This window comes from Lathamus discolor, chromosome 6 (assembly GCF_037157495.1).
Source record: "Lathamus discolor isolate bLatDis1 chromosome 6, bLatDis1.hap1, whole genome shotgun sequence".
In the NCBI taxonomy this organism is placed as follows: Eukaryota; Metazoa; Chordata; class Aves; order Psittaciformes; family Psittacidae; genus Lathamus; species Lathamus discolor.
The window spans coordinates 32,275,947-32,420,125 of NC_088889.1; the positions used below are offsets into that span (position 1 = coordinate 32,275,947).

Sequence of the window (144,179 nt, forward strand, 5' to 3'; positions counted from 1 at the left end):
CAACACCCCCCCCCCCCAGCCCCCAAATAAGTAATGGGGTGGCTGTGAGAGCTCGGCTTTTACCACAGTGGAGCCAGTACAAAGCGTTTTATTGCTGAAAATGACTTTTCTGTTAACTGAGTCACAAATTCCAACACCGGTCCCACCCGGGCTGTGCTCTGTGGGAATTTAGTAACCAGACTTGATAAAGAAACTCCAAGCATGGAAACAGGCACAGACTGCAAGGGAAAAAAAGCAGGGTTTTGTGCTGTTGTGAAAGGTTGGTGCTGGTAGGTAGGCCTTCCGCATTTCTGGTCTGGTTTTCCTTTCCGTGATGCTGTTCATCATTGCATTGTGGTTTTAGGTGCGAAATAACTTTTATTTCTTTTTAAAGCCTCTCTGGTAATTCTAATCTCTGTTTATGCTTTTTAGTTCATTTACAGGTATACAGCACATTATAGTAAGTAATGGAAAAGCTGTATTACTAATTTTATAAGTTAATGCAATTTTAATGTAAAATTTCACTTAAGCATACATTCGGGACCACAGCGATCACTTCAAGTAACGAAACAATCTACGTAAATGCATTAGACCCATTCTCTTTGAAAGCACGTGCACTTTAGCTTTGTGGCTTGGCTTATTCACTTTTGGGTTTAGCAGAGCAAAAGCAGCAGCCTGCTCGATGTAGTACACGAGGTTGTAAGGCATCAAAGCTGTTGAAATCCAGAAGTGGAGATGGCGTTAGTAATCTGCTGCCCCTATGCGTTACTGTCTGCCCATCTCATACTGAAAACAGCGTCATGGTGACAGCTTGTTCTGAGGGATGGCTCAGGAGGGCTTTGGAAATTCCCTAGCAACCACTTGGTTGTGTCTTTCACCTGGAGATCCTGCGTGGTGATGCTCCATGCAGCACAAGAGCGCACCCATTTCTCCTCTACTCCCCTGGCAGGTCACCTTAGGAACATACTGTACTGTAGTTCTTTAAGCTTAAACTCCAGTTGTCTGTTCAGCTTTGTTGTGTTGCGTTACGGAGTGTGTCACATCATAATCCCTCCTGCTCTAACACAAAAAAAGAATTAAAAAAAGGTATTTTAAACTAGTCCAAAGGTACGGTTCTGTGTTACTGTAATAAGGACCATGGGTTTACGTGTACTCCATTTCGGTTTCCACCATGAACATCTAATCCCTGTAACAATGTTGTATGTTTATTTAAAGTATATATATAAATACATATATAAAAATGGTAAATGTCAGATTTTTTGCATTAAGATTTTTTTTTAAATTTGAATATGAACTTTGAGGACTTTTATTTCACACACACAGACAACGAAAAAATACTTTCCTGCAGTGTTGAGTTTCAGAATCCCAGACTGTATTTGTCGAATTTAAGTTTAAGATATGTAGCTACCATTGTTTTCTGAGATCAAATGTAAATATTTGTAAAAAGAAATCCTTTGTATATTTTTGTGAAAATGTAGTTCCCCAAGAGATACAGGAGATTTAATAAAAAAGTGCATTTCTGTTACTGCTCAAAACTTTGTCATTGGAATGTCACCAGAACATCTTCATGGTCACCTCCTGGGCTTGAGGGCTGCACTGCTCAGTCACAGGAACTTTCTCAAACGAGGCAGCAACACGGTGGTCAGGGGTGCCGGAAGAAAAAACGATTCTCCAAAAAACGCTTGGAAGCGGGAGGGGATTTCTGTCTTCCTGCTCTCCCCGGAGGCAGCTGAAACAACACTCATTTTCAAATGAAATGGTACTTAATTCCATAGCCTTTTTATTAAATGGAGCATGATCTCATTCATGGTTTAATTCTTGCTCATGAAGCAGTTTTGTTCCATTGTGTCTTTGTTCTTTCCCTGTTTGAGAAAGTATCGGTGACACAAACATGGAAAAACCACCTGGAAGGCAATACAACCCCTTCACTCCCTCTGTGAGGAGGTGAAGAGTTCAGGCACTGCGCTGGGACACCAGGCCAGTTGCATGCCTTGTACCAAACATTTTCTGAACAAAAAGTGCTTCTGCTGTGATCTGAATACAGGAATAAGCTTTCTAAGCCCTTCTGACAATACACTTTACGTCTTCAGCACACCTCATCTTAAGTAAGACACATTACCCAAAGAGAACACAAAACGTCCTTTGAAAGTTTTTAATGGAATTTAAAGTAAAACTTTTCTTACACATTTTCTTCTTACAGTGTAAAAAAAATGTAAAATTGCTCAAACTTACAAACTTGGAAAATTAGAGACATTTCAAGTATGCAATCATCAACCTCATTTTATGAAAACAATATATATTAAAAGTTTAAAATGCATGGATTTTTGTTTTAGCATCCTGTGTTCCTGGTGGTTACAGTGTCCCTATATCCCCTTCCTATCTGCTGCTGCCCCGAGGAGGCCAAGTCCAGTCCCAAGTTCATCAGAATCATTCACTGGGGGAAGAGAAAAACACACATCATAAGTGACAATGGTACCAGCCTGTAAAGAGAGGCTGAGCATGGATTTTCACCCTGCCCTTGTAATAATTCCGACCTTTGCAGAGCAACGCCTGCAGGTATGACTGTGGCTTTGGGAAGTTTGCTACTAGTTCATGAAATCACAGGCAGGTGGCAGGAAGGAGCTGTTCTGCCAGAAACAGTCCAAGAACCACCAACGTTTTGTGGAAAAGACAGCGTGGACACACGATAAAACAGCAGCAAAGAAGAGCTGATGGCAGATTTTCAGCTTTACTCAAATAAAACTCAGTAAACACAACGTGTCCAGGTCAGGACTCCAGTGCCCCTGCCACATCCCAGCTGCAGGGCACTTGTTTTTCAGGGTCACATTAGTCAATGTTTATACCACTAAACCCAAACAGTACAGATTTCTCTGTAAAAGAAAGATACTGTAACAGGTATCTCTCTTCATACAACATTCATTGTTCATCACACACATCAGTCCTGTGAGCAGACTACACTGGTGATGCCAGTCACAACAAACACTCCAAATCTAACCAAGAAAAAATTAATCTCCCCAAGTATCTCACCTGGTTTGAGCTCGAGTCCATTTCAAGGCATGGCGAGGAGGAACAGCAATGGTTGGATGGTAGAAGGTGCAGTCTGGTCTCGTACACTGGGTATTAAATCTGCAATGCTAGAAATGAAAGCGTTTCAGCAGAGGCTACTCTAAGATGCTGTCTGAACTCCCGAACGAGCTAACTTGGCATGTGTTACACTCACATCGGTACTACTGTATGACATGTCTGATAGGTAGCTGAATCAACAGCTACACAGCCTCATGCCATCAGTTCAACCCCATGACAGAGGGAAATCCTTTTTCAGCAGTATTACGTATGAATTAGGTGCTCCAAAACTGCCCCTGCACCGAGGGATAGAGAAGTTCCTTTGCTTTCAAGGGTTTACACAGTTCAGTTTCAGTAGATCTGCATGTGTTAAGTCAGGAATGTGACACAGCAGCATCTGACACACACAGGGAAAGCCTCTGTGTATCTGCTGGTAACACCCAGGCACAAAGCACACTCCAGGAGTCAGTGCTTGAAAAATCACTAAACTTACTTAAAGGCATATGAATATGCAGGGACATACTTCTGTGGAATAGAAGTACCCGAGTTACAAACTCTTGTACAATATAAATCACATTGATATACTTTGTGATAACTGGGCAATCTTCAAAGGTCTTGTACACCGCAGCACATCTGAAGGAAGAGGCAGGAGTCTGAAACATACTCCTCCAATGCAGGCTACAAGATACTCTCCTGCTCTGCCCCAGCACCCTTGCTAGGCAGGGTTCTAACAAGTGCTAGGGCTGTCTGCCTGTCTGACACTCCCAGAAGCAGCTGGTAGAAGGATTATGTTTTAACATTTTCCAAATTCCTTAAGTCACTGCTTTGGCATACTCTGCTTCTGAGCTGAAGTTAAAATGTGAGAAGTAAAAGCACAAAGTGTGAAGCACTAGTGACACTTCCTGACCCAAAGTAACATACTGCAAGTAACTTTCTAGGAAGAAAAGGAAGAGACAGGAGATAATTCTTACTTTTGGGTGGTAAAACGGACATTCCATTTTCTTACAAGCAGGAAAAAACTTGCACAGCGGGCTGCTGGAGGATATAGATGGTGTGGGTAGTGGTGCTATAGTAGGAAAGGACAGGAAGTGAGCCTGGACCAGAATAAATCGCTTTTTTAACAGTTTAACACAAATGTAAATTCCTCAATCCTTCTGCAGGAATTACATTTTATAATACACCGAAGTTCTGCAAGAAATACGGGAAGCATACGGCAACGGATCAGTGGATCTCATCCTGGGCGAGAACAAGACTATCAGGTAATCCTGCTCTGGGCTCGGCCCCATTTTGGGACTGAAGGTGCCATGGCCACAGCAACGCTCCCAACAAATTAAGCAGAGATCTGGCGAGCAGAGAAATCCCAATGTTAAATTTAGCCAGCAGCAGGCCTGGGAGAGTTCAGGCTATAACCGCACTGCAAAGCACAGGCAGTGCACTTTCCAGGAACAGAGGAGCTGCTGGAAATGCCACAGGAGATAAGCACATTTCACTCTGCCTTCTGGCAAAGTAACAAAAGTGCATCCTGCTGTGACAGAGCACTAAACCGCTTCCAAAAGATCACAACTCCAGGGGAGTAAAGGCGTTCCACCTTGGCACTGCTCAAAGGCCCAGGCAGATCAATCCGTAATCCTAACACAGCTACTGCCTTCATTGGGTAAACCTGTCCCCACAAGTCACCTCTTCATTACAGAAGTTAACTCCTACCGTGTCATTAAAGAAAAACATGTTCATACCAACACAGCAAACTGTTTTCAACTTGTGTAACAAGCTCTTGCTACGCGTGTCCAATTTAAGAAGCAAATCTGAATAAAGCTGCAGTGCTGAGGAATCCCTTCAGAAGGAACAAAACATTTTCTCACCACAGTCAGTTTCTGCTTCCAAAAGTACTGTTTTCCCTTCAGTGCTCTCATTTAAAGCTCAGAAAAACAAGACAAGCTCACCTGGCTTAGGAGGTGTATGGGGGAGCCGCCGACTAGCATGAGTGTACGGACAGTCTGGCTTAGTGCACTTTGCATCGTATTTACAGTTTGGATGGATGAACAGGCATTTATCAGCAAATTTGCAGTTAGGAAAAACTCTGCAGGAAAAGAATTGAGTCATAAGCCCACATTCACAGCAAAATCCCCAGGCAGCTGCTGCACATGAAAGCCAAAATACCACAGAAAGCCGGAGCTACGACAGGGCTTGCACACGTGTGCTAGTTCCTCTCACAGCAGAGCACGCAGGTGCACAAACAGATCTGTATTCACTGTCCCTGTTTACATGCAGTACATAACTAACTACCTCACACTGGTGGGGTTTGGTAGCAGGCTACTTCTTCAAAGCTAAGACACATTACTCTTAATGTGCAGTGCAAAGCAGCAAAGGCACTGTGAATTCAGGCCTCCACACAGAGCAGCACAGAGATCCCTAAGTAACATGGTTCACTCACTGAAGAGAAAGTTTACTTTGAATTTAGTTATGTTGGATTTTGAAAGACGATTCAAATATCCAAGTAAACAAAGCTACCCAATCTGGTAATATTTATCCCAAAACACAAGTTGTTTTTCTAGACTGTTGCTGCTTGTGGAAGAGAAGTCAAAGGCACAGTGCACACCCAAGAGTCAGCCTTTGCTTTTGAATAAAAAAATCACTGCATTACTATGTAATGGTACCCTAACATAGAATCACAGAAGAGTTTGCATTGGAAGGGACCTTCAAAGGTTATCTAGTCCAACTCTCCTGCAATGACCAGGGACATCTTCAACTAGACCAGGTTGTCCAGAACCACATCCAGCCTGGCCTTCAATGTCTCCAGGGATGGTGCATCTACCACCTCTCTGGGCAACCTCTGCCAGTATTTTACCATGCTCAATGTAAGAAATCTCTCCCTTGCCTAACAACATGTTCACAGGCATTCTGACAGCTAGCGGAAGAGTGCCTGTTGTTTCAGAAAGACACCAATTCCCACACCTCTATGCCACACAAACCCCCAGCCTGTATGCTAAACTAAGGTTCCTTCTGCGTGAGCACAGCTGTGACTCTGCTTATGAAAAACATCACTGTACTCAGACACGTGGTAGATGGGAGGGAAACAGAAGGAATTACAGTGTGATAAGCTAGCTCCAATCCCCTAACAGGCTTACACTGCCTTGGGATATTTACTAACACAGAGGGAAATACGGTAGCACCAAAAGAAAAATAAAAGTAATGTGTCAAGTGGATGAGCTTTGCTCTACTACCTGCAAGGCAGTGTGGGGTGATGGAACACACATTCATCTCCATTTTTGCAAGCAGGCCAGTACTTGCAGCGCTCAAGCACCTTCTCCTGTTTTTGCAGCATGTTTAACTCTTCAATATCCACTTGAAAGAAGAAAAAGAATAAAAAAGCAAGCTGGGACCTTTATGCCTACACGCAGTTTGGTTTACACAATACAGCATCATTGAAATTCTCTCTCCTTGTAACCCAATTCTTGATAAGCCTCCAGTAATCAAAACGAGTCACAACAGTAAAAATTTAAGTACAACTGAATAAGCCAAAGAAAATTTCCAACAGTATCAAGTAAAGAAGCCGTAACACTGGGCTGATGGCTGTGTTCTGGTGGCGGAAGATCAACCTTGCACTAGTTACAAGCCAAACAAAATCATGTTCTTCAAAAATCCAAACTGAGGTGTGAGTCAAAGATCAGATCTTGACCAGACAAGACAAAGATTCTTCAACTGAACCTTAGTTACGACTTAGTTCTGCTGAGGCATGTGTTAGTAACAGCTGTGCTTCTTCACTCCAAGGTATTTTTTGGATCTAGAAAATTATTTCAAGACAGAAGGTGAAAAGTCATTTTCTGCATTAATCAGATGTGATTTATTAGTTTAGGGGCACACACTGAAAAAGAAATACTTTCATGTAACTGGCTTCAATACCACGTTTACTTCAGTTACATGAACTCAGACTCTAATCCAAAAACTGGTTTAAGAATTCCCAAGCTGAAACATTCAGTACCTTCACTACACTTAAGGGAACCTGGGACTTCAATTTTCTCCTATTTAATATTATCTGTTAACTGCATTCTGCAGATTCAGGCCATTAAGCATATACCTGCACTGTTGTCTTATTTTTCCAAATCTGACTAAACCTGTGGCTTTTCAAAGCTTCCCAGGACTGCCAGACTTTCTCCTCTGATCTTACTAGTGACACATTTGCTCCAGCTTCATTCCATCCTCAGGTTCATGTATGCCTTCTCATTGCAACCCACCAAAGCCAAACACTGCTGTCCTATTGGAAAACCATGCTGCTTGTACACACTGCTTCCACTCCCATCTGATTCTGCGAGACTTCAGCCATACCCGTGCTACCTCTGGCTGACGCAGCTAATCAACTAAGAATCCCTAACAGAGACATAAATGTATCAGCAACGCCTTTCTGTAGCTAATAGCTTCAGTCAGGAGTATCAAAGGAGCCTATACTAGTAAAAGCACAGATTTGCAAGGGTAGTACTCTAATATATATTTCACTGGACTAGTAAAAATGTGCCAATGGATATATAATATTCCTTTCTTCAAGACTGCCTGATATGTGTTGCACTTCCGAAGCCAGCGGGACTGCAAGGATGTAGACTTAATAGATCTTTTGCCTTTCCTCCATGGTTCCCTCCTAATTGCAATAGACATTTATAGCTGGAGCCATGGAATTTCAGAGTTCCCTGGATAGCATCAGGTGCTACTCTTTATTTAGGTCAGAAAATGTGGATATGCTGCTACTATGGAAAATAAAGGTCTTTATTTTCGTAATAAAACTAAAAAATTTAAAAAAGATCCAAGCATGACCTGCAGGCAAGGATTTAACCTGTTGTCTATGACAAAGCAGAACCTTCTGTATTTTTCATTGCCGTGTCAGGATTCTGAACAATTCATATGCTTCAGCAATTTCCCATGTTATTCAAAAGGTACCCTGAATATAAAAACCTTCAAGTACAACCACACAGTGTTCAAGTTCTATTTTCAGAGCTTCTAGCAACGCCTCTGTCCAAGCTCCCTTTGATATCATGAATCCAGACACAAACATTAGTAACACCTGATGTATTTTTTTAAGTTCAAAGCACAGCAAAGCATTCATTGTAAAATCTCCTGTCTGTCAGCATGGGGACAAATGCTAATGGGTCAGCCAGAAGAGCAGGCTTCTGGCTATTAAGACAACCTACATTTGCAAAAGAAACAAACCAAAACAAATGTTACCAATACTGCAATGTGTGGCATGTTACCTACATGCTGTATTGCTCTTAGTTTACCAAGATAAAGGCTTATGAAGATATGGCTCCACTGAATCACCACATTTCATTTGCCTAACCAGTGCTCTAATCTGAAGAATAAACACCATCACTTTGATTTCTTCAGAATGATATATCCAAGAGTTCTATCCACAATCACACCACCATATTGATGTTAGATCCTGTTGGTAAGCATAATTACCATCACAGCTCTCCAGCTGCCTGGTTACAATTTGCATCTGCTGTGCTTGAAGGCCTTTTAATCCTTTGCCGGCACACATACTTTTGTTAACTGGCTTTAATCCTTCAGTTATACACATATCTTCCTCCTCCTGATCAGAAAGGTATCCTGGTGGACTGGGCACGCCATCCAGTGTCACGATGAACTTCGGACTAGCAGGTTTCTCTGGCTGTGCAAGCTGGTCTCTGTTAAACAAAGGAATGTAGTAAGATTTTCTGACTCAAGAGATTTGAGTAAAAGGGAACTGCACTAGTAACTATAAGTAGTACAAGCTAATCTATGGAGGGTCACGCAGTAACAAACCTTCTTTCAATACTACTAATAATGTACTCCAACTAATAGTTTGCTTTCCATTCTCCCTTAAGCACTAATAAGAAATACAGCTTTTAAAGGCATCCAGCAGAGAATTCAACAGGTACATTTCTGTTTCTTACATTCTTCTCAACAGATAGATCAAAAAGCTCATTTACAGACATGGTTAAATTAAGAAAAGATTAATCTTTTCAGGAATTTAGAGTTTTGAGACAAAAAAAGTGAGGGTAAATACCATTCTTGGAATCATGAACTTTTAACACACAAACAGGTGTCTCCTCAAAAGTACTCAACAGTGCATTATGAAACAGTGGGTGTAAAAGTTTTCAGGAGTAGAAAGAGAGAATTGAAACACTGACATTATGAACTTGGACGCTGAGGCTGACTGAAAGATTAGTCTGGCCTAGTATCTTGTGTCTGACAGCACATGTGGGTAAGAGAGCATAAAAACACAGTATGAAATGCTTTCTACAACATTCCACTGATGCACCCATTTGACCTGAAGGATTTCCTGAATGGAACGTGATTCTGAGTATTTGGAAACACACTATGAATTTCTCATCTTTGACAAACAGTGATAGTATAAAATTTGCTTTCCTATGAAATTAGTCTAAAAGCAACTACAGCATAAAATGCCTTTAGGACAGAAAAAAGCAGCACATTAAAAACATCACTAGCCAGACCTTTCCAGTTCAAGCAGTCAGAAACTGACCTATACATATGAAAAAATTTACTACTCTCCTGTAGCACAGTCACAATTTTCAGCTGTAGCATTGTGAGATTATCCTTGGGTTTGTTTGTTGAGATTGTGTTGGGTTTGTTTGTTGTTTTTTAACTACCACAGGCTTTTTAAAGCCACTCACAGAAAGCAAGCATTAACAGTTTCTCAAACACAGTGACGAAGTCCATCACATTGTTCTGAGTGGTTTTTAACTCTTAACAGGGAAAATATGTAGAACTATTTGGTAGCAGGAGCTATCAAGGCATCTAAGAAGTTAGGAAAATGACAGTGCATTGGCCACTGTTCCTCTGGAGAAATGAGAAAACATCCACAGCACATCATTTGAAACTGACATAAACTTTAAACTTCTGGCAGAACTCACCAGTAAGGAGCCTTAAATCACTTTGTCCCACATGTCACTGAACTGTTTGCTGGTACTGAGCTACCTGCATATAGAATGTGCTGGTTTCCATCCAGCCCTGAGAGCACAGGCTTCACCATACTCAATACTGCATTAAAAAACTTTTCTTAAGAAACGCAGTCTTGGAGTGAAACAGGCATAAAACTAAAGCAAATTTATTTAAGCAGAAGTCTTACTTCACTAAGATCTAAGATTTCAGAAATCAGAACAGGTGTGACAATAAAGAGCAGTACTCTGCAGCTCCTTCTTCTTTCTTGCAGATCTTAAGACATGCTCAAGCTACAGCTGACCCTTGGAATTATCTTTCTGGGAGGTTTTTTGCCCCTGCTTTTTTTCCTCTGCTATTCAATGTCAGTCCCTTTTTCCATGATTTCACAGATCCTGACTGGACTGACAAAACACAGGTACGGCTGAATGATTCCATCTAAACCACAAACAAGCATTCTGACTGATAAGTCTTAAAAGAAACAACTTTTTACCTTGTCTGTATTAGACGTCCTGAGAGTACTCGCATCGCCTCTGTGGCCTTCCTTCCCAACTGCTGATTCTGTGCCAATATTTCCTCAGATAATTTGGGCTTTTTCAGGATAAATGACCGAGTATCTGCATGAACCATAGATTCTATATCGTAGTAATCTGGATTGGAAGAAAAAATACATAGAAAAATAAGCTTGCAGTTGTACTCTTAACTTATAGCATATTTTTTAATATCAATTTAGATGGCCAATAAGCTAATTTTATTTTCATTTCTTACTAGTAGCTTCCAGAAAACGTTCTTTACTGCCTTGCTAATTATACATATCAATTAGATCAATAGGAGCCATAACCCATATTAGACCAGACCAGGAAACTTTCTTACTGGAATGGCTGTGCTGAAAGAGTACTGAGGCTTCTCTCTCAGGCTTTGAACATCTGCTACTTTTATTCCTTAGAGATGTGGGAACCAGAAGATACTAAATCCAGTATAATTAATTAAAAAGGAAGTTATATTTTAGCATTCACTGCTCATGAGTGTTCAGTTTGCAAATAAACTATCACAAGACTTAACCTTGAGCCACTTGCAAAGTATCTTCAATCGCTGGATCAATCTGGAGCCGAGCCGAGAGCTCCTTTTGTTCAGCTCCTAAAAAAATATCAACCCCGTAATCAGAAACATATTTACTGCATGTCAAAACGGAACAACAGAATAAATGACCGAAGCAGGCTCTTCTCATTCCTTTATATAAAAAAAACCCACAAAAAAACTCCCACAAACAAAAAAATCATGAAAACAAACCCCACGAAACCCTCCACATTTCTAACATTGTTACAAACCCCCTTCTCATTGTTTCAGAAACAGAACAATAACACATCTGCTCCAGCTAGCATGGAAAAATCTGAATACTGAGAGGCATTCCCATAATGATTGCTTGGTACAAACTAGGTCTGTGGGTATGACAACTTATAAAGCCCAAGTTCTTCCTTCCCTTTTGTAAAGGTGCTGACTATTCAGAGAACACATATGCAGAAAAGCAGCTAATTCCAAAGGACTACTTTATAGTCACCTTAAAAGATGTGAAACAAACCAGAGTAGCTGTCCTGGGTTCAGCAGTAGCAGTTATTTTTCTCCTTCTTAGTAGCTGGTGCAGTGCTGTGGTTTTGGCTTTCAGCCTGGGAACAGCGCTGATAACACCGATGGTTTTAGTTGTTGCTCAGTAATGTTTACTCCGATCAAGGACTTTCTGAGTCTCATGCTCTCCCAGGGAGGAGGTAAAGCCGGGACGAAGCAGAGACAGGACACTTGACCCAAACTAGCCAAAGGTATTCCATACCACAGCACGTCATGCCCAGTATATAAACTGGGGGCAGTTACCCAGAAGGGCTAGACCACTGCTCAGGTCAGGCTGGGTATCAGCTGGGGGGTGGTGAGCAGCTGTATTCTTTTCCCTTGTTATTTCCCTTATCATTATTATCATTGGTGGCAGCAGCAGTGATTTGTGTTATACCTTAGTTATTGGGCTGTTCTTATCTCAGCCCGTGGGAGTTACATTCTTTTGATTCTGCTCCCCATCCCTCCAGGAGCAGGGAGAGGAAGAAGGGATGTAGAGAAATGAGCGAGCGGCTGCTTCATTCTGAGTTAACCAGCTGAGCTTAAACCACAATAGTAGCACTGTTCTACATTTGACTTATGATTCAAAAAAATTTACTTTGCTTTCCATAGGTTTCCTAAACAAGCTCTCATTTCCACTTCATTGGCAAAAAAAAAAAAATATTTAGCATAAATATTTTCTGTACATTAATTCAAAGACTAATAAAGCTTCTTACACTTTACAGATACAATTTAAACTATTTTATGTCGGGAAAAAAAGGTTCCAAATACATCTATATGAGAAATAGGAAAACATAGATTTTTTTAATAACAAATGTTTACCATTCCTTAACAATGACCATGAGCTGATGTAACAAAGATCTTACTCAATCCAAATTTTTTTGTGACAAAATTGTTCCTAAAAGGTATTGAGGGAAAAAATGAAAAGCATGTGGAAAAGCTATCATAATGTAAATGGATACAGTGATATTCCAGAATGCTATACCGCTCTTTGCTTATATATAACTTCAGAGGGTTTTGAGGGCATTTCCACATGCAACTTGTGATGCTGCCTTAAAAACGACAATCGTTTCTGTTCTCTGCTCAGCCTGTTGCAAAATGACATTCCCTGGTATAAATGCTTAAAGAATATTATCAGATGACCTTGAATTCCTTCAGCTATCCGCTCCTTTGGCTCTTCTGCTTGAAGCTGGGAACTCAGAGCAGGCAGTCTGCTTTGCACATGGATTAATTCTAACTGAGATTCTTCTGGGCTAATTCGAGTTCTTGGTGCAACTGGAACAGTCTGTTTCTGTGGAACTTTATTTAAAGAAACAATGGTAAAACATTTACACACAATCCAATCACACAACAGTACTATTTTTATATATTGTGGTAAAATAAATTCCTACACGCTCAAAATCCCAAGCATATGTCCCCACAAGAAGCATCTTTAGCTAGCTGTAAAACTCTTAAAGTGAAAGCATGTGCATAGAGCACTCTATGAATGGCACCTGAGAACATCTACTTTTAAGATGAAGAAGAGAGGTAGGAGCACGGATACTCCTACGTTCTGATGCCAGTTTTCCAGCAAGGAGTATTTATAGTGGAAAAAGCAGCAACACAAGGAACAGCACTTTGAGGTGATGCAGGAAACTTTTCCCTGTGTACATAGCAATATGGTAGAAAACAGAACACAGCTAGAAAATTTTAAAATTAATTAAAACTATTGATTTTTAATAGTGGTGATCTTGTAATTTGACTTATCAACATGAGAATATTTCAGTGGAGAGACCAAAAATCACCACTTTGTGTTTTATCTGAAATATCATGAAGGCTCTTCTACTTCAAAGGTGATTTTTCATCTATTTTGTTAAGTATTTTGAATAAAATATGGAAATAAGCTAATTTGAAATCCATGGGTAAAACAAAAGATATTTTTCTCCTTCCTTCTCAGAAGGAAGGAGGACAATGTGGAAAAGGAAGAAAGATCAGCCACATGGCTCAAACAAGCTGCCTAATTCTGAACACTTTCCCCTTGGCAACTATCAACTTCAGAATATCTCTGGCACTTCCATTTTGTATCTGTACACTTTACAGAATTCCTATTTCAATTAACATATTTTAAGTAACTCTTTCCTCCCTCATTTATGCTTTCAAAATTCATCACTGAAAATAAGTATGTGCACAGGACACAGAAAATCACTTCTGTGTACCACTGACATGTGCTATTTAACATTCTCCTTTATCTCCAAGTGCTATCTTCAGGTTGGATTTATAAACCAGGGTTTGGAAATACTGTATCTTAGCACAACCAAAAATAATGCCAATTACCAGTGGAATAATTAGTTGTTTTTGTAACCGATTCCTGTGCTTCAGAGATTGCTTTCAGTATTAAATTCTTATTGGCCTGTTTTGAAGGCGGCAATGAAGGTCTAAGGGAGATAAAAAAAAACTAATTAATTGCACATGAATTGCAACAGCAACTGTATCCATGTTAAACAGATATTGCAACAAGTTAACACAGTCATGCATAATTACACTGATAGAAATCATCATTTAAAATCACTTACTCTGTATTTGTGTTCACCTTATTAATCTATTCTCTTGAGTGAATGAGGATGCACAAAACACTCAGAAATGGAAGTCCAGAGGCATGATTTCATCTCTCAGCTTAAGCTGCTGTGAAACCATGCTGCATCTGAAAGGCACAAACTCTGCCATCTATTTTCTCTCACCTGTGGCCCTCACATGCCTGTTGCTACATTAGTGCTGGCAGTCGTAATTCTGCAGCTGCCCTGGAAGGTTAAGATCCAACTGAAAACTGACTCTGTCAAAAACACGACTTGTAGAAAAAGCTTTCCCTTTGTCTCTGAACATCAACAATAAGAAATTTTAAATCAGATAAATGTGCTGTGGCACTGAAGATGAATTTGATGAAGTGCATTAGTTCAAATCTTGTACAACAAGCACTGTAGATCAGCAGAATCATCTCTTCTCTAGTTTGAATGTTCTTCATCTTATCGTTGAAAATCAGATACAAACCACTGATGTACTCTGACTGACATCTTACATTCAGACAGAATTAGGGAGCAGAAAAATAAGAAATATCTCTCAAGCCTTCTGAAAAGTGAAGATCACCTTAAAGAACAAGTGGTAACTGGTTTGAAAACTATTCCTAAAATAAAAAAAAAAGCAATTAAAACTCCTGGAAAATTATTTTTCCACATTCAGTACCTGGTTTGAAACATGCCAACATTAATTGTTCTTTTGCCAGTAAATCTTACCCAAACAGTGTAAAATTTCACATTCCTTTGCAGCTTATGCACAATAATAAAATAGGTTAAAAAATCAGAGGAAAATGTGTGGTATAAAGACATCTCACCCACAGAGTTGTGAGACAGTACAAAAAATATAAAAATGGCTTATTGAATTCTGCCAATCTTCAAAACTGCAAGTGGCTTTTCACTTGTGAAGTTTTTGTTCATTAAATTCACTCTTGAAACCACACAGAATCACAGAGATCTTAAGTACCTTCTTTCTGGCTTTGCAGGTACAGACACACTGCTGGAGATGCTTCCTGTTCGTAATCCATAGTCTTCCTCTTCCTCCTCATCTTCCCCATCATTACAGAACTTTTTCACTTTGACTACTGAGCTCACAACAGGCAACCGCCTCTTCCTGGAGCTTTCTTCCTACAACAGAGCAACCAAAACAATTCACTTAGCTTAAAACGTGTATTACTAAGCCAGCCAGCAAAGAAAGTATTGCAATTCTACCTATAGCCAGAAGATGGAGAATTTTCATACAAATTGCATGGGTCTAGGACTACCATACTGTCTGCAGAAACAAGTGATAGCACTAGAGAATATGAAAATCACATATTTTCACTGAAACACCTCATTAAAAATGTAAATAACACTTAGAAAAAGAGAAGAAAAAATACTAAAGTAGAACTTATCCAGCATTTACAGAAAAATCAGGGTTTTCTGAAGAAATCTGCACAATCCTTCAAGATGTGCCCGTTTAAAGTTTGATAGAGAAAAATGAAAACAGTATGAATGACTCTCATCTGTATCAACTCTTAACTTCAGATTAGTGTAAAGATTACTTTCTAGCCAGCTGATATATTCCAAAGGACTCTTAATAGCTACGCAGAGGAGGCCCAGTTTAGGCAGTGAAAGGTCCCTATTCTGACACACCACCACCACAAAGCATGTGTTTGTTAGTAAAAATGCAAACGCTAGGCTGCGTGAAAGCATAAGAAAAAGCACATGTCAATGATTCCTGTAGGAACCATCACTCAGTACTTAACTACAGCAGAGCACAATGAGGGATCCAGATGCAAGGTTTGTACTGAGTACCCTTTAAAAGATTCTATATCCTCCAAAAAGAAAGAAATATCCTAACAGATGGACCCGGACTAAACTGATACAGATCTGTACAGTAAAAACCCCAATACCTAAAGAAATGACCTTCTTAAAGGTAAAACTTCCCAAAGCACAAGAACTTGTCTAAGAGAAGGCAGAATACAGCAAAGGCACACAGTTCTAAGAAACACTCCTGAAACAGCCCTCTTCTGGACATTATTCATGAAAGGAACAGAAGAAAATTATCACAAGACCTTTTCCTAACAGAGAAGTGACTGTCATTCATCAGTGACTTATGCACAGCCTTAAACAAATTACTGTATTTTCACTATATTCTCATTCTCACTTCCCCATCTTAAAAACCCAGACATCAGCACGTATCTTTGTGAAGCAATCTAAGTTTCCAAATACTCATTGTCCTTTATACAGAATTAATTAAGTAGTAGCAAAGGCAGAACTACACAGGCAGTGACAAACACAGAGGCACTTGGAATACAAGGTATGCAAAATTCCTGCTTTGTTGCATTAGCAGCCATAACAATATTAATTCCTCTCACAAAGGGCTCTTAACTGATTCATACAGATAGATAGTCTTAAAAATATCAGTTAGACCTATCACCCTGACTACCTTAGTCAGGCCTGCAAAGACTGTAGGGCAGCAATCACCTTTTAGTTTGTCCTTATACAAGACTCATCCCAAAGACTTCTTAAATACCATGGTTCTAAATAGTGTAATAATAATAACCTTAGTAAGCAAAATATCTGGGCTTTAGAGACTAAAGTATACGTAGCATAGGTATGAATAAACTGCATCCCAAAAATACTGATTTACAGAACTATGTAAAGCCAGATATTTACCTAGTACTTATGGAAGATCATGTTCCAATGATCTAGAGATCAAAATTATTATTTCTGATTCATCGCGTATACCATAGCAATGTGCTAATCCATTAAGTCAATGCAAGATGGCATGAAGCTAATTAACTCCGAGATGCAGCAACTTGTCTGGTGATTCTGCTAAACTATGCAGTATTTTTTTATCAGTGGAACCAAAGAATGAAATCCCAAACCTCCTGGTATCAGTGACAGAATTTCTTCAGTTTCTCTGAGGTCAGGATTTTACTGGAAGTGTACATAGTAATTTAGGTTCCTAGAAAATGTAAAATACTCCAATAGTTCAGATTGTACTAACCCCACTGCCTACTTTATCAGCACTAAGTTTGGAGGTGGGTTTGTAACTTTCTGCTAAGCTGCCAAGTGTTTCTGGATTGCACAGCTGGCCTATTTCCAAAGACCTGCAGCTTTGCGTGTCTAACTGCAGGCTCCCCTGTAAGTTGCCCTGTTGTGACAATCTGTGCGCATGTGTACTGCCATCTACACTCCTACCAGCTGGTGGTCAGTACATTTCAGTGGAAGGATAAGAAGAACTATAAATTACAGTTACAATGGGTTTCTTCCGTGACAAAGGATTCTCCTGCACAAAGTTTAGGTCTTCATCAATTAGATCATCTGGTTCAGGTTTAATGTCGATTACAGCTTCAGAAGGTGACAATTCCCTCAAAGGCTTGACTGTAGACGTTAAGCGTGATGCTGAACCATCTTCACAAGACTGCCTGATAAAATAAGAAATTGCCAACTGTTAACTCATCTGGAAATATAGTTCTGGAAAATCAGGACTGTCTTTAAAACAAAGCCAGCAGGGAATAATTATTAAGGTATTATTGTTTCTACAAATTCAACACACTGACCACTATTTTTAGCTTGGTTAATTAATCAAAGCCCATCTGTCGCTAAAGAAATGGAACTGAATTCCCGATTTAACGTTTTTCATGCTACAAACCACAAAATGCTTTTCTCTTCAAAACTACTTTGAACTTTCTCAGTAGATGTGCTCTTCAGAATGGCTACAACAGTCACACAACTACTAATGTCTCAATGTGTGTTAGTAAGTAACCAGAAGCTTTACCGTGAAGCAGTGTTCCTTTGTTCCTGCGAGCTAGTGGAAACTCTTGAATCATTTCTTTCAGTCCGAGTGCTGGAAACCGCAAGAGGTGGCAAGGTATCCTCACGCCTTCTCTCATCACTCACACATGAACTGCTTTTGCTGGAAGGAAGGTTGCTCTCAAAGATATTAGATTCTGAGGACTTTACACTAGTTGGTTCTGTGGAGACAGGTACCTTACATTGTAACATCAAAGCACAGCAATACAGGTTTTGCAGTAAACATAGCTAAGAAACTACAAACAAGACATTGCACAGAAGCTGAAAACATCAGCAAGAAACACCTAGAAATAAATTCTGGACTCAGAAATAAATTCTTTATCTCAAAATATAAAGCAATTTTCTGATGATTCAGGACACAAGACCATATAAAGTGAAAATTAACAGAACAGTCAGCTAAGATCTTTTTGGAAACTCATTAGACAAACAACACTGCACAGAAAAGATAAACCTACTTTCCCTCAAAATTAGTTTTCTTACTTACCAGTAGTAACTGATCGCAGCTTATCCAAAACACCATGGAGCCTGAAACAGACGAGGGACAGGAAAGGAAGCAAAAGAGAAAAATGAGAAATAAAAGAACTTTCACTTACATTCAGAATAATTGTCTTTCAGAAACCAACTGTCCTTTACCCCCTACCACAAGCATCTCATTCACCTAAGCCTTCACTTTCCATCAACTGACATATTCTGAACTGACATTACAACTGAGGTTGTAAGTATCTTGTCTTCAGCGAGTCTTCATACATGCAGGTAGGGTATTCATCACTGTACTTTCCACTTTCACTACAGTGATGCCAGTTAAGTGTCCTCAAAAGGAGCGATTTAAAAAACCTACATTAGAAACCTAAAGTACAGCTGAAAATTTTACTTTGTATATGAACCTCCAATTACACACCAGACTTAAACATAATTTTAAACACAAACCTAAACAATATATAATTCACAGCACTGAATATACTCAGGGCTCTCCAGGTATGCTTTGTATACACCAACAACATTCTTTGAGACATGTTTGTGAGCAAAAACATTTCAGCAAGGTTACAAATTTACCATTTGCCTGTGAAACAGGCACCAAGATGAAGCAATACATAAAATCAATGGCTATGAAATAATTTTAAAAATAAGGGCACATTACAGGCAGAAGAAAGGGGGTGGGAGAAAGGAAAAAAAAAAAATCCCAACACTTCAGTGTATATGCTACTTGGAATTCAAATCTTTGTTTGGGCACATATCTGTAATTTAGAATGAGTATTAGAAAGCAGTTAAGGAACAAAAGCATATTGAAAAATGGAAAAATAAGACTGCACATGAGTGTAAGGAAGGCTTATACTCACCTCCTTGTGAGTTTTTACTAGAACACTTAAAAGTTTCATCAACTGAGCTCTGCTGATGTGTACCAGTTTTCACACTGACCTCTGGATAACTGTGACCTGACACTTGTTTCAGACTCAGAAGTGTTGGCCAACCACCAGGAATGCAAGGCCTGCCACAGAATTGCTGTGGAACTTTTCCCAGATGACCCACAAATAAATTATCAGCTATAGAGACAAACCAAGTACCATGTTGAGTATTGTATTTAGCCAGAGATCCAGCACTGAAAACAGTACAAATTCTGGATTGACTTTAGAAGAAATAAAAGCATATAAAGCTCCCAACTACAATGCTATGTAACTTTTTTCCACCAGTCCTCTTACTGCTTATTGCACAAGGTTCATCTTGTCTTCTTTTCCAGAATTCTTTTAACCAATATCTACCTCAACACTTGATAAAGCACCGTAATTGAATTTGTGTTTAGAAGCAAATGTGGATACTGAATTAAAAGACTCATAACATTTTAAATTTAAGCAGGTGTCAAAACCGGCAGGAGGTATAATATCTACATATACTTGATATCAACATATTAATATGTTAAAACATTAATCTTGATTTCTCTTCCCTGCCGGAATTTGCCTTCTCTACATCTTTATTATTTTTTCAATGAAGTTTTAGTTTCCTTTATAAAGCCATAAAAGTGTTTTCTGCTACGTATTATTATATGCATGTTAATATACATACAATTATGGTATTTCTTACTGTATATAGAATAGAATCATAGAATCATAGTTAGGGTTGGAAAGGACCTTAAGATCATCTAGTTCCAACCCTCCTGCCATGGGCAGGGACACCTCAAACTAAACCGTGGCACCCAAGGCTCTGTCCAACCTGGCCTTGAACACTGCCATGGACGGAGCACTCACAACCTCCCTGGGCAACCCATTCCAGTGCCTCACCACCCTAACAGGAAAGAATTTCCTCCTTATATCCAATTTAAACTTCCTCTGTTTAAGGTTTAAGGTTTAATCCATATTACCCCTTGTCCTATCACTACAGTCCCTAACGAAGAGTCCCTCCCCAGCATCCTTATAGGCCCCCTTCAGATACTGGAAGGCTCCTATGAGGTCTCCAAGCAGCCTTCTCTTCTCCAGGCTGAACAGCCCCAACTTTCTCAGCCTGTCTTCATACGGGAGGTGCTCCAGTCCCCTCATCATCCTTGTGGCACTCCTCTGGACTTGTTCCAACAGTTCCGTGTCCTTTTTATGTTGAGGACACCAGAACTGCACACAATACTCCAGGTGAGGTCTCACAAGAGCAGAGGGGCAGGATCACCTCCTTCGACCTGCTGGTCACGCTCCTTTTGTGTTGGCTTTCTGGGCTGTGAGTGCACACTGCCGGCTCATGTTCACTTTCTCATCGACCAACACCTCCAAGTCCTTCTCCACGGGGCTGCTCTGAATCTCTTCTCTGCACAACCTGTAGCTCTGCCCGGGATTGCTCTGACCCAGGTGCAGGACCTTGCACTTGTCATGGTTAAACTTCATAAGGTTGGCATCAGCCCACCTCACAAGTGTGTCAAGGTCCCTCTGGATGGCATCCCTTCCCTCCAGCATATCAACCGAACCACACACCTTGGGTGTCATCAGCAAATTTGCTAAGGGTGCACTCAATCCCACTGTCCATGTCACTGACAAAGATGTTGAACAAGACCAGTCCCAACACTGACCCCTGAGGGGCACCACTCGTTACTGGTCTCCAGCTGGACATGGAGCCATTGACCACAACTCTTTGCGTGCGGCCATCCAGCCAGTTCTGTATCCACCGAGTGGTCCACCTATCAAATTGATGTTTCTCCAATTTAGAGAGAAGGATGTCGTGTGGGACAGTGTCAAACGCTTTGCACAAGTCCAGGTAGATGACGTCAACTGCTTTACCCTTATCTATCAGTTCCGTAGACCCATCATAGAAGGCCACCAAATTGGTCAGGCAAGATTTCCCCTTAGTGAAGCCATGCTGGCAGTCACCAAGCACCTTGTTGTTTTTCATGTGCCGTAGCATGCCTTCCAGGAGAATCTGCTCCAAGATTTTGCCAAGCACAGAGGTGAGACTGACTGGTCTGTACTTCCCTGGGTCATCCATTTTCCCCTTCTTGAAAATGGGGGTTATATTTCCCTTTTTCCAGTCATTGGGAACTTCACCTGACTGCCATGATTTTTCAAATATGATGGACAGTGGCTTAGCAACTTTATTCTCCAGCTCCTTCAGGAGCTGCAGATGGATTTCATCAGGTCCCATCGACTTGTGCACATTCAGGTTCTTAAGATGGTCTTGAACCAGATCCTCTCCTACAGTGGGCCCAAGGTCTTCATTCTCACAGTCCCTGTGTCTGCCTTCCAAGACTTGGGTGGTGTGGTCAGAGCCTTTGCCGGTGAAGACTGAGGCAAAGAAGTCATTCAGAACCTCAGCCTTCTCCAAATCCAGGGTAGCCAGTTCTCCTGATAACTTCCGGAGAGGGCCCATGTTGTCCCTAGTCTGTCTTTTATTTGCAATGTAACTATAGAATCCCTCCCTGTTATCTTTCACATCCCTAGCCAAGTTTAATTCTAACTGGGCCTTAGCTTTCCTAACCTGGTCCCTAGCTTCCTGGACAACATCCCTGTATTCTTCCCAGGCTGCCTGTCCTTGCTTCCACCTTTTATAAGCCTCTTTTTTCCCTCGAAGTTTCCTCAGCAGCTCCTTATCCATCCATGGAGGTCTCCTGGCCCTCCTGATGCACTTCCTTCTAGTTGGGATGCAACACTCCTCTGAGCTTCCAGTAGGTGATCCTTGAATATCAACCAACAGTCTTGGGCCCTCCTGCCCTCTAGGGCTATATTCCATGGAACCTTACTGAGCAGGCTCCTGAACAGGCCAAAGTCTGCTCTCTTCAAGTCCAGGGCAGTGAGCTTGCTGCACACTCTTCTCGCTGTCCTGAGGATCTCAAACTCAACCATCTCATGATCGCTACAACCAAGGCTGCCCTGGAGAATCACATTTCCAACGAGCCCTTCCCTGCTGGTGAGCGTGAGGTCAAGCATGGCACCTCTCCTTGTCAGCTCCTCTATTACTTGCAGAAGGAAGTTGTCTTCCACACAATCGAGGAACCTCCTGGATTGCTGGTGCCGGGCTGTACCATCCCTCCAACAGACATCAGGATGGTTGAAGTCCCCCGTGAGGACAAGGGCCTGCGAGTGTGAGGCTGTTCTATCTGTCTATAGAGCGCTTCATCCACACAGTCTTCTTGATCAGGCAGTGTATAACAGATCCTCACAGTAACGTCCCCCATAGCTGTTCTCCCTTTAACCCTGACCCACAAACTCTCTGTTAACTGACCACCTGTCCCCAGACAGAGTTCCATACTCTCCAGCCTATCATTAACATAAATAGCAACTCCAATATAAATATAATTATTTAGTCAAAACCCTAGTACCAGAGCTACCCTCATCAACTTGTAAACCTTGCTAATTTATCTGATTCCCACAACTACTATGAAAAAAGACTACTGTGTGATTAATACAGTGAAATCCAAATGTTTTGCCTAGGCAGGCTACAAGAGGAAACAAAGAATATAAATGCCTGTGTACTTGCGTGCATGTGGGTACATGCACAATTGGTCTCCTTTCCTGTATTGTCGGCAAACACCAGGAAAAAACTGAAAACTCTGAAAGCAAACTGAAATTTTACCCATACAAGTAACACTGTCCCATGGAAATCCATCAGTTTTAACAGTTAACTCAGTGAACTGAAGAGCTGGAACTAATTTTCATATTTTTTGCCTGTGTTTACAGTTTAACGTACTCAACTTACAAAAAGTTTTGCTCTGCTATCTAATAGCATAAAAACTCCTAAACTTCTATTGACTAATCAACAGAAGAAATACTGGAAGTGAATGTAACCAGTCAGTATGAAATCTTCAAAGGAAGCAAACTGAAAAAGCAGAAAACAATTTAGTACTTCTCTCATCTATTCAAACCAAAATAACATTCCCTAAACCTGTATTAGCTTAGAGACTACGAAATAAGATTAACTTGAATTAATACAAAAATCTGAAAGCAAGAAAAATCTATGTAAGGAAATATCTGTTTGAATACCCTGAAACATGAAGAGTTTATACTGCAAACCAAATTCAGCATTAGGAAATACATGACAAATATAATGGCTGAGGCTGTAATGCAGCATAGCATAAATTAATCCACACTGTTAGGAGTTTGGAAAAGAGTTCATCTGTTGCCAATTTGTCCTGCTCACAATAATTCTAGGGGTCTGCTTTTGTTTGTAGAGCTGGGTGGTGGCAATAAATAAACAGCCTGAGAGGTGGGAATACCTAAGCATTTGGTGTTAAGCCTTGTCAAAGACGGCATACAGAATTAGATCCACTGCTCATCTCTCTTGATATAGTAATTCCCATGCACAACAGCAATCTGAAGCACTATTAGCATAAAAGCAAAGAAGCTTGTCTTCAGAGAACTATTTTTCATGTAACTACAGTGAATAACAGTCTCATGCTCACAGTGGGCTTTGTAGTAATAATTTTTTTTAAGCCAACATGTGGCCCTCCCTTACCTGAGCATTTCACACTTCATTCAAAGATTCCACTGGACTTCGGAGCAAACAAAGAATGTAAGACCTGCAGTCTTTTGTCAATGCATTATCACTGCAATAGCCTAACTGTTGCCAGACTAAAATAATTTACTTATTAGACCTGTAAAATGTTTTGATTAAAGTAAATTACACAATGACAATGTATGTAACTTGTTAAATTCTCAGGTTTCACTTATAGAAAGCAGTCCTGATTACTGATAAGAAGTGTGACAAAGAGTTTACAAACATACCAAACAGTAAACCTGACAGTATTGTTTCCAAGGAAAAGGGAAAGGTCTTCTGTCATCTGCTCCTGACTCTTCTTATTGGCCACCATAACCATAATATAATCAGGGAGCTCTTCATCTAGTAGAAAGAGAAATATGTTGATTTAAAGTACAATAAATCATAAAAGAAAGACACAGCAAACATCATTAAACATGTAGCCAGGATTTTTTTTTTTCCAGTTTTACTATAAAGACTCTGCAGGCAGAGGATTAGGTAAGTAAATTAACAAGACTTCCATTTCTTCTGAGGTTCAACGCAAGTTTCAGTTATGAGTAAGGAATAAAAGATCAACTAAACATGAACATAAGCTGAAGATAAGATCAAGGCATTTAAAAGGTGAGTAAATAGAATACAAAAAGGACAAGATAAAAGAAGGCCACTTCGCTTCCTGTATCCTTTTACTTGAACACTAACAGCTATCTACAACTTCCACCACTTCAATATTTCCATATATAGGGCCTTACCCTTATCAATTTCCTTCAGTTACAAAGATGAGACAGACAAATATTCCTTTCCAATTTGTGCATTAAACAAAACTCTAATTTCATGCACAGTAAAAAATCCACTCCCTTGCTGGACTGCTCACACAGGGTACACCTACTCATCAGAATGGATACAAAGGCGCTCAGAATCTGACATCAAACAGTACATTCAGGGTTTGGGGAGTTTGGTGTTCAGCTTCTTACTTTGGGGGAAGGTCTGAATGGCTATTTGCTGCTTGAGGGCACTAGGCATTCTTCTTGAGCACATATTTCAATTTAGTTTGATCAAACATAGAATCATAGAATGGTTTAGGTTGGAAAGGGCCTTAAGATCATCTAGTTCCAACCCCTTACCATGGGCTGGGATGCCTCTCCCCAGACCATGTCACTCAAGGCTCTGTCCAGCCTGGCCTTGAACACTGCCAGGGATGGAGCATTTACCAGCTCTCTGGGCAACCTGTGCCAGGGCCTCACCACCCTCACAGTGAAGAACTTATTCCTTATATCCAACCTCAACTGCTCCTGTTTTAGTGTTAACAATGGTAAGTGGAGATAGTTGGGAAATACACTTCAAACTGTGAATTTGAACCAAGGCACTAATAGAGCTGTACTCATTCTGTCAAGTGAGGTCTGTATACAACATTAAAAAGACTTAAACAATGAAAAATCTTAAACAGAAGCCAAAATACACATCAAATGAATTGCCTATCTTCTCTGTACCCTGTAAATAATCCATCTATACCCTAGATTACAGAAATGACACTCATATGCTGCACCTGCAAGCCACTCTCACTACCCAGGTATTCCAACATAAGAGTGGGTTTTTTTTTTCTTTTTCAGAAATCCAGGAAAAATCAAGAACCGAGGAATTGAAACCTGGAATCATAATTAAGAAAAAAATAAAAAAAATAATCCACAAAACAAAATATGAGTCACTGCAAAAGACAACTTCTGAGACAGTGAAAAAAGACAACCTTACAATGAAAAGATTCTAAGCACGGTTCCTTGGCACCTGGTGAGTTCAGAACATCAGCTCATAGGTAACTCCTTTCTATGAGTCAATGCATTTTGATTCCATAAATACAATGCCCCCCTTTAAACAGGAAGCAAGATGAATTCAAGATCAAACTACGAACTTTGAACTTTGTCCTGCAGCTCACAGGATCTGTGAACTATGTTCTCAATTCCTGTCTTTCACCTGAAACCTAGGAAGTATCATAGATAACAAGGCAGTTGCAGGACTGAGGCTTTCTACTTCCAACAGAACACTGTTAAGTTACCAACTTTTACTGCTGTAAAAAAAAAAAACTAATCAGCTGCTCTTAAGTACAATTGCCATTTAATCCTGGATTCAGGAAAACAAAACAACAACAAAACAAAACAGTTTTTCCAGTTTGGGGAGTTTGGTGTTCAGCTTCTTACTTTGGCCTAGCTCTGGCCTACTCTGAAAGTCTGAATGGTGCATTTGCTGTTGAGGGCATTAGGTATGCTTCTTGAGCACATATTTCAATTTAGTTTGATCAAACATAGAATCATAGAACAGTCTGGGCTGGAAAGGACCTTAAGATCATCTAGCTCCAACGCCCCCTGCCATGGGCAGTGATGCCTCACACTAGACCATGTCACCCAAAGCTCTGTCCAATCTGGCCTTTAACACTTCTGGGGATGGAGCATTTACCACTTCCTTGGGCAACCTGTTTCAGTCTTCATATCTCTTTCCTCACAACCCAAAAGAAAATCTCACCCTGCCTCTATTCAGCTACATATGCTACATCAACATTAGCTTAACGTGTGTCTTGGTCTTCCCCTTAACAGTCAAGCTCTTGGATTTTGCAGATTTGTCCTATATAACATTTCTGACATGGCTTTTTCATCTCCCAAAACACTTAGCCTATCTCTGTCTTACAGTAATATCGTTTCTCCTAATATTGACAAAGGTCTCACCCTGAACTCAAGGCAGCTGAAAAGATGCCTAAGGAGGACTGACTCCATCTCAGAGCAGTCACAGGTAACTGCTGCTGCATTTGCAAGGATCTTGCTTTATATTATGTTCCTACTTGTGTTTCAAAGAAATTTCCTTAAATACTCAAGAGACACGGCACTTCAGATAATTCATCTGATGTTTAAGGCTTCTGCATGCAGTAACACAAATAATAACAAGTATATATGCTGCTGCATTAACTAGCTGGTAGTTTCCTATATAACAACAATGAACCTAAAGAAGACTGCTAAACACATGATAAAACTTACCAACATAAGCCCCCAGCTCCTGCAACTTTCCTTTTATAGCACCCTAAAAAAATAATAAAATAGCATTTAAGGGATGGAGAAAAAGAATATTGCCAACTTCAAAACTTAGCAGTTTTTCTCATTAACTGCTTGAACACGTTGGTTTCACATGTTACTTTTCCTGTTCTCCACTGCTTGTGATTATAGATGTTTTAACAGTGAGTGACTGACAGCAGAATAGTGAGAACTGCCAGGAATCTCACACTCCCTACAATATTTCCTATATACCAGTTCCTGGTGCTACCAGAGAACCTCCACGTCCCAGCTGTCCTTTTTTAAGCACAGACCAGACGGGCTCCTAAGGTGCAAAGAAAACGAATCCCGTATGGTTCAATAAAATGTCATTCTCGGCTCAGCAAGAGAAAAACACCTGTCAGGATGTTCAAACTGCAATTGCTGAGGAGGAGCAGCTGACTAGACCTGTGCTAACGGGGGCTTATATACCAGAGGGGAGGGCTACGGCTGGTCCTTTCCCCGGTAAGCCGCCGCGTCCGGGCCGCTGCAGAGCGAGAACTACAGCTCCGGGGAAGACAGCAGCTTCCCTCCGGGGTACGAGTCCTGCTCCGCCTCCCAGAACAGCTCTCCTGGACGTGCCTCCTCCCGGGGAGTACCGAGGCCGAAGGCCGCCCTTCGCCGGGAGCTGGCGGTAGCCCTGGCCCAGCTGGGGATTCACCCCGCCGCTTCCTCCCGCCGGGGGAAGGAGGCCCGGTGCTGCACACCCCGCACCGCGCCCGCCGCCTCCGCGCCTCAGCCTCCGGCCTGGCCTGCCGCACGCAAGCGGGGTCAGGCTCTTGCCGCGAGTGGAAAGTGAACGACTTGGCTGCTTCTTTCTCACCCGGATCTTGCGGCTGATCTCGGTGCCGATCTCCATGGCCGCGCCGCGCCGCTCCGCTCCTTCCCGTCGTGCCGGATCCCCTCCTACCGCGGCCTGCAGGCTCCGCTCCCGCCGCAGGCCGCGCCAGCTCCGGAGCGCCACGCCAGAGAGTACACGGCCTCCACCTGCGGCGCCCCCTTTCGGGCCGCGCCGGTGCCTCCCCGCCGCCGCCGCCGCCGCCGCCTCCATCCCGGGAGGGCGAGGGGCGCCCCCAGGCCAGCAGGCACCAAGGTGGAGGCGCAAGGTCCCCGAGCTCACTCAGAACGCCCCTCAGCACTCCCTGCGGCTCCCCTCGTCCCTCCTTGCCCCTTCCCCAGCTGCCGCCCTAGCCAGCTGCCCGGTGCTCGAGGCCCGCACCGACCTCTGCCCCTCTAACCTAATGCTGCCTATGCCCGGTAGGCTTCGGCCTGCCCGGCTCGCGTGGGCGGCTGCCGTTCGGTGTACCCCCGCAGCCGATTAGGGGGACGCGCAGCCCCAACTGGGAGGCCGCCCTGGGCCGTCTATCACCGCGCTCACCGCTTGTCAAGCAGTGGGCAGCCAGGAATCGCTGTGCAGTCTGGCCAGAGGGTAAAGAAAATACTTGTCTGTTCTAGCGTATTGCTAAGTAGTTGTGTATCAGAGGGTCTACTCTTTATCATTCGAGTGTAATATTAAGCTTTTTTAGAGTTGCCTCTTCATTCCTGGTTTTTATAAAACTGGTTTATAGTCCTGCCACATGGCTTACCCTAAGTATGAATACTACAAGATTAACTGTAAAGTCACTTTTAATATTAATGCTTTTTCTGCAGTACAAAAATTAAAGATTTAAATTTCTATTAAAAAAAACAGTCAACAAACAAAACATTTTATAGTGCCTTACAAGTAAAAATGAATCTTGCAGATAGGCAATTTCAGGCTTCAAGCATGTAATAGACATATCATATGCTTATTTTTCTAGCACCATGTATTCTCCCCATTAATACATAATGATGCATAAAGACCCAGCTATCTCTTTTTTTCTTTTTTTTTCACAAATAAGAAATGGAATGATGAAAAACTGCTTCAGACACAGAGCCAAAGCATGGAAGTGATGAACAGAATGAATTTGTTCAGAGGACAGCTTTAAGAGTCACTTGTAGAATCAGAGGTAGTCTGACTTTTCAGTGCATGATGTCAATTTTTCATGGCTAGTGAGTAAATGGAGGTAATTTTACATGACTACTGCATTGTTTCAGCACCCTGGGAATACCCCTTTAACTCATAGTTTCTAGATTATCCTGCCTGTGTGTTTACCACAAATGGGTAACTCCACGCTAGTCTGAAGAGTATATACATGCAGACCGCTTTTCTGCCTGGAGGGTGGCTGATTCTGCTTCCAGTTTGGCTCACTGCCAGCCTTCCATCTAACTATTGGTCAGTGCAAAGATCTTATCCTGGAGAGAGTTCCCAGAATCAGAACAAGACGGAAACTTGTGTCAGCCTTCACCCTGTTGGCTGATACACTCAACTGCAATCACCTACTTGGACCAGGGTGCAAAAAAACAGAATGAAAACTGGCCCCAGAAGGGAAGACATCAGCAAGAATCAAAATAGGTTTATGCCTGTTCTGCTGTGGGCAGGCAGTATTCAACCCAACAGGCAGAAACTTTTCTTTGTACTTCCAGAGCAAGGGCTGCAACATTCAGCTGTCAGATGATAATTTTTCCTCCTGTAATCTTCAACAAGACAGTAAAAAGTACAGCAAAAGACACAGGTTTTTCTATCCATGCATATTATGAGTGTTGATCAGGGGCTAAAGGGGAGAAGCAGAAGCACAGAGGAGTGCCCTGAGGCTGTCACTGTCTTTTTTATTCTGTCTTTATCAGAGTTCACCACATGTTAATGGACATCTTCATCTCTTTGTCCTTTTTATTACAGTTGATAGCTGGAGCAAAGCAGGTTGTAGAGAGATGATGAGGTAATTAGGTAGGGCAAAATGGAAAAAATGCAGAAACCTACAAATTCAGGATACTAACTGGGATAATAGGAAGCAGAAGAGGAAAAATGTAATTTGGGGATAGAGGTTTGGTGAGCTTCAAAGGGAAAAAATGTAGGCAGTGGAGGAGCACATTAACAATGTCTCTTTTAAGATGAGGTGTTGTTTTCAATGGAAATGCAAGGAAAGAAAATGCAGCAAGGACTAACTATGGAAAGTAAGAAAACTCCAAGCAATGCTACTTGTAGGCATGGAATCAGGCAGGAAATGGGTGTGATTTTAGTTTAGAGTAGGAAATGTGACAGATAAGAGAACTGAGACCTTGTTTCCAGTATGAATTGTTTAGAAATAGGAGGGGCTGCCTCTTTTACTCTGAATTTTCATGGCTTGGATTTGTCATTTATGGTACTGGAGTTTTCTCTGGCAAGTAACTGTAGTTCTGGCCTGTAGCAGATACCATGAGAGAAGGGTTTTAGGTTAGTTCATAGTTTATTTTACTCAATATAAAATTCCCTGAATTAGTTATTATTTTGGCTTATGGACTGCTCATCATAACTACGGCTGATGCGTAGATGGGGGGTGGTGGGGGGTGGGAAGGGAGGAAGAGAGATTCCCCTGATCTAAGGAAAGACCACTTTTGTCTAAAAGAATTCATTGTAGTACAAAATTACCTACATACTTCAGCTGAGGTCAGTGCCCTCCTGAGTAACATGCTATTTGCATAGTAGGTCTGCAGGTTAGACCTGCTCAGACAGTAGCATGTTTGTGTGCTTTACATTGCCAAAACACTTTCTATGTTTTACAATTATGAGTCAGCATTCACATAGTCGCTTTTTACCTTCTTCCTCATCCCTGACCCGTTTCAAGTTTGTATATACTGTTGCCTGGCTCACAAAATGTGGTGAGCTGTAAAATTCCAAACTGCATACAACTGCTGATTACACACTTGTGCAAACACATGCACATAGAGGTCTCCCATGTTTGTGGCACTGGACTGCAGTCCTTACATGATGGTTAAACATTATAAATATTACTTAATTGATATGCATGCAATCCTTGCTAAGACAGTTGTTATTAAGTGTATAATTTCTACCGACACCTCTGGGACTTTTAAGTCCACACAAGGGCTGAAAGATCAGTCTTTAGTCTGCATTTTCTACCTGTGTATATTACCAACAGCTTAAACTTTGCAAGGACTTATTTTTTTCAGCTGCAGACATAAATGTATGTGCATAGGTCATTTGCTATGGCACACACAGACTAAACCTTGAAAAGATTTCCAAGTGGGGTGAAAATAAAACCAACAGAATTTTGGTAAGAGATTTGCCTTAATTTGAAAGGCTTAAAATAAATGATCATACGATTTAAAAAAGCAAGGATTGCCTGCTATTTGTCGTAACCCCTATTTCTGTAATGCCCCTGTAGCCAGAGAAGCAGCTGTTCATTGCTGACATTCTCCCTGCCAGGCATTCCAATTCTCTGAGGTAATGGGCTACAAGCATACGGGCCTTTGCTTTAATTCTTTCAGCGTATCCTTCCGCATGGATAGAGCGAGGGGAACGCCTCCAGGAAAAGAAATTAAATGCACACACACAGAGGCACACAGGGACGGGCGATTTGAAAATACCCCCAAGAACGCCGTTTGCGGTCATGCAGCACAGCGTCACATGAAGGAGGCTGCCCGAAGAGCTGTCTGGCACAGGTTTATTTCGTTGTAGTATTTTCTTCCACCCCCAGCTCTTTACCCAGTGGAATGATACTCAGAGCAAGTTTTTTGAGACAGGAAGTGAGGAATGTTTTGACTATGAGTTATCTGAGAAGAAGGTGGGTTAGCCGAGATAGCAGCTGTTTTGGCCAAGAGGAGCACAGTAAGTCAGTTCCCGAGGAATACAGATGAGATGGCTCCGGGAGAAAAAGTCTTGGAGCGCTGTGTGTTTTTTACGGCTATACGTATGTGAAAGGAGACTTGGTGTCTTTGGATCACTGCACAAGGTAAGGGGAAAACAGCAGGCACAGTAAAAAAAATAGAAAGTGATCTTCCCTGCTCTCTACCCTAAGACTGAAGAGTTTCAAGCATTAACTTTTAAAAAGTAAAGGCTGTAGAATTGTGCTGCTGGAGGTAGGGAAGGTTTGAGGTTAAGTGCTTAATTGCTACTCCTTCAGCCCAAGAGTCATGTCAAAGATTAACTGGTAAAACAAGTGGAGGGTGGAGTATTCTGATTATTTTTGGCTCCCCAAATATTTCTGAAATAAATATATGTACTTTAAGCATTTGAAATAATAGGAACCCTTTTTCATTATTACATATTGCAGTTTTATTTTGCATGCTGCCATTCATGCAGGCTGTTTAAAAAACCTTTGGAAAGTAAAATGCTAATTGCTGAGGGGGGAGTTGGAGGTGTAAGTAAAGGGGAGAGGTAACCACAGCGCTCAGTAGCCATGCGTCAGTCACAGCCATGTTGCTGAAATTCTAACGTAACTTTTTTGAAACTACATGTTTGTGTTGAATGTATGAAGTTTGGGCACTAAAGACATTTTTAAGGTGGCACATGAAAATTCCAGGCTTGCTAAATAAACGCATGCTAAAAAAACGTAGAGGTCATCAATTGGCTTTGTAACTCCTGGCAGTATGTAGTTGTTTTTTTTTGCAGTAGCTTTATAACAATGCAGGTGTGTCTGAATTTCCAGTAATGCAGAAGGCAGCTAGCACTGCAGACTGCACAGCTGCTGAATAAAAACCAGCACAGCTGTGTTTGCAAGAAGTACACGTGGTTCACAGTACAAGTTGCTGAATGATTCCTCAGTGTTACTCATCGAATTTGCCCTTGTCCTACAATATTTTATGTCAGGAATTTCTGTTTTTAAGTTGGTCTTTTGTGACATGGAATGGAAGCTAGGTTAAGTTTCTTGTGTTATGAATGTGTTTCAGAAGTAATGAAGATTGTCAGACGTGTACTGAGTTAAAATGAAATAATTCAGGATAAATGTTCAGTAGAGCAATAAATGCAAACAGATCAGAACCTGAAGAGTGCTTCTGGCACATTCTGGAAATTCTGCTCTAAACTTACTGGTTATGCTTCCATTGCGACCTGTCCACATAGCCAAATAACTGAAAGTCTGAGATTGCCTCATGTCAGCATTAGAGGGTTTGGAAACTTCACTGTCAGGTCAGCATCTGGTTAGTAATGTTTTAACTATTTTTTTGTTTTCCCATGCCCTAAGGATACACTTCTAAGGCCCTGATGGGGGCATAAAAGTTTGAAAGTCTTTCATATTCAGTGGAACTACATAAAAACTGAGATCAAAATAGACTGCACTTCTGACTGCCGCTTTCAAAAAGACAAGTGAGCTGTTTCTTTTCATTGGTGTAGCATTGAAGAAAGTGTGTAACTGTGCAAAGAATGTATTGGAAAATAGGCCTTGTGGACGGGAGCTGAGGTCAGTCAGCCAAAAGTTATGCTGTCAGGAATAAAACCAGTGTGAGTTTCTGCTGGCAGTGGGCAGTAAACAAAAAGCTTCTGTCTGTTAGAGCATTCGCTGCAATGCTGCTCCAGGGGAGCAGGATTTGGAGGATCAAAGTGCAGAGCGAGTAATAAAATGAGGGTTCCCTTTGTATCCCTTAATTTTTCAGGGAAACCTGTTGCTACCAGTTGTTATTTATTCTGCAGCTGCACCCAAAAGTAAAATAGTTGGTGTTTGGGTCAGGTTTTTTTTAATTCAATTGGGATTTTAGGTGGCATCTGTTGAGAATGGGGATTCTGAAGGACTCGAATAATCTGCTTCCAGATTATTGTAAACGTCTTCAAGAAATATGCTATGGTCATTCTTTGGAGTAGGGTAGTAAAGATGCCATTGAGGAAAACCACTCTGCCCTCTCTTTCTCTCCACTTCAGGCCTTAAGTGTCTTTCCACCTCATTTTGTCTTTGCTGTGCTGGTTATGAGGGATTAGGGAGTCTGATGAGGGCTTTCGATCTAAAGAGTTTGCAGCTGTGTTCAGTAACGTTAAATTTCTGTGTATATAAATGTGTAAGTAGCACGGGGCTCTCTACCTGTTTATAGGTGTACCTTTGAGTTTAAAAACAGGTATGCTAGGAAAGCTACTTCTTCTGATTCCCCCACTCATGTTATTTTTGTCTGATAGTTCTAAGAGCCTTCAGGAATCAAATTACGCCTTTTTAAAGGTGGTACTAATGCATACCGGCCTTGAAAACACACGAAGACAAATCACAACAAACCCGTGGGTGGTTCCTTGCTGCCTTCTAGCGTGCGGGCGGTGCGGCGCTGCCGCTAGAGGTCCCCGTGCGGAGCTCCCCGCGCCCGCGGCAGCCCAGCGACGGGAAGAAGGGCCGCTTTCCCCAGCGCGGGGCGCGGCCTGCGGTGTGCGCTCAGCGAGGGCCGGGGACCGGCTGCAAGGACCGACCTGCAGCTAGCGGCGTAACGGGGAGGCTCCCCCGATTGCTTCTCCTCACCTCATGCGATGGCGGCTTTACCTCAAGTGTGTGAAGCGCTTTCGCATCAGTACCCGGCCTCGCTGTAGAGACCGCTCTCGCCACACGGACTTCCGCAGACCCTCCCTGTATTTAGTGAATGTATTTATTTCGCGTTCGCTGCTGAAAACGCCGTAAGAAAACACCTGAAAGAGAAGCAGGGAGAAGCTTGCCTATTAAGGAGTTGACAGGAGAGGAGGTGTGGAGGTGTTTGCCAAAGGTGGGGAAATGGGTGGCTGCCTTTCAGCTGGGAATAAGCATGTTTTTCAAGGAAAAATTGGGAAATAAATAGTTCTCAGAATTTACATACTCTCTTTGCAAGGCAAAGCGTAACCTGAAACATCATACAGCAGTTTAACATGAGAAATAATAGTGAAGCTAGCTGTAATGCAGGGAAAATGAGAGGAATTGGGTTTTAATTGGTAGGAAATACGTGAGGTGTAAGCTTTAGTGCCTCTCTTCCTGCCTTCCTGTTTTTTCCTTAATCACTTATGGGGCTTGGGTTGGTGTTTAATCCAAGGCGCAGCGGCTGAGGCTGCATGCCGGTCCGCTCTGGAAAACAACCCATATTTCCAGATCTGCAGTTACAGAAAGTGGCTTTGTTCAGTATTAGAAATACCTTAGGCAACATGGTCTTTGTAGATGTATTTCATTTAAATGCTGAATCAGTTTAGAAATACATATTTTAAGACATTGAAGCCACATTTGATTAAGGCTCATTATTCATCTGCGAGTTTAAAAAAAAAAGAATCAAGTTGCCAAAGACTGGTGTCGTTTGTGGAAAAACCAGAAACTCTGGTGCTTACTTCATTATTTGAATGCAAACAGCTCTGCATTTGGGAGAAGTAGACTGATTATTTAGATTTAGAAAAAATATACATGTTAATTTTCCCATGTTACCATTCGCCTTTCAGTCAAACTGTTGTTTCTGATTCTTGTGTTTACTCTCTTTCTCTTTTGCCCCTTACTAGGACTCTAGTGGATGCCCCTTCTACTTGTCTCTTGGTGGAAAACTTGCTTGTCTTTAATGGATACTGCTGCTGCTGGTTGATCTCTGGAGACTTTACAGCTCCTTGCCTTTTGAGAGGAGATAGCTGCTTGTCCCTCTCAAGGTCCTGGTGGTAGTAGCTTTTTATCAGTAACCATTGGTGGGGGAGAAAGAAGATGCCTCTGCCTTTTGGGTTAAAATTGAAACGAACTCGACGTTACACAGTATCCAGCAAAAGTTGCTTAGTGGCTCGCATCCAGCTGCTCAACAGTGAGTTTGTGGAGTTCACGCTATCGGTGGAAAGCACAGGCCAGGAAAGTCTAGAAGCAGTGGCTCAGAGACTGGAACTGCGGGAGGTAAGCACACTGTTGAGCGAAGGTGTGATTTTTGTCTCTGGTGCTAGATGACGTATGTGGTGAATCCTTACCCTTTGGGGCAATGGATTTAACATCAGTTACCCTGTGTTCCCCTAGTTTCTTCAGCTTCTGGTCTTGATGAGGACTTGGATTGCTCCAAAACAGTTGCAAAACTTACATTACAGAGCTAGGGAATGAGCAAGGGGAGGACATGTGAGAAGTGGCAGTGAATTGAAGCTTAGAGTGATAAACAAAGTGACTTTTTTAAATCCAACAATGCTGAAATGCTGTTCAAAAAACCCCCACAAAGCAACGAAAAGGAATATTCTGCCTAAGCAACATGGTTAAGAATTACTGCAAGACTTGAGACAACTTTTAGCTAAGGAAATGAAAGAGTGATGTGTGCATGTATTTCTTTTTTTTCCTTTCGTGACGGATTAGAGCTGTGAAAAGAACCTAAAGCACAAAATGTGATAAGCGTACCAGTGATCAACTGTTTGTATTACTTGTTCAAATACCACAAACATGTTTGCAGAAACTGCCTTGGAGCAAGCATATGGTCATTTAGATTGAATGCTGGCCTCATGAGGAAATATGGTTTCCACCAATTGAATCTGTATGAATCTGTGTAACCTTCCCCCCCCCCCCCAAATTCCTTACTTGATATTTTGAAGGATCCTTTTGCAAGTGAAATTTACTCTTCTCCCACACATTTAGTGATTCTTTATGCATCTGTATTGAGCGAATTACTTCTAAAATGTTGTGTTGCAAAATGTTGCTTATAGGAATCTACATAGATTACCAACATACCAACCAATGTCATTGTTTTATAGTTCTGTTAAGCACAGGTGCATTTGATTGCAGTACTTCAATGCTCTCGATCCTGTGTAAACTGACATTTCCCACTAGAGTCTCAAAAAGTTTAGTTCATTTTGTAGTCATTAAACTGTGACAGCATGTGCACTTTTGGTGGTCTGGAGGAGGAAAACTTGTAATAAAAGCTTAGTGTTGCTGAAAAAGATGCTTTTTGTTGTGTTATGTGGTCTGCTATGTAGTAGTGCGTACAGGATGGAAACCCTAGACTTGGGTAACCAAAATAGAGTCGTCATGAGAATACTTACTGCCTAATAACTATGTTTTTTTGAAATGTTATTTTTTCATTGTCAGGCAACTGCTTGACGTTGACGTTGACAGTTCTTGACACTGGCATTGACATTTCTTGACATTGTCAAGAACCTGCAAGTTTCAGGTGCTTGAAACCTTGCTCAAATGTTGCACAAGTAAATTTAGGACTCACTCCTGCAAGTATTTATTACTGCAAACAGCATGGTTACTGTAGGATTTCTTAGTAGAAAGTGCTATATATAGTCAGTTTTCAGATTTATTTTTTTCCTGTTTGGAAAATAATAAATGAAATAGATTTGAATCTATTAATCTATAAGTGTTTGTTTTCAGTCCCAGTATGCATTCTTGTGGATTCTCCAAGTATTTTAGTGTATAGTTATTTTGGAAAAACTGCAATGTTGTACAATGGTATGACTTCTTTATTTCATCTTGCTCCTTCTAGCAAAGGGAGAATCTAACTACTGTCATAGCCTTAGTGTTTGTTTAGAACACATCAGATACCATAGATCTAGCATTCAGTTACTGTTGTGTGAATGGAGTTTGTCAATGTTACCTGGTAACTTTCAGATGTCACTGCAAAGTCAACAGAAGGTAAAGAATTTTAGCTATATTTGGTTTGTAAAACACAAAGGCTTTGTCTTCCTGAATGATGACTGCTAGCTTTCATTGAACTAGTCACAGAGCATCGGAGATGCAAGTATTTTCAGCTATTCTTCATTATCTTTTTTCTTTGGAGCTACTCCTAAAAATCTGTTAAAAAAAAAAAAAAAGAAATAAAGATGGCAGTTCTCTCAGTTAAGAGTCATACATCAGACCGAGGGAGTTGACAGTACACTATTGAACTCTGAGCAGATACCTTCAGTCATGCATTCTTGCATGGATTATTTTGGCAGGAAAATGTGTTGCAATAAAAGGGAATGGAAAACAGGAATATAAATTACTTTCCAGAGCTTGAATTCAAAAAATGTTGTTCTGCCTTTAAATAGTCAGATTTACCAGGCAGATGATGGATCATTCCTGACTGCCTGCTTAGTAGAAAGATTTTGGAAAGAAAAATCTGTTCAGCACTTTGCTTCAGTCTGCAGAAACAACATTAGACCTTGACACTGTAAAATACTAGGTACTTTCTTTAAGGTGTTCCATACTGTTAATGCACTAAGCACCCTTATAAGTGTGAATTCAAAGTGTTAGACATGAAAGTGTGACTGCTTATTTGAATACTGAGACTTAACGCAGTTATGAACGCCAAGGCACCAGTTTCAGATTACTGTATATGGGCTACACAGTTATGACATGCAGTTTCCATGTGCCTCCAGAGCAGTTTACTGCATGAGGTTTGACGGGTATCTCTACCTTTTTACACATTGAATGCTAAAAAAATGTGAATATCACTTTCTGTCTGATGTAGTCTGCAACTACTGAACTTGGACAGTGAATTGAATGGCTTGTTTTTAATGCTGTGATATCTTTAATGTAATTGCTTTAACAGATCACTGTGTAAATGAGTAGTCTTATAAAGAGTTGTGTGGCCAAGCACTAGTTTTCTTTTGATTTTTCTCAGTTTAAAAGAACTATACTGTTATGGACACATTATTAGGGTTTAGGAAGTCCTAAGTATGTTGCCAATTTTAGTTTTTTACTGAATGGTAAACTTTACAGAAAAGTGAAATAAATGCATTAAACTAAGAACAGCATCTGGTATTCCCAGAATGTGACTCATCATCAGCGGGTATGCAATCTAGCTCTCTTAAACTGAGGAACTGGGGAAAGAAGCAAAAGGGAAGAGGGAACATAAGTTACTTACCCTGTGTAGCACAGCCTGTCTTTTATCCTGTGAGAGAACTATAACCAAACTTGATTTATGCAGAAATCTCTATCTGTTGCGGAAAACCATTCTGGAATTACAAGTTTTGAAAAACTGCTGAGAGCTCTGATCCTTAACTACCTTAAAAAGTATGTGCAACACTGCTCATCTTGCATCTAGGGCATAAGTATACAAATGAAATACTTGAACATACAGATTTTTATTACTTTTTTTTTCAATGTTAATACAGCTATAGGATGTTTGGCAGGAGATGTTACAGGTGATCTACTTCTCTTGCTGGATCTTCTTTTATTTGTTTTCTAATAACACTTCTAAACCAGAAAGAAGGGGCAAATACTGAAAATGTGTACAAGCAGTCTCTAACTTAACTGCCTCTACCGTGTAGAGATTTGGGCTTGAGTACAAGAGCTACTGCTAGGGAACTTCTGTGAAGAGTATGTATTGTGCATATGCAAGTTCCTGTGTTTGTTTTGGACATGAATAGGGAAGAAGGAATCAAGGTTATCTGGAGCCTGAATAACTTTGAAGTTCTGAAACAGTGCTTCAGCAATGCTTGAACTATGCTGTAAAACTTCTAAAATACCAGCTGCTGTTTGGAGAAAACACAAAAAATGCCTTTAATTCAGTGTCGTGGTTTCTTTAATGTGTGTTTTGCATATGTGAAGAGTTTTAAAAATAAGACCAAGTGCAACCATAAATACTCTTATGTGTATATGTATCAGTAAGTATACTGACTGGCAAATAAATGTTGGGCCAAGTCATGACAGAAGGATCACTAACATAACTATATGCCCTTTGTCAAAGTCTGACAATATTTTAGCTAATCTTTGGCGAAAGAAGAGGAGAAGCAGTGCTCATACTTGAGCTGCTATGCTCTCTGAACTAAATTTTCCTTCAAATTAGAAAAGGAGAAATTGTCGTGGATTAAAGTATATAAAAATACAGACCTTCAGTGTGCAATCTAATTAATTTGAAAGATAAAAATACTTTATTAAAAAGCAAACTTGACTCCATTTAAAACATGCATTAATTATAAGTGTGCTGTAATTATTATTTATGAACCAAGAAAAATTGAAAGACAAAGCAGTCAGCCAAAAAATCAGTAATCACCTCAGTACAATTATTGTAGTTCTTCCTTTTTCTGAAGGAAAAATGCTATACAAGCAGGCGTAGGATTTACATGCGGTTGTACTGCACTGAGCAGCACAAAATAAAGGTTTTTTCATGAAAGCACTGGTGGCAACTAGGACACCTTGCCCCCCCATTTCTTTGACTTTTTTTTTTTTTATTTTTTTAAAGTTTGGTCAAAATTTGAATGTACCACATACTTCTATTTTTTCATTGTCACAATGTCTGTATATTTCTGTGCAGTTCTGTACTAACTTTGGCAGAAGAGGTTTTCTTCTGAAGCAAAGATACCAGTTTATTGTTTAGTATTTTTGACCATTTTGAAATTTTGCTTTTTCCTGTTGTAAAGCAATGAGAATTTAAGCTTCTGATGAATGGGAACATGGTACTCCTTTTAATGTCAGTGCTGGGTAAGGCATGAGTCAAAAGCAGATATTCGAATCGATCCTTCTTGGAGCCTTGGGCAGTGGTGGGGAAAAAGTAACATGTTTTTCAGAAAAACTGTGTTTCTACATGTCTTGGTCATGCTGGTAACTGGGTTGTTTCTGCAAGAGGTTTTCTGTGCACTGTGAAGGTATTGCTCTTCAGCTTGTAAATTAGCTACCTTACCTTTGTCAGTGTACAGATGAATAGAATCTGCCTTGCCTGTCCAAAGACCATTTATTCAATACATTTGCCGGGTGTAAAACAGTGTATTGTGATTTGTGCAATGTTTTGATTTGGATACATTAGAATGTGTCAGATTATTTGGCAAAGTATTGATTTTGATTATTTCTTATCCGTGCTGTTTTGATGTAAGTTGGCAACTGTTTCATTTAAATAGCATTTAGGAAACCTATATTGGAGTAGTTAGGACAAAATAATTGTGCATGTGTGTTGGGAAAAAAAGTTTACATTATGAAAGAACTAAGACTTAAGACAGACTTCTCTCTGTATTCATATAGCTTATCCTGTGGCAGCTACAGTTGAAGATCTTGTCAGTACTCAAACAATAAAAACAGCGTAAGCAAAAGTACCCTAAAGTGAGTAGCTTCAAGATGGGGAAAAGGGAGAGGGTTTTGTGGGGCTAGCCAGCAGTCCTCCTTTTTCTGGAAGAAGAATCGTTTTTTGTAGTATGTAGAGGAGTGCAACTTTCCACTCAGTGACTGGTACCTGGCAAGGCTTATGTTTTTTTTTTCACCACTTTCAGGAAGTCTTGAATCTTGTACACTGGCCAGTCCAGGATTCTCCAAATCCTTTCTCCCCTAGAGACTGGGAAGATTTGTGGAGGAGGTTGTCTGCTGTGATAAGAGTGGAGTTTCTGGAGAATTTTCAAGGCTTCTTTTCTTCTGTAGTTCTTAACAGTGGGTGTAGGGTAAAGCTTTCACTTGGCATCTGGCAGTTGTGCACGGTACGGAATTACTGACCCAGTTCTTCTGCATGCAGTTTATTTAAACTGTGATATCCTGATGGCAGGAGCTGTTTTGTATCTAAGCATATAATAAAGCTAGACACAGTGGAGCCCTTGGGCTAACTGGGATTTTGTAAGTCCAACTGCAGTGCTTATCCTTTGGTAATGAAAAAGTGTTTCTAGCACTCCATATAGGAGAGCCTTATGGCTTGTTTTATTTGTATGTATCAGTGTGAAAGAGGAAAAGACTGAAAATGTATTTTAATTGTATTATTCTGTAAACCCTGTTATTGGGTTTTTTTTTTTATTTTATTTCTTGCCTCACATTTTAGGATGGTGATTCCTCAGGTCACTGCACCCTTGAGGCAGGTGGCAGATTGCATTAATTAAAAAGCACTTTATTAACAATTTGAAAACAATTCTGTTTACTAGTTTGTTTATAACCTGAGAGATGCTCTGTAAGATTAGTAATATAGGATATGGAAATTAGCTGGGAAATACGTAAGTTTGAAGTAAACTTTAATCATTGCTATGCCTCGGGGAATGTGTGGTAAAGTTTGTGTGTACTCCCCACTTCCATCCACAAAAAGCAGTTAGGGTTTTTTTTTCCTTTAGTCTGAAGTTTTATAGAGAATGATCTTTTTTTATTTTTTTCTTTTTATTTTTTTTCTTTTTCTTTTTTTTTCTTTTTTCCTTTTTTCTTTTTTCTTTCTCCTTTTTTTTTTTTTTTTAAGATCCACAACACAGTAGGGTTTTCTCAAAATCCTAGAGAACGTAACTTTTTCTTTATATAATACTTGCAAAAAAAAAAAAAGAAGGCACAGTTGAGTTTGAGGATCATAATAGGTGCTGTAAAATTCAAGTGAGAAGTTTACATATATTTTATATCTGGTGTATACCTTTGTCATTTTTATGTCATTTCTGGATAGTGTAAACAGTGACCAAAATAGACTTTGAGATCCTATATTAAAACGTTTTATTTTATACCGCTAATAAGAATAACTGATACATACTGAACTGATTATGTTTAGATTAGAGTTAAAATGGAATTATATTAGGGATGACACTGATCCACATTGAGGAAAACAAACCAAAAAGCAGCACTTAGTTGTAGCTAACTAATTTGAGGCAGTTGGTACAGAAAAGGAGGACTATCTCATTGGTTCAATTTCAAATTACAGAGCAGATGAGGAACAGCAAACTGCTCAATGGATGTGGAAACTGATGAAAATTCCGAGATTCAAAGTTCAGTTTTTAATGGGTTTGTAGAAGATAACAGTTTTTAGAAAAGGTGTTATTTAATTCACATCCAAGAATTTCTGATCCAGTTGTTTCTCTTTATCAGCACTGATTCTATAATGACATAGAATCACATAATATTTTGAGTTGTAAGGGACCTCTGAGGGTTGTATGATCCCACCTTCTGCTCAGAGAGGCTGCCTTGGATCAGGTGGCTCAGGGATTGCCTGGGTGAATTTGAGTGCCTCCTAAGATAGAGATTTGGCACCTTCTTGGACTACCTGTTCCAGTGTTTGGCTAGTCTTGTGAAATTTTTTCCTGATCTAATTGGAATTTCCCACCTTGCACCTTGTGCCCAGTGCTTCTCATACTTGCAGTAAGCACTTCAAGAAGAGTCTGTCTCTGTCTTCTCTATACCTTGCTTTTAGGCAGTTGAAGTCCGCAGTAAGATTTTACTTTAGCCTCTCTGACTCTCATATCATGCTGAAAGATGTGATATAGCCACCTACAGTAACGTAGTTTTGTGGTGTTCATACCTGATGAAACTCCTGTGCTTAGCTTAGGAAATCTGTTTTATTTCATAGATGAAATCACTCTATGCCCACCAAACTTGTGTTGGCCTTTTGGTACTTTTATGTTCTTGATGACTCTTAAACTTTCATAGAAAAAATGCTTACTATTCCTGTCTGTAGTGACAGAAAGCAGCTAGATAGAAAGTAACTGTGCAGAAATTATATGCTCTTTTTATTTCTATTTGATTTTCTTTGGAGGGGCTGGGGCATGAATAAGTCACTAAAATAAGTGAACCTCAAAGCAGTGTTAACAGCTTAACGTATTTTAAGAATTATGTCATGACATTCTTTTTAGCATTGGGTGTTGTCCTGAGCTGCTAATAATAAAATGTTTTAGCAATGAATAAAAATGGATTCTATTTTAATCAGTGCGAATATTCGAGGGTGCATAAGCTCCTCTGAAAACTCACAGGATCAAATTCTGCCCTTGAAGTCAAGTAAAAGGTTTGTGTAGAAGTCAGAAGACAGGCTTTGGTCCACAGTGTTTTGCTTGGCTTTCATTTTATTTTTGATAGTCCAGACTGGGGGAGTTTGTAAGGGAAAATACTATGGCAGAAAAATCTTATTTAAAGATATGCTGGATTCCAGAGAACATTTTAATATGCAGAAATATTTTTCTTAGTCTGTTGTGCCAGTAATTACTGTGCTGTGCGTAGGCAAGAAAAAGTCTTTAAAGAAACAGGCCAGTGCAGATGATCATCATGCATTAACAATAGGCTTTACATCAGTTTAGACTTCAGGGTATAGAACCAGGAATATCTTACATCAGAGAGTCTTTCAGCTTTGTTGATGAGCTTTTGTGGTTCTGTAGCTGTTTCTCCCTTAAGTTTCAGTCTCTGCCATGGCCTCTGCACTCACCCAGAAAGTTGTGGTTCAGCATTCTGAGTTGCACTCAGCCCAGCGCTGATGAAGTTGACCTGTTGGGCAGGTGGGCTGGGACAGCACAGTAGGCTTTCTTTTTTGAGCTCTTCCTAGCAAGTGAGATCAAATAGCTCATGGCATATAGATCAACTGTTTTGGTTTTTTTTTTATTTTTTGGTCCTGTAATTTATCTATCATCTTGCATTATATATACATTACATTTATAACACTTGGAAGTTACAGAATGTCAGCATCACAGTCTGACTTGGCTGCTGTGATTGTGCACATGATGGTAACAGTCTTGTAATGAAAAAGAAATACAACTTTTTGCAATCATTCCTTTCCTCATTCAGTCTGAGGAAGGATTGAGGACTAGTCATTTGGTACATTTTATCCTTTTCAGTGTGTGATGTTACAGTTAACATAGTATTCCTTTAGCAATGGAGCCTATTTGGTGCTCCTGTTACAGTTCCTAACATCTTGTGGAATCTTAAGATACTGTCTTCTCAATATCTTTGTTGGGTGCTGGGGATTACCACACACTACATCTTATGGTTGGCAGATTGAAGCACAGAAATAAAAGCAAATGTTGCCCAAGGTATCAGCAAATTTAATGCACTTAAACTGAGAAATTTAGAAAACAGTGTTGTTTCTAGTATTTGTATACAAAGCCATATTCCTTTTATCCTCTTGAAACTGGAAGTATTTATGACTTCTTAAATTTGACTGTTGGTTTCAGAAGTCAGAAGTAAAGACCACAGAGTGTCCACCTGTGAAAAATCTGGTTTGTAGGATTTGATTTACAAGAGAACTCTGCAATGTGGGGATACAGTCTGTTTCTATATGGTGACTTTTAAGCTTTCCCAAGCATGAAACTATTTTGTATATATCAGCCTACCCTTTTCTAGTTTAAAGCCATTACCCCTTGTCTGTCTTCCAGTATACCAAAAACCTGTTTTTTTTTCTTCTTTGAATGGTTCTATTTCAATTTAATTTTTTTTTATTACAGCCTGCGTTTTTATCAAGTAGGAACAGAGCTGTCTTAGAGTTTGCAGAAGTGAATCTGTATTAAGGTTAAATGGGCAGATATCATCCTAAGATTTTTTTTTATATCTTCTGAGTACTGTTTTCTTGATTATGTGGGAACAGTAATTTTAATTTAGAGGATTTTTTTTTTTTTTTCATATTGGATGAAAAAACCACCAAAACCTGCCAACAATCACTTAAAACTCTGTTGATGCTAAATTAGAGAGCGGCAAAGTAGTACATTTTGCCAATATGCAACATCAAAAGAATATGGTACATTACAATTGGCTCCAATTTCTGAGTTTTGATAATTTAGCAGAGAAATGGTTTTATGGAATAAAAGCCTTTATTTATTTAATGCTAAACCTTGATTTTTTTTTTTTTTTTTTTGTGCCCACAATTATTTTATGATCTGTGCTGATACAGAGCACTGACTTCACTGCTCTCCCTGAAGCTTGAGATGTAGCATACCTGCCTATGCTGTGTTTACACTCATAGTCAGCCTGTTGGAGCTGTAAGGAATAGCCAGAAGGCCATAAGGGTAGACTCTTCATCCTGTTCAGACTATAACGCAAGAGGATGTATGTACATGATTTTTACAGATGTGTATATAGGCAAGTTTTCACAGGAAAGTACTAAAGTGGCCTTTACTACCAGCTGTTGCTCCCAAGTGAATTTCAAATCTGTGCTCCATGAAGCATTAAAATGCTAGAGCTTTTGGAAAAACAACAGTAAATACTTCATTTGGTGGGTAGACAGTTTTCCCAAGTCTAACTAATAGAAATTATTGATATAAAAAGTCACTATGATGAACAGTCATTTGTTTTATAAAACTTTATCCTTGATAGCTTTATTTTGTATAAGTTAAAAACATCTGATAATATATGAAGTGTTGGGTTAAAGGCATTCGTATTTCTACCATTTCTACATATGATAATGTAGGAAGGACTTGGAGAATTCTCATGTAAATGCCTACAGATGCAATTGGTAATTCATAGCATTCCTCCTCCCCCTCAATTAATAACCTTGTAATTACAATTTCTAGTTTTGCTATGATAATGACAGGAGTATTTTCCAGTCCATATCTGTTTGCTGGTCCAGAACTGAGTGAAATGAATACTTCAGGAGCAGATTTTAATCAGTTTGAAAACAGCGGAGAAATTTAAATTTGAGTGGCTTTGTAGTGTTAGGAAAATTTAGGTTATAAGTGATAAAAATAAAAAAATGTTAGGTTAAGAGTGATAGGAAAATATTCTGGTCCAAACTCCTTCTGAGAAATCTAATCAAAGTTAGGTTGTATAGCTCAAGATGTTGTCCAGTGGGAGTTTGACATTCCAGGGATGGACATTCCTCAGCCTCTTTGGGCAGTCTGTTCCAGTACATACTGTATTTTGGTTTTGGCTTGGTGAAGAGTTGCTTGCTCAGGCAAGGAAGCTTGCTGCTGCATCTGGACGTCATCATGCTCATGGGATGAGCCGTACATGTACTTTAATGAGCTTGTCTTTGACTGACCAGCTGTCATGTGCTCTTTAGTCCTTCGGCATCCCATGTGAGCCTACTTGCCAGTGCCCCAGAGAAGCCATTCTTTGCTCTCACACTGTCCAATATAATTTTTTATTTGCCTTCCTCACTTCCTTTAGTTTTTCTGTCACACATAAATGCTTATTAGTAATAACCTGTGAGTTGCCACAACAAGGTCAGGGCCTGTTTGGAAATAAATAATAGGTTTGGTAATTTTTTAGGTGGGGGACCTTGTGTACATGGATTGCTTATCTGGAAGTAGTCTGCTTGTGATATTAAATGTCTCTCCAGTTCTCTGAGTTTTCAAACCCCCATAGCATTTGTGTTTTAAAACCTTTATTTCTAAGTAGCAAGACTCTCATGTAATATAGTTATCTACTATGTTAATATTAACTGGTTTTCATCATTGAAATGCCTCTTTTTCAGATTACGTATTTCAGTCTGTGGTATTATAATAAGCAGAATCAGCGCAGATGGGTAGATTTGGACAAGCCTCTGAAAAAGCAGCTGGACAAATATGCCTTAGAGCCGACTGTGTATTTTGGAGTAGTGTTCTATGTGCCTACTGTTTCTCAGCTTCAGCAGGAGATTACCAGGTAAACTTCATACAAGTGTCTGTAGTTTTGCTTTCAACATTCTGAAATATATGGCTAAAAATTGCCTGCTTCCCCCACACACCCCTCTACAGAAGTGGAAATGATTACTTTAGGCAGAATTTATGTTCAAACTGTGTATTTAATTCCCCTTTGAATATTTAAAATATGTTACCTTAGGTATTGAAAACTGTTTTCAGTAATAGGCTTTTTTCAGCAATACTTGCATGATTAGACTTTTGTTTTCCTCCCTTTATGTTTGGGGTTTTTTGGTTTTGTTTTTGTTTTTTTTTTTTTGTTGGTGGTGTTTTCAAGAGCCATCTGTTGCTTTTGGGGATGTCCATCCTGTACAAAGCACATTTGGATTGTCTTTATCTGTTCTTGCCTCAATTTTGCTTTCAGTACTTTCTGTATTTTCAGTACAATACATTGGCAAAGTACAGGCTAACTTTCAGTTTGTGATTTATTTTTTTGTGTGTGTGTTTGTGTATCACTGGGCAATAAAGGTGGATGTTAGCTTTGATATCATATTGTCCTTTCTACTGTGAATTTGGGGAACATCACGGAAATGGTGCTGACTGCAGGGGAAAGTGAAATTGAGCATATAGTAGCCTGTTATGCCTATGGGCCTGTACATTGGCTTGTAGTGACCTTAATGTGTATAGTTTTTCTGATTTAGTTATTAATTCTTAATAGGCAAATGACTACAGACTGGATTACAAACATATATTTGTTATTTCAGAAATCTATGTTTGTGTTAATTAACCCATTCAAGCTGGTAACTTCAAGCTGGTCCTACTCTGAGTGAGGAGTTGAACCAGGTGATCACTGAGGTCCTTTCCAGCTTAACTTATTTTGTGGTTACATGAAGCTGTCTTTATATACTCTGGTGCTAGAATACCTTTCCAGAGACCTTTCCCACTAATTGTGGTACGAAAGCTTTTCAGGGAGGTAAGCCTCTTCACGCAGACACTTCAGGAGGTGATCCTGCCCCTCTACTCTGCTCTCGTGAGACCTCACTTGGAGTATTGTGTGTGGTTCTGGTGTCCTCAACATAAAAAGGACATGGAACTGCTGCAACAAGTCCAGAGGAGGGCCATGAGGATGATCAGGGGACTGGAGCACCTCCTGTATGAAGATAGGCTGAGAAAGCTGGGGCTGTTCAGCCTGGAGAAGAGAAGCCTGTGTGGAGATCTTCAAGTATCTGAAGGGGGCCGACAAGGATGCCAGAGAGGGACTCCTCACCAGGGACTGTAGTGATAGGACAAGGAGTAATGGGTTAAGACTTAAACAGGGGAAGTTTAGATTGGATATAAGGAGGAAGTTCTTTACTGTAAGGGTGGTGAGGCACTGGAATGGGTTGCCCAGGGAGGTTGTGAGTGCTCCATTCCTGGCGGTGTTCAGGGCCAGGTTGGAAAGAGCCTTGGGTGACATGGCTTGTGAGGTGTCCCTGCCCGTGGCGGGGTTGTTGGAGTTAGATGATCTTGAGGTCCTTTCCAACCCTAACTATTCTATGATTCTATGACACTGGTGCTTTAATGTGTTGCTCAGTGCCTCGCAGCTTTAGGGTTCTTTTTTATGTGTAATACCCGTGTTAATATTTTCTTCCTAGAAAAGTGTTAAGTGTGGGAATTTCTCTCAGCAATTTTACTGGCTTAAAAAAATAATTCTTTCTTTTGTCTTCTTTTTTTTAGTCTTTGGTTCAGATTCTCTGCTCAGTATGCTAGGATGCATTGCAGTAAGATACATAGAATCATAGAATCATTAAATAGTTAGGGTTGGAAAGGACCTTAAGATCATCTAGTTCCAACCCTCCTGCCATGGGCAGGGACACCTCACACTAAACCGTGGCACCCAAGGCTCTGTCCAACCTGGCCTTGAACACTGCCATGGACGGAGCACTCACAACCTCCCTGGGCAACCCATTCCAGTGCCTCACCACCCTAACAGGAAAGAATTTCCTCCTTATATCCAATTTAAACTTCCCCTGTTTAAGGTTTAATCCACATTACCCCTTGTCCTATCACTACAGTCCCTGATGAAGAGTCCCTCCCCAGCATCTTTATAGGCCCCCTTCAGATACTGGAAGGCTCCTGTGAGGTCTCCACGCAGCCTTCTCTTCTCCAGGCTGAACAGCCCCAGCTTTCTCAGCCTATATTCATATGGGAGGTGCTCCAGTCCCCTGATCATCCTTGTGGCCCTCCTCTGGACTTGTTCCAACAGTTCCGTGTCCTTTTTATGTTGAGGACACCAGAACTGCACACAATACTCCAGGTGAGGTCTCCCAAGAGCAGAGTAGAGGGGCAGGATCACCTCCTTCCACCTGCTGGTCACGCTGCTTTTGATGCAGCCCAGGATCCGGTTGGCTTTCAGGGCTGTGAGCGCACACTGCTGGCTCATGTTCATTTTCTCATTGACCAGCACCCCCAAGTCCTTTTCCCCAGGGCTGCTCTGAATCTTTTCTCTGCCCAACCTGTAGCTGTGCCTGGGATTGCTCCGACCCAGGTGCAGGACCTTGCACTTGTTATGGTTAAATTTCATGAGGTTGGCATCAGCCCACCTCACAAGCATGTCAAGGTCCCTCTGGATGGCATCCCTTCTCTCCAGGGTATCAACCAAACCACACAGCTTAGTGTCATTGGCAAACTTGCTGAGGGTGCACCTAATCCCGTTGTCCATGTCAGCGACAAAGATGTTGAACAAGACCAGTCCCAACATCGATACCTGAGGGATGCCACATTGTGTTGCCTTGAATATTACATTGCTGGAAAGACCTTACGTGTTATTCTCTGACATTAAAGAATTTAATGTTTATGCTAGAGCTTTAATAGCAGTTTCGCAGTGTGTTGCAATGTAGAAAGCTGGAATTCATTTACCAACCTTATATTGAAATCCTAGAGGATGGTACTTGCTTTGATTTCTGATAGTGAGAGTCTGGATTAGTTTCAGAAGTCAGTGGTTTTTTTTCATGCCTTTTCAATATAAATGAGATTGAGCGTGTTGAAGCAAATTTTGTTTAATGTATACCAGGAAATGGATAAAAGGGATGGTGTTTGTACTATCACAAGGTAGTGTCAAGATTTTCATTTGCATGTTTACTTTTAATAACAGTTCTATGGAAAGAGCATATGTTCTACTGCTGGACTGGGAAGATTTATTTCCCCAAATGCCTCAATATGTAGTGGCTTTTTCCTTCCCTTTTTTCTAACGCCTGGGTTTAGGCCCAGCTGTTCTTGTGTGTTGTGTAAGGATGTTAACTACTGTCATACAGCATACTGCTCTTTTGTAGCAGGATCCAGAAGACTCTAGATAATATTTATAAAATATCACCTTATTTAATAGGCTGGTTAAATAGTGAGGGGAGAAATTTGCCTTTTAGCCTGATGAAAATCTGTGTGTAGTTCACCTGACTTTTCTAATCACTGAATGCTTCCATGTTCTCAGTATTAAAGCCTTACTTCACAAGAGTTAATGTACAATACAAGGAAGTTAAGCAGCTTTTAAAACTAGACTTACTGAAGACAAATGGCCTTCTTAGCCAAGTGTGTGTTATAATGGCATTTTGAGGTGTTTTGGGCTCAAGTTAGGGTGTTTTGCGGATGGCTGAGAGAGGCAGAAGAATTCAAGAAGCTAGTGGTTCAGTGCGTGGACAAATGGTGCACCTAGTAGTGGCTGCACGTACAGGAGATGGCCCAGGAAAAGGTCAGATTGAAGGAAAAAAACTGGTGTCTTGAAAGAACAAAATGTACTTGAAGTTGTAATGCAGAAACAAAAGCTGCTATTGTGATTGAAGGGAGGTGCAATGTTGGATCTGTTGAAAGGGAATGCAGCAGTACAGCAGCAGTGCATTGAACAACACCAGTGTGCTGAACATTGTAAAGAGGAGATAATAAAAATATTAAGAGGTAAAAATAATAAAACAATATTAGGGTGTGGTAGTAGATAGAAATTGTGGAGATTCTTTGTTTCAAGAGGTAGCAGTATTTGATTCTGCAGTGATGTATGAAAGCTAAGGGAGGAGCTAACAAAGACTGTGAAGGGTCCAAATGGTGAGGAAGATTGCCCTCTGCAAAAACTGGGGGATGCAGAGAGGAATAGGAAATGCAGGCATGTTTATCTGCATTCTCTTTAAATTAAGAAGACCATATTAGCTTTTTCTTTTTTTCTTGTATAGGTATCAGTATTATTTGCAATTAAAGAAAGATATCTTGGAGGGCAACATTCCTTGCACACTGGAACAAGCAATACATCTGGCTGGTTTAGCTGTTCAGGGTAAGTTGTGCTACCTAGCTAACACTGCATTAGAAGCTTTGCTGATGTGTTTTCTATTGCAGTTTTTCTGTTTATCACTCAAAGGCTGAATTCCGTAAGTTACGAAAGACTTACTCCTTAGAACTTCCTTGCATATGCTGAAGAGGGGGAGCAGTGGGATCAGTGGGCCTGAACTTGTGGCATTTTTGTGCAGTCCTCAGAGGTGTGCCTGGGTGTCTAACATGGAGTTGGGTTTGTATTAGACATTAGAGTTCCTTTGGGGGCAAAGGCTTCAGTTGTCTGCTTACAGACGTTTCATCTGATTCTGGTAATAAAGATGCTTTATTCTGACATGATAACAAAAGAAACAAACATGCGTTGCTAAATCAAACTTAAATGTACTTGTATCTCCGCATTTTCTCCCAAATATCCTAACATGTAAGATTATTTCAAGTTAGTATGCAAGACTGTTAACAATTTCTGTGTTCAAATAGCTCCTGAAGACCCATTTCTGTGATAGCTACATGAAAATAGCCGCTTTATTTTTTCCTGACTGAAGTCAGATGGGATACAGTAGACACCAGGGAGCCACCAGTTCTAAGACTATCTGCATTGGTCATGTCTCATATTCCCTGCTGACATGCTTGATAGATCTTAATTGTCTCAAAATTAAAGTTTTTAATGGCAGCAGCTTTGTGTAGTGTTTGTATATTGCTACACATCGATTGCCACTGCAGTACATCTAACAGCAAATGTAAATCTGCCAAAAATTGAAAGGGACTTAAAATCATTGGCAGTACATACGACTTGGGGTTTTTGTTTTTATTACATTTGTTGGTAGTATCACATTAAATATGATGTCTATGCTTTTTGAAAATGTGGTTACCATAGAGTACAGTGAATTGTGTTAGTACCTTGTTTGTATAATATATCTGTTTAATGAATTTGCAAATCTGTTTAATCTAAGCCAGGATTTAATGGTTTTCAACTGACAAAATCTTGCTTTGTTATTTCCATATCTTTGGACAGTGTAAATGTCTCCCTGCTCAGTGAGTTGTTTATAGAAATATTTCAATATAGTCCTGTTTCCAGATGGAAAATATTTATCCCTTTAGCTTTCATATTCCTTTTCAGTCTTGTGTAAGAGAGAAACTGTATGTGACGATAAAGCAGTGAAAAAACAAGTCAGAAAAAGCACAAGTAAATTAATGTGTTCCAGTGACTGCAGTCACTTATATGAGTTAGGTGGGTTAATTTGAGCTGGTGAATGAACAAAAGCAGTTCTTTGCTGTTTCAGGTGAACTCACTTCAAGAATAATCTGTATTTTAAATAATTATCATAGGCTAGTTCTAAACACTGCTTTATCTCAAGTGCTGTGTTGGTGTAGCATGTCACAAGTCCTCCCCTTTCATCACAAATAACTTGCATATTAATTGTTAATCCTGAATACAAATTTGGTTTCTAGTGTTTCTAAAATTATACTGTTATGGATGGATCTGTATTCTTGGGGTTTGTGTTTATATTTCTGGAAGCAGCTATTCCATACCGACTGCTGTTTCACAGTTTCTCCTGTGAGACTGGTACATAGCTTTTACAATTTAGACTGCTTTATTTCTCTTCTTTGAAGCATTGGTTAGTTAGCTTTTTCCTGGAAACAGAAAAAGAGGCAAATTCCTTGGGATGCCATTTGGCATGACAAATTCAAAACTGTTATTAAACCTGTTATTAAGCCCCAGAATCTGGGAAGGCTTCTAGGTCCCACTTTCTGTGTGTCTGTGCAGTGTTTGAGTGCAGCTGCAAGTTACAGCAGTGTATTGGCACTATTCTGCAAGTAATTTAAGTATCTGACAGGAGAGAGTAAAGAAGATGGAGCCAGACTTTCCTCAGGTAGTGGGTGCAAGATGAAATACATTAAATTCTGTCTAAATGTGATAAAAGTTTTCTGTTGTGTGAGTGGTGAGACACTGGAAACAGGTTGCCCAGAGAAGCTGTGAAGTTTCCATCTGCTGTATTCAAAACTTGACCAGAGAAACCTTTGAGGCAGTGTGCTGTAGCTGACCTTGCTTAGGGCTAGACCTCCAAAGGCCCCTTCCATCCTCAACCACTCTGGGATTAAAAAATTAAACAATTAAAAACCCAAGGAACTAAGGAACTTGGAGCAGCACTTTGATTGTTTTATCATTTCTCCTTTCCTGTCCACAAGAAACCTCATCAGTTTTTCAGAACAAGGTTAAAAGATGGGATTCGTTTTTAGTTTTCCTCATCATAAACATTACTGGTTAGTTTATTACATTGTTTTGATTTCAGATCATAGTTCAGTAGGATGGAGATTGCTACTTGGAGATCCTGCTGCAATTAATTGGGTATTGAATAATTTTATTACAAATGTTTGAATCCAAGAAATTTTTATTTTTTAGCTGATTTTGGAGACTACGATCAGTATGAATCTCAGGAGTTCCTACAAAGATATGCTTTGTTTCCAGTGGTAAGTACTTTAAATTGATAAATGTAAGTTCTTAAATTGATGAATTTAAATCTTTCTTTAGATTGGTAAATGCAAGTTATTATTAAAGATTCCATAATCTGTCCAGTTTGCTGCTCCCTAGATTGTCCAACTCAGTAAAGCTTTTCTTTGAGACTGGAGTGAGTCATATTTACACAGAAGCAAAGATGTTGCAAGGTCTTTTTAGTTTTGTTGTATATTACACTGAAAAGAAGGTTGGGGTGGAGATGGGAAAGTGAGTAAAACTTCAAAACAGTATTTGCACTTTTTGGTTTTGTTTGTGTGCATATTACAGCATTTAAGCTACAGGAATAGAGTGGAGGGTTGACTTGCCAGTGTCAAGAAACTATAACTAAACTTAATTTTGTAGAACTTTTTTATTTCATTGCATAAATACTATCTTACCTTAAGGGTTGGCTACAAGAAGAAAAAATATTGGAAGAAGCAACACAGAAAGTTGCCTTGCTACATCAGAAGTACAGGTAACATTTCCAGCACTCTTCATTACTTAATTTTGATGTGATCACTTCAGTAGCTCAGGACATTGGGAATTAGTTGGACTAATTTCACCTCCCATTTAAATTTTTCACTGATATGTCTGTATTAAAGTTACAGTATTTTTTTTTCATGCTGAATGAAAGTGAAAAGAGAACAGAATGACCAGTAAAATAAATGAGAGGATTCTGCTTGAAAATTAAGAATACAGACATAATTGCATAGTATGGCTTCATCTGCATGTTTCTGAAACTTGGTTATAGGAAGTTGTGACCTCAGTAAGCATGTTCCTTGATAAACGACATTGGCAGATACTGACAGCAGTAGAAATATGGAGACAGTTACTGTGCCAGAATGCTTATGATCTAAAATAAAAGATAGCTAAGATGCAGTAGTTCAAGACTAAGGAAAGTTAAAATTTTCTCTTGTCAGTTCATTAGTGAAAAAATGCTTGTGACTATGTGAGTAATACTGATTATTTCTTCCTGTATTGTTTTAAAAGAGCAGTTTGAAAATTTTGAATTCATTTATCCTTGAAATACTTTCGTAAGAAGATTGTATGGTTAAGGTTCAGCAAAGAAAACTTAATCTGCATAACATAAGGAAAAAGTGAAGAAACAGAGATTGATGATTGAAAAAGTATTGAGAGACGTAAGAATGAGCATGACAACATTTTGCAGGCAGACATAATGTCTTTTGTGAGATCATCTGAGGTAGGCAGGGAAACAAGCTTTTAATCCCTGTGAGACTACCGTAAATCTGTGAGAAAACTATTTTTGCCAAGTGGTCTAATAAAAAAAAATTATTACCTTTACCTACAGATCTTCTCATGTTTTCAAACCATTATAGTTAAAACTCAACATTTAGAAAATGAGACTCTCCTTCCTGAGATGTGAAGCATCAAACTTCATCTTGGTACTTAACATGTACACTGCAATAGGAGAAATTCAGGTCCTGAACACATGCCCCAGAAAAATCATTCTGATACAGTGAGAAAATCTGGTGACAATGATGGATGTCAAGAAGAATGTGATACTTGTCTGCCATAAACAGAGATTATAATTTTAACTGATCTTTGTTGCCATTTACCCCCCGAAATGCCTGAGATAAAGAGATTGCTAGAATCAAAGTGTAAAGGCTGAGACAAATATATCAGCCTTTGGGGTAGATAAAAAGTATGACTGAGGGTTGCCTGGATGTCTTGTGGATGTTTTCCTAGCTTTTGACAGTGTCAGAGTAAAAAAAAGATGATTTTTTCTTACTGACAGTACTAGCTGATTGTTATTTTCATTTGTAGAGGCCTTACTCCTCCTGATGCAGAAATGCTATACATGCAAGAAGTAGAGAGAATGGAGGGCTATGGTGAAGAGACCTATCCTGCAAAGGTAAACAGGGCTTTAATCTTTGTCTCAGTTCCTTTTTCCCCTATGTAGAAAGGGTTACTTCCTGCCAAAAAGAAATAAAACCCTAAACCACACCTCCCTTTTTCTCCCCCAGAATTGTTAAAGCAGTTGTTTCTCATGTAACTTTTCTTTCAAAGACTTTTTTCTGTATTTGCATAATATTTTGCAACTTCATACAGGACAGCCAAGGAAGTGACATATTCATTGGAGCATGTCTTGATGGTATCTTTGTGAAACACAAAAATGGCCGTCCTCCTGTTGTGTTTAGGTTAGTATTGTTCTGTCTTAAAATATCTTTGTGCACTTCACATTTTAGGTGTGTTCCTCACTAGCATGAATGTGAGGAATGTGATAGATGTGATGTGTGTTTATTAATTTGATAAAACCTGAACATAGTCTTGTTGTTGTCATTCTACAGTGAATACTTAGATCCATTGGAATTTTTCAAAGTACTGACTGCAGGATGAATTTCTTTAAGCCAGATTAATTCAAAGAGATGAACATTTAATGTAAATTCCATTGCAAAACATTTCTGGAGTCAAAAAGGAACAATTCTCTATGCATAGAGCATCTTAAGTCCTGAGATGGACACATCATGTTACTTCGAAATACTCAATTGTAAAATTATCCAGTTCCTTTCATATATTACACATAAAAGAAATGGAGGAGAGTCACTTGGTAACATTTATTTCATTATTTTGAATTAATACATTGTTTTAGTTTACTATTTAATATTCTGAAGTTAAATTGTAGATATAGACTTGTATGCAGCTCACCTAACAGTTAAAATTCAGTCTTCATGTGAAACAGCCTGGTTCCCACTGACTTGAAGAGGAGTTGCTTGGGCATCTTTGGATAGAATTTGGGATCAATTTTTAAAAATACGTATAGAAAGTTTGGGGTTTGGTGGTTTTTTTTTTTAAATCTTAGTAATTTGTAGTTATTGCTAGAGCAAGGAAGGCTTTATACTTGGGTAACTTTAATCCTCTAGGATAGAATTGTTTGGCTGATTATGAACTGAAACTTGAAATCCTGTGATCCAACAGTTACTGGGAAATCATGGTGAATTCCAGGGGTTAGAGAAGGTAGCAACTGTGTTTCCTGGTCTTAGTGGCTTTGTTTAATATAATTATTAAATACAGTACTGTTAATGTTGTTCACAAAATTCTGTCTCTGCTCCTGGGAGGAGAGCTGAAGCCAAGCTCTTTTTAGTTCTGTAGAGTGGTAGAACTACCCTACTCTGCTTTTTTGCAGAATGAAGCAACAAAATCTCTGCTGATGGGTTTTCCCAGCACACAGCGGAGAGAAATAAAGCTTTGTCCGTTCCTTTAACATAATTTCCCAAAGAGTTGTGTATTCAGGGTCTGTGTAAACATAAGAAAATACTTGCACATTGGAGAGCATCAGAGAGTATTCACATTCTGATTTCAGGATCTAGTTTTCTGTTCTTTGCTTATTTGTTGTGTGACTGTGGGCAGTTTTGCTGGGGATAGATATACCATGGTATTTGGGTGGCAAAAAAGCATAGAAAAGCACAGTTTACAAAGGCTGGTTTATGCTTCAGATTGGTTCAAGGAATTTCATAATTATGTCCATAAATGCCTATGAACCGAAGCCTTAAATTGCCTTTGTTATAAATCAGAATGGGGACACAACTGTTTCTCTACCTCACAAATCTGATTTTCAGTAACTATAGAAAATGCTATCAGCCCCATCCGTGTGATGAAAATGGAAGTCATATAAACACCTTTAGGGAGTCCTGTGTGTAGATGGTGCTTTTTTCCTGTGTTTGTGTACTGCAGAATATTCTTTTAATAAATCAGTGATATAGGGTTTATTTAAACTAACACAATACTAATGATCTAACCACATCTGTATTTGACAAGAAGTTGAAGAAATAAATGGTATTATGTTTCTTGCAATTGAAGTTTTTCTCATTTGTCAATATGCAAGAGAGTTCTTGAAAATATGTATAATCATGCCTTAATGGCTTTGTTGAGTGTAGATTTCCCCCCCATCCCCATCTCCTAGAGTGTATGGTTTGCTTTCAAGCACTTGGGACATTAAAAAACTAAATGATAACTAAATTTGTCTAAATTTGATTAAAAAAAAAAAAACAAACCCAGCAACAGAAGCACTTGAAAGAATTTCAAGTGGAAGACAAGTAATAAACTTGTTAGTGTACATGTTGCACATCTTCAAAAGTGTCATATAGATACTTAAATTCAGCAGTCATTGAATGGATATGGAAGTGATGGTCTGCAACTTGTTCAGATAGATTGATGAACTTTTTATTTGTCTTCAGTTCTTTATCTATATTCTTGGTGGGGATTCTGTTCTTCAGTTGCATTTTCTGTGGTTTGAAAATGAGAGCTTGACAGTCATATTCTATCATCTCCTTTGTTTGCAGGTGGCATGATATTGCCAACATGTCCCACAACAAGTCCTTTTTCGCATTAGAGCTGGCAAACAAAGAAGAGACAATCCAATTCCAAACTGTGAGTAGATTTTTACTTCTATTTTTTGCACTAAGGCATCAGTACATAAAAACAAATTGAGACTGCTAATTTAACTCAAAGGATAAAACCTTCTTTTTCTATATTTAGCAACTTTGAACTGTATGAGTAAGTCCGAAGTAATAATTCCGTCTCTGGCTAGCTTTCTGCAGGAAGGCATTAAAAATCTGTCCTTTGATGTTTAGTACATTGACAAGTTTGGTTCAGATGGTCATAAACATTTTCATCCATTCTAGGAAAATTTCTAGCATGTTTTTTTGACTTTTAAATCAGTGGTGTTGAAAGATAAAGATCTTAGAACTTTGCTGGAATTGGCAACGTCGTTCCTTGCAGAATTAATTCTGTGTAGCATCTAGAAGTTGCCTTTATCAAAAAGACAGCTGTTGACAATCTTATGGCATGATATACATATACTGTAAACATACAATGTTAGTTTTATAGCTGATAAGAGTGTCTTCAACAAAAGGCTTCTACATTCAACTTTCATAAACCTAATCAAATAGGCTAGAATGAATGTTCACATCCACAAATTACAGTTTTAGGGAGAACCTGGTGACAGTAATGAAGTTGTATTAAAATTAAATTAGTCAATGATAATTTGATCTTAAAAATTTCAGTGGCTTGTCTGAAAGCAAGTAAAGGGTATGCATATTTGGCTTAATATGCAAATTTCGGTTTTGTTTTTTTGGCAGGAAGATATGGAAACAGCAAAATATGTGTGGAGGATGTGTGTGGCTAGACACAAATTTTACAGACTAAATAAATGCAGCCTGTAAGTAGAATACATTACCAGAACTCTCGGTGCCCTTGAAGCTTCTATAAGGAAGTGAAATCTATAACCTCTGTGATGTCTTTACTGTCCTTTTCAGATGGTAGAAATTAACAAGTTGGGTTTCTTTTTTCTTAATCTTTTTTTGACAAAATACTTATTACCGGTTTCTGAAATGTGCTCTGCTTTATACAGAGGATGTTATTAAACACTGAAATCTTAGCAAAAGCAACAGTGTTTGGCCCGTGCTGCTGGATCTCAGTGCTGTGACTTGTTTTAGTTGCTTCAGGGGCTACTCTTACTAGAATGTTTGTGAGCCACTGGAGTCACTGGGATTTTGGCCTGGGTTTGGGTGAACTGCTCTGAAAGGGCACTCTAGAGGCCTTTAGAAGGGCGGGAAGTGTATGTGAAGCACTCCTGAAATGTGCTGGATTGACAGCTGAGAGGTATGTGGTCCTTTGAGTATCCATGGAATCCATATAGCTCAAGTAGCACCAGTGCAAAGTAAATTTAATACAATTCATCAAATTAAATTTAAATGGGGTGATCTCCAACTTGTAAATCAAGGACTGGAATTTAAGCTACTCCACTGGTACAGCTTTCCTTCAGTTAAGTTTAATTCAGTCAAAGAACAGAGAATTAGACCCAGTGAATAGTCTGTCATTAAAAAGCATGATTCACAAATATTCATGGGGTTCAGGATTGTACGGGAGGAGATACCTATGGAGGGGTTGGTCCGAATTATACTCAGGCCAGTGGAAAGATGATGGAATATTTTGTACTACAGTAACTCGTTAGTGTGTTCAATGCTGATTTACATTAGAAGAGCAAAATGAATCTGGAACAGTGTGGACTTCATACCTTTAAGCTTGTAAACCTGCCTGCCTTTTGAGAGGGATAAGAAATCCTGGTAGAAGTAGTGTATTTGTGGGACTTCTGCATTGCTATCCAAGTAATGTTAGTTACGTGGTTCTGCATTGAATGTCAGTGTCTAGGATTACTCATTTTAACCCTTTCATCACAACATGGTTTTACTAATAAGTAAAGTCCTCAAAAAATCTTTTCTGATTATCTCTAGTCTAAGATTCCCTGTCATCTGGTCCTGTTGCTAAAAACTGTCTTATGCATGCTTGTATTAAGTTCAGGTCTTGTTGTTTGTTTTGTTTTGTTTTCTCTTTATCTGTACATACCTTGTCTTTAGAGACTCCCTGGACTCTCCATCTGAGGAGGGCTCTCAGAAATCTTCCCTCATTCTTTCCCTTCCACGCTTTCCAATCCTTTCTCGTCCTTCACTTCCCAAAGGGTGAGCTGAAAAATCATCTTTCTTTCTGAAATCTGGCCATTCCTGCATTTGTATTATTGTGCCATCTCTTGATCTATGTCTTGCTACAAGAGGCAGAATAGAAGTGCAGCATAAGATGGGGGAAAAGGAGCTTAAGGTTTCTGGACCTTATATCCTGGAGGCAATCCAACAATTTAGAAAATTTGCTGTTAGCTTGAATGTTAGATGTTTAATGTTTAATGCTCGTGCAGTATAGTCAGATTTTCCAGTTCTTGTAAGATCTAAAATGTTACATTCTGTAAACAATTTCTTTTCTAGTCATGTAGAACAGGTAACTTATGGTGTAAGATTTTTACATGGGGTTCAAATTTGGAAGTAGTCCCTGGTTACTCTGCTGCTTTTTCTGCCTTGCTGCAGTGCTTCAGGGACATCTCCTTTTTATGCTTCATAGAAAATAGGCAAAGAAATAACTGATGTATTTTTCATCCTGGCTTTGTGATTCTGCCCATACTGTTTGTGATGGTGATTTATCCACAGAGCTCTTTCCATTTGAGACAGCTGGGGAGAGCTATTTAGCTCGGGGCCTGACTCCAAGAAATGTAGAGTGATTTTAAACTGAACTTGGGATCACTTTTCAAGGGTTGAAATAGGTCTTGTTGTTGTTAAGAAAAATTTCTCACCATAAAACTCCTTCTGTAGACAAACCCAGACTGTTACAGTGAATCCTGTTAGAAGGCGATCTTCGTCCAGGATGTCTATGGTAAGGACATCAAATAGTTTTATTTTTGCATTTTCATGGATTTCATTTGACTTTGAATCAGGCAATAGTTTCCTTCAGTGGAATAAAATAAACAGTGAAAAAGATGAGTCTAGTATGTGAGGAACTGTTTCTGACTTGTAGAAAAAGCTGCTATGTAATACCCAAATTATGGAATTACAGTAATTGCTGTGAAAAATATTTTAAACACTTCTGGTTTTATTTTGATTGCTCTGTATCTGGGAGACTCTCCTAGATGTCAGATGGCAAGATACAGTCTTGGGTTGGTGGTGTGTAGTTTCGGTTTTGATTCCTTTTTTTTTTTATTGTTTCTTGTATGACCTCACAGGAAAATCACCTCTGCAGATGTAGAGAAATGGCTTAAGATGAAGGCTTTGTGTGTTTGTGTGTGTGTATTATACATTATATATTACATATGTATAATATTATATGTATAATATTATGCATTACATATAAAAAAATCAAGACATTTTTAAAATAAATCATGAGGTTTTAACTAACAATAAGATGATTGTTTCCTTAGCCCAAGCCTCAGCCTTATATGATGCCTCCACCACCTCAGCTTCATTACAATGGTCATTATACTGAACCATATGCATCATCCCAAGGTAAGTTCATTAAATCCAAGGCTACAGTACATAAGCTTAGAAGGCAGAGGCTATGATTTCCACCTACAGCTAGAGCTGAATAAAGTCATAGGGTGAACATGGGACAGGTTTATACTACAGCACTCATTGAAGTGCATAGAGGCATTTAGGCTAATGTGAAATACAGTCATAGAATCATAGAATCATTTAGGTTGGAAAAGACCCTTAAATCACTGAGTCCAACCATTAACCTGACACTGCCAAATCCTAAGCATGTCCCTAAGCACCACATCTACATGTCTTTTAAACACCTCCAGGGGTTGTGTCTCCACCACTTCCCTGGGCAGCCTGTTCAAATGCTTGACAACCCTTTCAATTAAGAAATTTTTCCTGATGTCCAGTCTAAACCTCCCCTGATGCGACTTGAGACCATTTCCTCTTGTCCTATTGCTTGTTACCTGGGAGAAGAGACGAACACCCACCTTGCTACAACCTCCTTTCAGGTAGTTTTAGAGAGCAATAAGGTCTCTCAGCCTCCTTTTCTACAGATTAAACACCCCAGTTCCCTCAGCTGCTGCTTCTCTATATACTGTCCTATGGGATATGAGCAAAGTTAGCTATGATAGAATATACAGCAGCTATATATAGACTGTGGTCTCTTGCTGTTTAGCTGATCTCATGAGTTGAGTGCAGACCCCGGTGTAGACGTTTTTTCTTTCAGTTAACGTGGCTTAAGATTGATACAGATTTTGTTTAACTTGGTCTGAAACTCAGCAAACCTATCATAAGCAGAAGAAAGCCATTCTTATACTGAGATGACGTTTTCCAGTAGGAACTTGCATCATGTAAATGAACATAATAGGTTATTGTGGTATGCATACCTTCATTATCCACAATGAAAAGCTGGGATTGTTTTGGTTTTGGGTTGGGTTTTTTTTCCTTCCCATTTCAATACATAGCTAAGAATAACTGAAATTTTGAAAATTGAAGCATTGGTTAGCAATATCTTAATAGAAAGATATCTTTCTTTGATGTCTTGAACATATTGTTCTTAAACTTTACTTTCAGATAACCTCTTTGTGAGCAATCAGAATGGATACTACTGTCACTCTCAGACTAGCTTGGATAGAGCCCCTCATGACTACACTGGTCGGATCCGCAATGGTAGTGTCTATAGTGCACACAGCACAAACTCCTTGAACAATCCACAGCATTACTTGCAGCCATCCCCCATGTCCTCTAACCCAAGCATTACTGGAAGCGATGTCCTCAGAACTGATTATGTACCGTCTCACAGACATAGCGCACTAATACCACCCTCTTATCGTCCCACACCAGACTATGAAACTGTGATGAGACAGCTCAACAGGGGAATGGTGCACACAGATAGGCAGAGTCATTCAATGAGAAATCTTAACATCAGCAATTCATATGCTTACAGCAGGCCTGATGCCTTAGTTTACAGTCAACCTGAAATACGAGAACATGCTCACTTCGCTTCACCACAATCTAACCATTATCCATTTAACCTGAACTACAGTTTTCACAGTCAATCCCCTTATCCCTATCCTGCTGAAAAGCGCCCAGTTGTTGGGGCAGTCAGTGTGCCTGAGTTGACAAATGTTCAGCTCCAGGCTCAGGACTATCCAGCACCAAATATAATGAAGACCCAAGTCTATCGACCACCTCCCCCATACCCATACCCAAGACCTGCAAATAGTACTCCAGACCTTTCACGACATATCTACATTAGCAGCAGTAATCCAGATCTTATCACAAGGCGAGTGCACCATTCTGTCCAAACGTTTCAGGAAGACAGCCTGCCTGTGGCACATTCTCTTCAGGAAGTCAGTGAACCTCTAACATCGGCACGCCATACTCAGCTGCAGAAAAGGAACAGTATTGAAATAGCAGGCTTGACTCCCAGCTTTGAAGGAATAAGAATTAAAGAGAGGACCATGTCAGCTTCTGCAGCAGATGTGGCTCTTCCAAGAGTTATTTCAGAAGGGTCACAGCCCAACATTCTGATGGAGAGAACAAAGCAAAAAGAAAGTGAGCAAGAAGAGGGTGTAAACTGTGATCATAAGAAAACCCTTTCAGATGCCACTATGCTGATTCACAGTAGTGAGGAAGAAGAAGAATTTGAAGAAGAAAACAAGGCTAGTACAAGCCTTTCTCCCCTCCCTGAAGATCAAACTCAACTTTCATCTGTTATGGGTGGTTATTCTCGTGATTCAGTACTCAGCTACCCTTATAGCTCTGTTGCTTCGTCTGCTGGCCCTTTGCATATTCTTGAGCCTAAATTACATATTACAGAGACAGAAAAGAGGGTGAAAGATACGAGCCCCATTCATTTACTAGTAGAAAGTCAGGTACAGAGAAGAGGGGAAGGACTCCTTACTCCATCTATGTCAGAATCTGACCTTACAACATCAGGGAGATACAGAGTAAGGAAAGATTCATTAAAGAAGAGACCTGTGTCCGAACAGAATATTGTGGAAGGCCTTCCCCCACTAGGTGTAAGTGGATACAATTCCTCTTGTTTCGTGTTGTTCTGTAGCAGAAGTTGTGTCGGGGTTTGTTTGAGGTTTGGTGGTTTTTTAATCAACCTGAGGTGCTTTTAAAGCATGTGGATTAAAAGCTAACTTAACCTTTATGTTCCTGCTTTTCCATGATTAACTTTGCCCAGCCATGTATGAGTTGTTTTATATTTCCCCTGCCCCCAAATCCAGCTGTGCAGCTTCTGTCCATCTGATACACCTAACCTGGCTAGCAACTGAACAAGCTAGTTTAAAGTCAGTTCATAGATTGCAAATTCTGCCATACCATTCCTTATCTGGAACAGAAGCAATTCTTTCCATTCCACTACCAGCTTTCTAATCTTCATCTCACTGAAAAATTGGATGTAACTGAATGTTTACATTTTTTAATTTGTTTGCTTTCTTCTTCTGACCTAAGAGAGGGACCTGACACATTAGGCAGTAAATTCTTTCCCTGTGTTCTCTTCTTTCCTCCATTGCTTCCCTTTTCATATCTTTTCCCATTTGCCTTCTCTTCAAGCTGTTTTTATCCCACTAAAGGTAGGATCTCGCTTACTATGTCTCTTTCCAACTTCAATCTTTTGAAGCCATATATAGTGAACAACTGGAAGTTTCACCTGTCCTGTAATTCTCACCTCATAGAAACCTCAGAATCTGTGTGGCACTGTACAGCTTCACTGGCACTCCTTACCACTCATTTTGTTTTCAACTTCTGTTCAGTTTTATGTAGTCTGTGACACATATCAGGTGCTAATGGAGAAAGACCACTGTTATTATTTCACCTTTAAGAACTGATAGCTAACTTTGCCTGCCTGAGTTAGTGTCAAGTAGTTTTCTGCACAAATTGGACTGCAGTGGAACTACCATATAACTTCTACTGCTTCTAGTAATTGCTACAGCTGATGCTGCAAAAACTAATTATGCAAAAGCTATGTATTTAGATAGTTACTGCTGTCATTCTTTTTTGTCTGTCAAAATGATTTGACTTCCTATACATGGAGCTGAATACTTTGAAATGTACCTCTATCAGATTCAGTTAATTTTATAATTGTGTATGTTTATCTAAATCTCCTTCCTACTGTTTGGTACATAGATACAGGTGAAAAAGGTGATATCTTTCTCCATGTGTTCACATTTAGATAGTCACTTAGTATTTTGTTCTTCAAAAGACACATTTTCAGACACTAATGTGGTTACATATATCATACCCTGCCTTTTCCATCTAATACCTATGTAAATGTTCAGGTCAACCTTTGAAATTAAATTTATGTTAAAACTTTTTAGCTGGAAATGTTCAATAAAATGTTCAGTAACATTTAAGAATGTCATTGCATAACATAGAATATTACCTTTCTGTATTCAATATTAAGATGAATATCCTGGTAACAAAGTTGTCCCCTACCAATGTTTACACGTTTTGCTTTTCAATGAACTCTTACTGTCATGTTTGTTTTAAATGTGGGCTCAGATTTGTCTGCAGTTCTGTGTTCATGTTCTGCATGTGCAGTTTGTTTCAAGCTTAGTCAATCATTTAACTATATCCAAATATCTTAAAGCTATATGTTCATTGTTGTGCCTGCATGTAGAGAAGAAAGGTGGCCGCAAACTGAATAGTAAGGAATAGTAAGAAATAATTTTTGTGCATTTTTGGGGTTGGAAAGCGATTTTCAGTTCTGTCCAAGAATGTTAATTATGCAGGGTTGTCACCTCACACCCTTGCTTGTGAGCTTTGTGGGCATTAATATTTGTCATTCTCATGGAATTCAATTAACCTGTCTGGAATGAAACCAGACTTGTGCTGTGTCCCTGGAGGAATGTAGTCCCACCACCCTAATCTCTTACTGCAGTGCTTAGGGAAAAAAAAAAAGAAGAGCTGTTTGCAGAACAGATCAAACAAGTATCCTTTGCTTACTTGAACTGATTTGGTTTCTGCTTGATACTTCATCAGATATTTAAGAATATTTACAAGTTTTAGCTTTTATTTTGCAGGGTATGAAAAAGAACAAAAATGATGCAAAAAAGATAGGGCCTCTAAAGCTAGCTGCCCTAAATGGACTAGCTTTGACTAGAATGCCTCTGCCGGATGAGGGGAAGGAAGAATCAACAAGAGCAACAAATGATGAACGGGTATGTTGAAGTTCTTTAATGCTTGATTTCTCTTCTATACTAATGAATTTAAAAAATGAAATGCATGTGAGTGGTGCTTTGTGTTGACTTTAAAATGCTTCAAATTCAAAGCAACTCAAATACTGAGACAGAAACAAAAGAATGAGACTACTGATTGGTAAGTGAATGCTGGACATATTGGGTGTAACTCTGATTTTGCTTTAAGATTTAAGATGACAGTGACTGAGATTATAATTCCCCTTTGAACATATGGGAAGCAAATTATCTAGTATCTACTGATACATTTTGGTGCCAAGTCTTTCTGTTTTCTCCCTTAATTTTGAGGTTTTCCAGACTGAAAATTAAAATTTGGAGTGTGAGATTGGATTTAGCTGTAATTATTAGTTATTCATAACATTTTTACAATAAATTTTGTAGTTAAATTGCACCCACAGGGTACTGCTTGTGCAGATTGTATTTATCTGCTTTCCTTGGGTGGATCCCTGAAGATATAGATGGAACTCGTGTAGTGTGCAGAAATTTTATATTCAGTAAAAGACATCACACCACTGAGAGGACATCAGGTTCTGATGAATTTGAAGATCATTCTTTGGGAAATACTTTTATCTGCTTGTGCCAGGGTAAAACAAAGGTCATTAAATATACTTCATCCTGCCTCATATACCATTAAATAGGTGCAGGAAAGTGAAATTGAGTCAACATCCAGCTTGTGGAGGGCTATGTAGAACAGTGCTTTCATCACATATCTGACCAGAGAGCAATTAGATACATCAAGTTCTGCAGTGATTATTGCATGTTCTGCGACCAGTGGTCTCTTTAAAATCTGGTTCTGAGCATAGGTCGGCATCCTCAGCTGCAGACCCCCACTTGCTCAGTTTATTGTCAGTCACTGGACAGAGATTAGAACCTGAATCATAGAATCATAAAATCAACTAGGTTGGAAGAGACCTTTTAAGATCATCAAGTCCAACTAAAGGAACAGGCCAAGTCTTGCCAGCTGCAGTTTTAAGGAACAGGCCAAGAAAATTATTCGTAAGTCACACAGTGGAAATTCAGTCTTGGATTTTGAAGTCTTGGGAGTGAGATCCATGGGAGGAAGATTTGACTGTTCCATTTCAACATAGTTGAAATTCTTTTTGAACTATATATATACTTCTTAAAATATGCTAAAGGGCAAAAACTAACGTTGTGTTATTGAGATACAGTTCTACCTTTAGTACCTGAGTTGGTTACTTCTTCTTACTTATGGCCATCATCTCTTCCTGGATTGACCTTTATTGAATTCAGCCATGTTATCATTCACTCTGCCCAAAGTGTTGAGGTAAAAGAAGAATCCATAAAGTCAGGTTATGAAGAAAACATGTCACTACAGGCTCATCAGGCAGTAAAGTGGAATAACTACCATGAAATGGGAGTAGTTCCTAAAACAGTTGAGGCAATGCAAAGTAGACATGTGACACAAAGTCCAGACTGCAGATATTTTAGATGACTTTAAATTTGATTCATTGCCTGTTTGATTGCTCAGCTTCATGCTGTTATCAGTTTAAATGAGGGAATTTCACTTAAAGATCATAAAGGATTTTGTATAATTGATGTATTGGTGTGCAAATTGTGTATGATTGAGGTTTTACACCTTACTCTGCAACATTTGGCATTAGTTATTTGATACAACTTTTCTGACCTGATACCACACAGCAGTTGCTGTGAGAGGCTGGGGACATGTGACATAGATGAAATTTGCTGGCTGAAATCTTACATATTATTCCTCTAATTATTGTTGGCAAAGAGATGCTGAAATTCCAGACACGTCTTATGATTTAGAAAGAACTTGGTTTCAAAAGAATAAATTGGGTGAGTGGGGGGAAGGGAGGGAGCAGCTTATTAAATGAAATGGAGTCATACTAGTAAAAAAGTTCTGGGGTTTATATCTCAGACACAGCAAGAGGTTCTAAGAAGGCTTTTTGACTATATGCAGAGTTTATTACCTTCAGCTTAAGAAAATGTGGAATATTGGTAGTGAATTACATTAACTTGAGGCAAGTGTTTTTTATATTTTTAGAGTTTTTCTCCATCCAAATAACAAAGTTGACAATATTTTTTTGGATTACAAGTTTAAAGGAGACCTTTTCAGATGATGTAATCTAACATGCTATCTTGAGCCAGAGGATTAATGAGTATTTCTTGTTCAAAGGTATTTGAGGTGGTTTGTAGTATAGCATAGCTGTCTGGTTTGGCCAAATATTTTTTGCCCACATGGGTTGTCTTTATAGAAACTATGAAGTAATCTTTCTTTCACCAGTGGTATCCACAGTGTTTGTGACCTAAGGAAGTATAACAGGCTTCTTAGTTTGCACTTGAACAAAATTCCTGCTGGTTAGGTTTGCTTCTAATTTATTCTAGTATGTTTGTGAAAACATTAATAGCTGGAAAAGCATTGAAAATATATGTAAGAGAGGAAAATACGTATGTTTTATCCTTCATGAATTCTCTGTTAAAATAGACTTGCCTTGGAATGTGACTTTATATGGTTATCTGTGTCTGTCTTTCAGTGTAAAGTTCTGGAACAACGGTTAGAGCAGGGGATGGTGTTCACGGAGTACGAGCGCATTCAGAAAAAAAGACTTGCAGATGGTGAGTGCTCGATAGCTCGGCTCCCTGAAAATGCTGAAAGAAACCGGTTCCACGACGTGCTTCCTTATGATGATACCAGAGTAGAGCTAGTCCCAACCAAAGAAAATAACACGGGTTACATCAATGCATCTCATATCAAGGTGAGAGAAATACTGTTGGAGAAACATTTTCTGGTTCATGTGGTAACTAAAAATGGATTTGGCTATCAATTTTGGTTCGGTCAGATGAGTGAAAATCCCTCCATCTCTCTCTGTCCCTTCTTCTGCAGAGGTTTCTTTGGGGAAAGGAGCAACCTGTTTTTCCTCATTACCTAGAATAACAGAGGGTTAATTATTGGAGAGGTCTTCTGTATTTCACTTCTGTATTGATCTGCTGTCTCTTTTCTCTCTCTCTCTGGATTGCTCCTAACAGAAGGCATATCCATTCTTTGCAGAGTTAAGAAGGCAAATAGCTTTATAACAAACTGGGGTCCTTTACAATGATTGTGATATTTTTGAACTGCAGTAACAATAATTATTTCTTCTTTTTCTGTGCTCTGACTTGATCCACAACAGGCAGTATGCCAGCTCCCAGCTTAAGCTTTTTTGAATGGTTAGAGGAACAGATGGAGCCAAGGGGAAATCTGCTTTTTCATTATCTTCAGTTGTCTCCTTTCCCCAGCTTTAGCTATTTAAAAGTGAAGTTGCAGGGTGACCTCGAGAACGATCAAAGCATTTTGTTCATGTTTCAATGAACACATTTCAACCTACTTGAAACACAACTACAAATAAAGTTGGCTTCATAGAATCATAGAATAGTTAGGGTTGGAAAGGACCTCAAGATCATCTAGTTCCAACCCCCCTGCCATGGACAGGGACACCTCACACTAAACCATCCCACAGAAGGCTTCATCCAACCTGGCCTTGAACACCGCCAGGGATGGAACATTCACAACCTCCCTGGGCAACCCATTCCAGTGTCTCACCACCCTAACAGGAAAGAATTTCCTCCTTATATCCAATTTAAACTTCCCCTGTTTAAGTTTTAACCCATTACCCCTCGTCCTGTCACTACAGTCCCTGACGAAGAGTCCCTCCCCAGCATCCCTATAGGCCCCCTTCAGGTACTGGAAGGCTGCTATTAGGTCCCCACGCAGCCTTCTCTTCTCCAGGCTGAACAGCCTCAACTTCCTCAGCCCGTCTTCATACGGGAGGTGCTCCAGTCCCCTGATCATCCTCGTGGCCCTCCTCTGGACTTGTTCCAGCAGTTCCATGTCCTTTTTATGTTGAGGACACCAGAACTGCACACAATACTCCAGGTGAGGTCTCCCAAGAGCAGAGTAGAGGGGCAGGATCACCTCCTTCGACCTGCTGGTCACGCTCCTTTTGGTGCAGCCCAGGATACGGTTGGCTTTCTGGGCTGCGGGCACACACTGCCGGCTCATGTTCATTTTCTCATCAACCAGCACCCCCAAGTACTTCTCCGCAGGGCCGCTCTGAATCTCTTCTTTGCCCAACCTGTAGCTGTGCCTGGGATTGCTCCAACCCAGGTGTAGGACCTTGCACTTGTCGTGGTTAAACTTCATAAGGTTGGCATCAGCCCACCTCACAAGCGTGTCAAGGTCGTTCTGGATGGCATCCCTTCCCTCCAGCATATCAACCGGACCACACAGCTTGGTGTCATCGGCAAACTTGCTGAGGGCGCACTCAATCCCACTGTCCTTTTCAGCAACGAAGATGTTAAACAAGACCGGTCCCAACACCGATCCCTGAGGGACACCACTCGTTACCGGCCTCCAGCCGGACATCGAGCCATTGACCACAACTCTTTGTGTGCGGCCGTCCAGCCAGTTCTTTATCCACCAATGCTTTCTCTGAAAAGAGTTGAGATCATCAAAGCAGCAGTTGCAGTTGTGTTGCTGTCTTTTTTTAATCCAACTGACATGATATCATAGTTTCTATACTTCAACTCATTCACAAATGTTGAGTAACCCTTCTGAGCCTTCTCAAACAAGATAATGTTTTTTGAGGAATAAGCTAATTCTAACTCTTCAGTGCATGAAATAGCATTTACAGCACCAGGGTATGAAAGCTTCTCAAAACCCCAGTTCACTAGAATACCTTTAGGTCACAAAAAATAAATACAATTTTATTTACTCACATAACATTATGCTTGTGGTGTAAAATACGTTTATTTAGCTGTGTGCCTATACAATTTTAAACATTGTGTCTCTTCTGCATCTAATGTGACAAGATGCAGCTAAAGAATGGGAGGTAAATATAACAATGGGCTCCTACTGCTGCAGTGTTGCTGTCTTTTTTCGGTTTGTGCATCTTGATATGACTGACTTAAGCATCGGAGAAAGGGATTTTCGGTAATTACTAAGCTAATGTCTTCCTTTTACAGGTCTCTGTTGGAGGCATAGAGTGGGATTACATTGCTACACAAGGCCCTTTGCAGAATACATGTCAGGATTTCTGGCAGATGATCTGGGAACAAGGGATTGCTATCATAGCTATGGTGACAGCAGAGGAAGTGAGTACAAACTGAATCAGGTTTCTCCCAGAAAGTCTGCAGTGTTTTTGTTACGATCCGTTAGTGGAAGGGGATCTTTGCTCCAACAGGAAGACCATTCAAAGATAAATTCCTAGTGACCCATTTGCCATGTCCTTGGCAGAAAGATGTAAACTTGCAAACTCTTTCTGAAAGAAAGTTGGTGTACTCATTGAGAAACCATAACACTGTAGTAGTACATAATAGAGGAGAGACACAGCTCTAATAAGAGCATTAGCTGTATGAGTGTGTTATGTTTCTTGTTAAGCAACTGTTTTACTTTTAAGGAAAGTGGTCGAGAAAAAAGCTTCAGATACTGGCCACGTCTTGGTTCAAGACACAACACTGTAACATATGGAAGATTTAAGATCACCACACGATTCCGTACTGACTCAGGCTGCTATGCAACTACGGGTTTGAAGATTAAACATCTTCTCACAGGACAGGAAAGAACAGTTTGGCATCTGCAGTATACTGACTGGCCAGAGCATGGCTGTCCAGAGGATTTAAAGGGATTTCTCTGTAAGTTGTATTTAATAGCTTTGCTTTGGGGTTGTTGGTGTATTTTGCTATATGTGAATTAGCTTTGATCAGTGATGCCAAGCATTCTTCTGGAAAAGGTTTCTTCTCACGAGCAAGAGATAGATACTGAATTATATTTTTAACAACAATATACCTGCCAGTTTGTTAAAGTGACTGTTTCTGTCTAAAGCCATATATATATATAATCTACTAAAAGTTCAGATACATTAAAACATAATTGCATCACATACTACACATTTGAGTTTGTTCCAGCAGTAGCAAGATGGCTATAAGCCAGCTTTGGTGGGGAATAGGGGAACAAGGCAAAGAAAGCTTTACGAATGTTAGGTGGTCTTTATAGATCTATATTGCTTCGCTTGGGATATAACTTCTGATTTACACAGGGTGTCATTTTCCTGTGGGATGTCATTTATTAAATTACTACTTTTCTGATGGTCACACGGTTTAATAGCATGGCTTATGGGGCTTCATCTCCTAATTATTTTATTCTCATCTTGTTGAACTTAATAGCATACTTGGAAGAGATACAGTCAGTGCGGCGCCATACAAACAGCACTGCGGATCCTAAAAACTCCAATCCTCCTGTACTGGTACATTGCAGTGCAGGTGTAGGACGAACAGGAGTGGTCATACTGTCAGAGATCATGATTGCTTGCCTGGAACACAATGAGGTGATCTTTCTTTCTCATGCTTCAAGTAATATTAGGTAGTGGATGAGTAAATAACCCACCTAATAAAGGTTTAATGGCTGTTCATCTGAACTTTCCCAAGATGCGGCCTTCAGAAGAGCCCTTACAACTGTGGTTGAAAGAGCTCTTAGCAATTCAGCAGAAGCTAATAATCTTCTAGAGTTGCCCGCTTATACACTGGATACTGGAATGGTCATTTGGATTCTTGACTTGATAAGATATTGAGTCACTGAATAGAACAAGGTATGCCTTAGGCTACTGAGCATTTTTCAGGACTTCACCCTGACTTTACCACTTTTACTTCATGCCTTAGTTTTAATGGATAATATTCAAAATATGCTTTTTAGCCAGTCTCTGTGCTTGTTATTAAATGTTTTGATCCTAAGTGTAGTGTATTTGCAGTATCAGTCTCAGCAGAGGACAAAGCAGTAGTTTAATAGGATAAAACCTGCTCCTGTCAGCTTTTAGTGGAAGTGAACAGCTGTAATCTGTTTATTAATAATGTAACATGCTAGCTGAGACTCAACAGACTGTTTTGTTATGCATCCCTGCCCTAACACTGTGACAGACTTTTGAAACCATTAGATTTGTGAAGAGTCGTACTCTATGACATAGGCAAGTTTAACATTATGCATATTTCATAGATGAGGAGGTAGGCATGGTGTAATGCATGCACAGGCAATGAATTGTTAGAGTTGACATTAGACAAGCTGATTCTGCCCTTAGATCAGTGGTACTGCTCTGAACCTCCTGCTGAGAAAGTGCAAGCCAGTCTCCTTACTCACCAGTTACTTGTAATGGTTTGTTCTCTTCCTCCAGATGCTGGACATCCCACGAGTGCTGGACATGTTGAGGCAGCAGAGAATGATGATGGTGCAGACTCTTTCACAGTACACTTTTGTCTATGGAGTTCTCATTCAGTTTCTCAAAAGTTCTAGACTTATATAGTCCCTGTCACTTCCTAAGAAACACTGCAAGAGTTTACAGAAAGACCGCTACAGTTGTCCAGGCAGACCTGCTCTCACTGGTGTTTTCTTCATATGAAGAATCACACAGTTACCTTTTAGGGTTGGTATGTGACTGTTAAATGCAAGTCAGTGTAACAGTCCCTGCAAAGTAGGATCTTCACTGGACTAAATTCTTCCCATGTTCAGCTGCAGTCATATTAGGGAATGATTTTACTTGTACTGCTCTGTAGTACTTGCATATATTCTTTAGAGTGGTGTTACTCTGGTCAAAATAAGTATATTATGGAATGGAAGTACATGGCACAATTTTACTAATGTTATGTTTTAAAACGTAATTGTTAACTGTGTGAAAGCTAAACTTTGAGGGTGCACATGCAGTGAGAAGCCTGCTCCTTGGGAATGTCAAGGTCTTACGCAGTTTCATTCTGCTTTCAGTTTTATATTTAGAACAATACAACTATATTTTTTCAAATGAAATTTTGGTTTCCTCTGGTTTATTCAGCAAAATTAGAAGCTCTTGGATATTTCAAGCTGTTGCTTTAAGGGCAGTTATTTTTATAATCAGCCTTTTTTAATTAAAAAAACCCAAAACACCACAACCCAAAACTTTTTAAACAGAATAATATTTTCAATGAAGACTGACAATGTTTGAACTAACTTTTAAAAAATCAGAAAGAAAGTATTAGGGAGGGCTATTGGTAGTTATTTGTAGCGCCATGTAATAGAACTGGCAAATGAAAGATGATGATAACTGTTAATAACTTTTCATTTGAGCAGAGGCATGTTTACCTGCAACAAACAGGGGGAAAATATTCTAATTATCTACAAGGTTGTTGGAAACAAGTGGATGAGAGAAAGTATATATTCAGTATTATTCATATATTTAGAGGACAGTTTGATTTTACTGGCTGAAATCAAAGTGGATGCAAATGTTTTAAGCACTTTTTTTCTCTGTTATTTATGTAGTTAAACATAGAAATTATAATCATGCATTGTTTCTTGCAGTAATATACCATTACTAACCTATAATTTTAGGAAGAGCCTTTTAAGTTGATGAAGTGAGAGAATCAAAATCGGAGTAAGAAGGTGCATAGTGGTGAAGTGGTAATGATCGTATGAAACATAATGGAGGAGGTGTGGCAGCAGTGATTGCTGGTTTACACAGTTTAAAGGTGACCAGTAAAAATGTTTATATTCTCAGTCAAGAAAGCCTTTAAAGCACTGGAAGTTTCTTTAGAATCCTCCAGATTTATTTTGTCAGTACTAGAACAGATTTTGCTAATGCTGTGCAGTGTTGCAATGAAAAATAGCCATAGAAGCCGTCTGAGAACACCTGCAGAATGTAAGAGCTCTTAGAGGTAAGACTGGAGATGTGGGTATTTTAGTAGCTGTGTAGGTGGCTGAGTCAATGGCTGTGGTATGGACCTAAAGAGAATTGTACCTCTGGTGGTTTCCGTTTTGTCCCATGGGTCTGGTTTAATGATGGTATCCCTAAATAGTCCTCTGTCTGTGGTTTTCAGATGGGGTCAGTGTGGTTTTTACCTGCCTTCTCAAGTGTTTAGAGATGCTGAGTTGAAACTTCCTGTTCAAAAATTAACTATTGGTTTGTAGATACCTGGTTTATTTTTAAAACAACCCTATGGTAGACCAGTCTGCAGGCATGTTTAAGTGTCCATTTCCCTTGATACCTGCTTAGCAAAATGAAATGAGACTGAAAGTCATTTTTATTATTGGTGAAATTACTTCTTTTTCTGAGCTATAGCAAGGGTTTGGAAACTATTAGGAATAATTAAAACCCCTTCAAGATAATAATTGTCTCACAAAACATTAAGAATTGTAAATAAATTGCCTCAGTTTCCCCTCTAATAAGCTACTTCCACAAAGGAAAACACATGGTCCACATGACATTGTGCTAGTAGGTCATTCTATATAGAATATGTTACTTCAAAGTACACTGTTATTCTGGTTAATCTAGTACCTTTGGTCTGCTTTCAGGCAGTCTGAATTGTTCTATTCTTATTGAAAGTAATATAGAATATTTCAGATGAGGGAAAAAGTATGTTCTTTTTATAACTATAAAATGCCTATAAAGTGCCAAATGTAAAACTGGAAGGTCAGAGGAAAACAGTTACTAAAGACATTCTTTTCTATATAAAGCTTGAAAACAAACCAGTCTAACATCTCTGTGTTAACAGAAGCATTGAAAGAAACAAACCTTCTTAGCTATTTGCATCATGCTGTATTTTAAACACCTTGCTAGTTTTTGACACAGTTCACTTATATCTTCAGAAATATTTCTGAATAGGAAGGCATGCTCTAAAAGGTAGCTCGTACCATTTCCACTACTAAACTTTGGACTGTGATCTTCATAGGCTGCTACGTGCAGCTTTTAATGAAATTATACCCAACCACAACTTCAAGCAGTAATTTTTAGCAGTTCAGCAGTTACTGGGACAGAACATAAGCTGTGAGACATCAAAAGGAGCAGTTAAAACAAGTGATTTAATCCTAAATTTACGGGATTATCTGAGGTGGGTGAGGAAATGCACGTCTTACTGCTTTCTTTTCTGTTCTGATGAAAGAAGTTGTGTTCACATTTAGAGGCGGTTGCTCTTTAATCTGGTAGTCATGGTCTTTTGATTTGTATTTTTTAAGCGTAGCACTGCTACCTCCTCCACTTCAGCCTTCAGTTCTGTCCGTAAGTAGTCGTGTTTGCATTAACAGACTTGATCTTAACAAGATTTGACTTTATGTGAGTTTTCCTACTGAAAGAGCAGGATTGCTTTTGTAGGTAAGCATATGGCTCCAAGTGAGTAGTGAAAATGAGCAGTTTCTCTTATAAAGGTACCAAACGAATATAAACTTTACAACGTCCTGTAACAAAATTAATTTTAAACCCATTGTTTAGATTTTCAGTTAACTTTTTAAAGAAAATCCAGTTTTTAGCACTTTGTTCTGAACCTTGAAAAGGGATGCTTTTTTACATGTAGTTGTGCTGAATGCTTCATGAAGTGTTGGACATTTTAAGAACATCCACTGTCCAAATCCAGTCACAGTGTGAGTCAGGTGTGGATTTATTTGTCAAAAGAGTAAAATTCCACTATAGGCATGTGCTTTTTGCCAGATGTGCTTCTGTTCCTGTGGGGATGAAACCAGATTGTTATGCAAGATTTGAGCTGACTTTTTTTTGTAAGAAAAGTTGTGTGAAGACATTTTTGCAAAGATGATGCTGATCTCTAGGGATGTCAGAGCTCTCAGGGATAAATAAAGGTGCTATATACTGTGAAGAGACAGATTTGACTGTTTTTTTGTGGGCTAGGTGGAAAATTACTTCATAGCCTCAAAGCCTATGAAGAGTCAGGAGAAGAAGCCACAAGCTGTAGTAAGGGCTTCTGCACATTTGATTCTTTTCTTGGTTGCTCTGATGAGAGATTTTTTGGCTACTAAATCTTTGTGATCTTGGCCTAGCAGCTCGTCTATGAGCACATGAATCAGAGCCCTGTTCATTGCAAAGATGTCGCTGACTTAGCAGGCTTAACTGTAGACTGCAAATCACTCCTCACCCCATTCTGGGAGGGAGAAGCTCTGTGGTACACAGGGGAGTTTTGCATAGCTTTTCTGCCTCCTGCACAGTAGTTCTCTCCTTTTTCTGCTGTTGCCCATGAAGAGCAGAAAAAGTTTCATGCCTTAGTATTGCTATCCTGGTGATACCTTTTTAACAAGCAAACCGTAAAGACTGCAAGTGCAGCTTTATGGTTTATATCTAGAAATCTAATTCAAGGCAGGTGAGCAAGGCAGAGTTCTGTGGATGAGAAGCTGCTCTAAGTTATCATCAACATTTAGAAAAAGGCAAAATGAAGTAATAAGTAAAATAAATGTGCACTAAAATGGAAAAAAATCTTGGCATTTTGAGCAATGTATTTTTGGCTCCCTTTGTGATCCTGTGTATCTTTTGTTGAAGTGTATGACATTAGGAGCAATTTTCTCCAAAAATGCTTCTTAATTTTCATAATTAAGACTATCTGAGGCTGCTGCTACATTTTCCTTGTTGGAGCAGCTGAAGTTGAGTGACTCATAGATTTCAGTGGGCTGTGGACCAAATTTGGGAACGGCAGGGTGGTTTATCATACCAGCTAGCTGTGGAGTGAGACCTCAGTTTTAATATCAGTAGTGTTACTAAAATCCTGGACTTAAAATTAGTGAACTCATTACTATATTTCAATAGTTAGTTCAAATTGTTAACTTGAAAAATCCCATGCTTCAATTGCTAAGAACACTGTGCTTTAGGGTTTGGTTGTTTTTCAATACTGCGAAGTCATGCAGTCCAGAGTCCAGTCCTGCAAGATGCAAAATTCCTGCTTCTTGGTACTGTAGGAATTAAAAAGGGCTTATTGCCAAGGAAAGCTTGAGCCCTTAAAGCATGAATACTCACATGTCTGCTTTAAATTTAAATACAGATTACAAGAATTAACCAAAAGAATGCAGCAGGAATGTGCATACATGAAGCTACAGTATTCAAAGGAAAAGCAGCTGAGGGAGTTTGATACAAATTCTCTTGTGAAAGTGCAAAATGTTGGAAGCAGAGAGTGAGGATTTGAGGAATGGCTGAAGGCATTTGGAGGAGGATTTGGAATGTTTTGTATCTGCAGTAGAGCTGCTAGGAGCGTTTGATTCATATGGTATGTTTGTCTTGGCATGGTAGGGTAAATTAATATGTAGTCATAGGTGTTATTTTTACTGGCTTTTTGAAACGTGATTTTTTTTTTTTTTTTTAAATTACAAATATTTTTTGCAGAGGTTCCGTTATTTTTACACACCTTCCTTTCCAAATGTATTTAATTCAATCTGTGAGCTCAGTTTCTGTTTACTTATTAAAGGTCAGATTTTCGAACCACAGTCTTTGGTTTTACACATGCAAAACGCAGGGGGGAATAGGCATACATGCAACTTTGCAGTGGTAATTTCTAAATGGATGCCGGTTAGATGATTTCAAAGTCTAAATATTGTATGAATGCAGCCAGGTGTTTACAGTAGGTGTGAACTGAACCAAGTTAAGGCTGGGCTGAAAATCAAGCCCTTGGAATGTGGAATTTAACATGTGCTTAGAAGGTGTGTTGTAGTACAGCATTTGCAATACAGTGATATTAAAATGATATAATACTGTGTGAAGGTAAGGGAAAAAATGTTAAACTTCTAACACTTGTTGCAAACATATTTGTAAAAATATTTAAAATAAATAAAAAATTCATAGTGAGATCCTGTTGGGGACCAGCTAACTTGCATTCTGTTGGCACATGTTATTTTAAGGTCTACAGGGGCTGGAAAAAAAAGGTTTTGTTAACTTCAGTGAGCATTTCAAAAGACAGTTGCTAAATGGCCTTTGGTTCAATTCTTTGCTATTTTCCACATGATGCTGTGTTCAGTGGTGAAGAATAACCTCCAGTGTATTTGTTCTTTAGAAGTCTATTCTTCGTCTCTAATTAGGGAATGAAGATAGAAATCAAAGGCAAATAATCTAATGAATAGAGTTTACAACAGGTCCAGCCTGTGGCAAGTTAGAGAGCAAGTCTGTAGATACTGTAACGTTAGTTTGGTTCAGAAATGTGGCAATCAAAACTACCAAATCATTAATTTTATGAGCACAGTTTCAGAAGGTGTCTAACTTTTATAAAGGGAATTTAAATGCTGTTTTTTTTCCAGTTGGAAATATTTAGGTAGAATTAGGAGACTTTAAAAATACTTCAAAGACTTTGAAAGGAAACTTGATGGAGAAAACTGTGTAAAAAAAACCCTCTGGTCTTTCACCTTGGTAATCCTGGATAATTCTGACAGACAGGGTGTATGTGCTCTTTACAAAGATACTTTGCTTTGAAATACCCCACATATCTGTCCTCTTTATGGCTGATCTGGGGGGACTTGGATGGAAATTGCAGAGGCTTGACCTGGCAGAGCAGTACGTATGTGCACTCTTGCACACTGCTGAAATCTCTTCATCCAGTTGAAGCAAATGGGTGTTTGAAGTCCTTTCAGCTGTTCTGTAGTATTGAGTCCTTAATGTCAGAGGAATTCAGGATCCGGCTCCATTTTCTTCCATTTTCACTTGAGCCAGTATGCAAGGATTTAAATGGGACTTTGTTTAAAGAGTAGCAAACATGAAGTATTATTTTCTAGTACTAAGCTAGCAGTTAACATGTCTATTTTTGCCGTCTTGCCACCAATACTGTAAAAATGTATAATCAAAACAGCTTTAATTCTTGTAAAACTGAAATTGGTTTGTAAAACAATGTACAGATTGTGTTTCATAGACAGAAAAGCTTGTATTACTGAATGTAATATATGTGAAATGAATATATTATAGTCTATTTTTGCCATGGAAATAAATATTTGAAGCAAGTATGAGTTTTTCTTGTTCCATTATTAAAAGAAAAAAATCAGATAACTTAGTTTTCATGTGTAGTCCTAGGTTGGGGCTTTACCTTCCATACACAAAGGTGCTGTTATCCCTCTGCTAAAGCAAGTACTGTCCTGTATCTCAGTACGAATATAAAACTTGTACTTTCAAATGCTAATAGGTGTCTGTGGCAGGAAGGTTTTGTGCCTGCTGCCATAGCATTATTGTTTATAATGATGTGCATTTTCTAAAGCTGTTTTTAGTATTGAACAATTTCCCTGTAGCCTTTAAGTGAAGGGGGGATAAAAAGGTTTTGAAAGTTGAAAAACCCTTTCCAAAGCATGTGAGAGGAAACAATTCACGGTATACTTACATACTATCACTGGAGCTGCTACCAGTATCTAGCACTGAAGTTTTTCTTCATTTTATAACTGATATTTAGTGAAAAAGTGATGTGGTGCCAGAGGCTTGCTGTATAACACCTGGTGCAGCACAAGACCTCATCACATCATGATAAATGAATTGCATGTTGGACATTGCAATTTCAGAGTGGACAGTTGCATTTCCCTTGGTTTTGCTAAATGCCTAGTGCACTGCCCACTTAACTACATCTGAAATTACTGGACTTTTAACTAAAATCTGTCTTCTAGGTATGCTCAATTTGGTGGCTTTAATGAACCTCAGGTAAGACAATAACATACAAGCTATTTATGTACTTGTCTGATCAATTCCCAAACCCTGGGAACTGAACCCTATGCAGTATTCAAGTGTGGGCAAAACTCTTATTACTTGACATGGATTCAAAATCAGAAGAGGAAAATGTGCCTTCTTGGGGTTCTAAGGATGTGGTAAAAACACCCAGGTATTCTGATCAGTCTTAACTATTTATAATGGGTTTAGACCTGAGGCAAAGGTCTCTTAGAACCTATTTTTTTTTCTAAATCTGAATGGCTTTAAACTGTAGCTGTCCTTTTCCAGCTACTGTAAAATCCACAATAGAGCCTGCTGGTGGCCAGAGCTGGCCGGGAGGGAAGTGGCTTGACTCTTGGATTTGGCACATCTGGCCAGCAGCTTTCTTGGGCAAGAGCTCTAGGACTTGGTACAAGAGAAACTCAGGGGAGCTGATGAGAGAGGTTCCTAGATTAGGGTCTTGACTAGGGGAACTTAAGTAGTTCTCATTCCAGATTTAAGCAACCCTGACAGCTGAATGGCTGTGGATAGATGGAGGTTACATGAAACTCAGCAATGCTAGGTACCTAGCTGGAAATTTTACATGTGACAGTTTCTCTGTTTAGGATCTGATGGGGGGTTTCTTATACCCACTCCTTTCCCCTGGGGGGTCAATGACAGCATATAAATGTGTGTTCTCTCTCTCCACTATTTTTATGAGCATCCCCTGGAAGGCTGGACATGAAATGAAGGCTGCATGAGAGCAGAAGCTGCCCAGTGCCACAGAAACATTGCCAGTTTACCTCCTGCAGCCTGAGAACTACTTGTGGATAATCACAATCAGTGAATATGATGGGGATGTCACTTATGCAGGTACTGACAGGAGATGCTGTTGCAGAAAAGTTGGAGTGAGTGAGGACTGGGTGACAGGTGAATGCTCATCAGCTCTGATCCAAGCAAGTTATTTCATATTGCTCTATATCCCATTGGCTTAGTCTGGCTCTTGGGCAAGTGGAACCTTCTGCCATCAGCACTTGTGGTCTGTGGCACCAGTGGAACATAATGCTTAGGGAAATGGTGGTTCTGATACTTAAAAGCTAGTTCTGTTGTTATTACAGTTGCTTTAAACTAGGATATGGGTGAGCCTGGGACTATTTTACCAGAAAATGGCTTTATCTTTCAGAGCTACACAGGGTTAAAGACATGTCGTTTTGACTTCATGGCATTCTTTGGGAGCTTTTCTAAAGCAAGGACTTGCAAAATGGCACAATGTAGATGTGGGAGCTAGAAGGGGTAGAGCTTAGAAAAACTCTGTCCCATTTCTGATCAATCACCACGTCTCCCAGACTGGTCTGCATGCCAGTCATCTTTCAGACGGACACCTAAGTTTAAACCAAACTTCTGCCATCCCCAACATACCAAACGAGTATTATTTGCTGCCCTGCTTATTCTGTGGATTTAAAATATCTGCTGTAATAAACAAAACAACCAGAAAAAGCTTGGAGGGCATGCAGATGAGGTTCAGATTATTATTATTATTAGCCATTTCTAAAGTGACAATCATGTGACTTATATAAATTTAGAAGGACATCAAATCCTTCCACGAACAGACCCTGAATTATCATACCCCGAGGCGAATGAAGAATTTTCACTGGTGTTAAGTACCTGTGAAGAAAGACCCTGTCAAGCCTGGCTAACACTGATAATCAGTGATTTGAAGGAACTGCATACTTTGTGTGTGCATGTGTGTATCCGATTTCTTCTGTCTGCATGCTGTGCTATTCATGACTGATGGAAGCTGAAATTTTCCATTGACAAAATCTTTAGCAAAAGACTTCAGAAGTTGGGAGATAGTTTAGTTTGAGTTCGATAATGTGGAAGATACTATTTTAGCAGATTTAGCCGGGTTTATTGAGTTTTCTGCACCATAGCACTAGAGATGCAATAGCTTCGATGCACTGTGAAAAAGGTCTACCTAAAATAAGGAGCATTGCTGAATGGATGCATTCCCTGTAGGCAGAGCAAAATTAAGCTTAGTGCTATGGTGTTAGTCAGCATGCCAACATGTTAGCACTTCCAGTACATTTATACCATCAAACTGGAAAAAAAAAAAATGCTCCATTTGAGCTTGTTTTCAGGACAAAAGGTCAGCCTCATCCCCCTGCACAATACTGCTGTTTAAATAATGACAAATAAGTAGAACTGAGGCTAATTTATATTCTCTGTTGAAAGAAACTGGACTACTACACTAATGCCACAGACTGAATTGTCCCCATCACCTGTGAAGCCAGCTTGGGCCATGAGCTGGCCAGCCCCATTGCTCCCGTGCCCCATAGCTCTGTCATTGGAGTGTGCCTGAGACTGCAGCTTGAGTGCTGTATGGCAGGGGTGTGCTCCCACCTACCAATTACTTCTTCGGATAAAGGGGTAGATAATAAGGAGCTGGTTGTGGAGATGTGCCCCCAAGCCCTCTGGAGAGGTCTGACTGCACCGTGAAGTGAACTGAACATTGGTTCTAAGAAGTCTAAATTGTGAGGAACAGCCATGGGGAAAATGTGCTACGGAAAGCTACTGCGAGGGCCTTTGAAAGACCCACATGTAAGCTGAAAGCTCCTGTGTAAGGCTTAATACTCTCAAGTTGGGAGGAGACGACCGATCATGCAAACTTCTTTTTCAGAAAGGGAAGCTGAGATGAAAGCTCCAGGAGCTCTTCTATGTTTCTCTTACAATCAACTGTTATCAGAGTTGGTTGTGCCCAGCATTTGGGAAGCCTCATATCCAGCTCCCAAACCTATGTGATCTGTATTTCCTCCAGTCTTGCTTGAATCAAACATCAGGAAAAGCAGAGTGCCAAATGCCTCTGAGCTGAATTTCTGGTTGGGGAGGCTACACCTCTGAGGTCCCGCGAGGAATTCTCAGGCTGGCAGAAGAGCAGATGGCCTTTGACACGTTGCTTCACTTCTTATTTGGCATGTGAACATGCTTATGAGTGAGAGAAACAGTATATGGGAAGAGCTTGGGTCACCTCATAGTTCTGTTACTCATGTTCTGGAATCGAGCTCGGGCTGCTGTGAGATGTAAGGTATGCCGCAGCCCTCGCGCAGATACTGTAAGGGGAGTCCTACGGGCTTGCTGAATTATTGGGATAACTGCAGGGAGCTCTGCACCTCGTGCTACAGATCACGCTGCCTGTCCTCTGCAAGAAGGGGACAGCATAGCTCTGTAGCCTGCCAGGCTGAGGCGGTGTTCGAGTTTCAAGTTTCCTATGCCTCCCTACTCCATTTATATAGCATTTACTTGCCCTTCTCAAGGTCTAATTTCATCCCCCCGATGTGGTAGGGCTGGGAGGATCACAGGGGCGACTCTGTGTGCCGCAGCCTGCGATCTGCAGAGCAGTGAGGGCACCGCAGGAGCCCGTGCCTGTGCCTGCTGGGAAGGGGTGCTCGGCAGCTCCAGCATCCCTCCAGCCCAAAATGTGCTGCTGGGTTGAGAGTCTCCACCTTTTGCAGATCAGTCTGACCATTTAAAAGATGAATGCAAAGGTAACTTTCATGTGTTGTCAGGCACACCTCCTGGACTTCAGTCTGCTGGAATTAGCTTAGTGGGTGAGCTAAAAGGATCAGTCCTTTTAGGAGGCCTAAAGAGAAAGCCCTGCTGCTCTGGAGGCTTTATACAGAGACCAGAAAGTTCCATGCACAGTAGACACAGCATTCTTAATTTTGGTTCCTTTCACTTGAATTAACACTTCTTGTTGGTACTCATGGACTACCTGCTATCCTGGAGTCCTCCCAACTAAGGTGGCTGAGGTGGAGATGAGCTGTGGGTGCTCTACAGCTCTACTGATGATTGTCATGCCAGTGATAACGGCTGATTCTTCTCTTCCTCCCCAGCAGTGCTTTATCCCTGTGACATGCTCAGCTTCCGCTGGCCCACGACCCGCTACAGGTTTTGAAACTGGATCCCTTGACTGGTTGTGACCCATGCTGGTGCAATGGCTGGTGTGGCTGATGATTAGTTTACCGCTCACCTGTTTGCGTATCACTTGCTTTGCTGCTTGGAATAGAAACTGAAGATGGTTGTTTCTGAATGAAGCAGATTTCACTACTGGTTAAGGGAACAGGAAGACTGGACTGCTTGTGAGTATCTGGTCTGGATGTTTCTGAGAGAGAAATCATTTTCATTAAAATCACTGGTTACTGTTCTGTTCCTTGTAATCTGTGTACACACCAGTGTTGGCTCCTGAGAACAGCGGGTTAAGTGCTCGGGAAGTGCCAGTGAAAGGTTTGATGGCCCTAGAAACATCACGCAACTGTAGGTGCTACAAATGAAGCTCCTGAACTTGATTTTTACTTAGTCTGATGCTCCAGTATTCTTGTTGATACTCCTTGCACAGATAACTGCTGAGAAAAAAGTAGCCATTTTTCCCCACTGGCTGACAGAGCCATTTGTTCTTCAATTATGAATGTTATCAATTGAACTGCATCATTCTACAACTACTGTTGCATAGCTATAACTGATGTAAAACCGTACAGAATTGCAAAGAAACAGGACCCTGGAGTCATCCTGCAGCTAAGCCTACATGACAAATGTATAGCTGTCCCAGACATGGGGTCGATCAGGGATAAAATGATAGCTTGGGTTTTGCTTGAAGGTTTTTGTGCTCTGGTCAGCCCTAAGTCACCTTTTTCTTTCATCAGAACTTTACTTCAAATGACCGAACCCCCCCCTTTGCTTTGTAATTGAACAGAATCCTCCCTTTGAAAACAAGAAGAATGATGACAAAACTGTAGGCTTTAAAGATTAAGAAGTCAGTTTGTTATAGAGTGAAGTAACAATAGCCAGTTTCTGTCCATTTGAAGTGAATGTTGATGTTGTTGTGCACATGCTTATCGCCCACATAAATACGGGCAGAAATAAGTCTTTACATTGCAGAGACTGCTCCCAAGTTTGTTACTTCTAATGCATTCAGTGACGTGGGCCAGGCTTGCCTACTGAGCTACTTAACTTACGCATTAAGCATCACCTTAAAGCAAACGTGAATAAAAAGGAGAGTTCTAGGCCCTTGATAGCTTGAATTTGCTTTTGGATCTGTAGATGAAGTCATTGATTTTATAAAGATAATATTTATCTCTAAGGTTTTTTCCCACTGTGTGGTGGGAGCAGCTGTACAATGAGAAACAGTTCCTTGGACTGGGCCGATTGCTCTGGCAGCTGCACCAGGAGAGCGTGTGGTCTTCTGGTTCTTTAGCAGGAATTTCACTCTGGTTTAGGCAAACAGATGCTTTCTTTGTAAGAAGTCTGTTTTAATTAATTTATTTACCCTTTAAATTCCATGTAGCCAGAAAAAAATGTCACTGATGACAGGAAATATGGTCAAGGAACTGTTTGTCTTCATGTTACTCATACTACAAGAAATGAGTATGGCATTATTGCCCTGTATGGCACTTGAAATGAGTATGGCAATTGCACCGCTGTGCTTTTTAGTTCCTTTTTTTTATTTGTGGAATTTAAATGTGAAATTCCTATTTTAGACTCATGTTGACCACAAGCTAAAGTCTGCTGAATGATCTTTCTTATGACATGCAAGTTATTCAGTGTAGCGACAGGTAGGGAAATGCCATCTATGTTCCATTATCAACAGATAGAAGAGCTCAGAATGGAGGGCCCCAGGAGTGGGTGCATTCCTGGCTGAGGAGCAAAGAGGCTTTATACTTGGAGGTAGCTAACCATGCTCTTTAGTTCTCTTACTGATCCCTCTGGTACAACTGTTCATACAACAGAAACAATAGCTCCCTTTGTGCATCTGGCCCTTCAGCCTTGTGGGGTAAGGAACAGAGAGGGAGTTTCCTTTTGGACAGAGAAGAGCTTTTTTGGTCCCTTGTGACTGAGGACAAACCATCCCTGCACAGCACTGACCCAGCCCCGTGAGTGTGTGTTTTCAACAAGACGAGCCCCGATGGAGGGATGCAACAATCCTCACATTATCTTACCTACTCTTCAGGGAGCCAGAGCACTCAAGCTGCAGGCCAGATTTACACGATAGCCAGCTGAGTGGCGGCAGGTGAAAGGCTTGTGCCCATCTGCACTGCTGCATGCACACGGCTAAAATAAACCCCAGCCTGCTGGCACTGTCAGCGTGTGTCATTTATTATTGCAGCCAGGAAGGTGCATTTTGCTTTTTTGGGGAAGTTCTGTTCTGTACTGCAATGCCACTGACTGTGCCCAAAATGCTGCTTTTGTTTGATTTTGAGTCTTTTTTAGATTTAATTCTCCCCAACAAAAAACAAACCAGTTTATGCTTCACAAGTTGAAGCAGTGATCTATGTGTATTGGAGATACTTACAGCTTCAACAGTCATCTCCTTACAGAATCAATAGTCTTTAGCAGACACTCATGACTCCTGGGGGAGGCAGGTTGTAGCAGTTTTGCATGTGAACTGTAACCACTTGGGTTTATCCTTGCAGGAAGCAGAATAAGACGAACTCCAAGAGGTGTTCGGCGACAGTCTTTACTGGTTCTTAAGGCTTCTTATAATTCCTCACCTACAGCAAGAGAATGTAATATCCCAGCATCTCCTTGGAACATGCCGAGCTCCTTCTGCAGTAACATGAATGCCAGGTAATGGGTGTACTCTTGATTACACAAAGAAATTTGGGCTGATTTTTTTGTAATGCATGTGCTAACTTCAATTTAGACTTTCATCATAAAACAGACCCCCTCTTTTCTCCATTTGCCGTAGAAGATGCCTGATGTGTCTTCTACTTAGATAGTCCTAGCCATCAACTGGTATCCAAGTCAACCTCTTCCCAAAACCAAAGCTTGATGCAGAACGCTACCCCAAGGTTGTCATTAATGCAAGAAACTGAAGTGGGTGTCCTAGTGTTGTGCAGTTTGAAAACTGTTGCAGTATTCATTTCCAGAAACATCAGCTGAATCATGGGCAACGAGGATTAAACAGCTGAAGAGCTGCATACTAAACAAACAAATGAGCTGCGTACTAAACAGCCCAAGAGCCACCATATGCAGTACCTAGAGATAAATGTTCTTTTCAGGCCAGAAAGCTGACAGGTTAGGCAAAGACTGAGAGCAGCCAATACTGAAAAATGGCTCTTTCTACCTGTTGGTGCAAGGAGTAAGATAATTGGGTTCCTGGCTGAGGGCTGAAAAAGGAATGATCACCTGCCAGCACCAAAAGAAATTCGTATGTTTGGAAAGCTGCCTGTCCACACTCACTCCTCATCTCACCATAGGTAATGCAAGAAAAATGAATGTTTCTTACAATCAACTTTGTTTTTCTTTCATAGTAACTGTAAAACATAAGAACCTCATGCCTCAATGGGACTGAACATCCAACAGTGCCCCCTTCCAGGATGGACAAACAGTTCCAGGTATGTAGGCATGCGTTGATGCGGGTAAGTTGAATTCTTACAGGTGGCAATATCTTGGATCTTTCTATAAGGAACACAACTGTACTAGCAATAAATTTATTATAAATAAAAACCAATAAATATTTCATAAGTTACTAATACAGCTTTCTAAAAATATACACCTAATTTTAATATTCTTAAAAGTTAATTCTTAGTTATAAAATTATAGACAAAATGGACAAAATTTTTTTGATAACTGACATTTTACACTTTAGAGTATACATTAATACAGAGATAGATTAATGCTCAATTAACAGTATCCTGCTAGAGCAATTTTAGCAGTATTTATACAGGAATAAACTAAAAATAAACCAAATAATTTACTACTATTTACCAAATGGCAGTTCTTCACAGAACTAGCTCTATCCCTATTGAACAGCTAAGTTTTGGCTACTATTATGTATAGTCTCGTGAGATCCGAAGGGCCTTTGCAAAGCTTTCCTCAAGATCGTCAATTTCCTCATTGGCTTCCAAACCACTGTCACAAGTAATCAAATTTAAAGTTGCCTCACATGAGGGTAAAATGTCTCCATCTTCTTCAGGTTTCACACAAGAACCAGACACTGCCCCAGCATCCATCATTTCAGTGAGATCTTCTGAAAAGTCATCCTTGCTCTGTGTCTCCTTTGAACTTTCCCTGAATGTTGGTGATTCACTTTTTTCTGGTTCCTTTAATAAGTCCATGGTCCCAAAGAATTCATCACCTTTTGTAGGTTTTCCTTGTCTCTGACTTTTACTGATAATTTCAAGCTCTTCCACTGTGTCGAACTCTCGCAGATCCAGTGAGTCCAAGGCTTCCCAGCCTGTCTGGATGTGCTCCGCATCGCTGCCCGGGCTGCAGCCAAGGTCTGCTTTCAGTACATCCAACAAGTGGCGCATTTTGCTCTAAGGGGTGAAGAAAGAAAGGGGTGACACTCCTCCAGCCCCAAGGTGCCTGTCTTCATAGAACTCGGGGTTTAACTCTGACGGAAAGAAAGGGAGTCTGCTTGCAATAACTGACTGAGTTATATAGCAAGTGTCTCCAAACTGAGTTGATTATTGTCCCTTTTTTGTGACTTTGCCTGTGACTCTTGATCTACTGTGATCTGTGAGTCTGCAAGTCTCATTTATGGAGAGAGATGCTTGCCACTGAGGATTCTGGTTGTCTTTACTGGCAAATACACCAGTGCACGGTCGAAGCCACTGTACTTTGGAAACAGTACTCAAGTTTTTACAAGGGCATGTAGTGATAGGACAAGGCAGATTTAGATCAGATATAAGGAAGAAATTTTTCTCTGTAAGGGTGGTGAGGCACTGGAATAGGTTGCCCAGGGAAGTTATGGATGCTTCATTCCTGGAAGTGTTCAAGGCCAGATTTGACAAGGCTCTGAGCAAGTCAGTCTAATGGAAGATGTCCTTGTCCATGGCAGGGGGTTGGAAGTAGATGATCTTTAAAAATCACTTCCAACCCAAACCATTCTATGATTCTATGAAGACATATGCAAAGAGGGAGAGTATTACAGGGGCAGCACCTACCTCATCCAAACGGTTCTTATTTTCTTTTATGAGACACTCAAACAGTTTTTCCAGAACTCTACAAAGGAACAAATAAATTATTCCACAGGAAAAAAACCATCTCTTAACAGATCTACATAAATTAATGACCTTAGTTTTTAATTTTCTTAGCTGAATGGGACCACTAAGATTGTTTCAATTATGCCTGTGTCCTGGGTTCAGCAGTAGCAGCCATTTTTTTCTCCTTCTTAGTAGCTGGTGCAGTGCTGTGGTTTTGACTTTCAGCCTGGGAACAGCGCTGGTAACACCGATGGTTTTAGTTACTGCTCACTGATGTTTACTCTGACCAAGGACTTTCTGAGTCTCATGCTCTGCCAGGGAGGAGGGGAAGCCGGGAGGAAGCAGAGACAGGACACCTGACCCAAACTGACCAAAGAGGTATTCCATACCACAGCACGTCATGCCTGGTATATAAACTGGGGTCAGTTACCCGGAAGGGTTAGATCACTGCTCGGGTTGGGCTGAGTATCGGTCGGTGGGTGGTGAGCGGTTGTATCTCATGGTACCTGACAGCAGATCAAAGTAGATAACCCACAGGTCTTTCCTAGTTCCCCTTTCATACATAAAGCAAAAGAGAAAAGGAAACAAAACAAAAGCCAGGGCTAACTGTGTATCTAGATATTCTTAAACACACCTGAATGATTACTAAACGCTACTTCCTTTTCTTACTGAGTCCATGTGTTTCTGACACAGCACTACAAGTTTGAAGGCAACTGTAACTTACCTGTTAGAAAATAGCCCAAGGCTAAGAACTTCATTTGTTACTTCTTCAATGAAAGCTAAATATAAAAACTCTTCTCTGCAGGGAGAATAGAAAACCCAGTGTTACATGTTTTAAAAATGCTTTAAAATAGAGACACATATTACACAATGTAGTAGGTCCAATCACCTCTATGGGAAATACGATTCAGAAGATTGTATTATTTCTTGGCACCAGCTTCTATTTTTCTAAAAGGTAACTGTATCAGGACAAACTTTCATTCAATTTGAATAATAATAAAAACCCTATGTGAAATATCAGACTATTGGAAAGGTCACTGCGGTGCTTTGTGTTTGTGCTCTTTCTGTTGTGGTATAAATTAGCACAGAGATCCTGAGTGAAGAAATCAGCAGATTTTGGAAAACGTTCAGAACTTGCTTTGCACTCACAAAGAAAAGGGTGCTGATTGGGAAGAAAGTGTAAAATTGCAGTCTGATGCTCTAAGTAAAGGCTTGCAAAGAAGGTGCTAGAGAATCTCACTGCACCTGAAAATTCCTAGTCCTCCAGTAAGCTCAGAAATGTACTGATCTGACAGCCGTGTTTCCTTTCAAACAACTCTTTGATACACAAAATCCTTGTTAGTGAGAGATGTGGCTTTTACCTCTTTGAACAAATTTCTATTTTAATACTTCTTAAAGCCTTGTTGATGCCAATTGCTCTAAGCGCAAGACTCCAAAAGTTCAGAATTCTGTTTGGAAAACAACAAGGAAGAAACCCCCAGAAGCAAAGATTTCAGTGCTGTTTCTCTTTCACAGTCTTTCTAAATATCCCAAAGTATCCAATCAAGCTCTAGTGAATCCTCCTCCAGTCTTAATAAACAGAAAATAAAAAATAGGATATATCTTACATGGCTTTAGTTAGGTAAAATTTGTCATCTAGCCTGAAGATTGTCATTTTAGTTCCCCTTGCAGTAAAGGAAGTTACCTATAGGTGATCTTTGATACTTATATTACATCCTTAGAGTTAGGCAAGAACAAACCTATCCTAAAGCCCAAAGAATAATAATAATAACTTAAACCTCTCCTAATTCTCACCAAATTTCAGAGCAGAAATGTGGTAAGAATGCTGTTGGTATTTTATTTTGTCAATATTTGCTTCAGAGATTACAGACCAAAAAATAACTGGAAATGTTTGTAATCCCTGGGCAAGAAGAGAAGCCTATCTTTCTTCCAAAGTTAAAATGAATTTTCTTCATTTTTACATTCACATGGAAATTTTAAAGTATTATGTGAAAACTCAACCATGTTAATTCTACTGCAAACTGTGAACAACAGTTTATCTGAGTCCTCATTTACTGCATCAGTTTTGAGGAAGAGTTTCCAATTTAGTGTTGCAAACTAGCAGAACAGTTTAAGCATACTTACTCAGCCTCGATGGTCCTCCTTGAAGACTGCTGAGAATACAACGGTGTCTCTCTAATCAGAAAATCAGAGGGTGAGAGACATTCTAAATACCTTTTATATTACCTTCCATCTCATTTTCTTCTGGAGCTATGCTTCCTCTTGGGAAAAAAATCCACCAGAACAGCCCCAAACCCTGCTCCAGTAGCAAAATACACTGCTTACATTTATTCCTGAATTACACGGAAGCCTGGAAGATAGTGACTCCAGAGTATTTTAACACCTCACTGGATGCAGTGCTGTAATATCTCAAAGCCCTCAGTGTTACTTCAGATGCTATAAAGACCTCCCTTACCCTACGAGTACTTTTTTTTAACTCAGAGTACAGCTTTTCCTCAGCTGAAAATGCCTTTGCCTGAAAGGACCAGAGAGCAAACCAGCAAGATGTGCACAGTAATTAGGCCAGCAATGACGAGAATCAGGTGGGAGCCCTTGGGCTCTGGCCTGATTTCCAACACTGTTCTTGTACTGTTACAAAGCTTTACATTATCAGAAAAAGATATGGAGCTTTACATTATCAGAAAAAGATACGGGAAATGCCTCTCATCTGCAGTTCTTGCAGATCATAAGATTCAAAAGGCTGGATGTCTGGAGACCCTTTTTCCTGAAAGGAAATACCAATTGGAATACAAATCCAATATAGTTAGTAGTACTAGTAGTACCACTGTAAGTAGTGCTCTGTAGTACTAGTAACTAGTACTGTGTAAGAAATACACAACCTATAAGCTCAAATGTACAGAACTAACAGCTGTATTAATGTGCCATTGCTCCCACTCCTGATGAAAATACTCATATATTTCAGAGCTCTCTTTCTTAACTGGCTTCCCAGTGGAACTTTATCATAAGAAAATAATGAATTTTGAAGTTGGGAAAGGCCATTTGATACAAAAAAAATACAAGGCAAAGTTCTGTGAGAAGAGATTTCTAGAGAGAACCCATACTGAAGGCTTATGGCCTAAGAAGCAGCTGTATAGAAAGCAAGAAGGCTTCAAATATTCATCCCTGCTCTAAATCAAGTACCTGAGGAAGGAGTATGGAAAAGTAGCCATTCTTCTCTCAGGCTCATGCACAGTATATCTTCTATCTTCAGCCTACAACACAGAGATAAAATCTTTACTGAAGTGCAAGCACACAGCAAATTTTACGATTAAAATGAACCTAATAATGATCTATGATTAAACAGTCCTACAGATTTTATGTTGGTCTTTTTTTAAACTTTGGGTAAACTAAGACATATGGCAGCAAATGGTCATCAGTTTTGACATCCAAAATTTTAGTGAGGGGCAACAGGACACGTGAAACATTTTTCCCCTGACAAGTATGTCAGGGGTGAATTCTCTAGAAGCCAGAGGGTGTCAATGGCACCAACCCAAGTAAGATTTGGTATGCACGACCAGGATCCAGCAGTCTAAATCACATCTCTGAAGCTGCTTGCAGAAAACTGATGGAAAGTAAAATTGCTGACCGCTTGACCTACATTTTACATGACAGTACTCTGACAGGGTTACTGTGGCGCTATGTGACTTACTGTTGTCACTTTTATGATAGCCGAAGTCAGATATGACAGTTTTGAAATGAAATCAGAAGCTCTTCACGAAACTGGAGTGAAGCCCTCTGACTAATCCTCAACCTTTTTGTAATGAGGTCAGATGCAGATCAATTCAGGTGGTCTCTCTTCTATTTTCAGTAAAGCTATAAATACATATTCTCTGCCACCCCTCCCCTCCAATGAATAACGCATAATTATTTGCCTTATTAAGCTAGAGATATGAAGAGTCTGACCCAGTAGCCTTCATTCAGGAATGAAGTCCACAGTTATTCAAGTATTTCTCTTATATTTGGTAGGGCTGTTTGTTTGAGAACTTGTTTGTATAGTGGCTACAAGATAAACCACAAAGTAGGAACCTAACTTCTGATAAAACTCATTCATTCAAATATTAGTACAAATTAAGACAAAGTAACTTCAGATTTGAAGTATTGAGAAATACTTCAGGTCTTCTGCCTGCTTCTCTTTGCCTCTGAAAGATGCTGATATTCCATCTCATCTTTAAAATTTAGTCATCTTAAGCCACATGCTGAGACAATTTTTGAAAGACCAAAAAACTAAGTTCAAGTGTCACAAACACCGAGCAATTCAAAGCAAAATGATGGATGCAAACATTTCTGTGACTAAGACAAAAGAATACTAGGAGCTGGTAGAATCTGTGAAGTGGTGAGATTTTTCATTAAGGCATTCCAGATGTATTCAACAAGACACAAAGCAAACAGTATTATGGATAACTTGATCACCTGCTGGTTTGGGTGCTTCCTTAAAGGAAGGGACTCCTTGGTTCCAATTCTTCTGTCAGCAATATGTTAAAATGAAGAAAAATAGTGCAAAAGAGGTACCTCCTTCCGCTGAAAGATTATGTACCAATTATCTATGTCCTTAACAGATATTTAAGTGATACTGTAAAAACTGTTTAATTTTTAAATTTCATAATACAGTAAGGTATTATCTCTTCACATCTGCAGTATTTTTTCTTACCGTTTCCACTTGTTCTTCTGAAACTCTCTCCTTTACAGAACTTTTCTCATGACAGTGAAGAAAAGGAAACTTAGAGCACTTGTATATTGCTGTTGCAGAGATGAAGTATATACTCCAAAATGATGGGGAAGGGTGTGTGGTAAGAGTACCCAGATTACTGACAGATGTATTACCTTCGACATGCTCTTCTGCTCAGCCGTAACTTCTCTCTTGAACGCTTTTTCTGCGGATGGAAAGCTATAAAATTTAGAGATGTATTAGATTTCCAAGAAGGCTGCTTTCAAAATACACAGGATGAGAATACCAGTGCCACTGTGGAAATTTCCCATCAATCTGAATGGGACCTAATACCAAAATGCCTGACAGTTTAGAAATTTCTGTCAGACTTCCACTCATGTAATAAAACTAAGTCATGTTTCACTTTGAAGGATGACAACAGTCACACATAGGTGATCCAAAGCCATTATCTGGCTGCATATTTACAGGGGATAGCTAAACTACCCAAAATAATTGTTCAGAATTAAGAATGGATGTGATCCTATACACTAGAAGTGCACCAGGAAAATATATGCCCCACAGCCAGAAAATCAATAGTTGCAATATGGAACTTAAGTTATCATTATTCCAGTCTTACAACATTCCCACTTTGGTTTAGGAAAAAACCAGACTTAGATATGCAGGCACTGACGACACAAAAGGGAGATTTCTCTTTATGAGGTAGTATTAACTAAAATAAAACTGTTTAACTTGCTAAGTAGTTCAATGCAAGAGTAGGACATCGATTCGGTATACAGTATTTCATATAGGACATCTGAAGGCATTTAAATTAAAATGTTAAAAAGATAATGAAAAGCTGCATTTAGGAGTTTAAAAAAAATGTTTGCATGATGTATTAATTAGTGATTTGGAAAGTATGAGACTGCAGGGGCAACAGTGCAGAACTACCTGCATGCTTATAAGTGGTTAATTCTTTAGAAGACAGAAAGCACAACTATACACCAGAGAAAGCAAAGAAAAGAGGGAGTGTAAAGATTATCCCTAGCAAGCGTGAGATCCTAGTCTGCATTCAGTGGCACTTTGTGTCTAATTCGTATAGATAAAACCAGTTGCTTCAGAGAGAGGACAACAAAATTTGCCAGTGAAAAAACAGAAACAAGTTCCATTCTAGCTTTTGCTAAGGCACATCTAGAATAATTTCAGAATAATTATTCTGGTTTTATACAAATTTGAGAGCAAAACGTGTTGCTTTTATGAAGATATGATCTTACGATAACAACTAAATTGCAATATCAAAATAAAGTTTTAATCTCTCTACCTGATCACATCAGTCTGTGTTTGAGCTTCCACATGTTGCTTGCACTGTTTTTCAGTTTTCCTTTTCCTTTGAGCAGGATTGTAATACCTGTACCCTGACAGGAAAGATTTAGCATCTGATATTAAGATGTGTGGAGTAAAAGGTTTTCGGCTATGAGTAAAGAATTCAGAGTGCGTGTCTAGAAGATCCCCACTGCGTGCTTTGGAGTTGCTTCCTTGACGCCTCTGGGAACGACTAATGCTCACAGAACTATCAGAGGAAAAACTGCACGAAAGTCCAGAGCGTTTTCTTGGGGTACTTGATGTACTGACACTTGAGTTAGATGTGCTCCGAGAACCTTTTCTGGTGTATGTTACTGGACTGGAGCGAGCCAAGCCATGCTCACTGTAAGGAGACAGCGCTCTTGATAGGTATTGTGCCTGCCGAGCACAGCGGAAGAGACCACCTTTGTCTTCTGCTTCCAAGAAACTCTAGAAAAAATGAAAACAAGATTTGATTGCTTTGCAAGTTACCAGCTTTGCTCAAGTTGTTACTCCCAGTTACCACTGTTACCAACTTGGATGTATTTTTCCATGTAAAAACTTGCCATTTTTGTAAAATTAAACTGGTTTCAGAGCAGCAATGTGCTCAGTTTATGTATAGATATACTTAATTTCAGGTGATGGTACACAAATGGGATTACTGCTCCTGCTTCTTAACTGTTCAACACATTAGAGTTTAAAACTGTACCTCAACTCTCAGAAGCAAATTCATACTCAGTGTACGTGGTGGTATGGCTAAGGTAAGATGTAGGCAGTGTGTGGTTCAGACTAAAAGCTACATTAAATCTGTCCTATGGAAGGTGATGGGGAATTTTCCAACACATTCCATTTCAGAAGGGCTGGGCCTTACTAAAAACATCGTTTTAATGCCAGTGGTGAAGAAACAGTTGATAACCTAAAAATCAATATTTGAAAACTAAGTCTACCATTCAGAAAGGCTAAAAAATAATTTGAAAGACCATGCTATTTTTATTGTTTTCTGGAAAAAAGAAAAACCACCAAAAAACCCCAACCAAATTCAAACTTAATGCTTAAAAATTCAACGTTATCCCTGAAATGTATTACGAGATCATGGCAAAGACAAGAAAGACAGGAATACAAATAAATGTAAGTGACATCTTAAGGGTTTGTTGTTTTCCCCCTTCCCCCACATGAGAAAGAACAATTCAACAGAAGTTTTATTTGTGTCAAAGAAAGAACTTTGAAAAGTTTGCAGCTTCAAAGCATAAACACCTGGACAGGGTGTGTGCTCCAGTAAACATGCTGTACATTGTGACCCGAAAAGTTAGGAAGCATCTTAGCAAGACACATGTTGTACATTCTTTTCCTGCCTAGGACACAGCCACCCACTGAATGTTCTGTCAGCCAGTGACATGTACGTGTGACATTTACAATCTCTGAAGAGAGCCATATATGTAGAATTATAAGATTAAACCAGAAACCCTACAGCAAACAATTTTTTGAATAAACTGACTAATTTCATCCACATATATAACTATTTATGCAATTCAAGTTCTGCTACACACAACCGTATGATGGAGAAGAGAGAGCTTGCATTGTGTGCACTCAAACTACCTAGAATAACAATTCCCAGAGACAGTGCTTACACCTAGGTCCTGCAACAGTGACAGAGACAACCTGATGATAGTGTTATTCCAGAAAAACTCATGTTGTTCTGTGCAATCACTATAATAAAAGGCAAAATAACAGCTAAAATAAAACGACATCTGAGAAAACCCAATTCAAACCCAACAGGTAACAGACAGATCCAAAATAACTCAATTGTAACTAGCTAGACTTTTAAAAAGAATTATTTTACTTTCCTTACACTCAGCAGCTGATGTAGCTTCACATCAACAGTACTTACATGCTGAAAGATTTAAGAGAGGTGTTTAAAGCACAGGTGTTTCCTCAGAAGAAAATTCAATTTCTAAGGGCAGTTGAGGACCAGATTTGTAAGAAACCTGAAGTTTAGGTTCAAAGATAAAACATAAATTAACTTGTTGATGTCCCTCCATCATCTGAATAAAGAACAGGAAGATAGGAGAGACCTGTACAGGCCATAAAGCTCTGCAGTGAAAAATGGGAGAAAGGCAAATTGATTTCTGTGTTTCACTCATCTCTATTATGCTTCTATCAAACAAGTAAAGACTATTAAGTAGAAGCATAACATTACTGATGTCACTAAAGGAATACCTCCCCTATAGAAAGCCTGAGAAAGAGTGGATCCATTATGATAGGACTTAAACATATGCAATTATTTATGGCATACAACCCTAACTGCCAGTTGAGAAGATTCATCCAGCAACCCATCCTCATTTTACAATTAAGCCATGTTGAAATTATTTTGAGACACTAACACCAAAGCATGGATTTGGTGGATTTCTAGTGGTGCTTCACTGCCTGAGCACAATATAAACCTCAAGAATGCTTCACTTTTTGAAAATCATCAGATGCCTAAGATGTGGACTGAAGTTTGATGTATGATTTTCCCCACCAGTGGCAATGGACCAAATGTCAATAAAAGCAGCAGAATCAACTGTAAAAGAAAGTACCTGGGAGAATTCTGCAAGATTATCACTACTTGTGATACTTCTGTCCTGGGTTGAGCAGCAGCAGCAGTCATTTTTCTCCTTCTTAGGAGATAGTGCAGTGCTGTGTTTTGATCTTTTGGCCTGGGAACAGTGCTGATAATGCCGATGTTTTCAGTTGCTGCTCAAATGTTTGGCCTGGCCAAGGACTTTCTGAGCCTCATGCTCTGCCAGGGAGGAGGGGAGGCTGGGAGGAAGCAGAGACAGGACACCTGACCCAAGCTAGCCAAAGAGGTATTCCATACCACAGCACGTCATGCCCAGGATGTAACTGGGAGTGACCCAGAAGGGCTAGAGGGACTGCAGGGTTGGAGGAGGTATCGGTCGGTGCTCGGCTGGGGGGAGTGGGGCAAGTTATCAGTCAGCTGGTGCTGAGGTGTTGTATTCTTTCCTCTTGTTATTTCCTTTAGCACTATTATTATTGGTGGTAGCAGCAGTGATTTGTGTTATACCTTAGTTACTAAACTGTTCTTATCTCAACCCGTGGGAGTTGCATTCTTTTCAATTCTCCTCTCCGTCCCTCCAGGAGCAGGGGGAGGGCAAGAAGGGAGGGAGTGAGTGAACAAGGTTTGTGGTTGGGTTTAAACCACGACAACTTCTAAGGTCTCCTACTGGGAGAGTTAGGGAGGGGGAAAACCCCCAAACAACCCCTGTAACCTACTAATATATAGTACAGGATAGTAATATACAGTATAGTGTATTAACCTATATAATTCATAGTATATCATGTAAGTACATGCAGATTTTCTATGCTCTTACTGTATAAATGCTGCATATTCTCACAACACTGCTACTTTTATTGCTTGCAATCTACACTATTCCCTTTTTCCCCATTCAGAACCGTTGAATATTTTAAATTAAAACCCAAGATTATGAAAATACATTTTATGGCACATAGTAAATGCAATTTATGGGAATATAAAAAAAAAAGGCAGATAGTTTACCATAAAAATTAAGTCACAGATCACACTGCTGTCATACCATATTATTTCCTTCACAGTTCCATGCAACGTTATCTCCTGCATCAGTAACACCTATCTCTGCTAGTCCAGGATCCCAAAATGTCCATAGCTGCTGATACTTAATGCAAAAACGTATTTTCTTTTTAGTTTTTTTTTTTTTTAGTTTTCTCTTTTTAGCTGTGCCAAAATAAGCCCTTCTTGATGAGTGTCTCATGTGAGCCAACTTCATGTTACTACTACAGAATAATTAAATGCTGAACTGATAACATGTATAACAATGCCAAACAAAATGCCTGTGGTAGCAAGCAGTATAATAAGGCTTACCAGTGTTAGTCTGCATATGAAGTACTTACAGTTGCAGCTCAGCACTACAGAAAACAGGTGAGATGGGAAACTTTCTGAATTCATCTATGTTTTGAAAAGTTAATTCATAGAATCATAGCATCATAGAATAGTTAGGGTTGGAAAGGACCTCAAGATCATCCAGTTCCAACCCTCCTGCCATGGACAGGGACCCCTCACACTAGACCATCCCGCCCAAGGCTTTGTCCAGCCTGGCCTTGAACACCGGTAGGGATGGAGCATTCGCAACTTCCCTGGGCAACCCATTCCAGTGCCTCACCACCCTAACAGGAAAGAATTTCCTCCTTATATCCAATCTAAACTTCCCGTGTTTAAGTTTTAACCCGTTACCCCTTCTCCTGTCACTACAGTCTCTAATGAATAGCCCACCCCCAGCATTCCTTATAGGCCCCCTTCAGATACTGGAAGGCTGCTATGAGGTCTCCACGCAGCCTTCTCTTCTCCAGGCTGAACAGCCCCAACTTTCTCAGCCTATCTTCATACAGGAGGTGCTCCAGTCCCCTGATCATCCTCGTGGCCCTCCTCTGGACTTGTTCCAACAGTTCCATGTCCTTTTTATGTTGAGGACACCAGAACTGCACATAATACTCCAGGTGAGGTCTCACAAGAGCAGAGTAGAGGGGCAGGATCAGCTCCTTCGACCTACTGGTCATGCTCCGTTACACAATTTGATAATTAGTTAAAAACTGAGAAAGGAAAAAGAGAAAATTCACACATACACATGAACAAATAAGATCTGTAATCAGTTTGCATACTGGCATCAACATATCTATTTTTCTATTCAAAACTATGTTCCTGTTATATTCTTTTTATGTGTGTGTGGTATACAATTGTATAATGAGGTATGCTCCTACTTTCATCAAATACTGGGATGTTACTAGTAAAGGGTGTTTGCTGAATGTGCACATGGAAATGTATTATTTCAAACAATCAGCATGAGAGGCGACTGCCACTGTGAAGCCTGAAAGGAAATCTGTACTGAGCATCCCTGATGAAAACATCTTTCTTTGGTGCTCAGAAGGTTCTTCTGCTTTCTTTAGTCACTTACATCTCTCATTCTGACAGGACTAATTCGAGCACAATACATCTTCAGAATTAATATCATAACAGTGTAATAAATCTTTAAATATAAAGCATTTGAGTAGGCAATTCACATAGCCACGCAGGTATGCTGCATACAAAACCAGCGAGATTAGAAACAGTTAATGGTGTTTCCTAATCTGTATTTCATACGCAGAAGCAGATGGTCCTAACTGTCATTCTTAAGAAATCAAAAAAGTCTTAAAAAACAGGCTGAAAGGGATCTTGACATGTCAAGGCAATAGCAACCATATTTCAAATATGGTTAAAATATGGATACGGATAATTAAAATATGGATATGGATATTCCGATATGGATAAAAGTTACCTGCTGTGGAGCAGCCTTCTTCCAACTGACCTTTAACATGGGTTACTTTCATTAAAAAATGTCATTAGCAGCCACTTATGCCTATTAATAGCATTATCTGAATATGGGATATGAAATACCAAGTCTTCCCCAAATCAGAGATTTTACTCATGGCCAGCCCAATCCAGGTTTTCTTGCTTCAGAGAGAAGTCATATGAGCTTCATACACTTTGACCTGCTGACTCAGGTGAATGTTTAAAAACCCAACTCATCTTTTTACAGAAAAATTAAAAATTAAAAATCTAGAGATTTCACTAGGTTATAGCTTTCAATCACTGGCAGCAGTCAGAAAGACCACGTAACAGTGGCATTCTATGCATATTTGGTATTTTCCAGACTCTGTCAAGCAGACTTTTCTGTTGTGAGAAAACTTAACAGGAATTCATTAAGGAAGGAGCATATATAAGTAATTTGATGACAGATGAATTAGTAGATACCCAAAAATGTGCTTATCAATCCTCAAGCTATTCAGCCTAAATAAGCTTAAAAATTACATACTCACAAAGACACACAAAGTTAGCAGCCCTTTCAGAATACGTATCTATAGTTTATCATCTTATTTTGATTACCTTTCACATATGGTGTCAGCCTTCATTATTACACTACATGGAAAGAAAGGAGCAGAAGAGAAGTACAGCTGTCCCCACATCCTACGTTTTCCCTGCCCCTCTACTTCACTGTGAGAGACAAATCAGTCCCTTAAGTAATTTATTGCTAGTGCTGCCATACAAAGACTGCTCCATTGTGCCATTTGAAAATGAGCCTGCTCCTTAGCTTCTCACTTAAGCCTTCTGCTAAAAGTATAGAAATGCATGACCCAACCTGTGGCTCTAGATGGAATATTTTAATCACTGAGATCAAAATACTCTCGTTGATTAAAATCTATGGCTATTTCAAAGAGTCAGTAATGAAATCTAGGTAACCACAACAGAAGTAAGTTTCTCAGTTCATTACATATCATAGCAGATTCTCACATTACAGTAGTTTTACATTTATAACTAGATAGATAAAGAAATCACTCTTCTGGTGCATTTAAACCCTCGTACAAAAAAGTCAAATAGCAGGTAAGTCAGATTCAAGACACATTCTAGCTGTTCAGTTTCATAGTTGCCTTAGTGTATAATAAAATACACTGACTATATCACAAAGGTTTTAAGAAATGTGTAACATGTATTTATAATTTAGAGGAATTATTTTTACTTCTTTTTTGTTTTACCATGCACAAAGCACAGTCTCAATTGAAAAGAGTTTCTGTGCTCTACTGCAGTATTAAAAAATCGTAAATGCAGCTATGTTAAAAATTAAAAAGATGGAATAAAGGCACCAGACCTATCAGAATGCATAAAATCTGAATGCTGATGAATAAAGCCTTTTGAAAACATAAAGTCAGGTGCATCCATCAAAGCAGTTAGCATGTATTTAGGCTATAACCTAGACATTGATCTTGTCAGAGTTGCAAGGGTTATTATATGTTTTTACATATATATATATATGTGTGTGTATGTAAGTCACTCAAACATTTTATTAGACATTATTCATTATGAAGGTAAGTTAACTTTTGTATTCTTATGTTTAAATGTAACAGTGCAAAGCCAGGAGAAGTCTACTTTTTCTTCTTTTTTTTTTTTTTTTACACTCCTGAATGTTGTAAGATGCTTACTAAGCACAGGACCACATTCTACTCTGCAATTACCTCCTTGGAAACCTGGAGTATTGCAAGGTTGACTGCTTCAAGTTTGTGCTGAATCTCATTCCAACCCACAAATATCCTGATTCAACAAGAATTTTTTGAGCAGTTCCACAAACAGAAGATGTATAATCAGCTTTTTCCTAATTGCAACAGTGACACCAATCATATGATTACTGTGTGGTAAAACTCCTCTATCATATGCTTTAATAGGCGTCCTTAGAATTTGTTTTCCAGCTGTCACCTATCTATATATCCTGATGGCTAGAGAAATACCCAAACTAGTCACACAAAGAAATTAAGGGTGAGTTTTCTGTGCTACCTGGAAATGTTCTCCAGCTCCATGAATATTTAAACAATATATGAAGCATCTGCTATTAAAAATCAACAGAGTAAACATCATTCTGTTTTAAGCTGCATTTGCTCCTTTATAGCGATGAACAAGAGAATGTAGATTATTAGGCTATTTATTATTTGGAGATATATACCACATATCTGGATGAAACGTCAGCCGTAAGAAGTGAACCTATGTAAATAGACAGAAAAGCACTTATTTGAAGGCTTAAGTACTATTTTCACTTTCAGTAACTGCAACCTGAGCATGTAGTATACTGTTAGATATGAAATGTACTTCCAAAGTAAGACTTAGGATACAAAAAAAAAAAATAAAATAGAAGATTCCCAATTCTTCTACTAGAATAGTTAGTGCTAATTGGAGTTCTGCTTTAGGAAATGGTAGAAAGCTCTGGAGTGAGAGAGGACATTAAAATTTCAGGTGAGATGAAAGCAAGCGAATTCAAGGCTAACTACAGCTTGAATTTACCACAAGCATGAATTCACCACAAGCACTTTTCCTCCAGATACCTGACACCTTTTGTCAGAAGGCCGAGACATGCATTTGGTGCTGGCACATGCATGTGCCAGGAAGACCCTTGTCTATTTTCTGCTGCTTGAAATATGCCAGCCCTCCCGCTAGAGCTGCTGCACAGCTGTTACTATGGTAGGCAAGCAGACCACGATATCTATTGAACAAAATTAAAGTACCTACCTTTCCAAAAGGGGATACCACCAGCCTTCCGCTCTCTCTTGAGCTGGTTCGGGAGGCAGTTTTACCCACACTCATTTCCTCTTCACACCTGGCTATCTTCTTTTTCAGTTTCTCTCTTCTTTGCTGGTCAGCAACTTAGGAAAGAGACAAAGTTTGTCAGACCCAAACTCAAATATTTTTTCTTTTTTTGTCCTAAGTGACTTGAAAACATCACAGAGGTTTCCAATTGCTCAGCAAAGTCAGGCTACTGAGATGTGTTCCACCTCCAACACACAAAAATTATAAAAAGCTACCTCATTCTTAGAATACCAGAGTATGCGGGTAGCTGAAGTATTCTCATCTCAGAACTAATTCACCACTACACAGGAATTCCAAGATCAGTATTGTAACAGAGTGCTCTGCTCAAAAGTTTGGTTGTTTTTTTTTTTTTTTTTTACAGATAGAACCCCTTTTGACTGGTCTCTCATCCAGTTTCTCAACAAAAACATGTTTACTGTTAGTATATTTGACATGCAAGAAATCCTTGCTCACACCACAGAAAAATAGCAAGTAGCCTCCCCAGCACAGAAATCCGTGGCAAAGCAAGCAAGTTTATGTCCAGAACATAAAAAATTAAGGTGAACAGTGTGAATGGACCACTGTCAGATCAAGGGGGAAAGTGTTACCAGTCTACACTGCAGTCCAAGGCCTTATTCACAGTGCCCATGCAGCACAGAAGATAAGTTGGGTATCTATGCCACCAGGTAAAGAGAGGAGCACAAAATCATAGAATCATAGAATAATTAGGGCTGGAAAAGATGGGTAGATTTTCTGTGTTTGAGTTTGCTATCAAGTTTGATATCTTGCATAACACAGTCCAAAGTTTTGTATACTGTGAGCACCCAGGTGCCATTGATGAAGTTCACAAAGTTAAAAAATCCAAATAAGGCTGATGAAAACCATTAATAACTTCCCTTCCAAAGGGCAAGGAAGCGGGTTTATACAAGCAAGCACACTTCTGAAGTCTGCATACACAATGAAACCCGTTTTAACTGTTGGCTACATTTTTCATTGACCCATGTATATGAATGGTTTGATACAGACACAGAGACATAAAAGCCTTTGTGGATTTCTTCTTTGGCTTCGTAATGTATTTATATCATACTCTGGTAGAACCCAATCTGTAAGTGCACTACTATACTTAACGTATGAAAATGTAAGTAACTTTGTGGATTGGTGTGGTACATTCTTCTAGACAGCTGAGAACTACAGCAATCTGAGGACATTTAGTCAACCCTTAAAATACATTCATCTCTATACATTAACCCCACAGACTTGTTAATCTCTAGGAATTATTTAAGTATGTGTATTCATTTTATTAAACATTTTCATCCCCTTTTAAACTAGAAATGAATGTTCCAGATGAAAAGTCCTTGCTCTCATTCCTCAGGGAACTGATACATAAAATACCAAGCAATTTCTTTTACGGCTGCTGGTTTATACAGCGTATTCCATTAGAGTACTTACAATATGAAGCTGCTGTTATTACTGGAAAAACATTAGCTGAATTAAAATATGCCTTGCAACAGAAGAAAAAATTATACTGTACCATTAAATAATTAAAACTCAGAATTTTTGTCCCTATGCTAAATTATTATTATATGGCTATTCTAAATTACTATTATTTCTAATAGCATTTGTCTAAAAAGTTACAGACAAGCACTCAAAAATTAGCTACAGCTTAGAAGTTTTATATGTTTGAGATAAATAGTTATTCGCAGTTGGCCAACAGAGCCTGTCTATGTGTGCGCACGCATGGAAGCTGCAATAACTCATGTCTTGCCTACTGTTCAGGTAAAATGGTAGGTTGAAACCCACCTTGAGTGTGAGTAAATACTTAAGGGAACAATGAAGGAGAGCTCTATGAAGCAAAAAAGCAAATCATACATAAGTATGAGTGACTCATCTTGCAAGCACATGTAGATGCCTGAAACAAAAAAAAAAAAAAACTCCTTACATTCAATTGCTTAGGTGGAAAGTGGATTTGTGTAAATCAAGACAAGCTTTATCACTTCACTGCATGTTCTACCTGCATAGCATGGCTTAACAGGAGCTTCTGGGTAAAATGCAGAGCAGTGCGAATATTACTGCAAAACTGAGTTCTTGTGTTGTCCTTATTTTGCCCTCTACAGGATAAAGCCTGTGATTTAACACACATGGACAGACTCTGCCTTTATTACTGGTTTCAAAACTATCAAAGCCAACTAGTACAAACTACTACGCAAACCTCCTCCAGGACTGTATGCTAGCTATGACTCTACTCAGTTAAAGCATGGCTTGTGCCCATGAATAAAGGAAGAACAGTAAGTATACCAGTTAAGGCTATCTTCAGATATCAGAATGACCCATTGGGATTACTGTCACCTCTAGGGGAAATACGGTCTTTGCCTTGCACCAGTCAGTCATATAGAGAGCTTAGATCAGCTAATCCATTAAGTGCATTCCAAAAGCTAGTCACTCATGCATACTGAAAGGCAAAGCAGGCATATGCAAAACAGAAGAGCAGAAAAATCCCAGTGGTGTACCAATCTGGTTGCCAAAATTAGCGAATTTTCAGGCTAGATCAGCTGTAAAAGCAAGGAACTGTGAAACCAGCCAAGCAAGAGATGAAGAAATCCTTCTTTAAAAGAGTTAATGCAGATGTAAACAGACAGCTAGGTGGAAGTTAGCATAGCCCTGAGGCAGTCAGCAAGTAACAGAGACATGGGTATAGGCACAGACACAAAAACATGCCTGCTGCCTACCTTCTGATTTAGAGAAAACTCCAGGAACAATAGCTGCATTCTATTTTTTTTTTCTATGTATCCTGCACCTCAGTAATTTTCCATTGCTACTGTTACAAAGCCATCAAACTTAACATTACTTGAAACTGATTCTAAAGGTTTATATATTCCATTTTGTGATTTTGTGTCCCCCTTGTCTCAAATCCTACGTCCTTTGTCCAAGCAGGGACTGAAAAAATCAGTCCATTTGACTTTATCCAGACAGAAAATGGTATCATACAAATGGCCTGAACCTTTGAGGCGCTAATTACAATACACCTGACAGGAGCTACGGCCACCATACATAACCACTTGTTCTGCAGATGTGAATATATTATACGCAGAAAGAATGACAGTAGCATTCAGGAAGAAACACAGAGTTTTAAAAGAGAAGTTTTCAGTTAATTGCTTGCTAGCTGCTGAAGGTATCTTCTGTCTCAAATCAATCACAGATATAGCTTCTTTAGTTTCCAATGAGGTTAATAAACTAAATTTGACAAGAGTGCCCTTGGAATACTGCCACAGACTAGTGGCAGGTAAACATCTACTACATTTGTTAACAGCTACTTAATTTCACTGCAAGTAGCTTTCTTATACATTGATTCAAAAAAATGTATCACACTTGTAGAGTTAAATATGGGGAAAGTTCAAGACGATAAGTTCAAGAAAGTTCTTGTGACAAATAAAAGAAAAAAGAAAACCACTTCGTTTTTTCCATCTCTCTAAAAAGGGAAAACTAAATGTTTAGGAATAAAAAAATACAGTCTATAGATCCAAATAACATGAGTCCTTTTTAAAGCCTTATTAGAGACTTTAAGATTAATTATATCTCATTAATTGCTGTGCTCACAATCACCACAAAGATTTACAGTAAAGAGAAAATATATTAGAATATAAACAGAGCAATGATTTTTATATATCAGATAAATTCAGACTCTGTGAAACTAAATTCCATAAATTACTACACCCACCCCATGAATCTGTTCTCTTAATTCTGTTGTGAGTGGAAGCACAAGGAAGACTACAAATTTTAGAAATCAAACTGTAGCATTCTCCATAAAGAGCTACCTATAAAACATGGATCAATCTGTCATAGAAGTAACACTTTTGCCTAGGCAAACACCCATTCTGCAAAGAGCGCACCACACTTTCAAAGCAGATATGACATTGTTATATTTCCCAGTTAGGATACTCCCTCCATGGGCTTGATTCTTTTTTCCTTAAGCCTAGGCTGCAGCAGCATTTCTAGACACATATTGAGAGTTATGAAACAATGTGATAAACCTGGAAGAAACGAAATAATAATACATACCACACTCCTAAGCAGCTTGAAAACTCTGCGCTTATAAGGCCAGTGTGATTCAGAATGCTAGTGGTTGTCCTTTGCCCTGAATTTCCAATCTCTAAATTTATCTTATGTGACATCACAGTACAATTGGCAGTTAACCTTCAAGTTATTTCATTTTTCATGTAAATAATCAATGTCAGACAATGAAATACTAAGTTAGAATTAAATTGAGTTCAGCTCGCAGAACAATGTATCTCAGAAGAATTGTCCAACACTAAGCATTTCTCCATTGTGTTATTATATCAGCTGTTTTTGCAGAAACACACTTCTGGTTATTATTTCCCTTATGAATTCTCTTAGATAAACAATACAAACATTAACCTAATTTCTGCTGTGCTTGAAGTGCCTGCATACACAATTAAAGTGTTCAGTGTAGCGGTGATACTACTTCTACAAGCAAGCTCTTCCTTTTGTAAGAACTTTCACTATCAGCTTCCTAGCACTATATAAATCTCCCATCATTTAAGCATCTGGGGTGAAATCTCACTAAATGCAAATTGAATTTGCCATTGGGCGTGAAACTCGGGTTTCTCGTAAGTCTAAATCTAAATTTCTTAACACAGAAATCTTAATTTTCATAACTCTAAGGAACAATTCTGCAGTTCTTCACATGCATTACCAGCAGCACTGCTTCATCAAATCAGGGATGAATCACCATTATAAAAGCTGACAAAGGATTTATTAAGGGTTTGATTCTACAGCCTTGCTTATATCAAGTAGAAAATGTCTGTATCACGGTATGTACTTCAGGAATGTGATCCTGCTTGGCAAAGCTACTAATGACAAAATCTGGCCATTGTTAAAGCTTGGAAATAAAGCCTAACAGTGAGACATAAATCCTTCAGAGGAATTTCAGGAGAGGCTGGAAGCACAGGATTACTCCAATTCCATCTACATCTGATCCACATATGGGGTCCTCATCCAACAGATACCTTGTAGATACTTTTGTCAGCCATATATAGCTATTTTATGATTCTCAGTTATAGAGGAAAATGGTATAAAACCAACACTCCCCACTCCCCAGCAGACAGATGGTAAAAGTAGGTAAATCTGATTAAAAATCAGAGACACATTTTCAATAATAATGATTAACTTCTGAAACAACGGCAGAAGGAAATCATGTTTTCTCTATTTCTTGATCTTTACAGCTCAAGACTGCAGGCCTTTCTTGTCTATGTGATTTACTTATCATATTCAGTGTGGCTGTTGAGTTCCATATTAGCACAACTGGACAAAATTTTTGGTCTGCTTAATTCATGATGTTAAGACTACTTGATCTACTATCCATTTGCAACTACAGACTATGAAAAATGTTGTTTTGATGTACTGAATACATCTCTAAAATTAATTACCTCTCATAAAAAAGAAAGAAAACATTTCTGCAGCAAAACTTTCAAGTAAATAACTTCTACAAAAGGAAAGGAGAACTAAGTTAAAAGTGCAGGCTCATAAAGATTTTTTATACGGTGTGTTTTCTTGTTCTCAAAAAATTCATACTTAATAAATACACCAGAACATCTTTCCAAAGACATACTTGAACTCTGAAAATATACATGTTAGAACAATCTGAGTGTTTGACTTTAAGAACTTTCATCAGTTACTTATAACTTTAATTTTCAGAAATGCATATGGAAGGACAAGACTCAGCAGAAAAACCAAGAATCAAAGATGGGAAGACTTCGTGAAAGGTTCCTGTAAAATAGCGGCTACAACAAAATATGTAAGACAGCTTTTCATAGAACTTTGCTTTCCATAGCATAACGAGTAGACAAATATAATGCAAACTATGTGATCATATGAAAAATTAAAATACATAATTATTCAAGAATATATATTTCTTTATATTTCTACTTTAACCTAACCCCCCCCCCCCCCCCCCCCCCCCCAAAGTAGGAAAACAGCATTACTAATCAGTATGAATTGTTGGCTCTCCCATCCCTCAACCCCTCCTTTCCCTTCCCCCTCTTCCCCCAAGTATTCAAGATCCATAATGCTAAAATAGATTTCTGGTAGGTAACTTCTCAGAATATTTTTTTTGTTTCTTCTCCACCACTCCACCCCCTTCCTCAGTATCAAAGAAACCTGCATTCCCAACCATACTAATCACTGGGTTCAGGCTGTACTATCAATATGCCCTGTGGAAAAACCTTTAAACATATGGGTTGAAAAGTTAGTACTGTTAGAAACCAGGCATGTGTAGCAGCAGCTGTCTTACTTGGCATAGCTTTTGTCAAGTTTTCTGGCACAAATTCCACAACCACAGACTTCTAATGGCTACTGGTATCAATCAACATGCTTGGACTAATTCTGAACATAGAAGTTTCACATTTCAAGAAGTTTCACATTTTAGCAACTATTTTAAGTCAGCAAGGCTGATCTAATATACAAGAACATGCTCACTGCTAGCCCAGTGGCATGGCAGCTTGCCTACTTTGCTGCCAGCTAAGATACCAGGAAAAGAACAGTGGAAACTAAATCCACTTTAAGGACAGAATACATTCAGTTGGCCAGGGACACTGCCAACTACAGTATCATGTTTAATTCTTAAACACTAATGACTGATTCATGGCAACAACCCCAAGGGAAATACTCACCTGCTACTTTAGCAGTACATGAAGCATATTTTCAGGGGATGTTTTTTAACACTATCTGCAGGAATTCTGATTTGTAACTCTATGCTATTAATATACCATAGAATTTGAAACTGAAAATTTACCCCCCTTCCCAAATCTCTTGAAATAGAGGAGGAACAGAAACCTTATTTGGGATGAAATAAGTAACAAGACAACAAATACAAAGAGAAAAAAAGTAATAATATGCTCCAGCTGAGCCAATGACAGGTACTGAACTACTGGGAGAATAAAGCTGTAAACACTTCAGCCTCAGTGACACTAGAGATTCTGCCAATATTCAGTCATATTGATGCTGACACTGTGCCTGTGTAAATCATGTGTCCCATCTCTAGCCAGAAAACAGAAATCGTTTTGAAAATATTCTACAAATCCTTTTCCTTTATTCCTCAATACATTTTCAATACTCTCATTGCCTGAACCATTGGCTGTCATTTCCACACAACCTGTTTCCTAAAAGACACAGGAAGAAAAACTATTCTCCAGTGGATCACCAGTGATGCTACAAATGATACCTTGCACTGAGCTTAACACCTAAACATGTAACACTTGGTTCGCTATTATTACAGTACAGAAATCTGTAGTTCTTGATGAGCAATGCATAGAACAGCAGGAAAAAATCCAACCACTCATTTTAAGTATGAAATAAATTGAGATAATTATCAATTTCATTCTAACATCTAGATTCTGCAAGAATAGTGCAGATACGAGACAAGGGAAGCCTGTGTAGTCTTAAACCTTAAATACCTTGAGACCAATAATGAAGAGTTTGAAAGTACATGTGCCCCATGGAATTATTCTTTTGCTAACTCCGCACAAATTTCAGCCTGTGTGGCATTCTTATCTGCTTATAAAACAATCTCAGGTCACAAAACATATGAAGAAAGCAGGTCAGAAAAAAGTAAGTTACATGCACACATTTGAGTATCAATATTAATTGTTAAAGATTCTTACTAAGAAAGAAAAATCTTAAGTATCTGGTACAAATACATACATGAAAATCCTGGACCTGCTGCAGTTGAGACACTTTTGCCATTGACCATCATGAAACAGCAATTTCAACTATGGCATCTAAACCCCTTATATTCCACCATCCAAAATTTGCCTTTTAAAACTGGAATTACCATGATAAAAGCTTTCAAATTCTAATCCTGACAGCTTTTGAATTGGACATCTGGAAAAAAATCTTTCAGCTATACAGATATTGTGACACGGGAACAGGTTATTCAGGCTGCATAATCTCCATCCCTGGAGGTTTACAAGACTAGGAAACTAGTGCTGTTGCTAGTGCTGGCAGAAGTCCCATCTTGAACAGGAAGCTCAGGGAGGTCTAAATGACCCCTGAAGGTCCCTTACAACCAAAATGTCTGCGATTCCACAAAAGCAGGTATGTGACAGAAGCCCTGTTTCAGTCCCTGAAACATTAGCAGAAATGACAATGCATACAGACTGACCTGCTGAAGAGAAATCATTAAACAGGAAATCTATGAACAAGCGTTTCTCATCTCTATCAGGTACACCCTCGTCTGAAATGGTAAACAGAACCAGTAAGCAACCTGTATAACTTCTAGCTTTGTGTCTGGGGCAGGGCTGAACTCCAGTGAAATCAGATGTTGAGACATTTCTCTCACTCTTGCAGATTAAAAAAATTGGAATTTTCTACTGTGAGAAAAAGAAGTGTTTGCAGCACTTTATGTAAATAATTTAAGATGCAATGTAGTTGGGAACATTTTTCAGCACTGCAAACTAAAAACACCACACTGAGAAATATTCTAATAAAAACATATTGTTTACATAAGTTTGCTTTATTACTTTGCTTTCTTTCTTTCACTCGGCACTCTCACTTTTATTAGAGAACACGAAGCACCTTACAAAATAAACCTGAAAACCAGGGCATGATACCGGGAAATAAAGGGTTGACATTGTGCCTGCTTGCTTAAGCAGTTGCTGTGCTTCATGAAGCAGAACCATAGGGGTCAAAGTTGCTAGAATGGTGAAGCAGAATTGTAGGAGTTACAGCTGCTAGGCAGAATTGTAGTAGATAAGATTCATAACTTAATATTTAAGATGTTCTTGTTTAAATAGTATCTTTACAAAGAAAAGGAACAGAAGATAGCCAGAGTAACAAAATTTGCAAACTTGACAAGTTTCTGCTTTAAGATACATAAAACCGGCTTGTACCAAACCTGAGGTTTGGATACCTATTGAGTCTGCGTGAAAGCAAGAGGCTACTCGCGGTGATGAAGAGGAACTACAGGCCTTCATCCTCACGACCCCCTAACAACCACCACCAGGAGGCACTGCGCAGGTGCACCAATGGGACAAATGCCAGAAAACTAATTATAATACTAGATGGGAATAGGTTTTGCATATGTATTAGGCATGAAGCAATCTTATGCTTAGGTAATCATTATATGTAATATAAAGGAACGAGTGGCAAAGGAAAGGTGCGCATGCTTTTGGAGGAGCAATCCCCATGCGCCTCAACGCTGAATAAAAGCATACCTACTTTACAACTCTAATGAGTTGTAGAGTTTATCCGCGTATCAGGCAGAGACATAATGCTGTCATGAGAAGTCACTTTTAGGTGGAAAAAAATACATCATTATTCACTGCTTTGTTGAACAGATTTTTAAAGATGGCAAATTCACCATCACTTTATAATGACACAATTCTTCCCAGGGCAGAACATCAAGCAAACATAATATGTTAGAACTGAGCTAAATCTAAGGATGAAAAGCTCTAACCAGACTGGATACTCAGCTCTGGAGACTAAGAAATAAATCCAACATTTCTTCCAAATGAATCCTGTGCTATTGACTAAGTTTTTTCCTTCGTGAACAGGAAACATTAAGGGCTGTGGCGATTGCATGCATGTTCTAATAAGATAAAACACAACAGCATTTTCCAGCCCTGCATGAAAAGACGTGAAAGAACAATTTAGTGAGGATTTAGTGTACCAATTTTATCAAACAGATGGTTAAAACAAAAGCAGCAACACAGGTGAAATGTTTCTGTCACACCCTGTATAGGTGATTAATGTTCTGTCTGTGACCAGGACAGAGTTACATAGTCAGATACTGGTCTAAGTAAAACGAACTGAAAGAGAAGCATTGCACAGAGCCTTGCTACCTGAAATAGAAATTTCCTCACTTCAGAGCGCACCTGCTAGTGTCATGATAATTATCTGTTAAGGTTAAGGCACTGTTGCTGCCTCCCAAAATGAACTCATTATTCAGGGAAACTCATTCAGGCATGAAACACCCAAGCTATCACCTCAGAAGCATTTTATCTGTAAAGACAACAGACTCAAAAATAAATGGGCATTTGTTAGCATTGAGAAAGACCCAATACCTCAAAAGGTATAGAAGAATACTTAATTAGGGAAATGAAGAAAGATTCTAAGCAGATGAAGAAAGAAAAGCTACATGAGATTTTTATTACACAAAACCACAGATGTAAATACTTTCCTTACACCAAACCTGTATTTTCATGCGGGTTTTACAGCAAATCTTGGTAGAGCTGGAGCGTGAGAAAGAAGGCTTTTCCAGATGACTCTGAAGAACAGGTGACCTGAATTCCTGCTGCAATCTGCAGACTCTAGACATCCCTGCAACACTGTTGCTACTTGTACTGCACCTTTTGAAGGCAGAAGGCAAGCCCACACACTGTATCTTTAATCCTGGTGCAGCTTGTTGCTTAAATCAGACTCAAAACATTATGTGGAAATACTGCAAAAGAATGATGAAATTCAGTCTTTTGCTAGAAGGATGACTGATTTCCTGCACAAGCTCTAGTTACTCTGATAATTTACAAAGCAGTATAACTCTGGCTTGCCTGGATTTGAGACTAACAACAAAGAATTCTGTCCTCAGGTTTATCTTCCTATCCTAAGAGAATAGCTGGTTTTTCTCCAGTAATTCAGCAGTTGTAACTAAATATTGCATTAGAGAAAATGACCGACAGATCACAGAAATATACTTTTGTTATGTTAACAAACAGCTGCTATTTACCCCTTTGACTAATACACTTCATTTAGTATTCCATAAACCAGTGATTTGAAAGTATTGGTCTATGAAGTAAGGCGACAGTACTGATCTTTTTAAACAGTGTTAAGAAATGAGACAACTTGCAGAAAAAGTAACTGCAGTTTAATCCAGGCTCTGGAGCTTGTAACTGCAAAATAGAGCAAGAAGTTTCAGTCCTAGCTCCCAGGAGCCCACATTCTCAAAATTCCTCTTGACCTTGCACTTGTAAGCTCTCTTCTTCAAAGTTCAATCTTACATCACAAGAAAAGAGAAAATGGTGACATTCTCCTTATATGCTCCATTAGCTGCACATGGGTCCTTAGCAACATTAACCATGATCTCAAGCACATCACTGAGAGACCAGGTCCATCTCATGAGCATTACATTCACTGCAGTTCTTACAAATACCTGGAGCAGGATGCAAAAAAGCTGAAGAAACAAGCAGATGTATGAATGCTGTATACTTACATATTTTGAAATTAATATATATATATATAAATATATATTTGTTAAGGGTTATATTCTATTGTTATATTTCTATTCCTCTGTCTCTTTTGTTCTATTAAGTTAGTTTTACAGAAGCTTTTGCAGAATTAATGTAACACAAATACTTACATTTGATGCTGGACAACCTACTTTTGGGCACTGAACAGTCTACAGCTGCTGAAAATAAGAAAAAAACCAAATGGGAGTGAGTCAAAATTTACTTAGTATTTGTGATGGCTAGAAAAAAGTAGCCAGTAATTAACATAGAGGAAAGACTACTTTAGTTAGAACACAGCAATTCTTCTCTATTTTAAAACATGCTATTTACTGTGTATTTAAAATATTAGGTTGATATTAATACAGTCAGAGAATTTTTGAGATAAGGGTGTTAAAGTAAATAAATACTCAAAGAAAGAATCATCACTTAAAGGAAGATTCCTTACAAATTTTGTGCTGATGGCATTTAATTTCACATCTGAGGATACTAAGGATGCTACATGGTAGAGAGATAACAGTATATTTTTGAGCATGGACTCTGGCAGAATCTGAAGCCCCAGTGTACCTCCCTTGAAAGCAGGCATTTAATTTAAATACTCAGGACATCCTGCCAAAAGTTGTAGCATTTAATGTCTAGGACTGGGAACCCTACAACAAGTTTATGCCATGAAGAATGAAAATAGGCTGCGAACTGTAAACAAAACTAACAACTATTTACAGATCTTCTGAACTTTGTGCATGATATTAACTTTTTAAACAGTACTTCAGACTCCTTATATGACCTTAAAAAAGTAACTTTGGCTGTAATGCAGTTTGTTTTCAATTGTAGTGCTGACAACAGGATATTGTCAGTTCATAGTGGAGTAATCACACATTTCTAAATCTGAAAAAATTTTGTTCAGGATCTCACCATAATTAAGAAACATACAAACATGTACAAGTTTAATAGGCTCCAGATTTCATATTTGTCTTTTGGTAAACACAGGTACTTTCTAACATTAAAAAACGTGAAAAAAAAACCCATGCATTTTTAATGCTTAAGAAAACAGAGTAGCAACATGATTTTCTCATGTGTAAACATACAGGGCAATTTTCAAAAGCCTTAAAACTCAACAATAACATTGACTGCAGTATCTACAAAAAAGTTAATGAATATTTTTTAAACAAAAAAAACCAGTAAAAAGACACATAAGTGTCCGAGTTTAACTAGAAATGTTCTGCCTTCATTTCTAAAATAAATTCTGTATGTCTGCTGTTGTCACTATCTCCATGATTTTCAGTTCGGCATATTTCATAATTCATTCTTTCATCAAAAGCAGAATGAAGCAAATACAGCACAAAATGCCCTAAAATTTAGTAGTATCTTTCATAACAAACTTCCAAACTACAAAACTTCAATATCAATTCTAGCTACTAAGTAGCCACCATATCTCCTTGCTGACATCACTTTGAGTAAGAAACATAAAGAAAATGACACTTCCTACAAATCAATTCATTCCCTCTTAATATGAGCTCATTCTGGGAGAATAAGCTAAATCTGTGAGTAGAAGGTTCATTCATATGTGCACATTTTTACCTTTGGCCGAAAGGATTTTGTTATAATGAAACACCATGTGGTCTCTGATCAGGTATTGATTAGTTAGACTTTGAGAAGAGTCGATGCAGAAAGCTGTAAGGTTAAATATATTTGAACATTATAAAAGCAGGCACAAGAGTACTAAGATCTTAAACAGTTATTAACTGCAATTCAAAGTCACAAAGTTAAATTACTGTGTGCTTAAATTCTTTGCTCAATTGTAGTAATTTTTCTTTACCAGTTGCCGTCATATGAAATAATCCTGTCTGCTTCCCCTCCCCACCCCCAGTCAGACATTAACTCAATAAATAGCTACAGAAGTGGCTGAAATTGGACTATGAAAACATCAGCATGGAAATTTCCTGCTTCTCCGTTCTATGCTGTTTTGCAAAAGGTGCCTAGGGTGGCAGTATGGCACAGAAATTAGTCCACATAAACTACTCACTGTAAAAGAAAATGTTTAACCTCAAAGGTTCTTTAATGCAGCAACCATACACATACTCCAGCTAATACAGATGTGACACTGTTATATATTTGCTTATCTTGCTATTTGTAGCTAGCAATACAGTCAAGATAAAAATTACTCCTCAAACGTATTTCAGTAATGCTTACTAAATGTAAGTACTATTTAACATCACCAATTAAGCTCAGTGCAAAAGTTTTAATTACAAAAACATTGTAATCATAAAATCAATGAATTCACATAAAGGAACCAACCTTCTGATGAAAGCACAAGTTACTTACCATTACTTTTAGTACTGAGTTGTCCTTTAAACGGACTTGCTGGACCACATCTAGGAATGGTAAGAGCTGGGTATTCATTGGCTTTAACAGTGTCAAACAAAAACCAAAAGTCAGTAAGAGAACGAACATGTATTTTTACAGACAAAAAAAAAAAGTAGAGTCTTTCTACAAAGAACTCACAAACAGCTGTATTGGCTCTTTCTCATAAAGGAAAAAGAGCTTATTTAAATATGAAGATATTACTGAAATACAACAATGTAGTTAAGTAATTTAATCTAACCACCAAGGTACAATAGTAGTGTTTTAGGGCGTTAAGCATCATTTCAGTCTGAACTTTACACTGGTCATTCAACTGAGCAGAGACATGGCCACAGTTTCTTACCTACACTATCCTTCAATTTGTTTTAAAGTTCTATTGATCAAATTTTATCATTATGTCAAATGATTAATGTGAAAAAAATATCCTGCATGTAGACAATGAATGTGGTAAGCATTATACTAAAGTGTAAGTTTAATAGACTGAATTATGTTCATGTAAAAATTCATCCTATCAATGAGAATATACAATTTAAAAAATCTGGTTTGCCATTTGATCTTGGGGCAGCTTGACAGACTGAGAACTCTACAGGCAAGTGCAGATGCTGACAGAACTTAACAAGCTGGTATGAAAAATGACAGAATTTGAATTAAAAGCTTTGCAACTCCTTCTCAGAAACAATACTGTACTGCCAATGCACACTCACTGTCTGTTATGCAACCTGTGATTTAAAGATCTGCACATGAACTAATTAAGTAGCTGCAACACATTTAGAACAAATCTGAACAGGAGATATACTATTACTACAAATACTAATGTATGTAAAACATTCATTTAAGGAACCCAACACACCCAAAATGCAAAGCAAAACAAACAAGGTTTCTTTAACAAAGAAACACATACCACATTTACTTAACAACAAGTCTAAACCCACACAACCAATTTCTTTCTACATATTTGTTATTACTATCAAGGCCATATGGTCTTCACATTCCCACCCCACTTCTCATCTGTCAGTTCAAATGTCTGCAACTGCCAGCTGTTTCCTAGCACTTGGAGGCACTTACAGCTCTGGGGCAGGAACTCCACTGCTGTACACTTACTGGTCACCTCCAGCTTTCCACTCTTCACCAGATGAAGCAGCATACAGGACTACCCAAGATGAGTGGGCATCTCTTCTATGTGGTCTTCAGTTGGGTTGACAAAGGCAGATACAATTACAAACTCACTGGGGGTTGCAGAAGCCATGCTGAAAGCCATGCCACACGTTAAAAGCCCCTTAAGCCCACCTGTCATGGCTTCTTACGTCCTGCATGCCCAGCACCTGGGTTTCCAGGGGCTTTTTTCCATTTCCAACTGTTTTATAAAGACTGCTGGAGTACTACTGCTCTATTTTAAGTGCAACAGTGTGTCACACAAGATGGTTAACATGGTGTCTGACTATTAATTAGTAGATTGCAGCAAAACAAATCATTAACAATATTTTAATATAATTTCTAAGGGCCTTAGATATATAAAAAGACATACTGTACTAAATTTCAAGTAACTAGAAATAGTTTGGGAAGTGACAAAAAGCATTTAACGAAGTAAGTAAAATGAAAGTCATTAGCATATGTGGAAATTTGTGCAGTATTTTCTTGGGACCCTGTTGTGAAATGATGCTAAATCTGGATCAATAAACTCAATCCTTGTTCTTACAAAGCACAACAAATACCAGGGCAATTTTTAACTAGTATGTGGCCTTTATACAGTACAGGCTTCTGTGGCTTTACAGTATTAGAAGCAGTGCCTGCAAAAATAGTGCTCCCTCTACTCTTTGCTGTGAAGTTGCCAGATCAGCAGTAGGAAAGGGGCATGAAAACAAAAAAAAAAAAAGGGGGGGGGGGAAGAAAATGCTACTGCATATTATTTCAACCCTATCCTGCAACTGTTTTACCTTTATACTGTTTTCTTTAAAGCCAAATGACAACATTCCTGTTCATCTGTATCAATTTCAAATGGCTCATTTTAAATTCTCCTTGTGATTCAATTCTTCCTAATCTCTATTTGTGATTTAAACAGAAACATGAGCAAACAATCCTAAATTATTTTCAAATATATTAAATTTCCAAGCATACAGCAAAAATTTATTAGATTTAGAATGACTGTCTCCATAACAACCACAAACCTTTGCCAATAAAGGCTTTCTTTATTGTTTAGGTATTATCTTTCTCTACCATACACTATTACATACAAGTGGTATTCACCGTCTAGCTGGATATCCACCCTGAAACCCATAAGCTCCTGAAGTTACAATGTGCTTAAAGAGTACAAATCTCTGGGAGGACTTGAATGTTAGATTATAAAATTTCAGCTGATACATGTTTGTCCTAATGATAAAAAAAAACCCTCACATATATGCCAGAAATCTAGATTATAGCAGACACCTGAGAATCAGAGGGGTTTCAGTCACGTCTAAATATTCCAGTATTTTCTATATGTCAGAGCTAGGTTATAATTCCAGAAGGAGACACATATGACACTTAGCTAAATGCTTACAACGCCCCCTCTGTCTCCTTTTTATGTGAAAGAAGCATAGAAAGGTAAGCGTGGGCATCTTAAAAAAGTAGAGAGATTGTTATAACTACAGTTGATTCAGGTAATCTAAATGACTCTGCCCTGAGTTAAAGGTGATCAGAGATGCCAAGAAACCTGTTGTGTTTACTGTCTCCAGCTGGAGATGTGTCTGTTCAGCAGTATAGAAGAAAGATTTCGAAATGGTCACTCACTTTGCATCACCAGCAGATGGCACACGGATAAACTCCATCAAAAACTAGTCTACTGGTTTTGTCCTTTACAATTCATCAGGCTGCGGGTGGGGGGGGAGTGATCCAGTGATGGAAGCTGTATTGATTTAGGACTCTGAGCACAGTGAAAGCAGTGTGCATTTTGGTTACTTCGCCTCTTTTTTTCAAAACCATGACCGCAAGTGAGATTTTTTTTCAGTGAAAAATTTTCTGCCGATTTTGATGGTTCTTAAGTAATAAATTATTTGGGAATAGGAGCACTTGTCTCAACTGGACTTAACAGGTTGAAGTACACACAATGCTATAGCAGCTTTTGCAATAATCAGGTTTCCTAATTAAAATGCACACTTTCTATGTCTTAGAATAAAACTTCCTGTCACAAATTGAAGGTTTATGTAAATATATTACCAGAACCGGACTGGAAACTCTTCAAGATAATTTAATTTCTTTAAAGAAACCATTCTTTGAGATTTAAGCCTCAGAAACTCAGATGTATAATGGACTCCTGTCTTTGATATACTATCCATATAACTATGTGATGTAAGCACAGATGTCCTCATAGATGTAAGTGGACTGTTTTTTTTTTTTTTTTTTTCATTTCAAATGCATTCTATCTTTATTTCTTATTTTACAGCCTTAAAAATGAGGAAATTGGTGGTTTCTATTGTTACTTTGTTTCCTGGTTGTTAGTGGCTATGCAGGATTTATTATTTATTATTTTTCTACAAAACCATTTCAGATACGAAACATAAATATGTGCTGGAAAGAAGCCCAGTCTTTCATTAAAACCTTCTCATAGGAAGGATTTTAAACACAAGTATTAGATTTAATATTTTTGTAACAAACCTGTACTTCAGACATAGCAAATAAAAAATACTGAAAATAAAACAATCAGCCTATCCTTACCCACAAAGACTTGTTACTTAAAAGATAATCCACAAAAAACCACAGGGACCTTAATTAGAATATTAGATATAGTAAATCCAGCACTGCAAGCCACAAACATCCACTTAACTGTGTAGAGAAGTATGAACACTGTATTTTCCAAAGAGCAGCTCCTAAACCTTAGCTTGGGTTCAAACAACTCTCAGCCGTAGGTGGATCCAGACCTCAGGTCTCCCCAGCTGTTCCAGAGAAGTATGTTCATCACTGCACCAAGGCATCAGACCTTTTGTGCAAAGGTTTTTTTGGTGGCTCTAGGACTCTTGCATTCCTGGTTGCACAGTGACCTCTTCTCAGCTGGAAATACAGGAAGCTCCTCTGTCTCTAATGGACAAGAACTGCATCATTTGCATGAGATGTGGGGATTTGATCTTCCTGAGGCTGATAAGGACACTCAACCCACAAGTTCACTCTTCTAACTCTGTACACACTAATAATACTCTACAGCATTAATGCTGTACACATGCTGAGGAACAAACTGAAGTGGTTTAAATACTCTCTGTGAAATCCTAAATGACTTAGTAGTGATGGAACTTCCTTCAAACATCTGATTTAACATATCTGAAAAGGTCATAATTAAAAGAATGAAATTAGGACCTGAAATATAACTTTCTCTCTCTTTGTACTACAGTAAGTTTTAAATCAAAGTAACCATTAACTCTTTATGCTACAGAAATGGTTGTGCATATGAATTCAACACAAACAGACACCGTAAATGCTGCTATCTCAAAGTACATTAAGAGATTAACCTGGTCACAAAAATCCATACTGGGTTTAAAGTTAATTTGTTTAAATAAGAAACTAATTTTTCTATTTTCAACTATTTTTTCTATTAACAGGATTATATACTTTAAAAAAAGTAAAAAAAAAAAAGAGTAAGAGGACGCTTCATTAGTGGTCTAAGGCCTTGTCCTGGTTCAAACCCTGTCAGCAAGTCAGCTACACAGTCCACGCTCACTCCCCCCCACCTTTCATCCCCCTGCTCCCAGAGGGATGGGGAGGAGAATCAAAAGAATGTAACTCCCACGGGTTGAGATAAGAACAGTCCAGTAACCAAGGTATAACACAAACCACTACTGCTACCACCAATGGTAATATTGATAAAAGGAAATAACAAGGGAAGAGAATACAATAACACCTGCCAACTGATACCCAGCCCGACCCAGCAGTGATCTAGCCCTTTCAGGTAACTGACCCCAGTTCTACATCCTGGGCATGACATGCTGTGGTATGGAAAACCTCTTTGGTAAGTTTGGGTCAGGTGTCCTGTCTCTGCTTCCTCCTGGCTTCTCCTTCTCCCTGGCAGAGCATGAGACTCAGAAAGTCCTTGGTCAGACTAAACATTTGAGCAGTAACTAAAAAGATTGGTGTTATCAGCGCTGTTCCCAGGCCGAAAGTCAAAAACACAGCAGTGCACCAGCTACTAAGAAGAAGAAAAAATGACTGCTACTGCTGAACCCAGGACAGTACCCACCCCTTATTCCATACCATTCACGTCATGCTCAGATCTCACATTTTCAATATACTATCACTCTCATATATATATATATGTATACACACACACTCACACAGCGAGCAAGAGAGAGAGATCATTCCTTAGTACATGGACCAATCCCTATAAAGCTGCTGAGTCCATCCTGTCCATGACGTCGGGCTCCATCTCTTGTAACAGACTTTCAGAGCAGGAGAGGCTGTGTGCAGTGTTCACACTCGTGAATAACCTGGGCAATAGTGTCCATTGTTAAGCCCACCCCTCGATCATGAGTCCATCTCTATGTTGCATCTCTGCCCTGATAGCCTGAAGTGTCATGGGCCCACCAGGCTCAAAATAATTCACCCTTCCCTTCAGCAGTTTTTGCAACTTGTTGTTGGGACTCCATACAGCTGCCTTTCATCTCTGATGCTTTCAAAGCACTGGAGGGTCCCAGTGAGCTAGATACTCGCCCATACTGTGCCACACACCCTGCCACTCATGACTGTCCAGCCTTGGGGAATATCTCTTGGTCCTCCTATATCGTCATCTAGCCCTAGACAAGACCCAAACCCAACTCAGCTTAACTTTTGAGATCAGACAAAATGGTCGTGGGTAAAACAACACTCTGTATGTGTGCCAACATGCTGATCCCCATAACAATCAGCAGGCAGGTCCCAAGGGTACCCACAGGCCATTCAAAACCTTCAGAACTCCCAAATGATGCTGCTGTACTTGTCACTGGGGCTGGTGTAGCTGCTGTGTTTGCCGGCTCTCTCACCACCAGCTTCCCTTTTCCTGAGTCCAGATCTTTGTCCTCTGCCTTGCTGGGACATGCTGCGTAGGGTCCTGCATCCTCCACTAGTCCCGGGTGCCCGAGGCCGGACCCAGCTGAGGCTGCCAAATTTGGTATCTTGCTCTCCGCATCCTCCTGGGGCTTGGGCTCGCGGGGCTCGGCGGGAGGCTGCCGGGGGATGCTCTCGGCCGCCGCGGGGCTGAGCTCAGCCGCGGGGCTCGGCTCCTCCGACGCCTCCTCCCGCTGCTCGGCAGACGCCTCCTTCCCCTCCTCGAATGCCCCGACCTCCTCCACCGGCAGACGCCCTCTCCCGGCCCCGGCGCCGCTCCCGCCGCCGCTTGGTCCCTGGGGCAGCTCTCCCAGACTGCTTCGGCAGCAGCCGGCTCCTGGGGCTGCTCCCCCTCGGCTCCCCGCAGCTTCACGAAGACAGAGGCGAGGAGGAGGGCCAGGACGGTGAAGCGCAGCGGGACGGCCGGGTACAAGTCCACGGCCACGTCCATCCCAGCCTGCTGCCGGAGCCCACCCGTATTACAAGTCATTGCCATAAAGTACAGTGAAACAAGAACCTTAGCCCAAGCCCCCCATCTGATAAACACTAACACAGCAAATACCAGCTGTAAGTATGGTACAACACACTGAAACTGTGGGATCAAGAACAACTTTGAGAGCCAATTAATCAGCATTGTGACGAGTGACTATTAATCCAAAACAATGAATGCTTATCACAAATACGATTAGACACGCTCCAGTTAGATCTGTCGTTATTTCAACCCTTCGAGCCCCATGCTGGGCACCAAAAGAGAACTGTCGTGGTTTAAACCCTGTCGGCAAGTCAGCCATGCAGTCACTCGCTCACTCCCCCCACCTTTCATCCCCCCGCTCCCAGAGGGATGGGGAGGAGAATCAAAAGATGGTAACTCCCACGGGTTGAGATAAGAACAGTCCAGTAACTAAGGTATAACACAAATCACTACTGCTACCACCACTAATAATAATGATAAAGGAAATAACAAGGAAAGAGAATACAGTACCACCCACCAACCGATACCCAGCCCGACCCAGCAGTGATCTAGCCCTTCCAGGTAACTGACCCCAGTTCTACATCCTGGGCATGACGTGCTGTGGTATGGAATACCTCTTTGGCTAGTTTGGGTCAGGTATCCTGTCTCTGCTTCCTCCCAGCTTCCCCTCCTCCCTGGCAGAGCATGAGACACAGAAAGTCCTTGGTCAGACTAAACATTTGAGCAGTAACTAAAAACATCGGTGTTATCAGCGCTGTTCCCAGGCCAAAAGTCAAAAACACAGCAGTGCACCAGCTACTAAGGAGGAGAAAAAATGACTGCTACTGCTGAACCCAGGACAGGTCTGCCTTCCCATCAGTGTGGTTTACATCATTCTACCATACCCCCTAAACTCCTTTCAATTTCCCCAGTTTGCTGCCTTTTCCTTACCTGCAGTCATCCTCAACATCCCCTACTTGCTCAGCAGTGGCTGAAGAGGTGCTATAGGTGCTATAATTGGTCATCTAATTTAAGCTTCTCTGGTTGCTTATCCTTGGCTGACTAGTTCTTATCCTCTAGTTGCATATCTGGGAACAAACACAGAACAGAATGACTCTCTCTCAAAAAATGTGTATAAATTCCTTGAGTTTTCTCCTACCCAGCCACTGACATTTGTACCACTAAGAGTGCTACTTCTTAGTCACAAATAGGTGAAGCTGGCTAAGAGATGCCAACTTTCCAATAATGGAAAGAGGAGAAAGCCAACAGAGAACAGTGACTCACCCACAGACTCCTTCTTTAGGAAAACATGTTGAAACGTGGCACGTTCCCACTGCTTTTCTGCATCACAATCACAAGAGACCTTCCACATGGCTTTAGACTGAGCTGGTTACTGAATGCTGATAGTATTCCATTTTATTTGAGTTACAGTGGGGCAAAACTGAGCACTTTGTAGTCACACTTGTATTTTTTTCCAGTTCATACAAGCAAAACAGAAGCCACCTGGACTCATATCGGTTTCCAGTGATACCAGAACTCCTATCAATTCTGAGTATAAAGTCTTAGATGTGAAGCCAGCTTTAACAGAATCACATATAAGATTTTTTAAGAAATGGCTGGATCCGCCAGAGGAAAAATTCAGCCATTATTTTCTAAATTTTCTGAAGCGAAACTTGATGAACAAAGCCCCAAGAAACTATGATACCCTAATTTTGAAATAACATCCCTAATATCCCATCTGAATTTTGCATGGGATCATTTGTGTCAGAGGCAAAATACAATGATACAATATATCATTCCTTGACATATGCACCATCCATAATCTTCTAAGCCATTAATTAGATGTGCACTATTTATACACTTACTATGCTGGATTACACCAAAGCTCTTCTTTACGCCCATCCCTAATGCCTAAGAGTCAGGTCTCTCACTGCTTTACAACTAACATTCTAATAGTATTCTGCATAAATTTAAACCATGCAACCAATATTATAGTTCAAGAGTCAAAGCCTCCTCTGATAAATTTAAGGACTCTAATGAAATAGTAGTGTACAGTAGCCTTAAAAATATTTGTTACAATTTTCCTAGCTACAGGTTTCACATGACCAGTTAGGGAAGTTTCAGATGCAGGTTACTGCTCTATTCATACTTCAAAAGCAGAAAGAAACGACTGTGTGTGTCAGCAGCACATTCTGTGATCCAAATTGCAGGCAGAAGCAAATGAACTTTAGTAAGACCCATCATCATTTGCTTGGGCAACACCTCTAGATATAGCACTGGCACCAGCAGTTTCCTATTTTCTAGAAGGGTGTGTGACAGTGTTCCAGAAGTGACCATATGTTACTTTTAAATCATATGTGTACAACTATCAATATTCATATCACAGTTTAGAAATGTCTTTCCTAAAAGGTTACTAACCTGAGTTCATTGAATAGTTGTGCCTGTGCAAGATGGCAAAAGGTAATCCAGGAGCATACTCTACCATGTGCTGTAACAATTCCTGTGGGAATGGTGCTGTTAGTCAAGGGCACTAGAACACTAGCTCACAAGCATGTCCTACAAGACAAATGTGTTTTGACTTCTACTGCTACATGAAACTCAACAGTATGTCATCCCATGAACATCCATACTGAAGGTGTTTCAATACCTAATGTCAAACCAACCAACAGATAAAATATATGTACATGTCTAAATGACACACTGTATTTAGATTCTTCTGTATGTATTGAAAAAAAACAAACACCTCCTTTGTTAGTATAATCTGTGCCTACAAGGAAGCTCCACAAACACCCCGTTTGCATTATTAACTTCCACCCTCTCGTATCTCTAACTGAAAATACATTAGCAAAACTCTAATGCACAGATGGCCTCACCCAGAGTGGAGAGCAGAGAAACCTCAATCCACTGTGCTCCAGGGAAAGTTGCAAGGTATAATCTGGAGCAAAATAGCTAGCAGGGTTAATGATTTGAATCCTGTTTCCTTTAGCACATATTTCACTTGAAGCATGCAAGAAATCTTCAATGAAATGGGACTTAAGTCAGATTACAAATTTAAATTATTTGCTAAACCGAAATGGGATTACTTAAGTGACTAAAACTCACTTAATAGACTACTGGTCTAATTAAAGATAGGTTTAAGGATTCACTGAACTAAGGTTTTAATTTGGTAAGAAGTTAAGGTTGGTGATTAACATTTCCCAATATAAGTTAAAATGTACTATTATGTTTCAAATACAACCTCAAAATGCCCATTCTTCATCATTTCTTTGAAGAAACAAACAGATTCTTTTTCAGCTTCTTTGCTGGTCAAAGGCAACTTCAGCTTCTAAAACAAATTAGTATTACCAAATCAGTGCTTGAGTTTAAAACCTGTTTGTATTTCTCCATTTGCCACTTGAACAAAGGAAAAAAAAAAAAACAAAACCAAAACAACTCAGAAGTCACAGATGTGTTTTAACACCCTTCCAGCTACAGTCAGGTTAGTGCACAGATTTCCTGCAATGCTGGAAGAGTCTAAAATAAGATGGTGCTGTCTTTAAATATGGGAATACTGAAATTTAGGTTTAGAGTCTCTGAAGCCTGTGCAAACTGCCTAAACTTAACAGCAGCCTCTGTGCACCAATAATGGTGACTTCCCCATCATTCTAAGATAAAAGCAACACAAATGTGTGTCATCAATTATCAGTAAGTATATGATTTCATTGCTGTTCAGGTATGTGGCAATCACTGGCTGTGGGACTTAAATGGCCCAATGCAGAAGACTGGACTGAAACAACAAACTGGTTTAGAACGTCAGTATTCAGATTATTTGAGGTCACACTATAAATCTGTTACTATATGAACCAATTCCTGAAACTGCTGCAGTAAATAACTTTAAGGTTTATACCTGGAATTAGGGGAAAACATAAAGGTCTAATTCTTTAATATTTTTATTGAGGAAAAAAGTCTCAGCCTTATTTGAACTTTGAGAAGACCTACATGCAAATCCTATACTGTCAGCACTGTTCCTAGACTAAAACCAAAACACAGCACTGCACCAGCTACCACGAAAGTAAAATAACTGTTACACCTGAAACCAGTACAGTTATGTATGTATATATATAGGTACAATATATATGTATATATGCAAAAAAATAATTATTTTTATTACGTATTCTTTAGACTAGACAAAAGAGAAACCCTGATACAAAACAAGTATAAAATCTTGCTTCTTTCTTTACAATGATGAGGCCAGGTCTAAACGAGAAACTTTGAAGAGTACACCAGTACATCAAATCCCACCTCTTCTGCATTAACATTCTGGATATGCAGTGAGCAGATACAACCATCCTATAGAGAAACCACAAATATTATGTGTTTTGCCTCTTTCTTGCTGTCTGCAAGCAATCCAATGGCTGTTCTACCAAGTTTGCTCAGGTACCCATACTTCTAGGTTAGCTCATTGTAAGGAATTAGTATCTCTGCCTGGGCTAATCCCTGTTATCTGTAAGGGTTGTTCCTGTATGTCTGTGAAACTAGATACTGGGCTGTACATTCACCTAGTTCCGACGTTATGATAACCTCCTATGCAGACAAGCAATTGCTTCCCAAGTAGAAACAGACACATTTATTCTTTCCTACTTCTGAATTGTTTTTTTACTTTTTTGCTAACAGGAGTCATTCATGCAAAGCTTGCTGCAACCTGGATGAAATTTAAATCTTGCATCCTACATATTATCATTTTATGGTCAACAGACAGCATGTTTTCTGACTGTCTATAAAAATATTTTGAGAATCAAAGGAAGAATAATCAGAAAAAGGATAAATTTGTAATAAAATTGCCATCACACTTCACAGGACATAAAAACTGGATGCACGAGATTCCAATTTTTGCTCTGAATTTCGTATTTCTGTATAGTATTAGAATTAATGTTCAAACTCCTCTTTGATAACAGGTATCTACTGTAGTGACATCCATCACTATCAACGAAGACTGGAACTGACACCAAGATGCAACATGAAAGCATAACGTTATCTCAAAGGATCTGACCTTAGGCAGCTACCTATGATTTTGACATTACAGTGCAGCACTGAGTAATTCCTACCATTGTTTTACATTCTGCATGTACTCCCGTTCAGATCTAAAAATATTTGAAGCATTTTCCAAGAGCCAGAGTTGGCTCATGCAAACATTTTTGTGTGCTTATGCCTGGTTTTATCATGAATTACAAATGCCCCTAAGATTATTCATAGGAACAGAGAACAACAGTAGCCCACAGATGGTTAAATCTGCGTAAGGAATCACTTTATGAGAGCTTCAAAGCTTTTGAGTAAAAGTACACTTGCCTTCAAATCCCACCAAACCAGAACAGTTGGATCTACATCTAAATGCCATGTAAGTGATGCTATACACAGAGTGCAAAATGCACTATAATTCACAAATAGCATCTTTGGAGAAGAAATAAATTGACTCCAAGAAGCACAGAAGGCCTCAAAAAGGAAGCGCTGAGAGCGGCAGCCTGTAACATTCACTGTAGCAGCGATAATGTTGTATCTGTCCAGATACTTATGCACGCTTGTGACGATGGCTGTAACCTGGGCAGCTGAAGGCCGCATTTCTCGGAGGATTATAACCTTTCAGGGGGTTTTATCTGTGACCTTTCACAGCTCCAGCTGCCAAACCTCGCCCAGTGATGGCAAGCGCCGGCACTCGGCCGTTCCCACCACCGCAGCCGCGCTGCCTCGCAGCCCGGCCCGGGCACGCGTGGCAAACAGGGCGGCACAGCTGAGGGCACCCGAGCGCGAGCGCAGCGAGCTCCGAGCCCCCTCAGCGCCGGCTGCAAGAACCCCGGCGCCTCGACCGGTCCCCGCAGCCCCAGGGCGGCGCTGTACCCAGCCGCCGCCATGCCCTCCGCCGCACGCCGGCGCGGAAGGGGGAGGCAGCGCCTGCCCTTCACCCCCGCGCCCGGTAGCTACGGGGTAGGCAAGGCGGCAGCAGCGCCCTGCCGGCTCCCGCTCTCCCCACCCAGCCACCGAGCCGCCACCGAGCCCCCGCACCTTGGCTCCGCCCGCTGCCGCTCTCCATCCTCAGCCCCATGCTTCCGACCGGGCCCGAAGGCGCGGCGCAGGCCGGCGCTCGGTCCGCCGGCAACAAGCGGCTCGGCCCCCGCCGCGGGCGGGAGGGGCGGGGCGGGGCGAGGCGCTGCGCCTGGCCCGGCGCGGCCTGGCTCGGCCGCCTTCGGCGTTGCCATGGCTACGGCGGCGGGCGGCGGCGGGTGGGGAGGCGTGCGCCCCGCGGCCCCGCCGTGAGGGGTGCCCGCTCTTGCAGCCTCAGGCCCGGGTTTGGCAGCGTGGAGAAGGTGCGGGGAGCTGCGGGTACACCCTCACCCCTTGGGCTGGGCCCCAAGGCGTCTCTTCAAGCGGTGCGTTGCAGCCAAGCAAACGTTTTGCCCCGTCTGTGAAAGGTGCCCTAATTATTTAAGCCTTTTCTTTTAACTTGTCAGGGAGCCAAACGATAATGTACGCCAAGGAGTGATTTAAGGCAAATTGCTCATATTTCAGAGGAGTGAATGACAAATCGAGAGCCTAGAGCATTCCCAGTGCCTTACACTGAAAAAAAAATAATTCTCTGTACCTTTCAAAATAAACAGTGCCTTGGAAATGAACCACAAAACTAAACTTCTGCGAAGCAGCATTTGATCCCATCACTGATGAATGCTGATGTGTTAGACTTTAACTTTTTGAAGAAGCAATAGGCTCATATTTAAGTTTTGTCAGGCACGTGTTACACATCCTTTTGTGTGTACATTTTATGTGAAACGTTATCTCACTGCTTGGCCCGGGTGTACCGCTTTCACCACCGTAGCCAGACACCTCAAAAAAGGACACGTATCGTCCCAACTGGAGGGATATTCCCCTCACCACCTAGAAATTATTAATCATAGGCTGAATGCAGTTTTTCAAGTTATTTGCTACTCTTCCTTACATGCCAGGAAAATAGTCTGAATGTAGTTCAAAATCATAGCAAACTCAAGGGAGCTGTACTTTAAAACAGTTTTTCTTCCGTATTCCTGCCTCATGCGGAGCTGCCAGTAAGTCACACAAACATTCATGCTGGATGAAACCTATGGTTTACCTACCCCAGGACTTAGTGTAGACTCTACCAAATACTTCAGAAAACTTTTCAGTAGTTGACTATTTCATGTTAGCTGAAATGACCATGTTGATGGTCAGCTTCTGCTTTCACTTGCAAATGTAGGTATTCCCATTAGCTATACGAAGTCCAGTTTGGATATGGCCTTAGTTCTTGTGCTTCACGTATGAGTGATCATTTTGGCAGTCTTAATTATTTTTTTTCTGTAAAATCATCTTTACATGTACTTAGTGTTAAATTTGTCTGGGAGAGATAAGGAGAAGGAACATACGCCTTGGAAACCCATTGGAACTCCATCCTCTGGTGGTTGTCTGTCTTTCTGACTGCTTTTTTTATCAAACGTACATTCCCATGGCATTTCAACTACCATCAATTATGATACCACAAACACTTTTTTTGTCAAAACAAAGTAATCCGATAGCATTTTGTCATTTTCGCTTATGTCTTTTGATGTGAGGGAAATGTCACAGTGAATATCTGTTCTCCTCACTCCTCCGCACAAACCCAACAAATCCAGAAAGCCCTAAATTCAACAGTTTTGGGTTGGTTTCTTTTGTTTGTATTTTTTTAGTTGTTTGTTTGGTTTTGGTTTTTTTTCCCCCCTCTGAATTAGATTTTTGATTGCCTGTGAAATTAGCGATTTAGGGAAAGTCTTTAGGAAATTGGTTACAAAAGTTCATGCGTTTCAGGGTCTCTGGTTCAGGCTTTGGTATAATCCAGACAATTAAAACTGTAGAATGTAGAGGTAGAGGCAGTCTTAAAAAGTTTCCATTTCAGATACCTGAATATACTAGAGAGAATATAAGTTCATGAGATTCTCATCTCTAGTGGTATCCTTAGATACTCTATTGACTGCAGAGACCATGCTATAGACATCACTACTGTTTTCTTTTTTCTTTCTTTTTTTTTATTTTTTAATGAGCTGCTCATAGTAACATTTTTATACTTTTTAGATACTTCTTCTGTTTCGTTGCCTAAATTCTGAATTTCAGGTTCCCAAATTCTCAGTGTGCTGTACCCAACATGCAGTAAGTAGGCTGTTCTGTCAGACCCAAGTGGTGGATTTCTCATACTCTTCCCTATTGTTCCTATACTTTTTTTCCACCATGTAGATAATTAAAACACCCAAATGTAAGTGACCATTTTTAGAAACATATCACAGCTATTCCCCTGGTTTCTAGGCAACGCTGAGGGAATGTTGTGATTTCCACTAGTTCCCTCTCAATCAACAGCCACAGAATCCTGGAAATGTCCTGGCTCTGAATTTTTTTTTTACCTCCAGTGGCAGCACAGAACAAAACTTAATGTATTTCTAATTGGCCTAACTTATGGTTCTTTGGCCTTAGGCTCCCTTTGGTCTGTGACAGTATACATATTGAAAGTGTAACTAAAAGTAACCCATATGTATAGCAATATGCTAACGCATTAAGTCCTGTAATATGTACTAAATAAAAATAAGCCTTAACAAAAACTGAATCAGTCTTGCACTTTGATCCATCCAAAAATGTACAGAAATAACTAACAGACTGCTGCAGAGAACCTACCATTTTTGAAGAAGCAATAAATTACCAAACATGTAAGATCTGCCTTTTCCCAATTTGAAATTTGTTGGCTGTCTTTTTCAGAAGGGCATTTTCCATTTTTGCTTGGAATGCATTACACAGAACAAGGTTTTAAAACATACTTACACTGGGAGAGAATGTAAGCAGCAGGAATGTGTTACAATCATAGGGTTAGAAGGAAGCTTATTAGTTCCACCCCTGTGTCATGGGCTGGAATACCTTCCGCTAAAAGAGGTTGCTCAAAGTCCCATCCAGCTGGCCTTGAACACTCACAGGGATGGGGCAGCCACAATGTCTCCGGACAACCTGTTCAGTGTCTTATCACACTCACAGTGCAAAACTTGTATCTAATCTAAATCTGTCCTCTTACAGTTTAAAGACATTCCCCTCTGTCCTATCACTACATGCCCTTGTAAATAGTTCCCCATCAGCTTTCTTGTAGCTCCCTTAAGGTACTATAGGGTGTCCCTGGAGTCTTTCCTCCAAGCTGAACAAGCCCAGCTCTCAGACCATTTTCATAGGAGAGGTGCTCTAGTCCTCCAACAGCAGAGCATAATAGTCTGTGAACTGTCCGAGGCTTGGTAGTCTTGGTGACATCCCTGTTATGAGTCCCCAGTAAGCGGCACACCTCTAGAGAGCACATCGGGTCAGTAAGTGGGTGCCTCTGTACCCCTCAGAAGAGAGTTGCCTACTACTATCACCCGTTGCTTTTTCTTAGTGTACTGGTTGTTGCAGGGAGCAGATCAGGCTGCTCTACTAGGCTCCAGCATCTCCTGATGCAATGGGTCTTTCCTCTTAGTCTGCAGATCCATGGAGCAGTTCTGCAAGGGCACCACAGGCTTCAGGAAGTCTCCTCCTCCTGCAGGTCCTTCCCGTTGCAGGCTTCTATTCTGCATTATTGGTTGCCCTTCCCTTCTGTGTGTGCTGGTGGGGGAGAGTCTGGCTGTTGGGCTGTGGGTCTGCTGCAGACTGTGCTTGTAACCAGCTATCTCATTCCTTCTCAGCCTCCCTGATGTTACACAGCTTCCTCACCACCTTCTGCAGCTGGGCCACCTCCTGCAGGTCCTCCACCTGGGCACAGCTTTTGCAGGCAGCTCTGCTACCTGTCCTGCCCCAGAAAAAAGGCCTAGGCACCTCCTGCAGCCCGAGGTCTTCACTGCAGCCTCTTCCTTCAGCAGCTCCGTCTGGGTGGAGGCACTGGCCTCCTACCACTCCTACGGCTGGGGTAGATGGTGCAGCCCCCAGCCCCAGCTGCAGTCTTTGCTCTCAGAGGAGTACTCACTATTTTGCTTTGTGGATCAGGTAAGATGAGTGCCCTTGACCTGTGCCCAGTTGCTGAGTTATGTGGACTTCAAGTTTCCCTTGGTCAGTGAAATGTCCCTCCTTCCAATATATTGTGAGAGACACATTTACAAGTGTAGATGTGCATCTGTCCCTACCCTGACACAGGCATACAGAATTATCACCTTCTTGTCTACTTCAAAACAGCATTAATAAGCCAAGCTTGGTGTTTGTTTTTGTGGAGGAAATAAAGGAAACAAAGTCTTTAGATAAAAAAGTTTGTTTATGTATTTATTTATTTATTTATTTATAGCCAGCTTTCTTTTGTATGTTTAGCCCAGAGACAGGTTGAGTTTCCTCTGAAAAAGACTGCATGTCTGGCAGGTCCTCAGTTACCTGCTTAATTGGGACAGAGACCTTTTCATGTCAGAACTCTGCTTTTTTGGGATTTGGCTTTCTTGGAGGAAATAGTTTGTATGTACATTGGAAAATTAAAATCTGCACCTTTTTTGGAGAATCTTCGCGTATTTCAAGCCATTGATTTTCTTGCATGCTGTGTATGCAAGTAAGCTGTGTATGAAAGTAAGCCTATGAATGCAGGCAGAAAACAGCCCAAAACCAGATCTGCACACCATATTCACAGATGATTCTAGAAAAACCCTAAATTCATCACACTGTATACTTTACGATTTAAATAAATCTTCTGAGTTTACTTGAGGTTTTTATTTGGCATCAGTGCCCTTTCCCAATGTGAATTTGTTACCTGCCTGTGGCTCGGGGTGTCAATGTTAGAAGCATCTTGCTGGCACTCACAGCAGGCTGACACTGACTCGCAGCAATCCCTATCTGCTTCATTTAGACAGTTAACTTTGCAATCCATTCCTCTATGTCTGGAAAGAAAAACATTTCTCTGAAAGATCGGAGGAGGCAGTGCTTTCAAAATGCACTTAAACAGGTGTACTTAGGAAATTCTTGTGTCAAAAAATTGGAGTGGCTGTCATGCAGTTGGTGGTTTAAACCCAACCACAAACCTCTTTTACTCACTCCCCCCCTTCTTGCCCTCCCCCTGCTTCTGGAGGGACGGAGAGGAGAATCAAAAAGAATGCAACTCCCACGGGTTGAGATAAGAACAGCCCAGTAACTAAGGTATAACACAAATCACTACTGCTACCACCAATAATAATAGTGCTAAAGGAAATAACAAGAGGAAAGAATACAACACCTCAACACCAGCCGACCAATAACTCACCCCACTCCCCCCAGCCAAGCACCGACCGATACCTCCTCCAACCCTGCAGTCCCAACCCTTCCGGGTAACTTCAAGTTACATCCTGGGCATGACGTGCTGTGGTATGGAATACCTCTTTGGCTAGCTTGGGTCAGGTGTCCTGTCTCTGCTTCCTCCCAGCCTCCCCTCCTCCCTGGCAGAGCATGAGGCTCAGAAAGTCCTTGGCCAGACCAAACATTTGAGCAGCAACTGAAAACATCGGCGTTATCACCACTGTTCCAAGGCGAAAAGATCAAAACACAGCACTGTACTAGCTCCTAAGAAGGAGAAAAATGACTGCTGCTGCTCAACCCAGGACAGGGGAAAAAAAGAACAAACTTAATAACTACTGAGCTTTTGTTTGTTTGTTTTTTTCATTAAAAAATCCCAACAAAACAAAACATACTTTTCCTGGAGGAACAGTAGGTTCTTTTCTGCCTCACATTTGCTGTATGCTGTTTGGTCATATGGTTCTTCAAGTTATTTAAAATCATGTACAGTCTTGAAATATCATTGCAACTTACTAAATAATAGAAAGTTATGGATTTTGGCAGGGCTGGAGACTCTTTCCCTTTCTTCCTGGCAACGCATTAAGTTGTTTTGTTATTGTCTGTATGGCAGCAGTAGTCAAAGATTTTTCTAAAGCTCCAGTGAGAAAGATGGTGCAGAAACAATTCAGAAGAAATTAAAAACCTGCAGGTTTTAATACCCTGTAATTTAGAGTGCCATAAGGGAGCTAACTCAAAGTAAAAGGGAATGTGATAAGGAAGATGAGGGGAAGTAGATATAGGAATATCTAATGATGTGAGGTTTCTATGAACACAGTGTTTAACTGCCATACTATTTATCAGCTTAAAAGAAAAACTCTCCCCTGCAGTATGAATAATTACTACCAAAACCACTTCAGGAAGCAGCTGTACAGCTATTCTTCAATCTATGCAGAGTCTTATAATGTATCTATCCCTGTGATACAAGAATGTTTTTAAAAATGGCAAGGAAGAAACCTCCATAAATTGTATAAGATATTGTTCTTGGCTGTAATGTAAAACCTAGTAAATGTGGTGACTCAAGATCTGCTTATATTTGTTCTTACGCTGTGTCATTTTCTGCCTGTCTGCTGTTCCCATGAAAGTTTGTGGACAGGAGGCTTGTGCATGAAAAACTGTCCTTTATTAGGGCTGACTGCTGAGGGCTGTTCTTTTCTCACATTTTACTTGAATTGTTAGGTATTAAAGAATGCAGACTGCAATAACTAATGTAGTTACTGGAATTTTAAAGGAGAAAAACAATGTAAATGTCATAACTCTGTTGTCTAGAACATAAGAAATGCTTTATTTTCTAATAGATTTACCTCTGTGCCACAAGGAAATGCTTACTCATAGTAATAAATGAGAAACAGGATGAAACCATATGTTTAATATTTCAGTCATTAACAGAAATTTAGGACTTCGATTAAACATATATAAATGATACAATTCCATTAAATCCAGTGAAGCAATTCCTGTTACTCCAGCTTTGCCAAGGTCAGGAAGAGGAATTTTTGAGGGCAGCTTCAAAATTGCCCACAAAAGTCAATCACAGATATGCTATGATTTTCTACAGCACTTTGATACATATTCAATATCTGCATGAATGTGAAATACAGTTTTACTAGAAATAGGCTGAAATTCCCAACTGGAATTACTTTGGGGGGTTATTTTGCTTTAAAAAGATGTTGTAATGACACTGCCTGTGAGATAAAGATGCAGAAAACAGAGAAAATCTTGTGCATGCTGTGATTATAAGTAATAGCAATTTCATTCGGGTTAAGCACTTACAACTATTTGTGAAAGAATTCAATGGGCAAGAAAATGTCATGAATCCAACAAAAGTGTGTGAGGTTTACCTGTGACAATGAAATCCTCTAAGAGTAATTTTTATGTGGACTAATTTCATTAATACTAAAAAAAAAAAATCTTGAGAAGACGTGCCAGAAGTACTTTCTGTTACATTGTTTAAGGCTCCGCTTCAGCTAAAAGTTATATTCCGAGGAAAACGTTTGCTGTTTACTATATTTGTGTGTTGTTACTGACATCATAAGACTTCAGGAATATCAATGTTCAGATTTAGACAGAACCTGAATGCTACTGTTTTATAATCTGGTATAAACCCCCCCTTTTTTTTATTCTTCCTTCTCCTCCCCCGCCTATTTTCCCCTTCCAATTTACACACTGTACACATGAGAAAAGAAGGGGACTTCAGTTTGATGGATGCTTCAGAAGCCCAAGTTTCAGGATGCTCAGAGTCTGTTTATAGCCTTGTCAGTGACTTTTGTGACCTTGCATATACCAATTCAGGTGTCTGAGTAGGTTTCAGTCTAAATCTAATCTAAATCTAAATCACCTTAATGTGATTAGTGGTTGGTAGTAAAAATGGAGACACTTAGCGTTAGTGCAGTTGTCTTCATTTTTGGGATTAGTCTTTTTGCACTGTGCTTATCATCAGTAGAAATAGAAATTACATCTATCCTTTGAATAATAAATGTAAAAATTGGAGATCACATAGTATGGATGAGATCTAAACACAGAGTAATAGTTATCCCTAATCTAATTTCACAAGGGCAGTGATTTTTAATATTAAACATGAATATATGTAATGGAGTATAGCAATTCTACACAAGATTAGAAGGGGCTGAATTTGCTCTGAGTAAATCAGTTATACAATGTAGAAGTAAAGGAAGATAAGACTAGGATAGGGAGAAGTCTTATGTATTATAATTTTTTTTTAATGACAGATATCATCACATAGATCTCTTCCACAAGCTGTTGAATCTCTGAAAAGTTGTGTGCTGTTATTCTTGCCACACTCTCTAAAAGCTTTCTCAAAAATTCAACTCCTTAGATGGCTAAAAAACTTTGAATTCATTATCAGTGTATATACTTAGTGTTGTACCATTCTTAGTCGCATGCTCTTCTGTTCACTTTTCAGAAGTTAGGTTTCCCATTCCATCAGTTCATGTTTTCCTTCATATATTCTAGCAAGGTCTGTGCTAGAACATTTACCTGATTCATACGAATTTTATTTTCCAAGACTTCCCATATGAAGTTAGTATTTCCATGTCTCTTTCCTCTTGTCATCTGCTGTTCTTAGTAACAGTTCTTTGTCCTCTAATGCATGACTTTGCAGTTGGTGCTACTAGTACTGTGTTCTAATCAGGACCACACAGATTTGCAGTATTACTAAATACTTTCCAAATTATAATCTGTTTCTTCTCAGTATTAGTAATACCTTCCAATTTTTTTCATTCCCACATCCTATACATTATAAATATGCACAACTAGCTGTTTTAAAAATGTGCTATGAAAGTATAGAAAGTCTTCCACGATTGGTCTTCCAGATCTTCACCACTAACCTCTCCAAATCCTTGCAGTTAATCTACCAAGAAAACCTGTTTTGTATCTTTTAGCTAAGCACATCTCAAGAACCATTCGGGTTCTATTAGATTAATAAAACCTTAGGTTTTATTGCATGTACTAATTACTTTCACATGCCCTCGTTTCCTTTAAAATATATCCTTGAAGAGTGCTGAGATCAAACTAGCACGCCTGTTACTACCTGATCAATTTTCTTTGTTTCTTGAACACAGATACTGTTTCTTGAACACAGATACTGTATTCACAATATTCCAGTTATTTTATATCACCTTGAGATTGGTAGCTTGGTTATGGTTAGTCAAGTTCCTCTCCCCCATACAATACTCTTTTCTATTTTTATTTTTCTCAGTGCTATGGAAAGATTACTGAAGAAACTTCATTGTGCTGTGAAACTTCATAAGCTTGCTCTGTCTGATAGATAAAGACCAGTTCCTCACCTTTATCTCTGAAGGGCTAAGACACCTGACAGCCGTAAGGTAAGATGCTCTTCAGTAAGTGTCCAGTAAACTATACATTAATACCACAAGTTAGAAAATATTAGTAGATTCTTTCCACCTCAGCAGAAGTTATGGGGAAGGAATTTCTATTCACTTTACTGGAGGTGTAGTTATTTGACTCTTACGGTGTTTGTTAATCTTATCTCTAAGTCTAGGGATTGAGGAGATAACAATTTAAGACAAAAGTTACTTCATTGATTAAAGCTTAATGTGAGTTATAAATGGCCTTAGTCATTATCAGTCTTAACAGCATTAGCAAATTTTAGGTGGAATAAAACATCTGGCCAGGAAGATGACACATATAAAACAGAACACTCATGATCAAACTGAAAAAGAGGTGAATGCAAGGCTTGCTCTAAGACTGATGTCTTTGGATATGCAGATAAAATATAGGTATATATATTATGATATATATAGATAGTAAATTCGAGACTAGGAAAAAATCTTCTATTTACAAAATACAAATGGGCATGGGGGTAGTTCAACCATGTCAATTCTGCTGCTTTTTCTTTACGTGTAAGAAGAAATTATTGGTATTTGATTTGATGAAAGTAGAGCTACACTGCTTTTCTATTATTTTTTTTTCCTGGCTACTGATAATTTTCATTTGAAGATTTTATTGGCCATTTCTTTTGAATCTCAGTAGGTTTTAAGGGTTACATGACTGGTAACTAGCTCATGTTTGCTGTGTTGTGGCTGCTGCCGTGTTACTGATCTGAAAACTTGTTTCTCCAGAATAAGGCAATATATAGCTATATTGGTTTACTCCTGTTGATTCCCATGGCAGCCTCTGCAGCTCTAAAGGTGCCGTGGGCTGTCAGACTGTTGTGTATCCAATGTTTGCAGCAGCTGCATGTTCTCCTACTGCTATGTGTGAATCAGAAACAACTACTAACAAAAGGAAGATTACTGCATTTTATTACTAACCCCTGATTAGTGAATAATGAATGCCATGGTAGAGGAGAAAATAGGTCAAAAATATATATTTGTTTTAATGACATCATTCCTAAAGCCAAAACTGAAATATTACTCATTTTGAGGAGAAACAGCCACAATCTTAGAGAATTTTCTTGCACAAGCAACCTATTCACTGTATCTCAAAACTTGTTGCTTTGTGTTCATTGCATAAACAAAGAAAAAACCCACATGTTTAAAAATCCATCCCAAATCAGAGTGAAGCAGAACCAAACCAAGTCCTATCTGCCTTGACAACGCCACAGATCTGAAGCAGAAAAAACCTGTTGAAGGGTCAAATACCACCTCATTTGTTTTAGAGTTTGTCACAGCTTAAGTGGGTATTGATTGAAGTGCTTCAGTGAATTTCCTACAAGAAATGGGGAAAGAGTAGGATCACAGCTTTTCTGTAGTTTGCCTTGAGTGTATGTCTTCACCTGGTTATGAGAAATGAAGTGCATTATGATGTTGAAAAGCATGGAAGATAATGCAAAAAAAAAAAAAATCCTTTATAACTAATGTTGCAATAGATCTTTAATGAGCATATCTGTATTTCATTCAGTTTTGGCCACTGCTTCTCAAGACAGTGGAATGAAGATCAAAAAGACAAAGAATTATGGGAGAAAAAGAAAGCTGTCATACAAGGACAAATCAAAAGGTTTAGATTTCTGTGATTTCACAAAATGAAAAATTTAAGAGCCTTTGTGATTTATTTTTTTTGGACTGTTAGAAAATCAAGAATGAGATATTTACTGTATCTCATATATATATCCTATATATGTAGATATATATATATCTGTATTTGTACAGGTTGATGCTATATTGCCAGAAAGTAATACGAAGTGCTGATTTATAACCCTGATAGCCAGCATGTATTTTAAAAGTTTGTTGCAATTGAGAGGGAGAGTGGTTTTATGCAAAGATTTTGTATGGAATAAACTGATGGAATAAGAGGTATATTTTCACCAAGAAAAAATGTTAGTAACAGATCTATATGCCTTGATTCTTATATTATTTCTTTAATAACAATATTTTTAATATACCAGTCTAGGTTCTTATGTCATAAAATTACCCTATTTTTCTGATTAAGTGCTTGGGCTTTGTAAAATCTCTTCATTTTTCACTGTATTCAGGATTTTCATGAAATTAGATGAGATATTAGACCATTCTATATACCAATTACCTCATCTGTAAATGGCCATAATAATATTTATTCTAAAAGGTTTCCATGATTCACTTTTGCTAGTAGAGTGTTTTCAGATAATCAGCTGGAAGATGCTAAAGAAAATAGAATTAGCTATATTACGTTTCTCCTTGAAATATCAAGTACAAGGATTGGCAAACGCAATATATTGATCTATCTAGCAAGGACCTGAAACAGCAAACCTCTATGCCCATTTGTATATTTAGCATCATCTAATATTAGTACAGTCAAATTTCTGTCAACATTTCTAAACCATTGCTGCTCTGAGTTCCAACCTGGCAAGAAAACTTGCATCATAAATGTACATTTTGGTACTACTTCTGAACTCTAAAATGGAGTCCATTCCTACCACTGTCTATGCAAAGAGCTAATTATGATAGTGACAGAGCCATCATTCATTGCATCACTTCCTTTACTGAAAATGCTTGCCAGTGTAGTTCTGTGCTAATTTCTTTTCTTCTTTAATTCCATTAGCATGGATACAGTACTGATCGATTTGGTGATGTGTGCTTAAAATGAGATCCACAAGATATTTGGGTGCCTAACTGCCATTGACTCAATCAGAATCACTTGCCTAAATACCTTTGAGATCTGGTGCTATAGGCTTTTATAACTACGGATCAGGACTAATTGGTTTGGATTCCTGAATTCTTGAATGGTCAACTGGAGGTGTTTCAAAGGGGCAGAGTGAATACTCAGCACTGTCTGAAAGCTGTTGGGTATTTTTTTTGAGGTGTCTTCACTGGGGATGGAAATCATTTGTCACTTTTGAAAGCTTTGGTTGACAGCTGCTGTAATAAAACAGTGACCAGTCCCCAATACTCTTTAGTATTTCAAATAAGTGTTCTAAATGAGGGTGAGGGTCTTTTCCTTAATAGATGGCCTTGAAAAACTTTTTCTTTGTGACAATAAAACAAGGAAAAAAAAATCATCACTCCCCCCCCAAAAAAAAAAAACCCAAAAAAACAAAACAAAAAAAACCCAAACCAACAAGCAGTCCTTATCTGAGTTGTACCTGCATTGTGTAATACAAGTAGTTTTGATCTGAGAGTTCAACAACTGTGTCAGGTCTCTGGAAATTGGAGATTACCTGCATTGCATTATTTTGTATAGTAAGAAAGGAGATTAGAACTACCAAGTGGGATCTTTATAGACAAATACAATGTAAAGATGTAAAAAATATATAGTGGTTTATTGTTGAACAGAAGATCTCAAGGCCTTTCTATGTATTACATACAGAAGTAACTGCAGCTGTTTTAGAGCTGTAGGGATGCATTCCTGCATTATTCCATAAAAGGCTTCAAGGGTATGTGCATTCAAAATGCAATTTATGAAGGAGGCTGCCTGTAGACAACCTGTAACTGTTAGCTTAGGAGGTTAATGCACATTAAATTTTTCTATTCTTCAGCATAGAGAACATACAATTCCCAACTCACAGAATCACAGAATCACAGAATCCCAAGGGTTGGAAGGGACCTAAAAAGATCATCTAGTCCAACCCCCCTGCAAGAGCAGGGCAACCTACAGTACATCACACAGGAACTTGTCCAGGCGGGCCTTGAATATCTCCAGTGTAGGAGACTCCACAACCCCCCTGGGCAACCTGTTCCAGTGCTCTGTCACTCTTACAGTAAAGAAGTTCTTCCTGATGTTAACGTGGAACTTCCTATGTTCCAGTTTACACCCATTGCCCCTTGTCCTATCACTGGATATCACTGAAAAAAGCCTAGCTCCATCATCCTGACACCTACCCTTCACATATTTGTAAACATTGATGAGGTCACCCCTCAGTCTCCTCTTTTGCAAGCTAAAGAGACCCAGCTCCCTCAGCCTCTCCTCATAAGGGAGATGTTCCACTCCCTTAATCATCTTTGTGGCTCTGCGCTGGACTCCTTCAAGCAATTCCCTGTCCTTCTTGAACAGAGGGGCCCAGAACTGGACGCAATATTCCAGATGCGGCCTCACCAAGGCTGAGTAGAGGGGGAGGAGAACCTCTCTTGACCTACTAACCACTCCCTTTCTAATGCACCCTAAGATGCCATTTGCCTTCTTGGCCACAAGAGCACATTGCTGGCTCATGGTCATCCTCCTATCCACCAGGACCCCCAGGTCCCTTTCCCCTTCACTACTTTCCAGCAGGTCAACCCCCAACCTGTACTGGTACATGGGGTTGTTCTTCCCCAGATGCAAGACTCTACACTTGCCCTTGTTAAATTTCATCAAGTTTCTCCCCGCCCAACTCTCCAGCCTGTCCAGGTCTCGCTGAATGGCAGCACAGTCCTCTGGTGTGTCAGCCACTCCTCCCAGTTTTGTGTCATCAGCAAACTTGCTGAGGGTGCACTCAGTTCCCTCATCCAGGTCATTGATGAAAACATTAAACAGCACCGGTCCCAGCACCGACCCCTGAGGAACTCCACTAGTCACAGACCTCCAGCTAGATTCTGCGCCATTGACCACAACTCTCTGCCTTCTTCCTTTCAACCAGTTCTCGATCCACCTCACTACTTGATCATCAAGCCCACACTTCCTTAGCTTATCTATGAGGATGCTGTGGGAGACAGTATCAAATGCCTTACTGAAATCAAGAAAAACTACATCTACCGCTCTACCATCATCCCTCCACCTAGTCACTTCCTCATAGAAGGCTATAAGGTTGGTCATACATGACTTCCCCCTCATAAAACCATGTTGGCTGTTCTTAATGACCCCCTCATCCTTGATATGCCTAGTGATGGAGTCAAGAATAAGTTGTTCCATCATCTTTCCAGGGATGGAGGTAAGGCTGACCGGTCTATAATTACCCGGGTCCTCCTTCTTGCCCTTCTTATAGATTGGTGTGACCTTTGCCATCCGCCAATCCTCAGGCACCTCGCCCATTTCCCACGACTTACCAAAGATGATGGAAAGTGGCCTAGCAATGACCTCCGCCAGCTCCCTCAGCACCCGTGGGTGCATTCCATCCGGACCCATCGATTTACAGATGTCCAGTTTGCATAGCTGATCCCTAACCCAATCCTCATCTACCAAAGCAAACTCCTCCTTTGTCCTGACTCCTTCTGGGGCTATAGAAATCCGG

At 39.6% G+C, this 144,179-nt stretch overlaps 3 protein-coding genes across 11 annotated transcripts; 1 reads left to right on the forward strand and 2 right to left on the reverse strand.

Moving 5' to 3' along the window:
* Positions 1–278: 278 nt before the first annotated feature.
* On the reverse strand, positions 279–27,970 carry ZC3H14 (zinc finger CCCH-type containing 14). 5 transcript variants are annotated; one of them, XM_065685874.1, is made up of 17 exons: positions 27,750–27,970; positions 26,876–26,918; positions 24,107–24,221; positions 18,403–18,443; positions 17,884–18,079; positions 17,362–17,530; positions 15,082–15,242; positions 13,882–13,982; positions 12,712–12,867; positions 11,029–11,103; positions 10,460–10,616; positions 8,488–8,711; positions 6,264–6,384; positions 4,983–5,119; positions 4,014–4,108; positions 3,007–3,113; positions 279–1,708 (listed from the first exon to the last, which is right to left on the reverse strand). In XM_065685874.1, exons 1-17 carry the CDS (start codon positions 27,783–27,785, stop codon positions 1,531–1,533), a joined length of 2,112 nt encoding a protein of 703 aa, XP_065541946.1. In that variant the 5' UTR covers positions 27,786–27,970; the 3' UTR covers positions 279–1,530. The 5 variants fall into 5 exon arrangements, with proteins under 5 accessions (XP_065541946.1, XP_065541945.1, XP_065541947.1 ...); XM_065685873.1 differs by having other exon boundaries at positions 281–1,708; positions 17,356–17,530; positions 27,750–27,967; XM_065685875.1 differs by having other exon boundaries at positions 282–1,708; positions 8,569–8,711; positions 17,356–17,530; positions 27,750–27,965.
* A 3,333-nt stretch (positions 27,971–31,303) lies between these two features.
* Positions 31,304–79,863, forward strand: PTPN21 (protein tyrosine phosphatase non-receptor type 21). Its single transcript, XM_065685880.1, has 19 exons — positions 31,304–31,734; positions 35,202–35,574; positions 46,688–46,857; positions 51,029–51,126; positions 53,524–53,591; positions 54,021–54,091; positions 55,402–55,489; positions 55,687–55,775; positions 57,918–58,005; positions 58,716–58,795; positions 60,774–60,834; positions 61,376–61,460; positions 62,508–63,958; positions 65,969–66,106; positions 68,656–68,877; positions 71,123–71,251; positions 71,557–71,791; positions 72,323–72,483; positions 73,321–79,863. The coding sequence occupies exons 2-19, from the start codon at positions 35,395–35,397 to the stop codon at positions 73,447–73,449; spliced, it is 3,543 nt and encodes a 1,180-aa protein (XP_065541952.1). The 5' UTR covers positions 31,304–31,734; positions 35,202–35,394; the 3' UTR covers positions 73,450–79,863.
* Positions 79,864–86,943: 7,080 nt separating this feature from the next.
* Positions 86,944–129,946, reverse strand: SPATA7 (spermatogenesis associated 7). 5 transcript variants are annotated; one of them, XM_065685881.1, is made up of 14 exons: positions 129,830–129,915; positions 127,032–127,118; positions 126,212–126,293; positions 117,262–117,342; positions 116,518–116,610; positions 115,074–115,121; positions 103,652–103,785; positions 95,513–95,982; positions 94,371–94,434; positions 92,691–92,761; positions 91,635–91,685; positions 90,235–90,309; positions 89,472–89,529; positions 86,944–88,841 (listed from the first exon to the last, which is right to left on the reverse strand). In XM_065685881.1, the coding sequence occupies exons 2-14, from the start codon at positions 127,053–127,055 to the stop codon at positions 88,353–88,355; spliced, it is 1,740 nt and encodes a 579-aa protein (XP_065541953.1). In that variant the 5' UTR covers positions 127,056–127,118; positions 129,830–129,915; the 3' UTR covers positions 86,944–88,352. The 5 variants fall into 5 exon arrangements, with proteins under 5 accessions (XP_065541953.1, XP_065541956.1, XP_065541957.1 ...); XM_065685884.1 differs by lacking the exons at positions 126,212–126,293; positions 127,032–127,118 and adding an exon at positions 124,745–124,881 and having other exon boundaries at positions 129,830–129,917; XM_065685885.1 differs by lacking the exons at positions 127,032–127,118; positions 129,830–129,915 and adding an exon at positions 124,745–124,881 and having other exon boundaries at positions 126,212–126,295.
* Between the last annotated feature and the right edge of the window lie 14,233 nt (positions 129,947–144,179).

Excerpts from the sequence above, each read along its gene's own strand:
- ZC3H14 (XM_065685873.1), bottom strand. The coding sequence starts at position 27,785 with ATGGAGATCGGCACCGAGATCAGCCGCAAGATCCGG. Across the intron at positions 26,919-27,749 it reads AGATCAGCCGCAAGATCCGG|GGTGCTATAAAAGGAAAGTT; the intron begins GTGAGAAAGAAG and ends TTATTTTTTTAG. Across the intron at positions 8,712-10,459 it reads GGACGTCTAATACAGACAAG|AGACCAGCTTGCACAGCCAG; the intron begins GTAAAAAGTTGT and ends TTTGTTTAACAG.
- PTPN21 (XM_065685880.1), top strand. The coding sequence starts at position 35,395 with ATGCCTCTGCCTTTTGGGTTAAAATTGAAACGAACTCGACGTTACACA. Across the intron at positions 46,858-51,028 it reads CTTCAGCAGGAGATTACCAG|GTATCAGTATTATTTGCAAT; the intron begins GTAAACTTCATA and ends TTTCTTGTATAG. Across the intron at positions 58,796-60,773 it reads AGACTAAATAAATGCAGCCT|ACAAACCCAGACTGTTACAG; the intron begins GTAAGTAGAATA and ends CTCCTTCTGTAG.
- SPATA7 (XM_065685881.1), bottom strand. The coding sequence starts at position 127,055 with ATGATGAAGAATGGGCATTTTGAG. Across the intron at positions 95,983-103,651 it reads TGGTATCCCCTTTTGGAAAG|AGTTTCTTGGAAGCAGAAGA; the intron begins GTAGGTACTTTA and ends CATTTTTTCTAG. Across the intron at positions 89,530-90,234 it reads CTTGGGCTATTTTCTAACAG|AGTTCTGGAAAAACTGTTTG; the intron begins GTAAGTTACAGT and ends GTTCCTTTGTAG.